The sequence below is a fragment of the Pelobates fuscus genome, chromosome 11, assembly GCF_036172605.1.
Source record: "Pelobates fuscus isolate aPelFus1 chromosome 11, aPelFus1.pri, whole genome shotgun sequence".
In the NCBI taxonomy this organism is placed as follows: Eukaryota; Metazoa; Chordata; class Amphibia; order Anura; family Pelobatidae; genus Pelobates; species Pelobates fuscus.
In genome coordinates this window covers 23,996,342-24,140,520 of record NC_086327.1, presented here as the reverse complement: position 1 = coordinate 24,140,520, position 144,179 = coordinate 23,996,342, and the positions used below count along the sequence as shown (strand labels likewise).

The window sequence follows — 144,179 nt, the reverse complement described above, 5'->3', positions numbered from 1 at the left end:
GGATGTAGTGAGAGTATTTTATTATTAAATGCAGTGTGTGTTTATGTAGTAGATGCAATGTGTTTGTTTGTGTAGTGGATGCAGTGTGGGTAGTGGATGCAGTGTGTGTTTGTGTAGTAGATGCAATGTGTTTGTTTGTGTAGTGGATGCAGTGTGGGTAGTGGATGCAGTGTGTGTTTGTGTAGTAGATGCAATGTGTTTGTTTGTGTAGTGGATGCAGTGTGGGTAGTGGATGCAGTGTGTTTGTGTAGTGAATGCAGTGTGCTTGTGTGTAAATATGTGCGGTAGGAACTCCTCCCCCCCATTCCCCTTTATGTTCCTCTCCCTTATCTTTTAGTGCCCCCACCCCAGTGTTCCTTTTCCCTTACTTGTACCTTAGTGCCCTCCCTTAATGTTCCTCTCTCTCCCCCCTAGTGTTCTTTCCACCCCTCCCCTGTCCCATAGTGTTCTCCCTCCTCCCCCATAGTGTTCTTTCTCCCCCCATAGTGTTCTTTCCCCCCCTATACTATAGTGTTCCCCCCTCCCCTGTCCCATAATGTTCTTTCCTGCGCCCCCTTCCTATAGTGTTCTTTCTAGCCCCTCCTCCCGTGTCCCATAGCGCTCTTTCCTCCTCCCCCTACCCTGTCCCATAGTGTTTCCCCCACCCCACCCTCGTCCAATAGCGATAATTGGTCGATCCCTAATAAAACAGCTTCAGTGGATAGATTTCAGCTCACAGGCAGGGCTCTCTTTACCTTCTGTATTTGTGTATATTGTACTGTTTTTCCCCCCCAATTGTACCGCGCTGCGGAATATATTGGCGCTTAAATTCCAGTAATAAATAAATAATAAAGAGTGATGTCATACAGTAATCTGTGTAGCTACATCTTGTTCATACAGAGCACCACCTCAATGATGGTGAGGTTAGTTTTGTGTGCAGACATTATCAGCAAGCCCTCAATGGCACACGGTGAGGCAGCTGTCCAGCACTCACGTTTCTTACTGCTACCTCAGTGTGAGATTCTTCATTTTTGTCTGAATTTTGATAGCATTTAAAACTGGTTACCTCAGGAAGGGAGTGATGGGGTTTCTGTTCCTCCATGCAAAGAATGTTGACCCAAGTAGGGATATCTGTCTTTCAATCTGTACGTCCATATATCTATCTTTCTCTGTCTGTCCAACCATCTGTACACATTTTGATGTTGTCATCACCCCCACCTTACCTTCATATTATTGCCATGCTATATTCTTGTACTGGTAAAGTGAGACTGAGAGTTGATTAGTGATGAAGACAACTCAGTTGAGTTAGAAAAATTCCCTAAGTCACCTATTCTTTCAGTTTGGCTACTATAGCCTTAAATGTGAGTTTACCTTGAATTCAGTTTGTATTTTCACTCTAGTAATTGGCCATGTATATGTTCATATCTACTCAAGCATATGAAATGTTATTTCTTAAAATCAAGCAGGGTTTAATATATATTCTAATTTTATCACTAATAAATCTTAGCTTCACATTAGTTTTACCTTTTCGATGCCCGGAGGTGGTATAGATAATTAGCATTTTCTATATTTTTGACTTGACGCGCAATACAATATACACTATAAGCCACACTGCTGGGCACATTACATTGAATAGTGTAATGTTTGCATGTGAATGTCCATTATATGTGGCATACAAGGCAGATTTGTAAAGATGTTCTCAGGGGCCAGTCCAACATTCATAGAAAGCCAGGTAATGGCTAACCCTTGTAGTACAGTTTTCATTAATGAGAGAAAAAGAGTGCAAGGCACACTTAATTTTCATATCTTCATTAATGACATACAAATGGCACATTACTTGCAACCGTATTAGAGGTGTATGACATGTATAAAACATATATCTAGTCTGAGGTGTTACCTAGATTACATGACACCTTGGGTGAACATATATTTTGCCCCCTCCCCAACCTGTAGAATTTTTATTTTTGTGTCTCATTATGCATACCGCAAACCCTGTTTTGTTAGAGAAATTAATTACATTCTCGCAATCATATATACTTTATACATTACTATACCTACACATTTATATTGACACATACTTAAAATTAATCTACAGACATAAATTCATATACATACACTTACACAGAAATACACACTGATATGCATACACAAAAACAAATACACAAATACACACATACACAAACACACTTTTATATACACACACATACTTCACAAACATATTCACACACACCCATTCTTATATTCATATACACCCACACACTTCATTTTTTGTTTTGGGGGGGAGGGGGAAAGTATGGTCTTCACAGCGAGCTCCCATCAGCCTCCATTTTCTTACCTTGATAGTAAGAGCAGGAATGGAACCTCATCCCATTCTCTATACTGACAGCCCAGCATCCATCTGCTCTGTACTAGTAAAATCTACTTGTTTTTAACAATTAAAGACTATTTTCTTTAACAATGAAAGACTGCAAGCATGGAGCTATATATACCAAAGCCACACATGTTGCATGTGGGTACTTGCTCAAGCATTTATAGGAGAATTCGTCTAGAGTCTCTGAAAAACAGAATACCCAAGGAATGTAGATCCCACATTCATTTCTGGCACCCATTCAACATTTTGACAACTCTCCATGAGATATTGATTGAGGGTTCAATGGATAACATATTGGGGGCTAAAAGTTATTGCCTATGAATAAGAAAAGGTGTTGTGAGAGCCATATGCTTATCCCTCCATCATGAGCTTTCTTTCCCCTTGTGCAGTTGGTGGCAAAACCTTCTGCTTGGCATAAAAGAACATTGTCTTCGGTACAGGCCCTAGCATGTTACAATGGCTTGCAGAAAAAGAACAATTTGTAAAATGCTATTTTAAACCGGGCACCAGGTTTTAAAGAAAGGTCTATCTGTGCTCCTTTGAAGGCTTTACGTGTAGAAAAGGACAGCTGATCGATGAGTAATCCCTCTCCCAAGTACAACTCCACGCTCACTGCCACCAGCAGCCACGTCCAAGTTCAGTACGAGCTCAGTGCCTCTTTCCCTTGTCACCAGCCCAGACAGCAACCTATCAATAGGTTAATCCTGAGGTTGTGAGGTCAGGATTATTGAGAAAGTGATTAGGTCCCCGTCAGATCAATTCCTCCTTAGCTGCCCCTCCCTGGACACATAAACACCATTGATTTTGTGTGTGTTTAACATGTCTGTAGCAGGGCATTGATCCACCTGCTGGGGAGAAGGAGGGGGGAGCACTTTCTCTTTCCCTTCACTCCTTTCCTTGCTGATAGACATTTTGGGTACATACCTCAATGGAACGTGCCCCTGCATGCTCATATCTCATCCCTGCCATGGGGAAGCTGACATTTTATTAACAAGGTACAGGAAACGTTATTACTAAATCTCTATTTTCACTTGCAGTACGTATGCTGATACTTTTCCTTTTAAATGTTACATTATTTTGTACTAATCTTTAAATAATTACATTTTTACAGTCAATCACTAAGCAGGTTTAGGGTGAATCTAGAGGAGATTTCTGTCGTATTATAAATCCCATAAGGTTAAGACAGCCAGGAACTACATTTGGTGGTGGTTTAGTACAGACATGGCTGCATCGCACAATGTTGCAAAACTGGCTTGATATAACAAGCTGCTTTCCATTACATTTTTTTTTATATAATGGTTCCTCAGTTCATTTCATAAAGATACAACTATACTAATCAGGAATGATAGAGAACTGAACATTGTGAGCCAACACATTCAATCTGAAAGAATAGCTGGAATTATAATGTTATCAGTTTGTTTTTACTTTGGTCTATAATTTGGCATTACCTTGTGTTCCCACTTAAAAAAAATAAAGGCCCAAGTCTTTATTTACTAAGCAGTGATTTTTGGAGAGCATACAGCCAAAGTTGCTAAATTTTAAAACAAATGAAGAGTGAATCCCAGTCTGGGGGAACGTGAACCATTAAACTAACTTAACATACTTCCCAGTTATGCATAGAGTATCTCACAAAATGGCACAGCATGTACTAAACCGTACTCATCAGTCTACACCCTGCATATAGTCAGTCAGTGTAACTCTTATCTTTTGTCGCTTCGTCTCTCCACTGACTACTTTTCCTTTTCCTTTTTTTGCATTTTTTTCATTACTTATACAATTGAAAAAGCGCAGTTTAGCTTCTAAACTCAACATAAAATACCTTGCTGTTCACTCAAACTGTAACATAGGGGTATCTCTGATTGCACCTGATGTCATGCTTACTGTTACATTGTGTATTTATCGTATACCTGCAATTGCTGTTGTGGCATTGCGGGGTGCACTGTATACTCATGCACGACCAAAAATAAAGAATTAAAAAAAGACAAAAAAAAGTGTATAAAATTATTACTTTTTTTAGTGAGTCTGTACTGTAAATCGTGAGTTTTACAGTATTTGGTTTTCAAAAATGTAAGTCAGAATAAATGAGGTAAAAATAAGTAGTGTTTTTTTTTTATAACTGATTATTTTTTTCCAACTTGGCTATTTTAGCATTGATTTTGCAAGTCAGTTCTCAACATAACTGTCTCTTTAGTGAATAGACCCACATTTTTTCCATTTAGTAAATATAACCTATTCTAGAAATTATTTATAGAAAATTCATAGATGAAGTAGGAAAAAAGACTGATAAGTTTAATACTGAGATTTTGGAACATATACTTTTCAGTTACATTTAAATATTGATTCTCATAGTTCCATATAAATGATAGAGTAAATCATATTTACATTAAATGGTATATCTCTTAAACATCTTATTTTAACAAAGATATTTTATCAGAAAATATTTTTCAGCCACTTGGAAATGTGTCCCCCCCACCTCTTCAGTACTACAAGAGAACAACACTTTGCTTAAAATATATCCCTCCCCCTGCCTGTCACCTAGTGCATTGGGTACCCATTTGAAGAAGGGTCAGCATTTCTTAAAAGGGTCATTTATCAAAATGTTTTTTCTCTTCTAGGAAAAAAAATCATATATTTTTTTCTAAACTCTAGATTCATTTGCTAAATTGAGGAAGGCATTTTCCAGTAACCGTGGCTTGTGAAAAAATGTGTTTGGAACATTAAATTGTTAAAGCTTTGCTGCTGCAATTTTTTGCATGGCTTTCTGGCCAGACCTACTATCAGACATTTGGCATGCCTACCCATATATTTCTGATATGGCCAACACAGCCAAGTGGATGAAACATCTCAATGTGGAGCAGGTAGGCAATTGGCTGAAAATGTCCATCTTTGGTGTGCTGAGAAAATACACTGTTACTTGTTTAGCTTTTGTTATATGGTTTCATGTTGTCAGAAGCAATGTGTTTCTACCATAAGTGATGTGGCAACAGGGAGAGTTCTATAGAGGAAGGTAATATGAAGCACTAAGAAGAGTTATACGAAGTGGGTGAAATAAGATAACAGGAGGAATTATACAGAGGGGGGTGATGTAAAATAACAGGAGGAGTTATGCAGCGGGAGTGATAAGTAGCAATAGGAGGAGTTATACAGAGGGAGAAATATAGAATAACAGGAGGAGTTGTGCAACGGGAGTGATAAGCACCAATAGGAGGAGTTTTACAGGAGAATTGAAGATTATGCTAGCTTTAGTGTACTAACAATCGTAATTTCAGAAGGCGAGTATTTGCATAACTCTCTTTACTGAAAATCTCCAGCAGCACAGAAACAAAAACAACCAATCAGAAAAAAGTCAGATGATACATAAAAGGCCCTGACAGTTACATCACTTCCTCTTTCTTTGTAGCGAATATGTAAAAACAAGTAGAATAATACAGAAAACTTGACATCCAACATCCAACTTGAAATCCAACAATGTCATCAGAAATCCGGTAAAAACTTCAGATGGGTAAACAGAAAGGTGAGTCCATCCGTGGGGAATAGCCAATCACACTGAAAAAAAAAAGTGAAAGGTATCTGAAGTGGCAAGTTGCCCGCATATAATGAACATCCAACTGTGTAACAACTATTATGCATGTCATGATAGCAAGAGAGACTAAGCTTACAATGTCAATGCTATATAATTGCAATACATAACTATCTTATCAAGTTAAACCAGAGGAAATATAGAACGTTACATAATCACAGCTACAATGGAAGGGAAAGATTAGGGTGGGAAATACACGCCTCCTGTCATTACTAAAATTAAGATTATTAGTACACTAAAGCTAGCATAATCTTTAGATTTACCACACGACAGGAGGCTTCATATTTGCATTTTTAACGCTAAGAATTGACCAAAGTTAAAGAGGCATGAGAAGTGTGCCTGAAATAAAACGTCCTGAAAGTACTGTCGCGCGTCCAATCCGCACGACGCATAATGTCGGCAAGAGTGGCTCCTGCCGAGAAAGCTTGTGAAGCGGCCACACCCCTGACCGAGTGGGCCCCAAAGCATAGTTCAATGCTGGCTAAGAATAGAAGTCAGCGGGCCCATCTGGCCATTGTTGTAATAGACACTGGTCCATGAGGCTTCACGTATGAAATCAAAAGCTGACCAGCCGAAGAAGTTAGGAGAGGAGCTCAGACTTCGGTATATGGTATTTACGTCTTAACCACACATAGTCTGGGGTCCGCTATAAAAAACGGGTAAAAAAACGAAGAAGAGTCCGACTTATTTCGGAGTGATATCTTGAAAGTAACCCCTTCTGGAGTGAAGGAGAAACCGTCGACATCGAACGCCCTGACGTCTGCCACGCGACAAGACGAGACATAGCAAGAGGGTGAGTTTGGCTGAATGTTTTTTCAGCGAAAGGTACGAGTTATCCGGCCACTTCCTCAAGAAATGCAGCACCACATCCACATGCCAGAGGCGTGAATATTTCGGTGCTGGAGGTCTCGACAGCTTAGCACCCCATAGCACAAACCAGTGGATCCTGACCCACCAGAATGCCTTGTACCGGCACGTGTGCTGCCGATATGGCTGATCTAATCACGTTAAGGGATCGGTATGACCGATCTAGTGAAAGCAGATGTGAGAGATAGTTGAGGATCAATGGGACAGGAGGAGTAAAGAATCCGTCTCCAGGCACCAACTACTCCAGGCGGACCACGTAGAAATATAACATCTCCTGGTGTCAGCAGCCCATGAATACATTAGGGGATCTTTAGCCGATTGCGATAGGCCATGAAATGACCAGGAACCCCTGAAATCATCTAGGCCACTAGGTCCAGCTTCTGATCTACGAGGGGGTGAGGTTCCCTTCGTGGTCCCGTCAGAAGTAGAGGGAAGGATGGTAGTAGAAGCAGCGCATCGTGGGACATCTCCAAAAAGTCTGGGAACCACGCCTGACTCTGCCAAAGTGGAGATATAAGAAATAGAGATACTCTCGCAATCATGGAGAACGGGGGAAATGCATATGCCCCATGCTTCAGCCATGTTTGCAGGAACGCATCTACTGGTTCGCAATTCGGATCCGGGAGCCAACTGTAGTAGTTCGGAAGTTGGTGGTTGGTCCGAGAAGCAAATAGATCCAGAGTCAGCGGGTCCTTCCAGTGCCTCAATTTCTAAAAAACTGAGGCGTTGAGTTTCCAGTCGCTGTTGTCTCGTCAATGGCGAGAGAACCAGTCCGCCGTCAGGTTGGAAATTCCCGGTAGGTATTCCGCTCGAAGTGTGATATTGCTACATAGGCAGAAATTGTATATGTCCTTCGTGGCCTCCGTGAGGGCTTGTGAACTGGCTTCGCCAAGGCGGTTGATGTACTGCACCGCCGAAATGTTGTCCATGCGGAGCAGAATGCAGCAGTTGGCAAAGGATCTTGCAGTCAATTCCAGACAGTTGATGTGGACGTCGGTCTCCTCACCCTGCCAATGTCCCCCTGTGGAGGAGTCCATGCAGTGTGCGCCCCAACCCCAACCCCCAGAGGATGGCATCCGACTCTACGATGAAGTTCGGGGATGAGCCAAAAATCGCTTTGCCATTCCAGGCTTGCATGTGCAGAAACCACCAGCGAAGTTCCATCCGAACGTCCTCTGAGAGCTGGATCCAGTGATCGTACGAGTGTCCCGATCGCAGGCATCTCGCTTTTAGGTGTTGCGTGGCTCTGTAGTGTAGAGGTCCTGGAAATATTGCTTGGATGGAGGACGAGGACGAGAAGAGTCCAACAATCCGAGCGAGCATCCTGAGGGAAATTGTATCCATCCGGAGGACACGTCGGATCTCTTTCTGTATGGAGGCTACCTTTGCCGTTGGCAACCGTTATGCAGTTCTTCGAGTCGATCTCAAATCCGAGGAACTGGACCAACTGGGAAGGAGAGAGAGACAATTTCTGTCTGTTCACCACGAAACCCAAGGATTCTAGAAAGTGAACGCCAAACTTCGTCTGCCACGGAGCAGAGCTGAGACCGAAAGGCAGACATGTGAACTGGCATGTACGTCCTCTCCAACTGGACCGGAGGAAACAACGAAAATCTAGGGCGATGGGGACTGATAGCTATGCGTCTTTTAAGTCCAGACGTGTGAACCAGTCATTCGGGATGAGAAGGTCTTGTAGGAGATGAATACCTTCCATCTTGTAATGTCTGTATACCACGTAGTTATTCAGGTGTCGCAGATTGATAACCGGTCGGTAATCGCCCGTCTTCTTCTTGACTAGGAAGATATTGCTGAAGAAACAGCTGTCTTCCGACGTGTATGGCACTGCGCCCTTCTGGAAGAGGGTGCGGATTTCTTCGTCCACCAGTTGGTCTTGTTCCGTAGACATACGTATCAAGGGCGGAGGAGATGTCTGGACAGGTAGCGAATGAAATTCTATGACGTAACCTTGCACCGTCTGGAATATCCAAGCGTCCTTGGTGATCGCCTCCCAATTCTGTAAGAAAAGAGACAGGTTTCCAGCGGTAAAGTTGAGAACAGGTGGACTGGTATGGACACTTACCCGTTGTGAAGCGACCACGTCCTCTGGAGCTTCTGGCTCTATCCGTGCCTCTGTAGGAGCAGGATCTTTGTGCCATGGTAGGGAAGAAATGGGATGATTGTGTGTATGTTCTGGAGCCCGTCGACCAGAAGTGGCTGGTGACTCGGCTCCGTTGCTGACCAGCCTGCCCAAAAACACCTCGTCCAGGTGGAGCACGGAAGACCTGTTTCAAGGATGCTTGTGCCTTGTTTAAAGTGGTGAACAGGCTTATGTGCCTCTTGAGTTCGGTTATGAAGGCTTCACCGAACAATAGACCTTTAGCTTCTGGCCCGAGTTCTTTGGATCCAAGGTCCAATAGCTTGTTGTGTATGCGGAGCAAGGCCAATCTGTGCCATTCGGTGCATAGAATTTCGAGGCAGACATATGGCTCGTTGGGCCCATTCGCGAAAAGCATGCGGGTCTAGTTGGGTGCCTTGGGAGAGCGCCAGGTCTGCAAAGTAGAGGATCTTGGCAATAGAGCCGAGCAAGTCTAGTAGCTTGTCTTGTGCGGCCTTTAGGCCCTTTTCAGTGCCCTTCAGTGTGTGGATCCCGCCCAGAACAGGACATGAAGACCACCCCCGTGGCATCAAATTCCGGTGTACAAGCCACTTTGTCCTTTACAAAGTGGCTTGTACACTTGGCCTTTGGCCTTTAGGAGTGCCCAAACCTCCCTCTCTAGGGGCTTGCGTAGCCAATAGTGTACGAATCTCGCGAGGTTGTCGAGGAGGGTCCACTCCGATGATTGGGGATGTTCTGAGGGTCAAAGAGTGGTACTCCTTGCTCGTTCAAGAAGGTACCATCTTTAGCCATCTTAGTTTTAGGGACCCTCAGGATATCCTTGTGTCTGTCGACCTCCCCGAGGACGGTCTCTTTGACATATCGTGAGGAAGACTGTGGTAGGTCCTGCCAGTCATCTTCTGAGAGTGAGCCGTCTTCGCGCCACTCATCCACAATGTTGAGGTCACCTGGTGGGCCTTAGTCCTCTTCGTCGGAGGAAGGTGGTGGAGGGTTCCCATTGTTCCACCCATTTGGGCTGTTTAACCGGCGCTTTGCCCTTGGGGCTAGAGGCTGGAGGGCTTGTTCCCTTCCAATGTCATTTGGATTTCAACAGTTCCGAGCCCGAGGCCTCCGCCAGATCAGATTGGCCTGTGTCACCCTGGGGCTGGGTAAGTGCTCGTAGCAGAGCCTTCTCTACCGAGGCCACCACCGCGGCATTAATCATCATTTACATAGTTACATAGTTACATAGTTAGATAGCTGAAAAGAGACTTGCGTCCATCAAGTTCAGCCTTCCTCACACCTGTTTTTTGCTGTTGATCCAAAAGAGAAAAAAAACAAACAAAAAAAAAACAAAACCCAGTTTGAAGCACAATTTTGCAACAAGCTAGGACAAAAAATTCCTTATTGACCCCAGAATGGCAGTCAGATTTATCCTTGAATCAAGCAGTTATTACCCTACATTGAAAGATTATATCCTTGAATATTCTGTCTTTGCAAGTATGCATCTAGTAGCTGTTTGAACATCTGTATGGACTCTGATAAAACCACTTCTTCAGGCAGAGAATTCCACATCCTGATTGTTCTTACAGTAAAAAAACCTTTCCTTTGCCTTAGACGAAATCTTCTTTCTTCCAGTCTAAACGCATGGCCTCGTGTCCTATGTAAAGTCCGGTTTGTGAATAGATTTCCACACAATGGTTTGTATTGGCCCCGAATATATTTGTATAATGTTATCATATCCCCTCTCAGGCGACGTTTTTCTAAACTAAATAGGTTTAAATTTGTAAACCTTTCTTCATAGCTGATATGTTCCATTCCTTTTATTAATTTTGTAGCCCGCCTCTGCACTTTTTCTAGTGCCATGATATCCTTCTTTAGAACAGGTGCCCAAAATTGCACAGCATATTCAATATGTGGTCTTACGAGTGATTTATAGAGAGGCAAAATGATATTCTCGTCCCGAGAATGAATGCCCTTTTTCATGCATGACAATACCTTACTGGCCTTGGCCACTGCTGATTGACATTGCACATTGTTGCATAGTTTGTTGTCTATAACAATTCCCAAGTCCTTTTCGTGTGTTGTTATCCCTAATTCGCTTCCATTAAGGGTATACGTTGCTTGTGTATTCTTTACGCCGAAGTGCATAACTTTGCATTTTTCAACATTAAATTTCATCTGCCATTTGAGTGCCCAGTCCTCCAGTCTATCTAAATCCTTCTGCAGCAAAGTAATATCTTGCTCACATTGTATTATTTTACAAAGTTTTGTGTCATCTGCAAACACTGAAACATGACTTTCAATGCTGTCTTCAAGATCATTTATAAAAATGTTAAATAGAAGGGGTCCCAGAACAGACCCCTGAGGGACACCACTTGCCACCTCTGTCCAGCTTGAAAATTTACCATTAACGACAACTCTTTGTATTCTGTTTTTAAGCCAATGTTCTACCCAAGAACAAGCATTTTCATCGAGACCGATTTCCTTGAGTTTGAACACTAATCTTTTGTGTGGAACTGTATCAAATGCCTTGGCAAAATCCAAATAGATCACATCCACTGCAACACCCTGATCTATACTTCTACTTACTTCTTCGTAGAACGCAATCAAGTTAGTTTGACATGACCTGTGCTTCATAAAACCGTGCTGATTTTTGCTGATAACCATATTCTTCTCAAGGAATTCTTGAATATTATCCCTTAATAACCTTTCAAATATTTTACCAGCCACAGAAGTTAAGCTCACAGGTCTATAATTTCCAGGCAAGGATTTTGAACCCTTTTTGAATATAGGAACCACATCTGCCTTCCTCCAATCCTCCGGAACACTTCCTGGTCGGTTGCGGTGTGACTTCCATGTCTGGAACTGTCCTGTGTGTGAAACAGAGACAGGCAGTGAGGTGCAATGGTGGCAGAGCAATCACATAGAGATATCAGGGTATAGTGACCCAACATTTTATATTTCATTTAATATTTAATATTAAATTGTACTATTTTGGTGGCGTGGCCGACAACAGAGCTGAACGGTCGCATATCTGTGGAGCTCGTCTTGGTCCCACAGATAAAGAGTCTAAACAAAGAAAAATCAGCTACAGAATCTCCCAACTTACCCGCCACCCGACAGCCGACAATATGGGGCGCAAACACAAAAAACAAATCCACGTGGAGCGACCCGCGGCACCCGACATTCGGATCGCCTTCCAGAGGCCTACTCAAACGCGGCCTGCTAAGATGGCGCCGGAACCGCACATGGCGCTAGAGACCTCCGAAGAGTCCCAAGACGAGAGAGACTCTCAGACCTCACTACAACCCGAGGACACCCCTCATATGTCTGACTCAGATGATGATGACTCCCCATCCATAAAGGGGGACATCAAGAGGCTGTTAACAGACCTCAGACAGGTCTGGAAGGTTGACCTAAAGGAGACCCAGGCTGAAATTGGGATCCTACAACAGAGGGTACAAGAGGTGGAGACCAGAGAGAAACGCAGGGACAACCAACTCCAAGATAACACTGAACGACTGGAAGAGCTCACCGAACAGGTCCAACGCCTACACAACACGGTGGTCTCTCTTGAGTCCAGACACCGCCGCCGCAACATACGAATGAGAGGCATCCCTGAAACAGTGGGCGAAGAAGACCTGCTACCGTTCACTCGGAGGCTTATTTGTTCAATGGGCCTCAGGTGCAACACAGACACCCCAATAATCTTAACCGCCTTCCGGGTGCGCAAATTGCCAGCGGCACCTGCAGGGGCCCCCAAAGACACCATAGCTACAACCAGAGACATTGCAGCGAGAGCCGCCATCATGGCCAGCTCTAGAACCCTGGGGTCAGTGAAACTCGAGGGATGCGAGGTGGCCTTGTACAGTGACCTCCCCTTCTCGGTCCTTGCCGCAAGGAGATGACTAGCACCGGTCGCTAAGAAATTGAGAGAACACTCTGTCCGCTACAGATGGGACACAGCGGGCTCACTGGTGGTACATCAGGGCACCGAGGCATTCACTCTGACCCCCAATGATGATCCAGAGGCTCTCCTCAAAAGCCTTGGCACGTCTCTAAGCACGGCAAGAGCAGTGCGAAACGCAACACTTAAGTGAACTCACTGACCGTGACCCTCAGAGGCTGGATGTTGCCTAATCTTTCGACCTCCCGAGCCACCACCGCTAGCCAGCTTTCACCCACCGCTGTTTTCATTGTTTTAATTGTTTCAACTGTTTTCACTGTCTTAGAGTTTATACTGCTGTCAGGAATTCCCAAAAACATGTCCCGCTGCACTACATCAAGCGCCCTAAACACCTAACCGCCCTTACAAACATAGAACAGGGCTGCAAAAACGCCAAAGCCAAGCAGCCCCACTAAGCAGTAATCTCCGCACACAAATAGCATTATACAGCCTGCTGCCACCCATTGCATGCGTACATATGTCACCGACACTATAGCTGAGGATGTGTAAGGCTCATGACTGTATTATTGTATATGACTGTGCTTGTAAACACAATGCATTGATACTTGTTCTTGCTATAACCCATATAATGAGAAATGTATACCGTGTGTACAAAACCAATAAAATATAAATTTGAAAAAAAATTGTACTATTTTATATTATTTATTATATACACCCTTATATGTTTTACTGTATATTTTAGGCGCAACCTTTTTTTGTTCTATCTGCAACATTTTATTGCCCGTGAGTGTATATTATTTTGTGTGCCAATGTGGGAGGGCCCTCTCACCTGATAAAATAGGGGGATACCCTTGAAAGGTAGCTGAGACCTGTGCGTGTCTTAGGAGCGGGTGGCCAAGACTCCCTAGTGTACTGGGTGTACCACAGTTGTACTCGGAGTTGAACCACGTTCACATCAGATTAATGCATCACATAGGAACATTCAGTGCATAAAGTATTTTCTGCCATAGCAGACCCGCATATAATTAGCTGGGGTTCGCCCCAGGTGGTGTGCCGTGACAATCAGAGGACACCCGCATTAATAATAGGCACAATATCGGGTAGACATGGATAGCTGGGGGGTCACCCCAGGTGGCGTGTCATGAAAAAAGCCAGAGGACAGCCACAGTACTGTTTGTACCCTCGGTACAGTATTTATGTAAATGACCCTGTGAAGGGGGACAGTATATGCACACAGGCAGTATAATATATACACTCAGTTTCCTTAGAGAAAGGCCACCTATTAATTTAAAACAGCAAGTGAATCCTGAATCAAATGTTTTAGTTGACAGAATAATGCAGTAATCCTTAGAGTAAATGAGGTACCTCTTCAGTTGATGCCAAGTGAGCTGAGCAAACCAGTCCAGTAGGTCCTTTAAAAGCGGACCATTTTTATCCCGATCTGGAATAAAGACAGAAGATGGCCGCCATGAATCTCGCAGTACCCGCAAGATCCAAAATGGCCGCCGCTGTTGCACAACTGTAAGCAAGCCCGCGTCTGTGGGCCTGCCAAAAACGCTGCAAAGCGCCCCGGTCTACCACCACAGCCAAACCCCAAAGTCTACTGGCCCCACAGTAGTATCCCCAAACTGATCTGCGGCACAATCGCAGCACTGGCAGCCGCGACGCCCGCGGACCGAGAGGGGCTAAGAAGCACAAGTAACAGCAGAGGGCTAAGGCTGGAAACACATTGACAGAGAATGAATAAAATATTTAAAACTTTTAAAAAGACAGGTTTAGGGGAAGCCAGGGAATAGTAAACCAAATAGTAAATAAAAGAAGAAAAAACAGCAATAGAAATTAACATTAAGAATCATAAACCTGTGCCAGACTGGAGCAGCAAAGAAAGAGGAAGTGATGTAACTGTCAGGGCCTTTTATGTAATCTGACTTTTTCTGATTGTTTGTTTTTGTTTCTGTGCTGCTGGAGATTTTCAGTAAAGAGAGTTATGCAAATATGAAGCCTCCTGTCATGTGGTAAAATTCAATTTAGCAATAGAAGGAGTTATATAGAGGGACCGATATGGATCTGTAGGAGGGGTCATATTTAGGGAGTGATAAGGAACAATATTAGGATTTATACAGGTTAAGTGATTTGGAGCAATAGGAAGTGTTATACAGGAGGATGATATTTAGTGATAGAAGAGGTTGTATGTGACGGGGTGTGGTGATATAGAGCAATAGGATATATAGAGGCAGTGGCGTACACACAATCCATGGGGCCCCGGTGCAAAACTGATCCGTGGGCCCCTGGCCGACAGACACACACACACACATACATAGAGACACACACACATACATACATACATACATACATACACACACATAGACACATACAGACAGATACATACAGACACACACATAAAAACAGACAGACATATACATACATACATACATACATACAGACGACACACACGGACACATACAGATGGACACACACATAGGCACAGACAGGCACACACACATACAAAGACACATACATAAAACAGACAGGCACACATACATACATACATACATACATACAGACACACAGACTGGCACACATACACACATACAGACAGACACACAGACAGGCACACATAAACGCATACAGACAGACACGTACATACAGACAGACACACATACACAAGACACACATACATACAAAAATATATACAAACAGACAGGCACACATACATACAGACAGACACACGCAGACACAGACAGGCACACACACGCAAGGAAACATACATGCAAACAGACAGGCACACATACATACAGACAGACACACATATACATTCATACAAAGACACACATACATATAGACACACACACACACACACACACACACACACAAAACACACATACATACAGACAGACAGACACACAAGACATACATACAAAGACACATTCACACATACATTCAGACACACACACACACACACACACACACACAAGACATACATACACAGACATATACATAGACACACATAAGACATACATACAAAGACACATACACACATACATAGAGACACATACAAACAAACACACACACACACAAAATATTTTAGTCACCCTCCTGTTTCCTACCTTTTAGGTGCAGGAGACATTCCCTGGGGTCCAGTGGTTGCTCAGTTTCATGGGAGTCAAAGTTCCCACTCTCTTTTTTCAGGGTGGTGAAAAATGTCATCTGTATTGATATGGGGATCGTGTGGAATAGGTACAGTATTCTGGGTAATGCGTTCATTTTAAGCACCGCTATGCGGCCCAGCCATGAAATATGTGGGAAATTCCAGGTCCGTAGCTCATGTTGAATGCGGGTGAAATTAGCTTGGTAGAGGGAGCTCGGTTCCACCGTCACCCATATCCCCAGATATTTCATTTGGGATTGGCACCACCGAAATGGAAAGGTCGAGTCTATAGCTCTGTGGTCTCTCATTGGATCGGTTACGTTCAGGAGTTCGCATTTGCTTAAGTTGAGCTTGAGGCCCGACAAACCGCCGTAGTCTTCGAGTTCTTTCAGGAGGCAGGGCAGGGTTACCCTAGGTTGTGTGATAAAGAACAACATATCGTCCGCGTATGTGGCAACCTTGTGTGTGGTGGTCTTCCATGTATATCCCTGGATGTTGTTGTTTCGCCTTATCGCTTCCAGTAGGGGTTCGAGCGTGAGCGCGAACAGGAGTGGGGATAAGGGACATCCTTGCCTCGTGCCATTACGTTAATTCGTATTGTCGTAGTCGGTTGCCCCTCTGCGTGCTCCAGGGTATGTTTCAGAGGGGCGCGACCGCGGGGTACGGAGTGGGGAGGGAGTGGCGAAGGTGAGTGTTGTGTCCGTGGGGTGGTGTGTGTGTGTGCGTGTGTGTATGTGTGTGGGTGCCTGTGTCACTGGGGTAGGGGTGTGTCGACAGCCCTATGTAGTGTTTAGTGTGTGTTCGGCATGGAGCGATCTTGTCGTGGTCTGAGGGGATGTATGCCGTGCGTTTGCGTAGGTGCGAGGTGTGTAAGGGTGTCGGTTGTGTGGTGCTACTCAAGGTAGCGGTGAAGGTGGTTCTCTCCGAGGAGAGGAAGTTCGTGTGCCTACGGTAGTATCCGGTGGTCTCCCAGTGGCTAAGCTCTGGGATTCCTTGTCCGTATTCCGTAGTATAAAGTGTGCACAACGAAGAAGGTGGGATGCGTGGCCGGGCGTCGGCCAGACAGGGCGGGTGCGCCTACGTGGGGTGTAGGTGAGGTGGGTTGAATGTGTCCTGGCTGGGTTGTCCCGTCCGTCCATATTGGTGTGGCTTGGGTGTACCTATCGTAGGTGCTAATTGTCGTAGCTACGCGTTGCCGTTAGTTGTGGGGCGTGATTTCGAGTTGGTGGTATCAGTCCGTAGCTATCTGGGGCTGTCGCCCCCCCTGGGACCCCACCCCTATTGTATGTAGGAGTGTCTCATTCGGTGATATGGGCTGGTTGCTGGTTCCCTCCCTCCCACTCCTCCTGGGTGGTTGCAATAGCTCTTGAATTGACCTTGAAAGTTCAGTTAGGCTTTACCCCAGAACTCCACCTCAGTCTGGCCATTTGATATATTATGCTGCTATATAGGATACTAAGTCTATTCAGTAATGGTGGAATGGAGTTTAATAGGTTAAAAATACTCCCCAGCTCCACACTTATTACAGTAACCTAGCTACTGGTAGTGGTGGCTTTGAATTCACATTAACCGGATATTGAGTCCCTTGGAGGTGCTTCCAGCCTGGTAAAACATTTGCCATCTCTGTTCAACTAAATGTGCATTTACTAACCCCTTCAGTGCAAATGGAGTGTGCAGTCTATTGTCATCTCAATGATGCAATGTGTGTCAGTTCAGCAAAGATCAAGAAAAAATAGTGGATTGTGCAGCAAATGTTTTGCTCATCAGTCTGGCATTTAAAGGGTTAGAGATATTTAAAACTAGCTTTCCCCTGAGATCATTTCCTAAGTTGTCTTATTTTTTAAGTACCTTGTTGTCAGCCCCTTTATCGTATTTTGTACAGTAACATTGTCCGATCAGTTATTATGTGACATCGGCATTAATACATTTCCTGTCTGTCTCTCTTATTTCTCTTTGTTTCTCCTTTACTTATGGCACTAAGAGGGTATCCCCCACTTGCTGTGGTAACCCCCCCCCCTTCTGTTTTTGGGGGGGCCCAGTATGGATGTTGCGTGCCCCGGGAACACGTGGAACACTTCCTTGCTTCTAATTGTTTTGACTTGGAATCGGCAAGGCGATTAAAGAGCATTGATTTTCTCATACTTACCACATTGATTTTTAAATTTCCTATTGATTCCCGCTCTAAATCTCTGTTTAAACAAGTCCTCACTCGGGAGATGACAAGATCTGATTAGCCCAAGAGCCCACAGAGCCCACAGCACTTAACCCTTTCTCTGCTGCTGTCTGGTGAAGATTTCCATCAAGTCACTTGCTTACGAGAAAGTCTGCGTGTTTATTGTGGCGTTGGAAAGTGCCAAAAGGCATGAGCTAGGTGCTGCTGTGTTGTGGTTAAAGGGTGTACAGGTTCTGAAATATGTTTGCCATTTGATACCTTTTATAAAGATAGCATAGATGCATTGTAAAGTTGGACCAAGACTACCGCATACTTCATCTGATGACTCAGACTGACCCTCTTTTTTCGACATCCGCCTTAGATACTGGCATGGTGAGCAGATTTGTAATCACTGTCGAGGTGATATATCTTAACATCCAAACCTAGGACAAACAGTAAAAGTATTAACATATTGATCCATAGAATGACTGGCTTTAACACATAAAGTTAGGAGAGACAGTCTGCAAGCAGACAAAGAATAACTGTAGACAAGCTGAAGCCAAGGGACAGTGAAATACATAGAATCAGTAAACAGGCCACAGTCGAGTTGGACAGGTGTCAGGAAAGTTGATAAATAGAGCCAAGTCAGAAACCAGAATAACCAAAGTGTCAGTGTAAAATGCGCTCTCGGAGAGGAAATTACTACAACTGGCAATGGAGTGTGGAGTAGTCTTAAATAGGCCAGAAATAGATTGTATTGTAGAGCATCATAATAGTGACGCCAAAATGTCTGCAACCGATGTTGCCAAACTGACGCAACACCCTGCAGTTCCAAAATATGACGCAAGTCAGGATGGGTGTAAGAACACGCTGGAGTGATGTGGACCATGCTAGAAAGAAAGCCAAAATAATTAACCTCTCAAGGACACAACTTCTGAAATAAAATGGATTCAAAACATTGTATTGACTACTCTGGATCTTTACCGTCTCCTTTTAATGTACACAGCTTTCCTACCATCTGTTGCCATATTTCAGTATATATAACCTCCAAATCTCACTGCTTTCCAAACATCTCTGACCATTTTCAGATGCACTGCTTTCTAAACTTTACTTGTCCCCTTTTATATACACAGTTTTTAAAATTTTGCTGGTCCCTTTTTTGTATTTGCAGCTTTAAATACCACACAATCAGGTACTGATCCAGCCTTGCAAATCTCAGCATTTATAACTTGCACATATCATTGCCAATTTGACATATCTCTTTTACATTAAACAACAAAACAAAAAAACAACAACTTTAAAATCATACAGTCTTTTGTTCATTGCCTTTCAGTTTCCAAATGTCCTGTCACATGTACACGGCAATTGAAGTCTCAGAGGTCCCATCTTTGTGACTATACTGCCATTCCTATCCCAGCAGCCCTTTCTTCACGTGCAGATTGTCTATTATCTCTATCAGGTCAATTCTCATGTGGATTGTGTTCTGTAACTCATAGGCCTTTTTCTTACATTTACCAAGATAGACAAACTTTATAGAGCTTTTTATAGGGAGGGATGTGTGGACAAGTATTAGGCTTTATTGGGAGGGATAGGGCGTTTTTTCATAGGGTACTAGTCATTCCTGAACTGTATAAGATCATATAAATGGAGGATACCATGACCTTTTTTCCTTAGATACAAATGCATTATTGAACTCCAGAATCTTTTATTTCCTTTAGTATAGGCAACAGTGAACTCAGAAATATTTTATACGGTATATTTTAATTTGTTGAAGGTAGTATTGATTAGCACACCATTTCTCTAATGTGACAGAACATTTACACTTAATATAATACATTTCTGGGTACCAAGAATTTTTCTCAGAGTTGACCATTCTGTGCATCAGATGTTTTAACCCTGAAAATAGCACATTCATAAATACTGGGACCTATTTTCCATGAGTATAAATTGTATTATTGTATTATAGTTTAACCCTAACCCAACCCACCCCCCCCCCCACCCCCCCTCCCACCCCTCTGTATGAGACAACAGTAAGTATCAGAACCTTCAGTTTAAAGGACCACTATAGACACCCAGACCACTTCAGCTCAATGAAGTGGTCTGGGTGCCAGGTCCTCCTAGTTTTAACCCTGCAGTTGAAAACATAGCAGTTTCAGAGGAATTGCTATGTTTACACTGCAGGGTTAATCCAGCCTCTAGTGGCTGTCTCCCTGACAGCCACTAGAGGAGCTTCCGCGATTTACACTGAGTAAATCGCACTTATTTGACGCTGGACGTCCTCACAGACCTCCAACGTAAAAAAAGATCCCCATAGGAAAGCATTGAGTAATGCTTTTGGGTTTTAATGGGTGCGCACCTCTGGCCGCACAAGCACATTCGGCTCCACACGGGAGCTGACGTCGATAGAAGAGGAGAGTTCACCAGCGCTGGATTAAGGTAAGTAAATAAATGATTAATTAACCATTTGTTCGACCCAGAACGGGGCCCTAGTCACCGATAAGGTCACAAAGGCTGTATAGCGTTAGGAATACATGTTTGTTAAGGCAGTCCATAGTAGCAAATCCTTTGAACCTATTACAATACTGTATTGCAATTCAAAACACTTTCTCCCTTCTATAAGATAGTATTGAATCCTAGAGCTCCCTCTCAATTGAGTCCCCTCAATATTAGACAGAACTAAATATCAATATAAGTTTGTCAAGCTTGACAAAGGCCCTGTTGTGGGCCAAAACGTTGTTTCGATTTTGCTCCAATAAATCTTCCCACTGGATTGAACGTGAGTGCCTGGACCATCACTACTTTTTTGCAAATCACATTGTGAGGATTGGCCAACCTCAGGCCCGGTTACATCCTGGGATCCAAGAGAGTGCGGTATCCATAGTGGTTATAATATTGTGCACCAGAACACAATTCGTCCACAAGAAAATTGTTTTGTGTGTGTGAGTCTTTTCTATAGTTTAAGACTTTATTGAGTACCAGAACTCTTTTTTTTTTTTACTTTTTCCTTTAGTAAAGTATTTAGGGGTAGAGCCTTTTCCTCTATTACAAGCTTTACAGTATTCCAGACACCAGTAATTGTTTTGTAATCATGTTTGAGAAAGGCTCATTGCGAGTCTAAACATTACCTGCTGGTGCTGAATAAATCCCTAAATGGGCTTATCTGTGTGTCAGGTCTTCTGTTCCTGTATGTAATTAGGGATGTACAGTGAGGAAAAAAATATTTGATCCTCTGCTGATTTTGAACATTTGCCCACTGACAAAATAATGATCAGTCTATAATTTTAATGGTTGGTATATTTTAACAGTGAGAGACAGGAAAAATAAAAGCATAACGCATGTCAAAAAAGTTATAAATTGATTTGCATGTCAATGAGTGAAAAAAGTATTTGATCCCCTATCAATGAGCAAGATTTCTGTCCCCCATGTATCTTTTAAACAGGTAACAAGCTGAGATTAAGAGCACTTTCTTAGAGCGAGTGCTCCTTATCTCAGCTCGTTACCTGTATAAAAGACACCTGTCCACAGAAGCAATCAATTAATCAGATTCCAAACTCTCCACCATGGCCAAGACCAAAGAGCTGTCCAAGGATGTTAGGGACAAGATTGTAGACCTACACAAGGCTGGAATGGGCTACTAGACCATTGTCAAGCAGCTTGGTGAGAAGGTGACAGCAGTTGGTGCGATTATTGACAAATGGAAGAAACTCAAAATAACTGTCAGTCTCCCTTGGTCTGGTGCTCCATGCAAGATCTCACCTCGTGGAGTTTCAATGATCATGAGAACGGTGAGGAATCAGCCCAGAACTACATGGGAGGATCTTGTTAATGATCTCAAGGCAGCTGGGACCATAGTCACAGGCCCGTCTGAAGTTTTCCAATGAACATCTAAATGATTAAGTGTAGAACTGGGTTAAAGTGTTGTGGTCAGATGAGACCAAAATCAAGCTCTTTGGCATCAACTCAACTCGCAGTGTTTGGAGTAGGAGGGATGTTGCCAATGACCCCAAGAAGACCATCCCCACTGTCAAACATGGAGGTGGAAACATTATGCTGTGGGGTGTTTTTCTGCTAAGGGCACAGGACAGCTGCACCGTATCAAAGGGACAATGGGCCGGCCATGTACCGTCAAATCTTGGATGAGAATCTCCTTCCCTCAGCCAGGGCTGAGGATGGGTATTCCAGCATGACAATGACCCAAAAATGACCCAAAACACACAACCAAGGCAACAAAGAAGTGTCTCAAGAAGAACCACATTAGGGTCCTGGAGTGGCCTAGCCAGTCTCAAGACCTTAATCCCATAGAAAATATGTGGAGGGAGATTGCCAAACGTCAACCTCGAAACTTTAATGACTTGGATAGGATCTGCAAAGAGGAGTGGGACAAAATCCCTCCTGAGATGTGTGCAAACCTGGTGGCCAACTGCAAGAAACGTCTGACCTCTGTGATTGCCAACAAGGGCTTTGCCACTAAGTACTAAGTCGAAGGGGTCAAATACTTATTTCACTCATTGACGTGCAAATCAAGTTAGAACTTTTTTGACATCCGTTTTTCTGGATTTTTGTTGTTGTTGTTATTCTATCTCTCACTGTTAAAATACATATGCCATTAACATTATAGACTGATCATTTCTTTGTCAGTGGGCAAACGTTCAAAATCAGCAGGGTATCAAATAATTTTTTCCCTCACTGTATATGTCAGTTTCTTAATTTGCGTTTGACACTTTGCTCAGCATATTCTTTTCCTGTATCACAAGACCACATCTGTTCTGAGTACCAAAATCCTTTCCCCTTACATAAGACCAGAACCATTTCCCATTTTTATAATGTAATGATATTGAGAGAAAGAAGCAATCCCACAACTATATGTCACTTATAAGAACCTGAACTTTTTACCTTAGTATAAAACAGTATTGAGTAACATGGTGTTTTTTCCAGTACTATTTATCTCCAGTGTGCCTTGGTCCTGACTTACCAGAGCCTTTTCCTCTACTGTAAGAAAGTATTGAGTGCTGGTTGAATTTATCCTTGGGCACAAACCATATTGAGTACTTGAATATGAAAAGGTATTGCATGTCCAGAACCGATTCCACCTGAGTATAAGATGGTATTGAGCAACAATCCTGTTTTCCGATAGAAAGCACTGGGAGGAAGGCCAGTTTGAAGACAGCTGTGGATTTGTGGGGAGCTGTTCAATGTAACAGTATATTATCTCTCCATAGCATCATTACTTTAGATTAGGCCAACTTCAAGATCATAAGTTATTACGCAACTTGCTGCTCATTCGTCTTCCCTTCCTGTAAAATCCCAAAGGCCTCTCCTTTATGTGAAAGCAGAGTTTCTGAAACCTCAAAGGTCTCTTCTTTGTGTGTGCAAACCAGTTTCCAAAGCTCACAGGCATCTTTGTGCGTACAGTAAATTCTGTAGCATGATCTCTTACACCTGGACTAGACAACGTATGTTTAATGAGAGATTTCATTTTCAAAATATTTCATTTCTAATTATGGAATGTTTTGTGGATTCATATTATAGTTAGTATGTCTTTTTAATTGTGCTTTCGCCTAAAGCATGTTCAGACCAGAAAGCTTCATTATCTGACATGCCTTCATCTATAGTTAGAGATTGTGTGCTCTGCTCTCTGAGGCTCTGAATAGAAAATGGAACACAGGTAGGCCATGTACATTTCAAGAGCCAAATCAGAACACATCTCTTGTTGGAATAGTTTGAGGGACTTTCTTTAGTTTATGCAATATAAAAAAAGTGCAGACCCAAGCAATTCAATCATTAGAATTGCCAATCAGTCAGTGGAAAGATTAGATCCTTTATTTCTCCTGACAGTGAGGCCATCTTATACATATGACATTAAGTGCCATTTAAAATGTTTCCTTTATCAAAAACCAACTATGTAACATTTATTTCAATGCATTGCACAGGGTTAGATGGGGGAATCGGTTTGTTAAATCAGGTAACTGCTATTAGGCTGATTTACAACTAACATGTTTAAACAGAAACTATAGAGTCACATAATACAGTGTATGGGTATACATATCCAAAGTAAAACATAACCGTGTATTTCAATTTCAATATGTTATAATTTCTCATTTTTAATTTGCAGAGTGTGGTGTAGCTAATTAATTTGCCGCATTAATAATCCTCTAATATTGTAAAATAGTTGGATAAAACCAAATACCATTTTGTCTTTATGTAGTTCCTTTTATAATTGTGCGTTTATATGATGTTGTCTATTTTGCTGTTGTTTCTCCCCCCCCACACACACACACACCCACAGCATATATATTAACCCTTTTAGTGCCTGCTTTTCTGTCTCTAGCTTAAAATACATGATATATTGCCACCAGAACTAACCTGCACTGTCCTTCCCCACCCATCAGGGCATTGTCTCTGTGGCTCATCTTTTCATTTTAAGCCTTCTGTTTTTGCTACATGGATTGATAGAAATTATGTTTGATCTTACTTAAAGATGTATCTTCGGTGAATAGGTTTGATAACACATTGTCCAATTATTAATCTCAATGGAACAAATTTAATTGCAAAATATACACACCGATACACTGAAACAGTTCTCTAATTCCAAGCCAAACTTAAAAGAATATCACAATATACTCATAGTATATTCTTAAATTACTTTAATGTGCAGGTGACAAAAATATGAAAAACAAAAGTTGTATATACAGATATAATGAATAATCGAATGTATACAAACCAAATGCACGATCTTTGGAATATTTTAAATATTTGTGGAAGCTGCTTATTTAAAACAAATGCACAATCCATGCATTTTAGAAGTAAAATATAGTGACATAGTATAAATATTGGAAATATGAATTGTAAATGCACATACCTTTCATATATATATATATATATATATATATATATATATTCCATTTTATTCAGTGTGTACTACAATGTGCATACATATTGTGCACAGAAATACATAATTTACAGTTTAAAAATGATATATGAATGTTTGAATTCATATATTGCATATATACATATATTCATATTTATCTGTACACATCATGTCATTGCAGTGTCTGACATATACATGTACACCTGCATCTATAAGAACAGCCTATATGTTTCTATAATGCTTTACCTTCACTAAAATTTTAACGTAGATTTAAAAACTTCTCTCAGGTATCCCTGCGCTTTGCTCACAATATATATTAATTTTGCACAGTGCACATGTTCATCAGGACTACTTACTTTTGTCATTATCTGCTTGGTTTAAAACAACTTAATCTTGAATCACACGCTTGCAAAGTTGTTTGGGAACGTTGATTGCATGCACTGCTATGCAAACTCTTTTTGTGACTGTGCCTTTACACATGGTACATGTACCTCTATAATGCATAACAAGGGAAACCTAGGTCTTTGCCCCTAAAAATTATATTTTCTGACTATAATTCCATGCTCTGTAATGATATGACTTGTGACATCAAAAAGAGAGGCTTTTGATGATAATAATTATATACACACACGTCTACACTGTGTTTTGTTTCGGGCTGCGTAACCAAGAGAGGTTGCACAAAGCTTAGTGGTTACCCCTCAATTAACCTCTTCACTGTCAGGGGGCTAGTCCCTCTGGCAGAGAAGAGGTTAACCCGTTGTGCGCTGGCTTTTTATCCTGCAGGGCATTCGCCAGTGTTGTGTGCAGCCAGCTCTGTGATTCTGTCCTTTGTGTGTGTATATGTACGCCGGGGTGATGGTTTAAAAAAGGAATTAGACCCCACACAATGGGATGCATCGTAGAGCCCCTTGCAGAGCGTGCTTCTGTGTGTTAATGATTACTGCTCACCCCTCATTGTATCTACAGGGACGGCATGCAGTGCCTTGTGAAAATTAGTGTTAGGTCATTGTGTGTGCACGCACTCACCACGCGCACAGACCCCTTATTGAGTCCCTCTAGAATGTGCTTGATAAGAGGTGACATGCACAGTTTAATTCTTGTCCACTTTTATTTTGCAAGTAATAAAAATCTATGTAGACAGGTTATTAGTGGACATGTTTAATAGAAGGATTTCTGACTGTGTCTACCTTTTCATTGTCTTGTACACGCCTCTTCGTGCAACTTTCTATGCTTCATTTCTAACTTTTCACCTAATATGTAAAATGGTGCACGCATAAAGAGTTCTGCATTTTGTTTTCCCTAAAATTTTGTTTCAATATTCTGACAATTAAATAAAGGAGTCAGTTTAAAGCTTTTAAAAAATATATTTTTTAAACAACCAAAAAATAAATTTAAAAAATACATTATTATATTTAAATACCATGTAAATTTATAGCTCTAGTAATTAAAGCCAACATTAATTGAGTGTAGTATATAAACTAACATCCTAAACACCCACACATGAAGGAATATAAATATTCTACTAGTAAGCAAAAAATACATGAATACACATATGAGAATAAAAATCAGCCAGAGAAAATTATATATAAATATATACAGATAAATGTGATATATGTGTAGATTAAAAACATTAGACAATAATCTTTTCACAAATTTATTACAAACATGTACATACATGTATCTTGAGAGATAGTTATAATTAAGCATAGAAAAGCATGAACATAAATGTATCTATCGGGTACTTTTATGTAGCAAGACATGTATAGTTGATGAGCCAGCATACAAACAGAAGCACACATTAAAAATGATACTGTTGGTGTCTCTGCGTACTTAGAACTTTTATACACAATATATTGTGATGTTTATTATATAAACATATCAATACATGGATATATATATTTTATTAGAATAGAAATATATAACTTAAAAAAGAAAATACTTACAGAGTTGCTTTATTTTATATATGTGTATACCACATACGCACACACATACTAACCATCGTATTTATTTACACACACAAATTGTACAGAATCATTTCACGGCTCGGTTGGATAAGGAGACCAGATAGAGGTGTCCATGTTATTAAAATCTTTTGACACAGAGGTCAACCTCCTCCCCCAACCCCTGCTGTCCCGATTTCAAGTATACGTATATATATATATATATACACACTTACACACACGCAAACTTGCGACTGTATATATGCAAATGAATGTAAAGTATATGTATTTTTTATTTTCACATCTAACACCCAAGTGCATTCTGCGACTTTCTGTACAAGAGGCTTGTGCCACAGGCAATTTTTACGTTCCTGACTGCCTCATTTCCTATATTCGTATATTTTTTTTTTCACTATTCTTTTAGATTTCTCTATTTTATCCACGTTTACACTTTCTTACTATTTGTCCGTCTACTTTTCAAATCTTGCCCTTGATAACCTCTTACCCTTTTCCTCTCAATGTCACTCTTTCGCACTCTCTTTAATTCTCATTTTCCATCTCTGTCTCGAGCTGTCTCTCATCTTAGTATTACCTTTCATTTGTAGCTCCTATTCTCCAAGCTGAAAAAAACCCCAATGTATTTTCAGCTTAGATTGCAGGAGAATTAAAACTGGCTTTATTGTTCATTTTATAATTTCTGATATTTTTCCTTTTCCTTTCCTTTTCTTTTTAATGAAATGGATGGGTTAATATTTCTTGTTTTAGTATCATTTCTGGAAATGTTCAAGATTTTTAATATTTTTCATAAATATTTCAGTTATACTGATTTTTTTTCTCTCTCATACTGAAAAAAACAAATAAATACCTTTTTGTAGTTAAAACCATATCTTACATTAAAATGATTTGTAAATGAGAAATAGTGGCTTAAAATCTGCATCATCCATCTTAAAATTTAAATGTGATATATTTTGTTTTTTGATTTATACTAAATTTCCTGCTCAGCATTTGCTTTTTTATTTTTAAAATAATTTTGTTTTTCCTATATGTGATTCTTGTTACGTATCTTGAGACTTTCTTTTGACATGTCTTTTTTACCCATGATGGGCTAATAGTCTTTTTCCATCAATACTGTGTTTTCGATGTCCAAGCTTTTAAGTCAAAAACACAACATATTCTTGGTTTGTGAAAATTGAGCTTTGCTAAAAGCAGGAGTGAATTTCAAAGGAAAAAATCCTAAGAAAAGGGGAGAAAATGAGCGAAAGAGTATATGTAGTGCGAAATCAATGGGGTACAAGCAAATAATAGTATAGAAGTAATGAAATAAAGGGAATTGTAAAAAAAGGAAAGATCTTGGAAGGAAATGCAGGTAGAGGAGAGAGAGAAAGAAAGAGACAGGTAAATGATATAGAGGAAAACAAAATTTTACAAATGGAGATAATGGAAGACAGGTTGGCAAAATGAAGTTAAAAGTGGAATAGACAGAGAAAAGAAAGAAATTGCAGAAAAAAGGATTATTATGCATACAGAAGAGAAGAAAGTAAAAACACAAAAAACAGGAAGGCAATGTGAAAGGGCAAAAAGAGCAACAGATTGAGAGAAAGTGTAGTTGGGAAAAAAGAGAAAGAGACAGATATATTGAAATCAAGAGGTATTGAAACAGACAGGTAAGCTAAAAAAAATGTAAAAAAAAAATTATAAAAAGGAAGAGAGAGAGGGATTGAGGCAGAGCAGAGGGTAAGAGAGAAGCAGAGAGCCGTGTCTGGGGGGAGGGGAAGCAGTATCGATCCATGCCGCTTCCATCATTTTGTGACACAGAATGTCAGATGTGCTGAGGTCCCTTTAACTCCTTCCCTACCAGATCCCCCGCCCGCGCCCCCTCAATCACTCCGTACCAGCCGCTCGATGAAAGAATTGATTTTCTTTTTAGCAACTCAAATGTAGTTTGTAATGAATTAACTCCCGTCCCTGCACGCTGAGGAGAGAAGCGAGGGAACGAAGGAAGCAAGAGAAGAGAGCAAGGGAGAGCTAATGAGGGGGATGCAAGGGAAAGGGGGGCATGTGATTGGAAAAAAATAGTAAAAATAAAGGGGAGATGGAGAGAGGAAGGGATACGCAAATTCTAAAGCGAGAGATTAAGGTGGATAAAGAGAGCTATAGCAATGGCGAAAGCAAGGCGAACAATGGTTGTAAAACAAGGTAAAATGTGTAAATTTAGAAAAGGATAAAGGAGCACATTGGAAAACAGACTATTTATGGAAAGTATAAAAATGATAAAATAAAATGAATTAAGACAAGAATGTGAAAGAATAAGATAAAGACATATACAGGTGCTACAAAGGGAGAGAGAAAGTATGCAGAGAAAGGGGGAGCAGGAAAGGAGAACTACGTGAGGACGAGGAGCCAAAATGGGTGTGTAGAGAAATGACTGAAGAGGATACGTTTTTTAATTGTGGTTTATATCACCAGTGTATTATATTACGTTGGAAGAATTATTTGCATGTTTTGTTAAAGTATTCTTGAACTTAAGAGAGACAGATAACAAACACAGTCAGTGAAAGAGCAGATACAGCCATAAAAAGAGAGGGATATCGAGATCAAGTACATTCAGACAAACAGAGAGAAAGGGAAGTTTATGTGCAAATACAGGCAGTGAAAAAAATCATGACAGATCATGGACAGCCAAAGCCAGAAAGAAGATGCAGTCACATTGAGAGAAAACAGATTCAGACAAACAGACAAAGAAGACAACATTGTACATAACAGTATACTATTGAGGAAAATGGGCATAATCTAAAAGAAGAAAGGCAGAGTCACTGAGTGCAGTCAGATTATGAAGAAAAACACACAAAACTGGTACAAAGGACAAACACAGCCTTACAGAAAGCAGGTTCAAAAAAATAAAAGAGAGAGAGGAACAATCAGAAACAGAACATACATAAGGTATAGATAGAGAAACAGAGCAGGTACAGTCAAAAAGAGAGGAAATAGGCAAAGCCAGACTAAAAGCAGGCACGGTCAGAGATAGAGTATTCAGGTACCATTAAAGGGAAAAAAAAGGTAGTCAGATGGAGAGGAAGCAGGAACACCCAGAAAGAGAGAAAATAGGCATAGACAGAAAGTGAGTATTCCGGTACCATAAAAGGTAAATTAGGTACAGTCGAAAAGAGAGTAATCAGGTACCATTAAAGGGAAAACAGGTAGAGTCAGATGGAGAGGAAGCAGATACAGTCAGAAATCAGGCACATCAAGATAAAAAAGGTACGGTCTCAGGCACATGCAGATGTCCAATAAAGAAGTAAAAATCAGATTGAATGCAGTCACCCCTAAGATAAAGTAGGTAAAACAGTTAAGTAAAGAGGTGCTCTAAGATAGTGAACAGGTACAATCAGATAGAGTAAACAAGCATAACCAATGAGAGAGAACAGTTATAAACAGAAAACTCCTAAATAGAAGTACAGTTAAAGTATTAGTGTTCCAAAAAAGAGAAAATATACAGTGTCAGACATACAGAAAGGAATCACACTAGGTAAGGGTTAGACTTAGAGGAATAGGTCAGTCAGCGAGAGGTAGATGATGCATAATACAAGGCAGATACATTCTTACACGTTGACACAGTGGGGCAAAGAGAAAAGCAGGTGCATTCTTACACAGAAAGGCCTCAGACACAGCAGCCAAAAGCGATAGCAGGTACACTGTTATACATATAAGCACCAGTAACAGAGAGAAAGAAGGTGCACCGGTAAAACAGAGACAGCAGACAGCTTGGGATAAAGTGAGAAAGCAGGTATACTGTTAGCATAGAGACAGCCTGCAGCTAAGGACAAACAAAGTGGGAAGGCAGGTATACTGATAGCACAGAGACAGCCTGCAGCTAAGGACAAACAAAGTGGGAAGGCAGGTATACTGATAGCACAGAGACAGCCGGCAGCTCAGGACAAATAAAGTGAGAAAGCAGATATTCTAATAGCACAGAGACAGCCGGCAGCTCAGGACAAACAAAGTGAGAAAGCAGGTATACTGATAGCACAGAGACAGTCGGCAGCTCAGGACAAACAAAGTGAGAAAGCAGGTATACTGATAGCACAGAGACAGTCGGCAGCTCAGGACAAACAAAGTGAGAAAGCAGGTATACTGATAGCACAGAGACAGTCGGCAGCTCAGGACAAACAAAGTGAGAAAGTAGGTATACTGATAGCACAGAGACAGTCGGCAGCTCAGGACAAATAAAGTGAGAAAGCAGGTATACTGATAGCACAGAGACAGCCGGCAGCTCAGGACAAACAAAGTGAGAAAGCAGGTATACTGATAGCACAGAGACAGTCGGCAGCTCAAGACAAACAAAGTGAGAAAGCAGGTATACTGATAGCACAGAGACAGTCGGCAGCTCAGGACAAACAAAGTGAGAAAGCAGGTATACTGATAGCACAGAGACAGTCGGCAGCTCAGGACAAACAAAGTGAGAAAGTAGGTATACTGATAGCACAGAGACAGTCGGCAGCTCAGGACAAACAAAGTGAGAAAGCAGGTATACTGATAGCACAGAGACAGCTGGCAGCTCAGGACAAACAAAGTGAGAAAGCAGATATTCTAATAGCACAGAGACAGCCTGCAGCTAAGTACAAACAACGTGGGAAAGCAGGTATACTGATGGCACAGAGACAGCCGGCAGCTCAGGACAAACAAAGTGAGAAAGCAGGTATACAGAATGATGCCAGGCACAATAGGTAAAGAGAGAAAGCGGGTACATAGATAACACAGAGAGACATCAGTGACAGTGGGATAAAGAGAGAAATCAGGTACACTCTTACACAGAGAGGTAGCAGAAACAGGAGGATAAAGTGAGAAACTAGCACACTTGTGCTCAGAGAGACATGCGTGGGATAAAGAGAGAAAAGAAGCACACTTTCACAGAGAAACACGAGACACAATAGGGTAAAGAGAAAACACATTCACTCTTATACAGAAAGGCACTAGACACAGGGAGACAGCAGGAACAGTCGTGCAAAGAGAGAAAGCAGGTACTGTGATATCAGCGATTCACCAAAGACAGTTAGATAACAATAGAAAGCAGGTTCTATCTTACACAGAGATACAGTAAACACACTGGGAAAAGAGAGAAAGCAGGTACAGTGTTGCACAAAGAGACAGCAGACACAGAGTGGCAAACAGAATAAAGTGTATACAGTTCCCTCTTATAGAGAGTGACAAAATGTGAATCATACAGAGAGACAAGAGACAGAGTGGGGCAAAGCGAGATTGGAGAATATTCTTACAGAGAGTCACTGCAAACATAGCGGGGTAAAAAAAGAAGGCAGGTACACACTTACACAGAAAGATAGCAGAAATACCTGGGCAGTGTTAGAAAGTAAACTCTAACAGAAAGACTCTGGACATGTGCAGCAAAAGTATAAAACAGGTATGGTTTATACAGAGAGACAGCAGACACAATGGGGCACAGAAAAAGCAGGTACAGCCTTATACAAAGAGACATAAGTCATAGTAGGGACCAAAAGAACCAGTTAGCTGATAGACACTAAATATAGTGAGGCGAAAAACTAAAAGCAGGTACACTTCTATACAGGCAGGCACCAGATACAGCGGGATAAAAAGAGAAAGCAGGTATATGCTTAAGGTGAAAAAGAAAATCTGTACACTGATGACACAGAGAGACAACAGACACAACACACAGCACTGGAGCAAAAAGAAAATTTAGGCCCACTTTCACAGAGAGAGTCTCCAGATACAGTGGGTTACAGAGAGAAAGTGGGGACACTCCTACAGAGAGTCTCCAGACACAGTGGGTTACAGAGAGAAAGTGGGTACACTCCTACAGAGAGTCTCCAGACACAGTGGGTTACAGAGAGAAAGTGGGTACACTCTTTAAGAAGAGACTCCAGACATATTGGGTTCAAGAAAGAAAGCAGGTGCACTCTTACACAAAGAGATCCAGGGGTGCAAGAAGAAAAAAGCAGGTATTATCTTTTAAAGCGATCATTTGCGGACAAAACAAACAAGGAAGGCACACCTTTTACAGTGTCAGTAGATAAAGTGAGAGATGGGCACTTTTACACAGGCACACAACAGAAACATTTTACACAGAGACAACCAATGGTATTGATAGAGAGAAAGCAGATACAAATAGAAAGCAGAAACAGACTGAACACAGGAGACCAGTCTCAGAAAGTATAAGGCCAGAAATAATCTGAACGAATAGGTCCAATCTAAGAATGAGACAGAACAAGCAGAGTCTGGCGTGACTGCACACACAGTATGAGTGAGAGACACCTGCTATAGACTGAAAGAGAGAGGGATACCGTGTCAGATGTGATCCAGAAGAACCGAAGAAGAGGGAGAAGGTGTTATATGAATACAGTGGGAAGGATAGATTGAGAAAGGATACATACAAAGTAAAAACTGCTTAGTTTAGGTAACTGCTGTTAGGTAACTGCTGAACACACCAGGAAAATGTGCTTTTTAAAAAAGTAAATAAATAATTTTTAGACCTTTAAAATTGAGGTCACAGCTTTCTTTCTTAACCTCTTTGTGTACCGAAGTAATGTATAGCTGACCTCTGTGGTCCTGGGATAGTTTAGGGTAATCAGAAGCGAATATAAATTAAGATCATCAAAGAAGTTTAGCTGAAGTAAGAAGTTATAGAAAAAGTGAACTGTGAGGAGATGTATTATAGATTCCATAATGCAGGAGTAGCAATAAGGGCACAGGACGACAAGCAGTCCAGAGCACTCAAATCATAGTCAGGAAGTAAGGGACCCTGAGACCTGGAACAATCAGTGACAGCAGGGAACATTAGTGGACAATGCATGACAGCATGAGACAGTGTGAGACAGCAGCACCCAGTGTGACATAGCAAGACAGTGAGAGACCCCCATCAGTGTCACCTGTCACCTTACACCATGTTTGTGTTTGTATGTAGGAGGGATTAGGTTAACCCCTAAATTCATTTTTAAATGGTTGGATGTGGGGATAGTGGGGGGTCTCAAGCTTATTTGATTTCACCCTCTTTGGCATTGAAGCAGTGTCCAGAGGATGGGGGAGGAGCCCCTCCATTTAGCCTGTGCTCTGTCCCTTCTCCCTCCTGGAAATCTCCATTATTCCAAGGAAATAATTCCTTTTGTGTGCATGGAATGGACCTCAGGAGGGGGGGGGGGGGGCTGAACAGTGGACAGGGTGGATGGAGGATAAAGGGGGAGTAAGAGGTAGCCAGAAGGGGAGGGGGGAACCTGGGCATCAGGGGGGGGAGGTCTGTGAGGGACGAAGGGGTCGCTTATACAGCTGTCATCAGACAAGGAAGAGGGGAGGGAGAGAAGGGGGGAAAAAAAAGGAGGAGATATTGTGAAGTGTAAGATGAAATAGCCGGGACTCACAGGCAGTGTGTGCTGCTGTGCAGGGGGGGCCTTGGATGCGTGGGGGCCTTATTGTAAAATTAACCGGTTCCAGAGAAAGGAGGAGAGAGAGGGAAAAAAAAAACACACAAAAAAAAAACCCAGAGACTTTAGCCGGTGAATGAATATCCGAGAGGTGGAGAAGACATCTGTATCCTGCAGAGCATCCTTTCCTGGGATGATGCTCTGCCTGTAATTCTGACCCGCACACTCCCCACACACACACACACCATATCCCTAACCACAGTCCACAATCTGTGGTTGTACAGCAGGCAAAACACACTCACACCCTCACCTCTCCCCCGCACCACACACGCACCAACAGATTTTTTTTTTTTGCCTGAATCTCTCCTCTCCATCATTTCTCCCCCCACCCCCCCCTCAAACACACTCACACACCCTCCCTCACTCACTCATTCCTGCACCGCACAGCGCACCCTGGCCTAATTCATCGGGTTATGAAAGCTGACTGTACGCTGCTATGTTTGTTCCGCTCTCCGTCCCCTTTCTGTTTCAGCGATCCGGCTCTGAACACACATGGCCCTTTAAGTCGCCTCTGTCTCTGGCAGGTGCTGACGGTAAGCTATACATCGGCGTGGTCCACAGCTAGCGAGCAGGAGAGGCAGGCAGAGTGTGCCTCGCTGCCAAACCCAGCTGCTGCCTTTTATTCATGTTTGTATTGATCTCTGGCTGTCAGAGGCAGCGGATTCAGCTCTTCTGGTCGATAGACAGGGAAAAAAAAAGAAAGAGAGGGAGAGGGAGAGGGAGAGCTCCGATTCAGAGACACTGGGATGTTTAGAAATTAGAGGAAAGATTTTAGGGGGGTATCCCAAATCATCACCCCCCCTGACCACCTCTACCTGTTCCTGTGCCTCTCTTTTAATAAGACTCTCCCGCGGCCCCCCCAAAATAGAATTTAAGATTGGAACAGGCTACAAGGTGTCTCCCCCTCTCCTAATGTGGGAGTCCCAGCCTGTTAGAATAATTAAGGCTCATTAGCTTAATTGGGAGAGACATGGGTGGGAGGATAGGGAGAAGGGGGTGTACAAAATGGTATTTGCTAGAAGAGACTCTAAATGAAATAATCTCATGTTAAGTGACAAAAGAGGACAGTTTTAACCATTTCATATCAATACTGTCTTATTGGTCACACTCTTAAGAAGTCCTTAACTACAGTCTACTCATAGACACAACATGTACCCCCAAAACACTGTCTAACAGTTAACCGATATGTGCACCCCAATTGTACCTATTTTGGTTCAGTCTAGGGCACTTGGAGAAGCTGAGAAACTGCTGAGTTTTTATATTTTATTTTAAATTCCATTGGCAGTTGTGTCTTGATTTTTTTAGCACTACAACTTGTAGTGTACCCCAACTTGGCCCAATTTATAAATTTTGTCAGAAGCCCCACTTTCAGGTTATAACAGAAAGTAAATGTCACTGTGCACTATTGCATCATTAACATTCTAAATAACCAGAGTCAACATGCATGTGTCACTGATATATTGGAGATAAGAACAAAAATATATTTTTTTATTGTTTATGGATTAGGTATATTTATGTAATGGGTTGTTTACGAGGCAGGGGGGGGTGGGGGGAGGGGGAAAGGTAGTTGATCAATATAAATGCAATGGGGTAGTATATGTGTTCTTTTAAGTATTTTTTTTTAATTTGGAGGAAAAAAAATGTCTAATTTTGCACTGCATTGCTAGTGAAATGTATATTATTGGTGGTGGTACTGGGTATAGTAGATCGATGAATATCTATTAAAACTGGGAGTTGTTTTTTTTTAAATTATTAATAGTAAGGGGGTGCAGGTGCAGGCAAGTGATGATATTATTGATAAAGAAAGCTATAGACTGCATTTAATATTTAATTGGTAAGGGGGCAATTTGTAGGCTCCTAATATTTATTGTTGAAGAAGAGGAATTTTGTGTCCTTTTTTATGAACTGAAACTATTTCTTAGTACTTTGATGTCTAAAGCAGAACACAGCTCAAGTTGTATAAACATTTTTTTAGCTATTTAAATTTCTGTATTTCTGCTTAAGCCTACACTAGATTATTAGGGTGTGAAATGTTTTTAATCTTCTACTTATTTTTGTTTATTTTTTAAATGATTTATCCAAATATATATTTATCCAAAAATATACATTTTCCTTTGTATTTTAAAACCACATTTATTCCATCTTTTGCCTTTTGTCTACACAAGACTGTCACTAAAACCTCACTGTACTAGCCCTTAATATTGTCTGATAGTACACAGTGAGCCTATTTAATCGAAATATATTTATGCATATGTTTCATAGACTGTATAGATTTATCTGTGTGCGTGTGTGTATATATATATGTATGTGTGTGTGTGTATATATATATATATATATATATATATATATATATATATATAACATTATATCAGTCTAAGTAAATAATATTCATACCACCTTTGTATTCCATGTTCCAATTAACAGTTTTGGAATTCTTACGTTTGGGTAGCTCACTTGTGCTAATATTTGACACAACATCATGAGAATTTCCCAAGTGTTTGACTTAGGCCTTTGTAAATATCTGTCTAGCTAGTAAAATACATACACACATACACACACACACATATATATATATATATACATACTTATATTTGCATTTCTCTATCTTTAATTGTTTCAAAACGAAGTTTGTTACAATGTAATATAATATATATATATATTTATACATACATGCATATATCTAGGTTTCAGTAGTGTCCTTAATAAAATATGATATACTGATATTCCCCTATGCTATAAATATTTAAAGGAAGTGCCGATATTTTGTAAATACTAGCGTCCCCAGAACATCCCCACTTTCTGGCTAAACAATATAATGCAAACTACACATATATGTGCACAATTTAAATATATACATGCACATTTGAAATATAATCTGAACTCAATATGTCTGTATATTTATGATAAAAATGTATAGACATGTTTTGTTTTTGTTTCCCAATTGCTTTGCCCTTGATAATTTGGGTGAAAAGCAGCTCATTGGACATTAAGTAGTGTGACTAGTTTAGTATGTACCAGACTGCATATTTGCACGTGAATGTCTTGTAATGGCCATTTAATGAAGTGATTACATTTGATATTGACGATCCTTCCTCAATCCATTCATGGATTTTTGGAGACAGATCTTGTGACGCCCTCAGTGCATAGAAAGCTTAAATTTAATACCTCTTTTGATTCAAGGAATAAAACGTATCTTGTACATTTACGAGTTTGATTCACATTAAAGTTTACTGTTCTCACAATTAAAATGTCTTCAAATCTTCAGTTATTGTGGATAAAATGGTAGGGTCTATGTTTTGTATGGTGACTTCATAAGATGTACAGGAAAATAGCGTATAGTAAGTACAGATTGATAGACATGCAATAAGGCTTTTATGATCTACAAAATGTTTAGCAGGCCCGATAGACTGTAAGCTTTCTAGTTCAGTTATTTCCTCTGTAGGAAGACCCTGTAGATAGATAGATAGTATATAGATAGATAGTATATAGATAGATAGTATATATATATATATATATATGTAGATAGACCTACTTGCATCAAGTTTATCTATGATAAAGGGCGTGTGAATTCATATTTCTCCTTTACAGTTTATCATACATTGTTTCTCATAAAACAATAAAAAAAAATTTCGATAATCTGCTTTAGCTATATATAACATATATTCTATGGGTTACCAACTTCAAACATGTCAATTGAAAGGTTCACCGAAAACCATTGTTAATGACAATGGGAATTTTGATCTGGAGCCGTCATCTCATAAGCTTCCTGGCAAGAATATTATTCTCATAAAAACATGAAAAGTTTGCTTTTCATGGAAAACAAATCCTAGGGATTTTCAGCAAAGCCGTGAGATGTGCCATGTTGTTTATCTTTTCTCAGCGAGTTGTCTTTTTTTATATCGTATGGTTTGATAATTAGTTACTTGTAGAATTGTGTGCAGCTAGATATAAAATATATAGTATCATATCATAAAGACTAGCATTTAGTCAAAATTTTGATTTTTGTTTTTTTTCTTGCATCATATTTATGATTTTTGACCACTGGGTAATGGACATTGACCAGTAGGGCAGTATTGGAAGTATACTGGTAGTGCTAAAGTGTTGATATATCTACTCCAGTGCCGCTCATTTACTTATCTTCCTTTTACCACTGGCCTCCAATAAAGGGTGTGATGCACAAGCCAGCGAGAATTTTGTATAATGTTGTCGAAGATGGAATGTTCCTGCTGCTAAAAGCAGGCTTCTTAAAGTTTTTTTGTACAAAAAGATAATGTCAAAAGAAAAATAATTTTGGTGCATGTGTATAAACCAGCTGCTTATTCTTCCAGTGAGTTCAGAAGTTGTTCCAAAATATTGTAGGAAACTGGCTTCAAAGTATATTGTTATGAGACCTTCCAAGTGCGTGGTAATATGGCAGCTTCACTTGCGTTTGGTGTAGGTGATCCAGGTGAAAATCTCTAGGGATCTTGTGTTACATAATTTTCCTTATCCATAACTCATACGTCTACAATTCAGCGTACGGGCTTACTGAGCAGGCAGCCATCGATGTACAGTGCGGTGTACTTGACAAATATGGACACCTGTGTTGTTATGTGTGTTAGAGTTAAGGCTCAATATTTTGGATCATATGGTGTCCCGCCATACTCCTTTTTCTAATGCATATTCCTTTTTATTATATATTTTTTCTTGCATTGTTTGAACTGTTGTGGACTAATACCTGTTTAAAAAAATGGATTGCCGTATGTGCCATAAAGGCTTAATATCTACTTATTAGTTTAATCAGCTGAAAGAGAGATGACCTTTAACCCCTCGTATGACCAGACCGACGCGAGCGTCCATCTATTGGTTGTATTAGTGTGGGTGTATGTTGTCTTTAATTATAGACATGCACACACATATTTTTATACACATGCGCACATACACATCAACTATATAAACACATGATATTTTATCTGTTCACAGCAACTAAAATCAATACAATTTGAGAGCCATTTTTTAGTCCTATATTCATTTTCAGACTGCCAGAATAGTTCACTGTTATAGAGCAATTATAGATTAATGATATGTGTATGATTGGTGAATAATCTATTTTATTTTTTATATTATATCTGCAGATTAGCTAAATTCATCAATAAGTGCAATAAATATGTGCACATTAAATATCATTGCTCATATGTATGACACATTTTCAAAATGCATTTGCAAGTAAATAGTGATAATATATTAAAACAGAATTTGATTTATACTGTGTAACTTTATGAAATCTTAATAGAGCTGTTATGTATGTCATATGTGCTTTAAATATATATCGGCTCAAAATCTCTGAGACAATCACTGCTAATAATATACATTTTATCTAGTGTGTGCTGATTTCTTGATGAATTAATAGAATATAGTTGTATATTGGCAATTCACAATTAACGTAAAATTTCTTGTATCTTTGTGCTAAATCTTCTGCCTGTTAGTTGCTTATTAGATTCATATTTCTAGTAATGAATCACATTAATTAATTAAATTATAAATCTTTGTGTTTTGCTATTTATTAGTTTCTCATCAAGAAAACCAGAAATTCAACTAGAAATTCCAAATAGTCCGGTAATCTCTAACACAATAAAAATCTACTGAACGAGTGAAAAATGATAGCACGCAATATCTATAATATTGATTTAACAAGCAATATTTTCCTTCCTATTTCCCTACCCACCAGTAACTTTTTCTCCAGGCTTGGAACATGTGTGGTTTTGTTTCCAAAACTGTTTGTGATATTTACTTTATTTGACTTGCATAATATTTTGTTAGTTGATGTGAATAGCTTGATTCATAGGCTTTGTATCGGTCTATTTATTTGTTTATATATCCTTCATTTTACTGGACAGTTTCATATTAGCTGAGCATAGCACATGCATCCACTGTGCATTTATTATACAGTCATTACTTCTCTATATAAAAGATAATCAGAACCATTAGGTAGTTATTTTTATGTGGGTTTTTAGTTGCGTACATCCATTTTATACTGTCACAATTGTTATTTTACATGTACATCATAATATATATATGTGCGTGTGTGTGTGTGTGTGTGTGTGTGTGTGTGTGTGTATACATATATATGACTATTTAGTGTTAATTCTGCATAGGTTAATGTTTCAGTTTTCATGCAAGACCTTTATATAATTTATAACTAGTTATTTTAACATTTCAGTTGTAGGCCACAAGTTATTTATACAAATGAGTGGCAGGTGTGTACATGTGTGTGTCCATCTATGTACCTGCACCCAATTGTTAGATCAATTGTTTAATTATTGTTAAAATAACTTGTCTTCATTGTTGCATGTTATACAAGTAGAAAAACATAATCCAATCTGGAAATCTCTAGTTTGGGTAGGAACTGAAAAGGGCGCACACGATATGGTAGAATTTGAGGGCTGAAACTCGAATTACGTTAGAATGACAGTAGAATTATGCTATGTCTAATTTTAAATAGTGCTTATAATCTTCTATTGCTTCTAGGACCCTCGAGGTTGGGTAAAACAATGTATATCCAGTGGCAAAAGCTGAAATGTATGAATCTCACAAGCACCTGAGCTGGTCTCAGACGTCGACAAACTGGCAGCTTCCTTTAAGATTGCACAGAATGCTGCACAAATAATTGCTGAGTCTGGCACTCACTGGGTTAATTTATAGACAACCTCTTTGACTGTAATAGTCGCAGTGCTGGATATCTTTATTCTGTGCTTTTTTAACTTTTGATTTTGAATACATTTTTTGTTTTGTCATTTTAATTTCTAACATGCCAACAGTTTTTTTGTGTATTTTATGTTTTGTTTATTATTTTATTGAATCAGTTTCTTCCAAGTGACCAATAATAGACCAATGTTTAGATTTTAAAGATTATTTTTTTTTTTTTTAAATATATAGTGTTGGGATGCCAGTAGCATAGAGAATCTGTAGAAAGGTTGTGGCTTAACGCAGCAAAGGGAGTTTGACTTTTTGAGTTTGATTATTTGTCTGTGCACAATAGCTGTCTTTGAAATAATAAAATCATTACAGAATTGGAATAGGAATTCAGAATTGGAATATAAATCCAAACCCAGACTCTACAGTCCAGAACCAGGTGACTTATAACCTGAATCCTGTTAATGCAGGGGTGAGGCCTGATCGTCATGTAGGCTGGTTCTTCACATATGGGACTTGTTTATTCCATAATAGATATTTTAAGGTGCATAATTCCCTTGGTCACAGCTGAAAACTCATATCCCTGAGCGTGCACTTAGAGGAACATAGCAGAAGGACACTATATCTTCTTCTTGACATTGTGACCTTGACATTAAGCCTGTCCTACAGGACAACCTCCTCTGAAGACAAAGGCACCAATACAATTTACTTCTACATAGGGGATGATGGAATAACTCACTAACTCTGTTTGTTGCCCCAAAGGTTGGAATTTGCCTGATAGGAGGGTTGATTAGTTTTCTGTCATGATATTATGGCTTATGAAAATCTAATTTTTGCTGAAGACAAGGTCTTTCTTCACTTTTCTTATATTTTTATGCTTTTATTTTTCATTCGGCCAAGTCTACTGACTGGTATCAAATAGAAAAAAACGAAATATCCAGGCAGAGGTTTCTTCTAAAAGGCAGACTTTTTATATGAAACATGAAAGTGGAGACAATGTTTTAGCTCCTCTTGGAACCTTAATCAAGTGACTGGTATTAGACATGAACATTCTTGCAGTTTGTTAGAGTTACCTTGGTAGCTTGCATGTTATATTTCATTACATGGGGAGTACTGACTATCTGTTTAGGTCCATAATGGATGCTCATTAACTAAAGATCTTTATTTTTATGAGGCGGCTGGTACCTGCTTATGCTTTTGTATGACTGCTTTCCCGCTGTATTACGTAATCTTGAAAATGTGCAATTTTGTTTCTGAAGAGCTTGTGTGGTGGAATCCTGAAGCAATAGTTTGTATTGTAAAATGGAATACAAGACACATGGACTGGAATCTAAAATGTAACTAGCATGTAGTTCAACTAGCATGTAGAAACAATGAACTGAAAACACAATATATGAACCGTATTGCAGAAGGATGCATGAACTGAAATCTGGAACCCAAGAACTAGAGTGTAGAACCCATGACCTGCAATCCAAAATCCATTAGTTACAGTACTGAAGCCAATGACTGTAATGCAGACAGTGTAGAACTGAAATTAGTAACCAGAACTCATAAACTTGAATATAGGACCCACAAACTGTGATCCAAAATCTGTATACTTCACTATAGAACCCATTAGCTGAATTCCATGCCCCATGAGCTGGAAAGTTGAATCAATGAACTGAAGTGTATAACCCATGAATACTGGTATAATGGTCACATTAGTTGTTTTCCCAGGCCAATGGTCCTCGATAGCAAGGGAATTAAATCTCCCCCAACACAGGGGCACAGGCACAAGATTTATTACTAAAGGAAAAAGATCTGATCTTATAAATGGGAATAAAGCAGGCAATAGCTATTAATTCTTTGTGGGCAAGATTGGTAAGGCTTTATTGTACAGAGTTGCAATATATGTTGACTCATAACAGTAGTAGTAATAACAATAGTGATATAGAGAGCTGGGTCCTGTTCTCTTCAGTTAAATTCCCTATATGTATTATCTTACCATTTTTTTTTTGTAGGTTTTTTTTTTTGTTACACACTGCAGCTGAATATTTTGGCTTTCTATATATCAACATATAATAATCTGTTAATTGTCTTGAAAGGTTCGATGTCTGCACTGTAATTTCAGGAATCACGGTGAGCTTGATTGGTCTATCCCTGGTATTTGTACACTTCAATTACTCACACACTAATCCTGACATCACCTGGAAAAATGTTTCCATTTCGTAGACAGGAAGCCACCAACATCTAATGCTGCCTCACTGATCACCTTCTGCCTTGACTACTGTCTAATGTTCCTAGTCCACATTCACCTAATCCGATTATTTTGACTCCAATCCATCCAAAATGCTTCTGTAGGACTCTTTTTTCCCCTCACTCGCATATCCATGCCTGCTGCATCCGCGTGTGTTTCCTAGCTCGGCCTGCCTATCTCCTCCAGAATCAAATTTAAAATCCTTTCACTAACCTACAAATCCCTTTACTGCTCTGCCCCCTCTTATGTTTTGGCCTCATGAGTGAATATTCCCCTAATAGCCACCTGCGTTCTACACAAGACCTACTGGTTGTCTCCTCTGTTTTACCCTCATCCCATTCTTGCTCATTCAGAGCATTCTTATCTTTGCAACTACTCACTATATATATTGGAAATTAACCTATGCTGTGGTAGAATTCAAATCAGGTTGTGTTATGGCATCAGCTTGAGCACCATATTCTTACTTGGTCATTCTCATTTTGTTCTCTTAAAAGAATCTACATGTTGATTTGACACATTTTATGGAAGGAGTGTGCAGCATGTGTCCTTCCAACTTCATATAAACTACGCGCTCATAATCCCCCACCTCCCTTTGTGCTGTAACTGCAGATATTTATGGGAATTATTTGTCAAGTACAGCAGGGTTGTCAAAGGTTGCTTATGTCTGTTCTGTACAAACCATTGTCATTATGCTAACCTGTACATTCTAATGTTTTTATTATTATAATTTTTCATATTGTAACTATGTGTGCACATTGTTCTTACTGCCCAGTTACTTTTTTATTCTATTTCAACTATTGCATGTTCTGTTTATTATTTTATATTGTAACAATTCTATCTTACACATTATAATAACTGTTTATTAAATATTTTAGGTGTTTAAATAAATACAATGTCTAAATGTAATTCGAATTACAACTAATTGTGATAAACTCTTTTGAGGCTGTTTATTATATGCTAATGTCAAAAATTAGGTTTATACTTGCAGCAGTTTGCTAAAGAAAAATATTGTTTAATAGCTCTTGATACCATTACTTTTCTTGCGACACAAAATGTTGAAATACTTCATGTCCCTTAATACTTGTTTGGACAATAGGTCATATTAACATGCAAATAGAAATATCTTCATCTTTTTCAAACTTTATTTAAAAACAAATCTTCAGATTTGCGATACCAGTATTCTAAGCCGGGTAATTAAAGTTCTGTGAATTTTTCCCTGTATGTTACAACTCTGTACATCAGTGAAAAAGAACAGGAGGAACATCGAACAATGTATTTTTCACTCCTTTTCGGATATAATTGCATACATCCATATTCACTATCTATCCTGCATGTTGCATGTTATATGCATCATGTCTTGTGTATTTTAATTCTGTCCCTGTGGTGTTCAAAACGGCCACAACCTCTAAATAATGCATGAGATATATCACTATTTCAAAGGCCCTGTAGCTTTAAAACAATCTGATATTAACACATTGCGCCCATAGCTATTATCCTACAGAGAAACTGTATATTATATGCATGTACTATTTGTATATTTGATGTATGTTACCTGTGTATGCATTTTAATACATTATAAATATTAGATGTATCTTGTATCTGTATAACTCATGCATATTAGATATATTTGTTCTCTCTCTCTGTATAATGTATATATTAACCCCTTACACACACATAATATAGTACCCCATGTCACATCAAATTCTGTTTTCTCCCATTTATAATTTCAAATTCACCAATCTGTACATTTTAAATTCCACCATGGCTTTCATCACCATTATGCATTATCAGCAAGATCTAGCAATATGACGTGGCATGAAAGTATTTTGCTGTTTTTTTAGTTTTAAATGTACTTTAAAGGAAAATAATATCTCAAATGTGTTTGAAATATTACTTTATCTTTCATGTTGAGACTGGGAGAAAGAATGCGGTAGAATTTAGTGGTTAATATTAAAAAGCAAGATGCAAAAACCATATAAAAGTGTAAAGTTCAAAGAAAGTAAAACCAGGTCCAAGAATCTTCATGAACTTACTGTCTCCGAAAAATCAGGTCCTAAGATAATTTTGAGGACATCTTGCTGGCTTAGCATGTAAGCCTGTTAAATGCAAGAGATCCTATCTCAATGAAAAGGGTGGTTATAGATTATATAGACACATCACATAGACCCAGTTGCTTTAAAGTGTTCTCCAAGAGCCATGGTTATGGTGCCTGGATTGCCCACGTTGTCCCCTTTCTTTCCCCCGACAGTATGTAATCAAACTGTTTTAGAAATGCTTGACTTTTTACTTGGGGATTGCTGAGATAGCTGGAAACTCTCTGACTGAGCTACGCATGATGTCCCAGGACTTAGCTCATTGGCTGAGAGCAGTCAGCTGACACAGGTCTTATTTCAGAAGAGCTAATGGTGGCTCCAAGCAGGAGATTTTGGCGCTCTCGCTTTCGGCTTAGAAGATGTGGAAAGTGGTGCATGGCAGACTCCAGGTAAGAAGTTAAGCCATTATCAACAGTTTGACTACTTACATTGGGTGGAGGCAAGGGTATTCTTTGCACCATAACCACTACAACAAACTTTGGTGGTTCTGGTGTTTCACTTATTGATCAGCTTTATGGAGCATGTTTGGCATCATCAGATGGTTCTAATGCACCAGTATAACTTCAGGCACCAAACGTTTTAACTTGCTTTTTACGGTACACTAGAAGGGAGGCTTTGTTTCATTGTTGACCATACATTCTGCCAGAGTCTCTGTGAGGCACTGCTACACATAGTATGAGACTTGATTTCTTACAGAATCCATGGAGGGGCCTTTGACGAGTCATCCTATATGATTTCACACCAAATCTGAGTTGTATCACGTTAGAAGCAATGAGAGAATTTCCCATTTTTATTTATCAGCTGCTGCTGCTAATTGGTTGGTCGTTAAATAGGGGATTGTCTATGCTTGATTAAGGAAATTGCACATTTCAAGCTGCAGTGTTTTCAATTAATTACATTTCTTCAGATTTTTAGAAAGTGTTAATAGGCCAGCCTCTTCTGCACCGTCCTCCCTCTTAATGTTTAGTGTTTCCCTTTATGCTCCAATAACACTGGTGTACATGATGTCAGGTTACTGGGAGTTGCATTTAGCTGTAGAAAACTGACAAGTAAAATATAACTCCTGTGCCCATAAAGCACTGTATATGAAATAAGCCCACCAGCGATTTAGAAGGTTAACTGGGCTCTACAGATTAACGACTTTTAACAAATGCAGGAACTTAAAATGTGAGTTTGTTTTTTTAAATACATTTTTTAATGTAATATGTAATTTATTTAAAAAAAAAAAAAATGGCTCAATTTCTGCATAGTGTCCCAATGGCTTATTACTTATTTTCCTTGCATTTGTTGTTATTAGAGGCATGAGCTAAAACCAAATTTGATTGTTCGGTGGATGGAAATATCAGTTACTAATAGTAGTCACTGATCTAGATTCTTGAAAATAATGTAGAGTGACACAAAGTCTTTGATTTATTTTTTTCAATTTAAAAAATAAATAAAAAATCCAACCCTAACTTTTGACTAACAGCTGGTGCTCATATAAGAATAGCCACATATGTGTTTCAACTAGTGGGTTCACTGGAGGTCCAACTGAGACTGACTTCATTCTCCAAGAAACTGAGGTTCAGCTGAATCGGGGACCTGTAAAACTGCTGGCTTATAACTGCTAATGTGTAAAAACACAATGTATTTTTGTTTGACTTCCTCCTGTCTCATTAGATTGAATGGGAATGGCTTGGGCGTTTTCTTTTTGCCCTTGCTCAAAGGCTTGTGGTGTTCCTCAGTGTACTATTCTTTATTCACACACTTGACTTTGTCACATTGACATGTCTATTTGTGCCTGACGTTGTACTTTGGATCCATTGGGTCTTCTTTTCCCCACTGTGCTACTCATTTTGATGAACTAATTCTGTACATTTATACCACTCTATTCTACATATTCAATGCATTTGATGGTGTACTTGGTGTGCCGTTAGACCACTCTGTCCTCCACATGCTAAGCAATTGTGAACATTCTTAACCTCTGTACTGTTACATCCTGTGCATTCCTCACATCTGAACCTGCACATTTGTAACATTCATATCACTCTATGATTTTTTAACACTGACCCTGCACATGATAAATAATCATACCATTCTTCTGCACATTTTTAATATCTGACACTGCACAAACTGAACATTCATGCCATTTTATACTGATCCAGCACATTCTTGAACATTCATACCAATGTACATACCAATGGCTGACCCTGTACTTTCTAGAAACTTTAGTGATTGAATAATATAATACATTTAAAAAAAACCTTAAAACAACAGTCAGACTGTGCCAATGTAATTTAGGTTCGCTCCCAGTGTTCTCATGACATTTGTAATTAAAATAGAAAGGGAACTAAAGCTTGTGCCTCCGATGTGGATAAATGCCCATTTGTGTTGAATCTGGAACCCAGTCACCACAGAGATATAGAGACCACATGTTTCAGTGTTCCAATGTTTGTGCATGCACACTTACTTGCATGCGCAATGGACTGGTCGACCTTCTCTAGGAAGTCCGTATAATAAGGCCATAACATCAGAGCAAGCCTTACAGTAAGAGCTGGAGCTGCAGTTCTATGCAAAACACAGCTTAAAAATGAAATATTCCCTAGGCGTATGTTAATAAAAGATTATTAACCATATCAAAAGAATAGATTTGTTTAAATGTCCGATAACATGATTTGACTACCGCAAAATATATACATATCTGTATTAAAGCAGCTCTGTCACCCTATACTTAACTTACTTCAATCGGTTCCTCTTCTCTCCCTCACTCCTAACCTATTCTTATTTTACTCTTTCTTCAATTTATTTCTCCTAAGATACATAAGGCAAAATAGGGACTATTCTTTTTTCTCCACTTGACAAAAGGCAAAGACAATATCTATGGAGGCTCCTGCGGGATCCTGCAAAGACCTCAGTGCTGTACTTTTGTGCATGAATGAAAGTACACCACTGACGTGGCCTCCTGGACGATGAAATGTCAGGAGTTGATGAGGAGCCAATGGACGCAGATGGAGGCAGCTGTGAAGGACAGCTACAAGTACGTAGAACTCACTTTCCCCCACTCCCCGCAGCCACAGGACACCAAGTGTGCAAAGTCTGGGTCTTTGCAAATTATGCAAAGATTGACTTTAACTTGCAAATGTCCTATTTATTTAAGTAGTTCTGAAAAAGAAGTTTGGTGTAAAATAGCTGTAATAGAGAATTTCATTAGGAAATTAGTTTCATTTCCAGTAATTAGAAAGATTCTAACTCTTTTGAGACTCCGTTTAATGCGTTTTTGAAACCATTGAGCTGAACTGAGTTTATATTAATTTGTGTTGTTACACTGTTAATTAAGTTAATTAAATAAAAAATAGAAAATAAAAAAATTGAATTGCCGGGAAAATGTAATTCTTCATAAGCAGTACATGGCTCAAACATTGTTATACTTCAACTTCAGTTACCAAAACTACACTGTTCACAGAGTTTTATGTATTGTATGATATGTGATGTCATGTCACTGAGACTGTAAAGCTGTACAAGTGATGTGAAATCGGTGCCATCTGAGAAATAAGTAAAATTAGAGAAGGTAAGGTGTCTGGGAGTGGGCGACTAATGACAGTGAAGGTGGAGTGTGCAGAGAGGGAAAGAAAAAGCCATAGATTTGACATGTGAATGTGCTAACAATAGTAAGGTCTGTTCAAGGGAGATGCAATCATGCTGGAGAGCCAGGAGTCTTTACAGGCAGAGCTTGGGAATCAACAGGCACTGACAGCATAATTGAGCCACCTCCCCTGCTTTCCCATCAAACCTTGCTGCGAACGTTGCTGCACAACCTGGCTCTCCACTAGGCACTGTAGGATTTATGTAGAAAGAGCAAAGTTCTAAACATGGAGCAGTCACCATGGACACCAGTGGAATGTTCCTGCTTATTGTTCCACTTTTAGAACTTTTCCCCAGAATAGCTCCTTGTAGATACACCCCATATGTGCTCAGTCACCTGACAGAATTCTGTTTTACAATTGTATAGACCACTTGGTGGTGTCTTCTCTTAGTTGCTGCTTTCTCAGCCTGTCTTAAATGTACTCTGTGGGATATGTTTGGAATTCCATAGGTTATTTTAGCTGTTTTATTTCAGATTTCAGATTTAACATTTTTTAATTAAAGAATGGACCAAAGGATACAATAATAGAGTCATGCAATAAAGTGTATGGTCCATCAGAGTCACAACTTGATCAAGGATATAGTACTGCAGCTGGCTGGTAGTGTAATTCTTCTCCTTTTTCTTATCCCCCTTCTCTTCTCCATCCAAAACCCCATATAAAATAAAAACATAAAGCAGAACAATAACAAAAATTTACAATAATATTCTCAGAAGTGAACGTTTAAAAGAAGTGTAGGTAGTTTAATATGCACAATAAATGCAAAATAAAAGCTTTAAGGCAGTAGTGCAGATTAATATTGTGGCAATAAAGAATAGCTGAGGTGAGTGAAATTTACTGGCAAATTTAATGTGATTTTTTTTTTTATAATTAGATCCAGGGGGCTGAAATAGGATCCCCATTATGTAAAAGAATTGCCCTGTCCTCATTGGATAAATAGGCACTCGACCAATCCTTGGAGAATGAAAAATGGACTTTGTTTTGAAAATAAACAGAATGAGGTGGGTTAGGGTTGAATCCATTGATAGAGTGTGGATCTGTGGGCCACCATCGGGACTCAAGCATACATTTATTGTTAGTTTGTGGGTGACCTGTTCCAATGTTTAGAATAGCAGCTTACTGAGAGTCTAACAGCAAACCCTAATGTGTATCTCATCTACTCCAGTTCTTTCCAAAAATCTCTTATAATCGGGCAGCTCCAGAAACAATGAACTAGATCCACTTTTGCATTTCCACACTTGAGACAAGTGCCAGATTGACGTAAACCCATGACATGTTGTCTTTTGAGTGAAAGTTCTTAAGTGCATCTCATGGAAAGTGATTGCAGGCAACAACTTGAATATTACAAGCAAGGCTTTTTGCATGTCCTCTAAAGAAATGTCTGGAAATTGGGCAAGCCATCAGTCCATAACACGAATATCTGTAGCAAGGTCTATTGTGGTTTTGATAAAAGAATAGATCAAATTCATAGACAGTATGGATGGAGATGCGCTTAGTATCAACCTGCCAAGATGTCTCTCATCATCCACAATAGTAAGGTGTATGGGAGGACTTGGCTTTGTAATTGTAGATATGAAAAGATGGGCGTGGGGAGAAATGGTAAAAGAGTCACAACTTTTCTGCAATTGAATTTATAGTTGGATAAAGGGGAGGTGAGGCAAAGGCTGGATAAATAGAAACAAAAGTGATTTAACTTCCAAATGACAGACAATTGAGCAGTGAGACCACAGGGGCATGATCTATACAGTAAAACTGCTTCAATAAGCTAACGTTGTTTTGATGCGTATAGTGTCCAAAAATGTGAGTGACTGTATATCCAGTGCTGCCTAATCTCACATTTGTGTTGAGTCTTACTTTTATCCTTTATGATCTCTTTTAGGGCCAATAATATTCACTAAAAAGTACTCACTTTGGTGAGTTAAAAAGACAAAATAGCAAAGTATAGACCAAAATAGACAAATTAATATTTTTTTTTCTAAACCATTTAAAAAAAACTTTCCTGTTTGGGCCCCATATGTTGCATTGTGTTACTGATTCTTATTTTTGTGAATAACCCCCTTGGTTTCATTTCACATCAGCACTCATTAAAACTATGAACTGAAATAGCTTCAGTTTGGTGAATAGATTCCAATATGTAATGATTTTGTTGAGGAAAAAAAAAGAAACAAACATAAAAATATATATACTTTTATTCCATTTTGTGATACGCTTTGTTGTGAGTCTACATGTTTCAGTATCAGTTGATTGCACTTTGTGCTGTTGATTTTGTTGATGATTAGTATCACTCTGGTTTAGGTATGGTTGTCGATTGTTGGTCTTGTGATTTAGTGGTTTCCTAATTTGTGACCATATTGTTCTTTGCTGTAATAATAGCTCTTACTGGTTGTAGATATATTTGGATGCTGTTTTATTCACCAACCTCCCTCTGCCCCAATTCCCCACAAAAATAAAGTGGCAAATGTAAAAACAGGCCTACATGCGGACACTCTATTTATGTATGATTAGGTGAAATTATACTTTGAGGTTTCTTCACTAAACAGTGAATTGTGATGAGTCGAGAATGGCAATATAAGTGAAAAGGAGACCTTTTAAGAGAGGAGGCCAGGTGGCCGAGGACCCAGCATGCATGGGACTACCAGAGGTACAGATATACTCTCCACAAGAAGAAAAAGGACAAGCAGGCAGCAAGCTGTAGGGGAGTCAGGGCACTGTAGCCCCCAAAACCGATTGAGCCCCCTGAACTTGGATCTCCTCAGGGCAGAGAGCATGGGGGCTTCAGTCTCAGTACAATGGCTACCATGACACTTATGGGTAAGTGTCTCGTGTCTCTAACTTTCTAACCTTTCACCCACTTTCCTGCCCCAGTTATTCCCTGTTCCAGTCCATTATCTTGCCCCAGTTACTCTCCACTCCAGCCCCTAATCCTACCCCAGGTACTCTCTGGTCCAGCCCCTTAACATACTCTAGTTACTCACTGGTCCAGCCCTTCATGCTGCCTCAGTTACTCCCTGATGCAGCCCCTTATCCTGCCTCAGTTATTCCCTGATCCAGTCTCCTATCCTGCTCCAGTTACTCCCTGCTCCACCCCCTTATCCCGCCCAATTTATTCCCCGCTCTACCACCTTATTCTGCTTTAGTTACTCTCTGCTCTAGCCCTTTATCCTGCCCCCGTTGCTCCCTGCTCTAGCCCCAAATCCTGCCCAGTTACACCCTGCTACAGAAAACGTACCCCATTACCCACTTGTCCTGCCCCAGTTATTCCTTACTTCAGCCCCTATTCCAGTTTAATTACTCCCTGCTTCAGCCCCTTAACCCTATCAGCCACCTATCCTGCCCCAGTTACTCACTGTGTCATCCCCTTAATGTTTATTAGCTACTATATCTGCCCAAGTTACTCTCTGCCTAAGACTCTTTAACCCGATCAGCCCCCTATACTGTTCTAATTAGTCCATACTTCTGCCTCTTAACCACTTCAGCTCCCTATCCTGTCCGAGTTTCTTTCAACTTCTGCTCCATTAACCCGTTCAGCCAATTATCCATCCCTATTTGATAAAAGGGTCTGTATTATATCTGATACTTTATTTTTCAGGACTGTATATCTGCACCGTAATGTGTTCGTATATTAGCATCACAATTATGGTTTACCACTTTAGTTTGTTTACTGCTATTTTATTTAATAATTATATTTATATAGCAATTACAAGATAATAACAGTGAGTATTTTTTTATTATTTTTATCAACATTTCTAATCTCTTTTGGGTTAATAATAGTGTAAGGTTTTAAATTGTGTTATGTGGTTGACGGGGTGTGGCCAGAGATTTGAAGATTATTAGAAGAAAAAGTTTATCCACCTTACCTTATTTGTGTCCTCTCCTCATGTACCCGTGATGTTCATCCACCTTTACCCCCTTAGCTTGTGTCCCTCGGCCTTTATTCCCCTGATATCCCTTTTCTCTATATTATTCAAATAATTAATTGTATTAATAATTTATTGTTTTGTGATTTTGTTTCTAGCCCCCCTTCTATCTGTCCAACCCTATAGTGTGTGCCTCCCTCCAACTTACTAACCCCTTTCATCTAGCCTCGTACGTAATGCCGCCAAGTGGTACTTATACAGAGGGTATGCCATCTCCTCTGCCCTGTCTGACAAGCTGAGGGAGTTCAGCCTGTACTGTGAGTGCAGATTGGGGCAGTACATGACGTTAAGGCCCCACTTTCTCAGTTCACAGTGTAGCCTAAACTCTCCCAGATGACAGACGAGCCAGAGGAGATGGAATACCCTCTTTCTCAGTACCAGTCATTTGTGTTAGAATGAGGATTATGCGTTGCGTGCCTAATGCAGCTCATTGTGAGCTACCTGTGGGCGATCAGCTTGCAGCTCGCAAGTTGCGCAATAAGGAACTTGACTGACAGGCCATACCCTTATGTTTTTTAAGGAATATTCTGCTAGATATTGTATAGATACAATTGTTTGATTGTTCCATTTAGAACTACAATTTGTTTTCCATTTCAGGTACTCTGTAAACAAAACTGAATAAAATATTGTTGGTTCTTAAGGGGTTAAGCTATTGATGGATCCTTTGTAAAAAAATATTTATAATGATTGATGGCCTCATTTGTTTTGCTCCTCTGTAATCAATTCCTACTAAATAAAAATTAATTTTAGCTTTTGAATTAACTACCTAAACATGGAGCAGTGTGAGTGTGCAAGAAAGTTACAACTTGACAAGTTAATTTTTTGCAAGGGTGCACAAATACTTATACAGCTGGGCACTCTACATTCTCTCTACTGAATACAGTGATGGCTCTGTTTTTTGGCTAAACTTGGTATAAGGAGGTTTCTCACACATTCTTGCAGTGGATTTAAATATACACTCCAGCATTAAGAATAATATATTTATATCTAACATTGAAGTGTTCATTTTTTTAATGTAGATTTATGCCCCCCTCTCCACGACTGCATAATAATAAAAAAAAAGCTTTTTTTGGCAGCTCTTTTATGCGAGTACAGAAAAAAAGTTTCAAAACCTATATAAGTGATGATAAGGCGCTTACAAAATAGTAATTAGGAAATATATATATATATATATGCCATACAACAATTGCGTGGATCCTTCCCTTACACCTCGCACATTATGTGGTCTTTTATGCCAATAGTTAAGCCAATCCAGTGCCTCTTATAGACAAATCTTTGTCGCCCTACGGTACCTACACAGCAAAGACTGCATTCCAGTAATACAAGGCTTCTTATAGAGAAACCTTGAATACAGTGCGTTCTATGAGAAGTGCTCACTACCACTTTGAATGCTGAGTCAAAGCAGTTGAGGCTGGTAACCCTCCCAAATGTTTTATTGACAGCCAGCAGGGTAAAACTACTGCCATTTATAAAAGGGCAGATTTCTTTTGAATATGCCACAATTATAAAATAGGACAGAGGAGACAGTCAGTTAACCCCTAAATCACTTCAACTGACAGGGGACAGGACTGTCCCTTTAAGGCTGAAATGGAAAAAAAATAAGCGTTCAGATGGATCTGGGCATAGATGCATCAGGTTCTGACTCCAGATGAGCTGCAGTTGAGATCTGTCTATTACACTGATTTTTAGCCTTTGGGTCATTTTTGTATCCCTGTTGTTTGAAAGAGGCTCATAGTATATATCAGGCCCCAGGCAACTACCCGGCAACTACCCTAATAACAAGTTTACGGTAGCAACCCTTGCTAAAGTGGTAAGGTATTCCTGGTCCATATTTACTGACCATATTCTGGCACCAAACCCCATCCAAATCCAATACTCAACCAAATGGATATTGGTATGTACTTGATATATGCTCTGTCCTCTGTTGGACCTTTTCCAGTAACTGTCCTTCACTGTTCCTTTAATGCAGTTATATTTTGTGTTTGTTAATCATCTTTATTTGGAGTGTTTTAATTTGGATGCATAGTGTCCAGTGCCATTTATTTGTAATAATGCATTTTTCACCTGTTCACCTGAATTTGCACCCATTTGCTTTCTATTGTATATGGTGCACTTTACCTCCTTGGAGATTTGAGAATGGTACCTTTTTATGCTTAATGCTCTTATGTCTTTTGGTGCTTTATATGTTGTTTAAATCTCTGATAAATATAAAAAAGTCACATTAAGTTCCCTAGATAATAAGTAGTAATTGCACTAATTTCTCTACAGATCACTTGGGTAGTGAAACTTAAAACTACTTACAGGGTTAATTACTAAAGTGTGATTTGTGATTTGAATTTAAGGGCAAAATAAATGAATAGAAAACATTCTTCAAGCAGGTATGTCTTCAATTTGATGATTTTGACCTACATTTTTTTCATTCTCTTTGAATTCCGAACAATTCACACATTGGGATCCAGCTGTGGTTTTTCAAGCGTTTGAATTTGTCAATTCATTGTGATTTGCATGATTGCTTTCAAACCTTTTTTGACAATCCATTACTGGGCAATATTGATCTCAAATAGCAAATACTATAAAATGAAATTCATTGTGATTTCCACCCTCTCTAAATGTAATATAAGAACATATATTTATAGTACTGCTTCAGAACTAGTAGTGCCCGAACTATTGGTAGTCATATAAAGAGATTTGCAATTTTTATTCTATTCTGTAAAACCTTGTTAAACTGTGCAGCAAGTACGAGGTGTTGAGTAACAGGTGGTTAATATTTGCACGAAGACCTTTAAACTATGCTGGAGCCACCATTGCATAAAGAGTTCCTGGAGGTTGCACAGGAGGATGAACCTATAATCAGTAGTCAGCTCACAGGCTGTGGTTACAGTAGTTTTTCTGTGTTTAAAGGTGGTAAGACCATAAGACAGGGGTAGGCAACCTTTGGGAGTCCAGATGTTGTGGACTGCATACAGCCCTAAAGTTGGTAAACCATCAAGGGAGATGTAATCTCCCATTTGGAGTGCTGAAGGTTGCCTACTTCCTGCCACAAGAATAGGTGCATCATGGGAAGACATACAGTTGTGCTATATGCCAATTATGCAACAAACTATTGGTTGGGTTTGCCAGCAGTTAACTTAGAGCTGTCAGGATCATCGCACATTGTCTTGGCTATCATAGACTGCTCCTCATCTTATGCATCTATGGAGGCTGAGAATGGGGAGAGAAAGGGCAGGTCTCCTGCCTCAGACTCTTCAAATCACCTTCAGGGGCCTCCTGCCCTTTAACATGCAGCACATAATGCAGCCTCAGCAGCACACCTTTCTCAAATTATCTGTAAGCACCGAATACAGGGCAGCAAAAAAAAATGTAATATACAACTGTGTAATTGGGCAGTAGGTTAGGGCATGCAGAGAAAACAATTGAGGAGTTCTCTGAAAGCTAAACTGAAACATTATTTATAGCTCCCCCTATAGACAGCACCCTGGTTCCATGCCTTAATACAGTGCTGCTCGTTGGCTCCACTTGTTTGGCCTTATTAATTATTGATCCTGCAGGTTATTATACCTTTGGCTGTTCATCCCTTGCTGGTTGATCACTTTTGTTGCTGACCCCATTACTTGCTTTTCTTGTCATTTGTTGGTCTCCTGGTGGTTAATCTAATAGCCCACATTCCTGCAGTGTAGGACACATATAGCTTTGTCAGTAATATTTACCTAAAAGAAACTAGTCTGTATATCTGTCAATGTCTGTCGGTCTGTGCATATACTATATGTCTGTCTATCTATCCATCCATCCATCCACATTTTACAGTTAGTACATACTGCATTGTGTGTTTACATTATGGGGCAGCACTGGGACTCATACATGATCCCAGCAGATGGTGCTATTTTGCCCTCTCGCTTTACTAGTATGCCATACTGTAACAGGCTAACTTGTATTTCCCAGCTCTACCTTAATTTTAAAGGAACCCTATACAATCAGAAAAGAATTACTGTTATAAAAATACACACACACACACATTTATATGTATGTAGCAGAACAGTTCATATTTACAACACATGCCTATAAAACATGAAGCTATAAATATCCATGTAACATACAGAGTGATATATAGCTACAACTCACAGCAATACATATCTGTTACATCATATATGTGAAAATCAATATATCTGTGCGCAGTAACCAATGCAGTCTGACCAGTGAGCGAGTGCTCTGTAAATCCCGCCGGTACTCATTTGGATTGTCTTTCTCTCTGGTTTTCTAACTCCCATATCTGTTTCACCGTGTTTATAAAGGCTGGCGGAGCAATTTGAAGCTCTATCAGCACAATCTTCATTTACAGCTTCTGTACATATAGATAGATAGAGCCTGCGTTGTTTTCAGTAGTTTGCATATGACTGTTTTCATTTGTAAAAGAACAGCTACAACAAATCCCACTGCGCCGTAAAATGAGATGAATGTAATTTTTCTACATCACCTCTAAAAATGGGATTTTTCTCCTGAGTGGTTTGGTTTCCTTACTTTTAAATTAATTTACATGGTTTGGTTTCATTACGTTTAAATTATATAAATACATTCAACCCTTGACCTGCACCATGTAAAAAAACCTCTTTTCTTTATGTGTTCTTTTTTTCAATCCTCACTACTTTTGTCACAAGCACACACCTATTTCCACCTGTCTCTCTTGTTTGCTGTGTCTCCCTGTGTTTTGTTGTATCTAAGGACATTTCTCCTCCCCCTCTATGGTTCCTCCTTTGTTATCCTTTGTGGGGGGGTCTTCTGACCTCTGGCCCTGGCTCAGCTCTCCATGCTGTAAATGACACGTTCTGTCCCAGGCTCCCAGCTTGTGTCCCTCTGCCAGACGCCAAGTGACGGACAGCTTCGCCCATCGCTCAAATTGCACAGGGGCAGCGAGGGGGGAGCCCCAGGGGAGGAGAAAGGCTGGTGTGTGTGCATTGGGGGATCTCAGGGAGGGAGTGACATGGGAGGAGGGGATGGGGGACACACAAAAAAAAGAGAAACAGATAGTTTGTAGAGCGATAGAGAGACAGTTGTATGTACTATGTTCTAAGTTCATAATTCCGCTCCCTTTATTTATTTTTTTTTTATTTTTTTTAACGTTGTGCCCATTTAAACAAAACCTATACTGCACGACTCTACAGTGGGGAAGTAATTGATACAAGATTTGAGCAGTTTGCATCACTGGGAAATAGACAATGGGCTCATGAAACCAGTAGATATTGAACATAAATGTATACAGAAACCCTGCTAAAGACTTCCACTTGTCAGTGGGTGAACACCCCCCATTCCATCTCTTTTCCACTTTATGGCACAAATTCATCACAGTATTGTGTCACACTAATCAAAACATGCACACACAGAATTTCCAATCCATACAGTGCGCTTATTGGATTGTTACATACATTGTAATGTAGAGAAAGCAATTATTCTAACAACATAGCAAAAATTTACTTTTTGACTACATTGCTATGACTAAATGTTTTTAATTTACAATATATACAGGTTGTGTGAGTGCCCTGACTTTACTTTGGAAATTGGACTAGGCTCCCTGTTTAGCCTGAATATATTGCCTGACATATGTAGTCATATTTATTTATTTACTATTTGGTATCTTTATTGATGTCTGATATGATTACTCAAAACTAAATACACACACTTCAAAGTTAACTAATAAATAAGGTAAAATTATATCTTAAATCAGAGATGGAAAGACAACGAGACAGATATAGAGAGAGGGACATCTAGGGGTAAAGAAGAGAGAGACAAGTAAACAAAGAAATATCCGACAAAATTTAGTCTGTTAAATCCGAGTATTTATCATAAATTATGTTTGGTGGCTAGTGCTTAACTGTTTACCAATATATTAATGGGAACCTTTATCCCAGCACCCAGTCAGACAGATATATCACTATTGAATAGATAGATGGATGATGGAATCAGATAGGTAGGCGGACAGACAGACAGAAATAATGAAAAAAACATTTGGGTTTATCTTATATAGGTAGCAAGAAAGGATCAAGTTCAACCTTTAACATATCTCTGTTTCTTATTACCACAAAAAGGGGGTACAATTTTGTGATTTCCATATTATTAATAATCATCATAATAGTAGTCATCGTCTTTCATCTGTGATTTTGTCTCAGTAGAGACACTGTCAGTGATGCTGATTTCCATCTAGAGTTTAGTTTTTTAATTACTTTGCGACGGATAAAATGTATTGATTTTATTTCACGGACTTTATGAACCTTATCATTTTTAGAATTGTTGTATTTCTGCTATTCTACAGCTTACTTTTTAGGATTACAACCATAACTAACCCTGGCAATATGTGGGCTTGTTAATATTAATGGGCATTACTAACGATACACCTGGAAGTTTATTTACTAAACAGTGTTTGTAGTGGCTGTAAAACCAAATTATTAAAAAATGTAGGCCAAGGCAAATAGTTTGAAAAAATTGTTTTTCAGTTCATTAAAATTCACTTAGTTTAGAGACTCACCCCTTGTGTGTTATGAATTTTACTAAACATACTATGTATCAATATTAACCTCTCCTTTAATGGAACTCAATGAAAACTAATTACAATTAATTATGTTGCATAGAAAAAAGTTATTTTAAGAGAAAAGAAAAGATATTAAAGCGGCTCTGTCACCCAAAACTTACCTTTCTCTAATTATTTCCTCTTCTCTTCCTCTTTCCCAATTCTTCAGATATATTTCTCTTCCTCAAATTTGACCCGCAACAAGCTTGTCCTCTTCATTTGACACGTCTAGTTTTCCCATAATACTCACCTTTCCATCAAGTCTTTCCTGTTTAGTCATGTGAGCAACTCTACATTTAATGCTGAGAGCCATGCATGCTGCGCAATTATGGGATTTTGATCCCTTCACTTACTGTGGGGGACAATGGAACCTTGCAGTAAGTTGAAGATGGTGATGCCATGCAAATGGATCTTGCACCACCAAGAATCATTGAAGGGGCACTATAGTGTCGGGAATACAAACCTGGGGTTAGAAAGGGGAAATACTCTCTTTTTAAAAGGTCCATTCGGGGCTTTTCGCGTTTGCCCCCATCACCAATCCGCATTCTTGGCTGAAATAATCCCAATTAATTATCTTAGCCAATCACATTGCTTTCCCATAGGAAAGCATTGGATTGACTGATATTGTAAATTCTGATGATCTCAGCCAAGGAGGCAGGGCAAGGGGCAGAGCTAAACGCCACCCTGGCCAATCAGGATCTCCTCAAAGAGATGGATTGAATCAATGAATCCCAAGGGGAAAGTTAAGCATCTCCATGCAGAGCCCTGCATTGACCCAAAAAGCACCTCTAGTGGCCACTAGAGGTGTTCCTGGGCTGTAATGTTAACAGTGCCTTTTCTATGAAAATGCAGTGTTTAAATTAAAAAGCCTGCAGGGACTGACTATACTCACTAGAATAACTACATTAAGCAGTAGTTGTTTTACAGTCCTTTAGATGTTGTAGGAATTCATATATATTAAAGGGATGTAAGTAACTCATTCTGAGTAAATCATTATATGAATATAAGAACATGTTCATTTATCAGGATTCAATATATGTCTTGCTGTTTGACATTATCGCCATATATATAAACCTCAGACATTGCAAAGATGAATGTGAAGACCAAAAATAAATGTGCTTTGTAATTTGTTAAACTAGTCTGTTAGCAAAGCAATTAGTATAAAGAATAATCAGTAAATCAATATACATCAAGATATTGATGAAGATGCGTATTACCTGCTCATGTAAAATTCAAATTAAAATGAAATAGTTGCAATACCGATAATAATTAGAACTTTTACTCCTTTTCTTATTACTCCATATGGCTCTTCCTCTAATTCCATATAACCCTCCCTGTAACTCCTCCTATTATTCCATATATCCCTCCCTGTAACTCTTCCTATTATTCCATATAACCCTCCATGTAACTCCTCCTATTATTCCATATAACCCTCCCTGTAACTCCTTCTATTATTCCAGATAACCCTCCCTGTAACTCCTCCTATTATTCCATATAACCCTCCCTGTAACTCTTCCTATTATTCCATATAACCCTCCATGTAACTCCTCCTATTATTCCATATAACCCTCCCTGTAACTCCTCCTATTATTCTATATAGCCCTCCTTGTAACTCCTCCTATTATTCCAGATAACCCTCCCTGTAACTCCTCCTATTATTCCATATGACCCTCCCTGTAACTCCTCCCATTATTCCATATAGCCCTCCCTGTAACTCTTCCTATTATTCCATATAACCCTCCCTGTAACTCTTCCTATTATTCCATATAACCCTCCATGTAACTCCTCCTATTATTCCAGATAACCCTCCCTGTAACTCCTCCTATTATTCTATATAGCCCTCCTTGTAACTCCTCCTATTATTCCAGATAACCCTCCCTGTAAGTCCTCCTATTATTCCATATAACCCTCCCTGTAACTCCTCCTATTATTCTAGATACCCTTCCTGTAACTCCTCCTATTATTCTAGATAACCCTTCCTGTAACTCCTTATATTATTCCCTATAATACTCCCTGTAACTCCTCATATTATTCCATATAGCCCTCCCTGTAACTCCTCCTATTATTCTAGATAACCCTTCCTGTAGCTCCTCCTATTATTCTAGATAACCCTTCCTGTAACTCCTTATATTATTCCCTATAATACTCCCTGTAACTCCTCATATTATTCCATATAGCCCTCCCTGTAACTCTTCCTATTATTCCATATAGTCCTCCCTGTAACCCCTCCTATTATACCAGATAACTCTCCCTGGAACTCCTCCTATTATTCCATATAGCCCTCCCTGTAACTCCTCCTATTATTCCAGATAACTCTCCCTGGAACTCCTCCTATTATTCCATATAACCCTCCCTGTAACTCCTCCTATTATTCCAGATAACTCTCCCTGGAACTCCTCCTATTATTCCATATAACCCTCCCTGTAACTCCTTCTATTATTCCAGATAACCCTCCCTGGAACTCCTCCTATTATTCCAGATAACTCTCCCTGGAACTCCTCCTATTATTCCATATAACCCTCTCTGTAATTCCTCCTATTATTACAGATAACTCTCCCTGGAACTCCTCCTATTATTTCATATAACCCTCCCTGTAACTCCTCCTATTATTCTAGATAACCCTTCCTGTAACAACTCCTATTATTCTAGATAACCCTTCCTGTAACTCCTCCTATTATTCTATATAGCCCTCCTTGTAACTCCTCCTATTATTCCAGATAACCCTCCCTGTAACTCCTCCTTTTATTCCATATGACCCTCCCTGTAACTCCTCCCATTATTCCATATAGCCCTCCCTGTAACTCCTCCTATTATTCTAGATAACCCTTCCTGTAACAACTCCTATTATTCTAGATAACCCTTCCTGTAACTCCTCCTATTATTCCATATAACCCTCCCTGTAACTCCTCCTATTATTCCATATAGCCCTCCCTGTAACTCTTCCTATTATTCCATATAACCCTCCATGTAACTCCTCCTATTATTCCATATAACCCTCCCTGTAACTCCTTCTATTATTCCATATAGCCCTCCCTGTAACTCTTCCTATTATTCCATATAACCCCCCATGTAACTCCTCCTATTATTCCATATAATCCTCCCTGTAACTCCTCCTATTATTCTATCTAGCCCTCCTTGTAACTCCTCCTATTATTCCAGATAACCCTCCCTGTAACTCCTCCTATTATTCCATATAACCCTCCCTGTAACTCCTCCTATTATTCCATATAGCCCTCCCTGTAACTCTTCCTATTATTCCATACAACCCTCCATGTAACTCCTCCTATTATTCCATATAACCCTCCCTGTAACTCCTATTATTCTATATAGCCCTCCTTGTAACTCCTCCTATTATTCCAGATAACCCTCCCTGTAACTCCTCCTATTATTCCATATAACCCTCCCTGTAACTCCTCCTATTATTCTAGATAACCCTTCCTGTAACTCCTCCTATTATTCTAGATAACCCTTCCTGTAACTCCTCCTATTATTCTAGATAACCCTTCCTGTAACTCCTTATATTATTCCCTATAATACTCCCTGTAACTCCTCATATTATTCCATATAGCCCTCCCTGTAACTCCTCCTATTATTCTAGATAACCCTTCCTGTAACTCCTTATATTATTCCCTATAATACTCCCTGTAACTCCTCATATTATTCCATATAGCCCTCCCTGTAACTCTTCCTATTATACCAGATAACTCTCCCTGGAACTCCTCCTATTATTCCATATAGCCCTCCCTGTAACTCCTCCTATTATTCCAGATAACTCTCCCTGGAACTCCTCCTATTATTCCATATAACCCTCCCTGTAACTCCTCCTATTATTCCATATAGCCCTCCCTGTAACTCTTCCTATTATTCCATATAACCCTCCATGTAACTCCTCCTATTATTCCATATAACCCTCCCTGTAACTCCTTCTATTATTCCAGATAACCCTCCCTGTAACTCCTCCTATTATTCCATATAACCCTCCCTGTAACTCCTCCTATTATTCCATATAGCCCTCCCTGTAACTCTTCCTATTATTCCATATAACCCTCCCTGTAACTCCTCCTATTATTCCATATAACCCTCCCTGTAACTCCTCCTATTATTCCAGATAACCCTCCCTGTAACTCCTCCTATTATTCCATATAACCCTCCCTGTAACTCCTCCTATTATTCCATATAGCCCTCCCTGTAACTCTTCCTATTATTCCATACAACCCTCCATGTAACTCCTCCTATTATTCCATATAACCCTCCCTGTAACTCCTCCTATTATTCTATATAGCCCTCCTTGTAACTCCTCCTATTATTCCAGATAACCCTCCCTGTAACTCCTCCTATTATTCCATATAACCCTCCCTGTAACTCCTCCTATTATTCTAGATAACCCTTCCTGTAACTCCTCCTATTATTCTAGATAACCCTTCCTGTAACTCCTTATATTATTCCCTATAATACTCCCTGTAACTCCTCATATTATTCCATATAGCCCTCCCCGTAACTCCTCCTATTATTCTAGATAACCCTTCCTGTAACTCCTCCTATTATTCTAGATAACCCTTCCTGTAACTCCTTATATTATTCCCTATAATACTCCCTGTAACTCCTCATATTATTCCATATAGCCCTCCCTGTAACTCTTCCTATTATACCAGATAACTCTCCCTGGAACTCCTCCTATTATTCTATATAGCCCTCCCTGTAACTCCTCCTATTATTCCAGATAACTCTCCCTGGAACTCCTCCTATTATTCCATATAACCCTCCCTGTAACTCCTCCTATTATTCCAGATAACTCTCCCTGGAACTCCTTCTATTATTCCATATAACCCTCCCTGGAACTCCTCCTATTATTCCATATAGCCCTCCCTGTAACTCCTATTATTCCAGATAACTCTCCCTGGAACTCCTCCTATTATTCCATATAACCCTCTCTGTAATTCCTCCTATTATTCCAGATAACTCTCCCTGGAACTCCTCCTATTATTTCATATAACCCTCCCTATAACTCCTCCTATTATTCTAGATAACCCTTCCTGTAACAACTCATATTATTCTAGATAACCCTTCCTGTAACTCCTCCTATTATTCTATATAGCCCTCCATGTAACGCCTCCTATTATTCCAAATAACCCTCCCTGTAACTCCTTCTATTATTCCATATAGCCCTCCCTGTAACCTCTCCTATTATTCCATATAACCTCCCTGTAACTCCTCCTATTATTCCATATAGTCCTCCATGTAACGCCTCCTATTATTCCATATAACCCTTCCTGTAACTCCTCCTATTATTCTAGATAACCCTTCCTGTAACTCCTCCTATTATTCCCTATAATACTCCCTGTAACTCATATTATTCTAGATAACTCTGCCTGTAACTCCTATTACTTATAACTTCTCCTTGTAACTCCTCATATTGCCCCATATTACCTCTCTCTATAACTCCTTCTGTTACTCCATATAACCTCTCCCGATAACTCCTCCTGTTACTCCATATAAGCTCTCCCTGTAGCTCCTCCTATTAGTTCTAATAACGTCTCCTCGTAACTCCTCATATTACTCTATAACTAATCCCTATAACCCCTTCTATTACTCCATATAACATCTTCCTATTACTTGATATAAACTTCCCTATACCTCCTCCTATTACTCCATATAAACGCTCTATATATCTACTCTTATAGGTTCTCCCTATAACTTCTCCTACTTCTCATCTAACCCTCTCTATCATGCCTCCTGTTACTCCATATAACTGCAACTTTAGCTTAATGAAGCTGTTTTAGTAGTTAAATCACGTTTTGTTTCTGTTTATGCAGCCTTAGCCACACCTCCCCTGGCTGTGACTGACACAGCCTGAATGGAAACAAAATGGTTTAATTTTCAATCATATGTTAACTAATTTTAAAAGTTTTTATCTCCTGCTCTGTAAATTGAGCATTAATTACACACAGTAGTCTCCTGCAGGGTCTAACAAGCTATTAACAGAGCAGGAGGTAAGAATTTCTAAATTAAACTGAATTTGCAATAAAGGAAGTGTAGACATTAGATGAGTCTTTATAGGTAGTGTTTAGGAAGGCTGTGCAAGTCACATGCAGGGATGTGGGGCTAGAGCTGTATAAACAAAGTGATTTAACACTTAAATGGCAGTGAATTGAGCAGTGAGACTGCAGGGGCATGATCTATACAACAAAACCGCTTCATTAAGCATACGTTTTTTGGTGACTATAGTGTCCCTTTTATTTTTCCCACTACTTCATATATTTTTTCTGCATAACTTATCCTATTTCTTCATATAACGTCTTCATTGTAGATTTCGTATAGTTTTAATTTGGTGAAAATTTCATTATTTAGGGAAATTTTCTACAAGGATCAGCATCGTTCATTAAGGTGCAATGCTTTTTTTACAATCACTGAGTTATCTTTGTATTTTGGAGACAGAATAACGGAACAATTTAATGCTAATCATTAGACTTTCTCGCTAATTACAAATTAATCTAACACTTGCATGACTTATTATGGGAAGATACTCTCTGTCATTTGAGGGAAGTCTGTCTTGGTGGGGCAGCGGTATCTTAAGTAATATCGACTAACTCATTCCAGCCTGAGCTACTTGAAAACGTTTCTCGCTAATTACAGTTTAATCTATATACTTCAGTCTAACTTGTTAAAAGCCTCCCTTAGTCTTGGGAAGGAATTTCCCTTGTTGGAGTTTCCCTTCTTGAATTCATTCCTTTTCGAAAGCAGAGCCTGCTATTAGAATCAAGGCTGTCTTATTGAGAGCAGTCTACTGAAGGACCTTTCTTTTTTCCGAAGGCTCCTTCTTCTTCGAGACCTTTCAAAGCAGTCTCTCTTCCTTTTTAGCTGTGTGGTTCCTTGGAAGAAAACCATTTCTGTTCTTGTAAAGTGGTGTCGTTCTTTTGAAAACAGTGATCCCTCTTCTTTAACCCCTTAAGGACACATGACATGCCATGATTCCCTTTTATTCCAGAAGTTTGGTCCTTAAGGGGTTAAACTGTCTCTTTTCTTGGGAAAACAGCAGTCTCTTCCTATAAAGCAGTGTCCTTCCTTTGATTTCTGCTGTCTTTCCTTTTGTAATCAGTTTATTTCATTGAAGAAATAGCTGTCTCTCTTTCTGTAAAGCAGTCTCATTCTATCAAATATATATATATTATTTCTTAATTGGAATATGTGTTTTCAATTCATTAAAAGCAACAATTAGTTTCCTTCCTTGGAAGTTACTTTTCTTTGTCAACTGTTTCCCTTTCTTCCTTGAAGGCAATCACTTTTCTTTGGCAGGTTTTCTCATTACAAATCAGTCTCTCTTCTTGAAATTAAGCCCCCTTCGATTATGTTTTCCTTGGTGGAAGGCTATCTCTGTTGCTTTCTTCGTGGAAATCTTTCTTTCTTCCTGGAAAGCTGTCTCTCTTTGAGGAAGATGGTCTCCTTCTTCTGATGACATTGCACCTTAGTAGAAGGTTGTCTGTCTTCCTAAAAAGTGGTCCCTCTTCCTGGAAGGCGGGCTCTCTCTTCCTGGAAGGCTGGCTCTTCTTTCCTGGAAGGCTGGCTCTCCCTTCCTAGAAGGCTGACTCTCTCTTCATAGAATGCAGTCTCTTTTCATGGAAGGTTGGCTCTCTCTTTTTCTAGAAGGCAATCTCTCTTCCTAGAATGCAGTCCCTTTTTCTGGAAGGCTGTCTCTCTCTTCATAGAATGCAGTCTCTTTTCCTGGAAGACTGTCTTTTTCTTCATAGAATGCAGTCTCTCTTCCTGGAAGACTGTCTTTCTCTTCATAGAATGCAGTCTCTCTTCCTGGAAGGCTGGCTCTCTCTTCATAGAATGCAGTCTCTCTTCCTGGAAGGCTGGCTCTCTCTTCATAGAATGCAGTCTCTCTTCCTGGAAGGCTTGCTCTCTCTTCATAGAATACAGTCTCTCTTCCTGGAATGCTGGCTCTCTCTTCATAGAATGCAGTCTCTCTTCCTGGAAGGCTGGCTTATGGAAGGCTCAGAAGCTGTCACTCATTCTTTAAAGTAGCGTGATGATTTGAGGCTCCATGCTGAGACATGTGGATCTGTGACACGTGTGCTTATTACATGTTTGGCGGAGGAAGATGACTCCTGTTACCGCCAGCTTAGATTCCATTACATTTCCTTCCCTCCATCTTACATGTCATTTTTACCTTTCACATTGTGTAAAAAAAAAATATTTTTTTCTTTTTCTCTTAATTACTACTTAGATCTTTTTTTTCCCCCCATTTGTTTACACTTACTGTTTATATTCCTCCTCGCTTGCATGTATATAAATATATATATATATATAGTATTGAGCACATTTATGTTTCTTCTTTTTTTATTAATAGTTGTAGTGATATGTATCTTTAACTCCCTCCTGTCTTTGTTTATCCTTTTTTGTCTCTCCCAGAATTTTCGTACAGATTAATTTGTATTTCCTTACCCGTATACATTTCACACCCATCTTTGTTCCTTTCAGACGGTATATTGGCTGTTAAACTCTATAGGGCTGTCTTCTGTGGCCTTTCTTTCGCTCTGAGTGTTTGTTTAGACCCTTAGTTTCGCTCACTGCCTTGTATACGATCCCACCTCTCTCTTTCTTTCTTTCTTTCTGTCAAATGTTGATCCTCTCTCTCTCACATTAAAGAGTTTTAACACTTTGAGTCCTGTGTAAATCACAGTATAGCAATATATTGCACAACCTTCGGGTGCTTAAAATATTACACTTAGGGTGGTCTTTTTATCTAAATTCATGTATTGATGCTCTGTATGGCAAATGCCGAGTACATGATTTCCGGTGCAGGTGGAAAAGGAAATATGCCTGCTATATCAGTTGGCAGTTTTTGTAAAGGTCTCTGCAAGCTATCAAGATTTATCCCTGCAGGTTAATATGGATGTGTTCATTTGTACAGGTGAAGAGGGAGCGGAAGGAAGTCCGTGCTGAGACAGACTGGAGAAAAAGAGAATTTAGAAAGCTAATTGGAGGAAGAGTGTTTAGAGTGATAATCACTGAACGTGAGGCTTGAAAGTATTAGGGTACGGGGGGGCAGTTATCGGAGAAGAACAGATTTCGGTATGTCATAGTTACGTAAAATTGAAAATTGTCTAAAAGTCTACATTGGACGAAGTGCAAATGGCTGTGCCAAAAAAAGAGAGAGCTGTAAGGGATCAAAGAGACATACGGGAGAGAGAGAAGGGAGGAAGGATGCACAGCAGAGGTTTGACTAGTGTACGTTTGCTTTAATGACCAGTGATTAGGAAGCCATTAGACATTAAATTGATTTTCATGGAAAAAATAAAGTGAGCTATTGGAGAGAAAGAGACAGGAATGATCAAGAATGATATTGTAGTGAGATAATAGCTAGCGAGACAGAGCGAGAAAGACAGTGAAATTAGAGTGCTCTAAAGACCTTTCCACTAGAACCTAGATAAAAGGATGGAAGGTACAGGAAGGGGTAGGGAAAAAGTAGGACAGGCTATAATGAAAGAAGAATGAAGGTGAGAGTGGAGCTTCTGAGAGACCGAGAGACACTCACTGAGTTGGAGTGTGAATAGAGAGGGGAAAGAGTGTGAATAAAAGAAGAGAGGAGGCAAGGCAGGAGCAGTGGGGGCTGTGAGGAGAAGAGAGCCGCAGAGGTGTGGGGGGAGAGAAAAGGAGGCTTAGAGAAGCAGTAGTGGATTGTGCAGTGCAGCACAGAACCCCCCCTCGAGCCCCCTCGTCACCGATCGATACAAGACTAAGCAATAAAGCATTTTCATTGTCAGATGCCCTGCATATAGTGACTGGTGTGAGAGCGCCTGTTCTCCCCCCACCTCCACCTAATCTGTACTGGAGAGCTCTGCAGATTCATTCCCCCCCCCCACCTCAAGGCCTGGTCACCCCCACTCCCCCCTGCCCAAGCTGAACCCCCAACCCCCCCTCCCCTAGAGCCTCCACCTTCCGACTCTTCAATAATTCAAAGCTAGCACCTTTTTATTACTCCATAGAAAGCCTCCCGTCTGCCAACACCCCCGTTTTATTATTTTTATTTTTACCTTTCCTCCCCCTCTACCTCTCTTCTTTATCTCCTCTCTGTCTCTTTCTCTTCTTTTCCTTGCTCTCCTCCTATTTTTCCACCGTCTTTTCATTGTTGCTTTCTTTAATTTTCCAGTTTTCCTTTCGCTTCTTTTGGCCCACTTTTTTTCCTAATACTTACGGTATTGCATTGATTCTTTCTGTACTTATATATATTTGACAAATATATATTTGACATATTTGATATTTGGTATTCTCAAATTTATTTTTTCCCCCCTTTATTTCTTTACTCAGTATTCCCCAGTCTTTTTCCAGTTTGTGTTAGATTCCTGTTGGCAAAACACAGCTATAATACTATTAAATACCCATAAATGTGATGTTCAGTGAGAACATTTATTTTTATAATCATGAAGAGTCAGACGTAAATAGTTGGTAATAATTTATTCCTCGTTGTAACTTTAAATTGTAATAAAAGGTGAGGATAAGAAAGATTATGGGAGGAAATACAGAGTGACGTTATTGAAATATTTGGAGCACTTGGGAACCTTTGGCTCTCCAGATGTTTTGGACTACATCTCCCTTGATGCTTTGCTAGCATTATGCCTGTAAGAGCATTATGGGAGATGTAGTCCAAAACATCTAGAGGGCCGAAGGTTCCCCATAGCGCTGTGGGATGTGTTATAAGTAGACATTTATGTACGGACAGCAGGTGCTGTTAGATCATATGGATATTCAGGAAAAATTGACATCTCTTATATGTTTTGATGGTATGTAATATTTACATATGACGGGCTGGGAGAAAGAATTGTGGAAAGTTTGGATTAGATTGGGAATACAAAATGCATTTTCTACAGTGCTTATTTCTCATTGGCTGCCCTGTGCTCAAATTTAGAAAAGTGCTATGTAGATACAGATTATGCAAATGTCAAACATCTAGCAAATGTATAGATTAGATTCCAGATTTCAAACTAAAAGCAAAACCTTATCTATGCATTTACTTACTATAATGGTTATTGCTCTGTTTACATAATGCAACCACATGCTTTTGCATGGACAGCGCACTTTAAGAGATGTTCTAGCTATATAAAGTTATATGTAGATGTATACGTAGTGAGAGGGGATTTAGGAAGCGAAAAAATATGGTGCAGCAGAATGTATTATAGGGAATGGTTATATGGAATGGGATGGAAAATGTTATAGAGAGGGTTGTTTGGAACAATAGGTGGACTTAAAAGGAGTGACGGGGAGTAAAAGGTTAATAAAGAAGATGACACGAGGAGCAATAGGTGAGTTAAAGAGAATACTTATTAGGAGCAACAGGCAAGGTTACAGGAGCAATAATTAGGAGCAATAGGTGGGGTTACAGGAAGTTGTTTGTAGGAGCAATAGGCAGGGTAAGAGGCAGTTCTACTGGCAATAGGCTGGGGTTACAAGGGTGTTTTTTTAGGAGCAATAGACATAGTTATAGGGTGTGATTATTAGAATCAATAAGTGGGGTTACAGGGAGTTGTTTTTAGGAGTAATAGGCGGGGTTACAGGGAGTGGTTGTTGGGAGCATTAAGTAGTGTTACAGTGAGTGTTTATTTGGTGCTATAGCTGATGGGTAGGGAGAAGGTAAAGTCATACAGGGTGTTATAGGGAGAGGATATATGTAGCATTGGAGGTATCCAAGGTGGATAGGTAGGAGCTGTAGATAGCATTTTTATTGGGGTCACCACCCCAATAAAAAGAAGTATGTCAGTTATGTGAAAGGGGCTGCATGGGCTTGCCCATGTGCATAGCATTTTTTAAAGTGCTATAGACAGAAAATTCTTAGTTGTTAGTGATGCACTTGTTTTGTGTTTATTATATATTTTTCTTCAGTGTCTCACTTCTAGGTTGGACAAGACCCCCAAATGTTATATATTTGCATATATATGGAGTATTAAGAAAGTTCCATAAATTAATTAAATACATGTATTATTAGAGGTGATTGTATGGCACAATAGCAGGGGAAACTGGAGTTATATTAATCTCTATGGGAACTATAATGCAATACGGAAGACTTTATAGAATTACAGCCAATTAGAGGCAGTATTTTTTCAAATTGGAGAATATGTGATCCTTTAGGCAGAAGGAGGAGGTGCTATGAGCCATATGAAAAGGCTGAGGTTAATGATAGTAGTATAAAGAAATGTATAAAATCATGTGTCTCCGGATATCATTTTATTATTTTTTTATGTGTTATTGATTGATTTGTAAATGGCCTTAGTGAGATATCACACCTGATAAATGATCTTATTAACCATCATAATAATTACCCGAATTAGCATGTTAGATGGTTTGGCTGGAAAGTTCCCCTTGTGACCTCAATCTGCCCCTTATGTTAAGAATTAAATTGTGTAACGAAAAAAAAAAAGCGAAAAGCAAATTTGGTATGTTTATTGTTTTAACCCTTGGAATGACATGGAGCTTGACTTGAGTTTTGCAAAATCAATGGAGAGTAGCAGAAAATCACATCTTTGGTTCCATTTTTACTACATACAACATGGGGTAAATAATTAGGCACCCTTTGGCACTCCATATGTTGTGCACTAAATCTCCCATAATTCTCTTACAGGCAGAATGCTGACAAAGCATTATGGAAGATATTATTATTATTGGTATTTATATAGCGCTAGCTTATTCCTCAGCGCTTTACAATAAAAGGGGAATTTACCAAATGAGACAATAACAAAATGTGACAGGAACAATAGGTAATGGGGGACCCTGCTTAAACGAGCTTACAATCTAGAGGAGGTAGGGTATAAAAACACAATAGGAAGGGTATTGAGAGAGACAGCAAATAGACATGGTGGGAAAGTAGACGAACTGGAGGTGAGAGTGGAGTGTGGCCCTATAGGAGAGAGCGAGAGGAAGGTTTGAGAGATAGAAGTTACTTTTGGAGGCCATAAACAATCCTGAAAAGATGGGTTTTGAGTGACTTCTTAAATGGTTTAAGACTAGGGGAGAGTCTGACAGGGGTAGGCCGGCTGTTCCAAAGGAAAGGAGCCCCCCGTGAGAAGTTTTGCAGGCGTGAATTTGCAGTAAGGGTGCGAGCACCAAACAGGAGAAGGTCACCAGTAGAGCGGAGAGACCGAGAGGGGGCATACATATGATCCAGTGAAGAAATGTAAGAGGGGCTAGAGTTGGTTAGAGCTTTATAGTTAAGGGTTAGTATTTTAAATTGACACCTGTAGGGGACAGGAAGCTAGTGTAAGGATCGACAGAGGGGTGAGGTGTGAGAGGAGCAACAGGAGAGAAAGATCAGCCTGTCAGCAGCATTCATTACAGAGATTGAGCTTCAGAAATATATAGTCCAGAACGTCTGAAGTACCGATTGTTGCCTACCCCCTGTTCCAGGGTGTTCATTCACTTAAACAAGAATTACCAGAATAAAATAACTGGTAGGAATTTGCAATGACCTTTGTTTCTTCTCACCCATTCCTAGTTAGTGAATAAACTCTGAAAATTGCACAATGCCAAAAGCATGACAATGGAGATCCTGCCTTTTTCCTATACGTGAATACCTGTGTATGATGAGGATTGCAGTCTATATTAAGATGAAGCAGTTACCTATCCTTGGTATAAAGAAACAATAATATGCCCTGTGTGCAAGCTTAGCATCTATGCCCGCAGCTCCGTAAGCAACTACACAGGGTTTAACTATATCTCCTCCGCAGCATACTGCCCATGGGACACTGTAGGGAAGCATCCAAAAAAAAGATGCTACACTGCAGAAAAATACAACTAACAAAGCACAGAGCAATATACAGCAGACATGACATGCATTGTAGAAAACCTTAATACTGCGGATTAAATGACAATACATTTACAGAATGCGTGTGTCCCCACACTTAAACTCTCATGCTTCCCCTATGGAAACCGTCCCTGTTTTGGACCACAGTATTTTTGTCCCTGTTTTCTAACTTCAGATCAATAAAGCCATGGGAATGTGTCCTAAAACTATAATAAATGGATTTAGTAGCAATACTTTATCCTTGTTCCATAGTTATTACTTTGCAGCTTGTGGCTATGAATAGGAAATCCATTTGCAGAAATTGCTGGCATTTTTATGAATAATAAAATTAATAATGAAATCACCTGTAATTTCTGTAAATAGCCACGCCCTGGTTACACCAGAAGGCAAACACCTTGCGGAGGTGAAAATAGCCAAACTCTGTACAGGAAATGATAGAGATGGAATGTCACTCATTATTGAGTGATGACAGAAATTGAGGGTTTGGTTTAAGCAAACTCATCTGTTCTACCCCCATAAGAAAAGATCTGGCTTTATTGATTAACACTATGTATGATGATTTAATTTGATCCTGTTATGCTGGCGTTCTGACATGCTGATTAATGCTCCTTTTACATTGCACTGTATGGGCAAGTAACGCTTCACAAAAGCATAATTGAATCCATTGTACTCTGTGCAAAGAAGAACTGTAATTTCTATGTAGGAAGTTATTGGGAGTAACATCATCTCTAAACCCTAAATACACCTGCTAATATAGCTATTATGGAAGAATAATGTGTCTTATAGATACATTGTGCACCCAGTAGAGTTAATATTATATACCCTGCACCCCATCCTGTCTTATTCTATATACACCGAGCACCCCATCCTGTCTTATTCTATATACACCCCGCACCCCATCCTGTCTTATTCTATATACACCCTGCACCCTATCCTGTCTTATTCTATATACACCCTACACCCCATCCTGTCTTATTCTATATACACCCTGCACCCCATCCTGTCTTATTCTATATACACCCTGCACCCTATCTTGTATTATTCTATATACACCCTACACCCCATCCTGTATTATTCTATATACACCCCGCACCCCATCCTGTCTTATTCTATATACACCCCGCACCCCATCCTGTCTTATTCTATATACACCCCGCACCCCATCCTGTCTTATTCTATATACACCCAGCACCCCATCCTGTATTATTCTATATACACCCCGCACCCCATCCTGTCTTATTCTATATACACCCCGCACCCCATCCTGTCTTATTCTATATACACCCCACACCCCATCCTGTCTTATTCTATATACACCCCGCACCCCATCCTGTCTTATTCTATATACACCCCGCACCCCATCCTGTCTTATTCTATATACACCCTGCACCCTATCCTGTCTTATTCTATATACACCCCGCACCCCATCCTGTCTTATTCTATATCCACCCTGTACCCCATCCTGTCTTATTCTCAATGCACCCCAGCTTGTCTTATTCTATATATACCCCACACCCCATCCTGTCTTATTCTATATACACCCCGCACCCCATCCTGTCTTATTCTATATACACCCCACACCCCATCCTGTCTTATTCTATATACACCCCGCACCCCATCCTGTCTTATTCTATATACACCCCGCACCCCATCCTGTCTTATTCTATATACACCCAGCACCCCATCCTGTCTTATTCTATATACACCCCGCACCCCATCCTGTCTTATTCTGTATACACTGTGCCCCCCATCCCGTCTTATTCTATATACACCCTGCACCCAATCCCATCCTATTCTATATACACCCTGCACCCCATCCTGTCTTATTCTATATACACCCTGCACCCCATGCTGTATTATTCTATATACACCCTGCACCCCATCCTGTCTTAGTCTATATACACCCCAAACCCCATCCTGTTTTATTCTCTATACACCCCAAACCCCACCCTGTCTTATTCTATATACACCCTGCACCCCATCCTGTCTTATTCTAAATACACCCAGCACCCCATCCCGTCTTATTCTATATACACCCCACACCCCATCCTGTCTTATTCTATATACACCCTGCACCCCATCCTGTCTTATTCTATATACACCCAGCACTCCATCCTGTCTTATTCTATATACACCCCAAACCCCATCCTGTTTTATTATATATACACTCCGCACCCCATCCCGTCTTATTCTATATACACCCTGCATCCCATCCCATCTTATTCTATATACACCCCGCACCCCATCCTGTCTTATTCTATATACACCCCGCACCCCATCCTGTCTTATTCTATATACACCCCGCACCCCATCCTGTCTTATTCTATATACACCCTGCATCCCATCCTGTATTATTCTATATACACCCTGCACCCCATCCGGTCTTATTCTATATACACCCCGCACACCATCCTGTCTTATTCTATATACACCCCAAACCCCATCCTGTCTTATTATATATTCACCCCGCACCCAATCCTGTCTTATTCTATATACACCCCACACCCCATCCTGTCTTATTCTATATACACCCCACACCCCATCCTGTATTATTCTATATACACCCTGCACCCCATCCGGTCTTATTCTATATACACCCCGCACACCATCCTGTCTTATTCTATATACACCCCAAACCCCATCCTGTCTTATTATATATTCACCCCGCACCCAATCCTGTCTTATTCTATATACACCCCACACCACATCCTATCTTATTCTATATACACCCCGCACCCCATCCTGTCTTATTCTATATACACCCAGCACCCCATCCTGTCTTATTCTATATACACCCCGCACCCCATCCTGTCTTATTCTGTATACACTGTGCCCCCCATCCCGTCTTATTCTATATACACCCTGCACCCAATCCCATCCTATTCTATATACACCCTGCACCCCATCCTGTCTTATTCTATATACACCCTGCACCCCATGCTGTATTATTCTATATACACCCTGCACCCCATCCTGTCTTAGTCTATATACACCCCAAACCCCATCCTGTTTTATTCTCTATACACCCCAAACCCCACCCTGTCTTATTCTATATACACCCTGCACCCCATCCTGTCTTATTCTAAATACACCCAGCACCCCATCCCGTCTTATTCTATATACACCCCACACCCCATCCTGTCTTATTCTATATACACCCTGCACCCCATCCTGTCTTATTCTATATACACCCAGCACTCCATCCTGTCTTATTCTATATACACCCCAAACCCCATCCTGTTTTATTATATATACACTCCGCACCCCATCCCGTCTTATTCTATATACACCCTGCATCCCATCCCATCTTATTCTATATACACCCCGCACCCCATCCTGTCTTATTCTATATACACCCCGCACCCCATCCTGTCTTATTCTATATACACCCCGCACCCCATCCTGTCTTATTCTATATACACCCTGCATCCCATCCTGTATTATTCTATATACACCCTGCACCCCATCCGGTCTTATTCTATATACACCCCGCACACCATCCTGTCTTATTCTATATACACCCCAAACCCCATCCTGTCTTATTATATATTCACCCCGCACCCAATCCTGTCTTATTCTATATACACCCCACACCCCATCCTGTCTTATTCTATATACACCCCACACCCCATCCTGTCTTATTCTATATACACCCCGCACCCCATCCTGTCTTATTCTATATACACCCTGCACCCCATCCTGTCTTATTCTATATACACCCCACACCCCATCCTGTCTTATTCTATATACACCCCACACCCCATCCTGTCTTATTCTATATACACCCCACACCCCATCCTGTCTTATTCTATATACACCCCGCACCCCATCCTGTCTTATTCTATATACACCCTGCACCCCATCCTGTCTTATTCTATATACACCCCACACCCCATCCTGTCTTATTCTATATACACCCCACACCCCATCCTGTCTTATTCTATATACACCCCACACCCCATCCTGTCTTATTCTATATACACCCCGCACCCCATCCTGTCTTATTCTATATACACCCCACACCCCATCCTGTCTTATTCTATATACACCCCACACCCCATCCTGTCTTATTCTATATACACCCCGCACCCCATCCTGTCTTATTCTATATACACCCTGCACCCCATCCTGTCTTATTCTATATAAACCCTGCACCCCATCCTGTCTTATTCTACATTCACTGTGCATCCCGTCCTGTCTTATTCTATATACACCCAGCACCCCATCCTGACTTATTCTATATCCACCCTGTACCCCATCCTGTCTTATTCTCAATGCACCCCAGCTTGTCTTATTCTATATATACCCCACACCCCATCCTGTCTTATTCTACATACATTGTGCACCCCATCCTGTCTTATTCTATATTCACCCTGTACCACATCCTATCTTATTCTATATACACCCCGCACCCCATCCTGTCTTATTCTATATACACCCCGCACTCCATCCTGTCTTATTCTATAAACACCCTGTACCCCATCCTGTTTTATTATATATACACCCTGCACCCCATCCTGACTTATTCTATTTACACCCTGCACCCTATCCTGTCTCATTCTCTATACACTCTGCACCCCATCCTATCTCATTCTATATACATCCTGCACCCCATCCTGGCTTATTATATATACACCCAGCACCCCATACTGTCTTATTCTATATACACCCCACACCCCATCCTGTCTTATTCTATATACACCCTGAACCCAATCCTGTCTTATTCTATATACATCGCACACCCCATCCTGTCTTATTCTATATACATCCCCATCCTGGCTTATTATATATACACCCAGCACCCCATACTGTCTTATTCTATATACACCCCACACCCGATCCTGTCTTATTCTATATACACCCAGCACCCATTCCTGATTAAATCTATATACACCCTGAACCCCATCCTGTCTTATTCTATATACACCGCACACCCCATCCTGTCTTATTTTATGTATATCCTGCACGATTATTTTATGTATATCCTGCACCATATCCTGTCTTATTCTATATACATCCAGCACCCATTCCTGATTGCTTCTATGTACATCCTGCACCCCATCCTCTCTTATTGTGTATACACCTCGCACCCCATAATGCATGAATATTTCTGTAATGTACACCCTGCTCTATGCATCAGTTCTCCATTATCATAAGTGGTATTATATGCATGATGTATACTTGGCACAGTTTGCTGCTGCGTCTGGCATTTCTGTGGTGACTGCTCAAACACTATATTAGGGGTAGGCAGCTCCTGTCCCTAAGTGATGCTGACAGCCCAGAATTTAAGGATCTCTATGCATCGGCACAGGGCAGTTAATCACTGTCATCACCACTTTAATTTACCTAGTGGTCTTTTTATGTAACCAATAGGAGATTAAATCGTTAGCCTTTTACTGCCTGCTTGTTGTTTTAATTTGGAACTATAACCAGTATACACAAACTGGACCACATTTATATAAATATGCCATGAAATATCCTATTTTGTTTTATTGAAATAGAGGTATGTGCCTCTAGAGAGGAATTGATGATAAGTACAGCTCAGTGCGTGGCTTCATGCTGTAACAGATTACACTGCTTGTAGGATGCCATATTGTTTTATAATTTGTTGTAGATTGTTGCAGTCATCGTTGGGCAGTGTGGGCAGCAGAAGGCCATAAGCTGTTAAAGCTTTTAGGTTTGCCTGGCAGTACGCATCAATGGCAGTGTTGCCCAATTGATCATGTTTTCATGGACACATATCACTGCTTCATGGTGATGGCCAGCAGCAAATGAATAGTGCTGCCCTGCTGTATGCAGCATTTCGTATACTTCAGGATGGAAACGAATTAATCAAGATAGTTCATTTGACCTCCCTAGCCTATTAATTCCACGTGCTGTAGTCAACACATTTGATTTGCTGTCATCAACATAGAGAAGTAATTTGTGTCATGGAAACATGGTGGATACGGCAGCTGTAAGCAGAGCTATTGGAACTGTACTGACAGTATCCAGGAATGGTTTTGTGGTGCTTGGTAAAAATTCATGGCCAAGTAATAGAGAACCATTTTCGTCCTTACGGAAGCTTAATTCTCACTCTCTCCATTTTCTATTTCCATAAGTAGTGTAGGTGTCCACGAGCACAGTGAGGGAGCTGTTGTATAGATGGCACAATAATTTCTTGAGTCTACAGGATTTCACACCCTGGCACCGTCAGATATGGTGACCGTAATGGTACTGTCATGACTGCTTCCTTCTTCCAAACCACCGCTATAGTGCTGTTGCCTGTCTGACACTCCACGTTTTATTGCACATTCTGACACTTTAAACATTGCAGGAAAAATGTTAAGATGGTGTTTGGTCAGAGGTAGTGATGTCATCGCCGAGATACAGCCTCCACAATAGGTTTAATTTTAAACCATTTAAAAAGAGTCCCTTTGCACCAGGATGGCCCTCAGTTTATATCTACACAAGGAAACTCAATGCTATTTAATTGAGCGGTATTGAGTATGTTGAGCTTAGAGTGCCCCATTAAGGACCAATGGTTTGATCCCTAAAGATCTATATACCAGCATGAGGTGTCCTGCTTATTTATATATTCCATGAGCATTATATTTCCAAAGAGGGTTTCTAAAAACTGGTTTGTTATGTCAGAACTGCTTTGTAATCGGACTTTAAGAAGGTTAATAAAAATAGATGTTATGTGATAAATGTACGAGACATAGGATCAAGCTTTATTAATACGTTGACATACTAGCAATCCTCTTTAAAAATCATGACACAATGGCTGACAATGCTGCTGCTTGTCTTCTGCTGTAGATACTCATGTATGTAGTCTTGAAATGAGAAAGGGAATATATGCATGAATATAATGGTGGGTTAGTCAAAAGGTAGGCCTCAAACTGTTATGAAACTACCACTACCATGATGCTTTGCTCTCAAAGCCTTATATTGTATGTCTATATGTTTTATGTCCATAACATCTTGATGGCTACATGTTGACTGCATTAATTTTAGTGTATTAGTCATTTACACATTTTTTTAAGTCAATTGTGGTAGACATTTAGTCTTGGAAGGTGTTTTTAGCTGAAAAAAAGCAGAATATGGTAAACTAGTACACCGTAACAGACAATGTAAATATGGTTAAGGAGTTGGTTAAGTCATCGAATCCATTGCAAATTTTATAGTAAATTTGAGCATGTATCATTTGCATTAACATAAATAAGCAGCTTCATCTTTCTCACATAATGCCTTAGGTCTTTACCTATCCGATGCAGGCCCAGGCTTTGGCAGAGTGAAGTGGCATTGCAGGACAGGACAGGGGTGATTCTTAGCTCTTGCCCCCCTCTCTACTCTCAGTTCACCCCCCTCGTGCCTCTATCCCTCGGGACGTAGCTCTAATAATGTGTTTGATCGACTGGCGGGCGGCGAGCACACGATTATTGTCTTGTAGGGAGTCAAAAGTATTGATCTTGCGAGAAATATGAGTGTGTGAAATGGAGTCAGTGTGTCAGTTACAATCAGCACAGACCCGGGGGAGAGAGAGAGAAAAGGAGAGAGAGAGAGAGAAAGAGTCACTGAGAGAGAAAGCAAGTGAGAGAGAGAAGGAGAGAGCTGCCGGAAAAAGCCATCGTATTGCACACACTCCCAGCCTGCAGTCTCTTATTTCTTAATGCTTTAACACTGCTCCATCCTTTGTGCTGTCTCAATCTCTATAAGTTTTCTGCTTTTTGTTGTCTCTCGTTGTATTACCTCTTATGTGTGCACTATTCTGGCATGTGTCATGCTTGTCGTATATTGCATACTTTACAAGTATATCTACTAAACTGTGATTTCTGGATACATGACAAGGCAATTGAAAAAATTCTCCAACTCAAAGCTGTTTTTCCAGGTCAACTATTATGGTCTAAAATTTTTGATTCATTTCACAATTTTCCACAATTCCTGTTTCAGTGAATATACTCATGTTCTATCATGAATTGTGATGAACTGAAAATGGAATTTAAAGAATCCAAACCAAAATAGCCAAACTGTGACTTTAGCTCATTTGGAGAATTTTTCCAAATTCACCTATTTGAACTACATTAAACTCCAGGAGTTTAATATTGGAGTCTGCACGCCCGTGGGAGACAGCTTCAGGTAAGTACAGCTCACCTCTGCTGCACTCCGGGGCTACCACTCCCAAGGAAGTGATTATTTCAAAGACACCAGAAGGTGACAGAGTCACATTAACTATTAATTCTATTAAGTCTATTAGAGAATCAAAGGATCCAGTATTGATTATACATGAGTCTGTGCTGCTGGGTGCATCCGGGTACCCGCCACGAGACTTTTCTACTAGCTGCATCCGGTCCCCTGCCATGAGACTGTTCTACTAGATGCATCTGGGCGCCCGCCACGAGACTGGTCTACTAATTGCATCCGGGCCCCTGCCATGAGACTGTTCTACTAGATGCATCCGGGCCCCCGCCACGAGACTGTTCTACTAGCTTCATCCCTGCCCTGCCGCAAGACTGTTCTACTAGCTGCATCCGTGCCCTGCCATGAGACTGTTCTACTAGAGTCATCCAGGCCCCTGCCACGAGACTGTTCTACTAGCTTCATCCCTGCCCTGCCGCAAGACTGTTCTACTAGCTGCATCCGTGCCCTGCCATGAGACTGTTCTACTAGAGTCATCCAGGCCCCTGCCACGAGACTGTTCTACTAGAGTCATCCAGGCCCCCGCCACGAGACTGTTCTACTAGCTGCATCCGGGCCCATGCCATGAGACTGTTCTACTAGATGCATCCAGGCCCCCGCCATGAGACTGTTCTACTAGATGCATCCAGGCCCCCACCATGTGACTGTTCTACTAGCTGCATCCGGGCCCTGCCATGAGACTGTTCTACTAGAGTCATCCAGGCCTCCGCCACAAGACTGTTCTACTAGAGTCATCCAGGCCCCCGCCACGAGACTGTTCTACTAGCTGCATCCGGGACCCTTGCCATGAGACTGTTCTACTAGATGCATCCAGGCCCCCGCCACGAGACTGTTCTACTAGCTTCATCCCTGTCCTGCCGCAAGACTATTCTACTAGCTGCATCTGGGCCCCCACCATGAGACTGTTCTACTAGATGCATCCAGGCCCCCACCATGAGACTGTTCTACTAGATGCATCCGGGCCCTGCCATGAGACTGTTCTACTAGATGCATCCGGGCCCTGCCATGAGACTGTTCTACTAGCTGCATCCGGGCCCTGCCATGAGACTGTTCTACTAGCTGATTCTTGGCCACCGCTTTGCCGTGGCTCTTGTACAGGGGTTCTCAGAAGGTAGATCCCCAGATATTTTAAAACTACATGCTTTCTCATCCTAAATTCATGTTAAAGGCATGCAAAGCATCATGGGAGTTCTAGTTCTACCACATCCATAGATCTACCTTTTGGGCACCCCTGCTCTAGATAGTAACCGTGGTTGCCTAGCCACTAATACTCCTCCTCTGGCACTTATCACACTTTATAAATTGCAGAACACAGTGTTTTTATAATAGCTTATTAGGCATACATTATATACAGCACTGGCCCAAGTGTACTTATATAGATCATCAGCTTTTATATACAACATGCAGTGAAGTGTGTTTCATCCATAAACATCATGAAAGACCTATAGACCTAAATAGTTATATAGATTGATCCAAGCAAACAATGGATACAAAGAAGCAGACTGACATATTCCTAAGAATAATATCCATTCCAGTTCAGTACACGGTGTTTAGTGTTGTTATTCACCTTCCCAGCGTACTCTTACTCGAAATGCACAGCGGAGCGCTATGTATGTAGCAGCACATAGAGTAATCCGGCAGCACGCAGTGCACAATAATAACATGCAGAGCAGTATAATACCAGTTGCAGTAATTTAATACAGTACTGAGATAAATGAGAACATGCAAGGCTATAACATAACATGCAGAAATCTGAACCAACGCAATGTAATGGTAAAAAAAAAAAAAGACATGTAATGGCCAGGACTATGCAATAACTCGCAGAATCATAAACATACTCAGGCTCCGATATGACGAAAAGCTAAACGCATGCAATAACAGAAGATATTGTGTAGAATTTTACAGTGATAAAATACAAAGCTTTGCAGTGGCAAAATGATACAATGTAGTAATTAATAATACTCAGAGAAATTTAATTTTACACAATGATATAACATCATGTGATATAAGAATAAGAGAGGCATGCAGTGATATATATTATAACATACATTGTTATAACATAGCTAATTGGTTTATATTATATGGATAGTTTTAATGGTCTAAGTCATAACATAATATCTGATAGAAAAGCACAGCAATATCACACAGATAATTCCATGTGATATGGTGAAATGGAAAGCAAAGTGAATGAGGTAAGTATTTAATACGTAATAATAAAACCATGCAGAGTTATGTAATGGCATTGAGCAATTCCCATGTAATCAATAGTGACATGCAGAGCAATGTAATGATGCATAGTGATATACTATCCAATAGATTGAAATACACATAAAGTAACAGCACACAATGCGAAAATATGTAAAAAATGGGTGATAAAATCTAATGACAGGTTGTTGTGGTGATGACATACACTGATATAACTGCTTGGGTGATTGCATGCATAGTGATGGCATCCAGTGACATAACATGATGTGTAATAATATGTGGAGTGATGTGATGGCATACACTGATATAACATGTACTGGATAATAACATGCAGGACTATATGACAATATACACGGCTGCAACGTGAAGGGTAATGATATGCAGGGAGAGTTTATGATTACAAATGACTATAATGTCAAAAAGAATCCACATTATGCAGAGAGGATGTGACAGCCTACCATTATCTGAAAACAAGCCATGAGGTTTAACATTATGCAAATAGATTTGAATGCATTCAGAGCTGCTTAAAGCCACGCAGGGATTTAATAACTGTAATGACATATTGTACAATATTAAAACAGAAGGAGACATTTAACAACATGCACAGAGACATGATGACATGTAAACAGGAGGCATAATGTAATAACAAACCTGGAGGTAATATGGGTACTTTAAATCTCTTCCTTATATTGAGTTACATTGCAACATGTATTTGAAACAAATGGTGGTGCATAGCTACTACATGAAATGAGTGCTTAGTCCCAGTCCAGGTATTTCATAAAAAAAAAAACAATATATATATATATATATACTGAACAAAATTATAAACGTAACACTTTTGTTTTTGCCCCCATTTTTTATGAGCTGAACTCAAAAATCTAAAGTCTATTTCTCTCAAATATTGTTCACAAATCTGTCTAAATCTGTGTTAGTGAGCACTTCTAATTTGCTGAGATAATCCGTCCACCTCACAGGTGTGGCATATCAAGATGCTGATTAGACAGTATGATTATTGCACAGGGGGCAAAAATAAAAGTGTTGCATTTAAATTTTGTTCAGTGTATATAACAGTAGTAGGATAAATCACGTTTGCAGCAAATGATAAATGTGCTGCTCAGATATAAGTAGAAGTGCTCAAATACCGGGCATTATAAACACGGAAGCTTGCAAACTCCACCTCATTGCGAGAGGAAATAAGTGGGGCACTGTTTATAGTCCCTCTGACCATATCAGAAGACTGACCATATCAGGGGAGAAATTAGTTCCTCTTCCAGTAGAGGACCATAGCAGCAGCAGAGGTATTTTGTTGAAAATAAAAATGGGTAAAAAGTAACATCTGCACTGCTCAGTGTACTCTATAATACTAGGTATGTTTAGATCTGGTTCTGGTCATAGCTGATCCTAAGAACTGTTATACTACTGAGTAAATATTAATTAGCAGATGCTTTAACTCTGCCTTACATTATAGCATGAATAACCACACGGCTGCACCATATGTTAAAACTAAATACACTGTATTCTTTCTTCTAAATAGTGAGTTTGGTGACTTGTGAAATTAAGGTAAAAAAAAAAAACAAAAAAAAAACAGACTTGGAAAAAATACCTAACCCTGTTGGTTAACTTGGGGACTTCTTTAAATTCTCTGAATTATGAGATTTTTGCGATTTAAAAATAAATAAATGTATTTTTAAATGGGATGGAGGGGGTGGTGGGTTGCATCTATACACTATAAACCAGCTGTCTACCATTAAAAGTAAATATAATTATTTTTATTGTTTGTTATTTGTTAGTTACTAAAGTAAGGATTCAACGTGAATTTTTAATTATAAGGCCAGAGTAGCCAAACGGAAAGCATATTTTAATCAGAGATCACATTCCCATACGTTATGACATTGCTATTATCAGTATTAGACTGGGATAAATGGGCAATATACCAGAGCAGAATGACCACTACAAACATCTCCCCTGACCTACTGATTATGTGTGCAAGTAATGTCAACTACTGATTCACTCCCTGTGCTTTTAATAGATTTAGGTTTGTGTTTTTCAACTCCAATTAAGATCATTCTTCCAATTCTAATGAGAATTGTAATATAAATCTGTAAGTCATTACATTTATGAGAGCCGTGGCGAGAACTAGACTTTGGCTTCCTACAATTCCTTGGGCATAGCTGCACACAAAGCATTGTGGGAATACAAGGATGTGCACAATCCATAGCAATCTCTTTAATGTATATATTTGCTGGTGATCTCGCTATCTTGATGTACCTTAAACATTATAACTCTAAATTCACACATTTTTAGATGAGCGGTCCAGTTTAACCTTTTTTTACAGCAGCAATTTCCCAACCTCAACTTCATTTTATAATTTGCCGTGAGATTTTGGAAGGTAATCTGTTAAATTCATGCACGGCTACCAAAAACCTGTGGAGTAATATAATATAGCGTTGACATAATATGGTACCACGCGGGGAGATATGTTAACTCTCACAGCTGTATAATGATACATAATGGCAAGATAGAATGGCAGAATAGCAAGCAGAACAAAGTAATATCGTGCAAGGCTATATAATAACATGCAGAGAATAGAATGCAACTAGTAAAGTGGATTTATTTTATCATCTGTAAAAAAAAAAAAAAAAAGATATCTCTCTCTTTTATTCTCCAATCATTTCCATAGCAGAAACACTTTAAGACAGCAAGGTAACAGAATATGGTAAAAGATGTTGGAATAACGTGAATTATATTCAATATTTTACAAGGTCATACAATAAGGTGTTTTCCTGCCTGGGAATATAATAGTCACTAATGAAAGTCAAGTCACATGGAGCTGTAGTCACTCGACAGCGTATTGTACTGGATTCACAACATTTTTAGACCATAATAGCAATGTTTTAGAAAAAATTCCAGATTGACTATTTGGGCTAGGCCTGTATTATTTTGCCAACTCAACACAGATTGATGTTTAGTAAATATAGTATAGTAAAATACAATGAATGACACATAATCCAAGAGAATAATGACTTTTGTGGGTTAATCAATCAATACAAAATGGTGGATGTGTCTTGTGAGGTTGTGTTACACAGTTGTTTATTTTCATGGTTCATACATATATTAAATTCCACTGACATAGAGCCTGTGACCGTAATGGTAATTACTACAACCGTGCTGATGTAGATATATATATATATAATGATAGTGATTGAATGACCAGTTCAATTTAATTAAAAACAGTCATGTATTTATTTTTCGTTTAGCACCTGGGATTATATTTCAGAATTGAATGTTACTTTACTATAGCTACAGCTATCTAAAATAAATAGCTGTGCAGTGTATATTTGTCTTTATTTTCTATTTGTTGTTAATTTATACAGTAATTTATATAATAGACATTAATAGTAACAGTATATTAACACAAAGCAAAGTAATGAATAGGTAGAAAATGAATGTAAAAAAAGATTTTATTTTTATGGATTTCTTTTTTTCTTTTTTTTTTTTTTTTTTACAAGAAATCTTTTTATTTTTCCTAGTTGTTAATCTTCTTTGAAACAACCCACACAATTACTGCTAAGATATTGTGCTTATTATATATCTATTGCTTAATGCAGTGTTTTTTTACTCCTGGTTCGGGGCCCAGAATGGTCCCCATGTCATTTTAATGGATTCTACTGCTTAGACCAGGCACATCATTGCTACAAAACCCCAGGTAACTGTCCATTATACGTTTACTCAGTGTCTCTGCCTCCACAATGCAATGGAAACCCTATCATACTGGGAAAAGTCTAATTAAGATGTTTTGCAACATTGATTTTAATGTTAATTATAATACATGTCAGAAATGGGTCACTGAGATGATTTTCAGTTGAAAGTCTAGTATTCTGTATTCTCGGAGTAGATGCCAGGTACATAATATGGGAACCTGTCAAAAAAGAAGCACTGTCTGAAAGCTACCAACAATATATTAGTGTAGGATTCCTCTTCATATGGTACTGTGCCCAATATTTTGCAGGCATTTCTAACTTGACAACAATCCCCCAATACTATACATTGGGGTGCTCTATATGCTGTTATGTGCCACAGTATCTGTGACACAGTATTGATATCTAGGTGGGTATATTCCTATGATTTGACAACTCAGCATTGATACCTGTGTGTGTGTATGCCCGTTCTGTAGCTCAGTATTAACACCTAGGTGGCTATGTACTCATTCTCATGAATAGTATTGCACTCTGTGTGGTCATATGTCCATTTGGTGGCACTGTATTTATATCTGTGTGTGAGTATATGCTGATTTTGATAAGTAAATGGACATATGGACATCTTGTGGCCCTGTATTTATATCTATGTGTGAGTATATGCTGATTCTGTGGCACTGTATTGATATGTGTGTGAGTATAGGCTGATTCTGTGGCACAGTATTGATATATGTGTGAGTACATGCTCATTCCGTGGCACTGTGTTGATATGTGTGTGAGTACATGCTCATTCCGTGGCACTGTGTTGATATGTGTGTGAGTACATGCTCATTCCGTTCCACTGTGTTGATATGTGTGTGAGTACATGCTCATTCTGTGACACAGTGTTGATATGTGTGTGAGTACATGCTCATTCCGTGGCACAGTGTTGATACGTGTGTGAGTATATGCTCATTCTGTGGCACTGTGTTGATATGTGTGTGAGTATATGCTCATTCTGTGACACAGTGTTGATACGTGTGTGAGTATATGCTCATTCTGTGACACAGTGTTGATACGTGTGTGAGTATATGCTCATTCTGTGATACAGTGTTGATGTGTGTGAGTATATGCTCATTCTGTGACACTGTGTTGATATGTGTGTGAGTATATGCTCATTCTGTGACACAGTGTTGATACGTGTGTGAGTATATGCTCATTCTGTGACACTGTGTTGATATGTGTGTGAGTATATGCTCATTCTGTGACACAGTGTTGATACGTGTGTGAGTATATGCTCATTCTGTGGCACTGTGTTGATATGTGTGTGAGTATTTGCTCATTCTGTGGCCCTGTGTTGATATGTGTGTGAGTATATGCTCATTCTGTGACACTGTGTTGATATGTGTGTGAGTATATGCTCATTCTGTGGCACTGTGTTGATACGTGTGTGAGTATTTGCTCATTCTGTGTCCCTGTGTTGATACGTGTGTGAGTATTTGCTCATTCTGTGGCACTGTGTTGATATGTGTGTGAGTATTTGCTCATTCTGTGGCCCTGTGTTGATATGTGTGTGAGTATATGCTCATTCTGTGACACTGTGTTGATATGTGTGTGAGTATATGCTCATTCTGTGGCACTGTGTTGATACGTGTGTGAGTATTTGCTCATTCTGTGGCCCTGTGTTGATATGTGTGTGAGTATATGCTCATTCTGTGACACTGTGTTGATATGTGTGTGAGTATATGCTCATTCTGTGGCACTGTGTTGATACGTGTGTGAGTATTTGCTCATTCTGTGGCCCTGTGTTGATACGTGTGTGAGTATATGCTCATTCTGTGGCACTGTGTTGATATGTGTGTGAGTATTTGCTCATTCTGTGGCCCTGTGTTGATATGTGTGTGAGTATATGCTCATTCTGTGACACTGTGTTGATATGTGTGTGAGTATATGCTCATTCTGTGGCACTGTGTTGATACGTGTGTGAGTATATGCTCATTCTGTGACCCTGTGTTCATACGTGTGTGAGTATATGCTCATTCTGTGGCACTGTGTTGATATGTGTGTGAGTATTTGCTCATTCTGTGGCCCTGTGTTGATATGTGTGTGAGTATATGCTCATTCTGTGACACTGTGTTGATATGTGTGTGAGTATATGCTCATTCTGTGACACTGTGTTGATATGTGTGTGAGTATATGCTCATTCTGTGGCACTGTGTTGATACGTGTGTGAGTATTTGCTCATTCTGTGGCCCTGTGTTGATATGTGTGTGAGTATATGCTCATTCTGTGACACTGTGTTGATATGTGTGTGAGTATATGCTCATTCTGTGGCACTGTGTTGATACGTGTGTGAGTATTTGCTCATTCTGTGGCCCTGTGTTGATACGTGTGTGAGTATATGCTCATTCTGTGACACTGTGTTGATATGTGTGTGAGTATATGCTCATTCTGTGGCACTGTGTTGATACGTGTGTGAGTATTTGCTCATTCTGTGGCCCTGTGTTGATACGTGTGTGAGTATATGCTCATTCTGTGACACTGTGTTGATACGTGTGTGAGTATATGCTCATTCTGTGACACTGTGTTGATATGTGTGTGAGTATATGCTCATTCTGTGGCACTGTGTTGATACGTGTGTGAGTATTTGCTCATTCTGTGGCCCTGTGTTGATATGTGTGTGAGTATATGCTCATTCTGTGACACTGTGTTGATATGTGTGTGAGTATATGCTCATTCTGTGGCACTGTGTTGATACGTGTGTGAGTATATGCTCATTCTGTGGCACTGTGTTGATACGTGTGTGAGTATATGCTCATTCTGTGGCACTGTGTTCATATGTGTGTGAGTATATGCTCATTCTGTGGCCCTGTGTTGATATGTGTGTGAGTATATGCACATTTTTAAATTGATGAATGTGCTGGACCACGTTTTTGAACCCTGAGTTTTTATTCCCAGCTCTGTGAGCCCCACCATTACCTTGTGACATTGTCCACCTTCCCCTGTTTGTATCAGTTCTCTCCTAAAAATTGCATTTTTACAATGTACACTAGTCTCCTGGTGGATTAGTTATATCTGTTTTCCTGTGTTAAATTATAACCTCCTTATGGTTTACTTGTATTGGTTTTTCTGTGTGTTACAAGGTAACAATATCTTCCTGACCGTTAAGTTATCTGTTTTCCTGTATGTGAAATTGTAACAATATCTAGGACATTTTTTTTCTTCAAATAAATCAAATAAAACATTTTATATATATACACTATATATATATATATATATATATATATATATATATATAGTGTAAGTCAGGTTTAACAAAGTCAGAAAGAGGAAATAGTAAAGAATAATGCAGAATGTGTACTATGTGACTAAATACGGACATTGTGGGGAAAAAAAGCCAAACCTGAAATAGAAAAGTGTCAGTGGGAAGTGAATAGTGTACATATAAAGCTTCGTTCTCGCTGGCGCTAACAGAGGATTGTCTGGTCTGAGACTGCCCTCTGCTGGTCAGTTTGAGTGATATTTTACTTATGCCTTAGCTAACTAGTCTAGTATTCTGTATAATTCACACCATGAATGCAGATTGCCCAACAATATAACATTTTACCTTTCACATGTATTGTAAATCTTATTTATATACATTTCTGTGCATTTTGTTTGTGTTGCTAATAATAATTAATCTATGTATGTCAGTCAGTACGTGAGTGTCTATCTGCATTAATAAATCTGTGTGTTTTATTTGATAGTTAGAGTCAGTCAATAAGAGTCTGTGGGAAGAAACTCTTAACCACTATTAGGGTGGCTGAAAATTATGGGAATTTAGGTTAACACTGGCATTCTGTCACAGCTAGCACATCTCCTCTTAAAGGAAGGAATCTTATATAAAATAACGATCACGGGATTTCAATTCAGCTTAGTAGTGGTTTCATATTATCTCTACCATAAAACTCATTGGCCTTGTGCGTGCGTCAGTCTGTCCATGTGCACATATGTGATTAGTGTGTGTGTGTCATGGCATGTGTATGCGGTTTTTTTCTTTTTTAACATTATGTGCGTGTACAAAGGGTCAGTTCTCTTCATGATTGGCCAGTTCTGTCTCCATGGTAACTGCAAGGATGCAGACACTGGGCTGCTTGTAATGTCTTCGATGAGAAGGACCAATGTGGACATTATATCATGTGACCTTACTAACCAATCTGGTCAGAAAAGCCAGTCTTGCCTGAGCTGCGCTTCGTGGAAACAAGCAACAATTAGAAGCCTAATAGAATCTGACCAAGTCTACGTAACCCACAGCACAGCTATCCAGAGTGAACACAGATCTAAACCATTCACAATGAATGATTATACATAGCAGACAAAAAAGTATTATAGACACACAGGAAGAAAATAAATATTCTCTTTGACTGTAGTATGGGAGATACAGGCCTAGATTTAGGAAGTGATTACATTTTTCTTGAAAACACTATATTATTATATAGAGAAGGAGTTTTATATTTCAGATACCTCAATAATACAATCCCCTAGAGTCAAATATAAAATGTCAATGATTCTCACTGAAACTGTACCCTCTTTCCAACAGGAGTGCCAGCTTTCCTGTGAAATGATGAATTGTGTATTTTTGTTATCAGGTAGAGAAGTGAGATAAGAATTTGATATTGCCTCATTAGAAATCATCAGATCTCACATTGAATATGTAATGTGGTTATCAGTACCCTTTCATAGGAAAGATATGACAAAGCACTAAAGATTTCAAAGACATACAACAAAACAAATTAGAGGAATTGAAGAGTTCAGCTGTGTAAGCATATGCTTTCTAAATTGGGTTTGTTTACGCTGGAGAAAAGGCAAACATATGATATAATTATTATAAAGGTCAATATAAAGATCATTCTAGGGGCTCTTCATACATATAAATTTAAAGGAGACATAGGGGAATCCTTTTAAAGGAGACATTGCAGGGATAATGCATTAAAAATACATCCTAATTACAATTCATTTGCAGCAAATCCTCACAATATAGTGCTTCTGCAGTGACAGCTACACAAAACTATGAGCTAGATACCTCCAAAGCTTTCAGAAAAAGAGCAGCACATATCCCATAAAGCCCTCTACATGCACAATAGATCCCATTGCATACAATTAGATTTTACTTGCATTAGTAGTTCTACTGATTGTTTTTTCATGAATGAAAACATATGACTGGGTGTATTGCAGATGCAGCCATACAGGGTAATAATAGTTTAGGTTGCTTGATGGCAAAAAACTGCAGCAGGAGTTCCAATGGCTCTGGTTTGAGCAAGGACTCTTAATGAAACCATTTGTGGTGTAATAAGTCCAGCAGTCTTCACACACTGGAGTAGTGTTTTTGCGCTCATTAATTCTGATGTAAGAATAATTGTTACATACATTCCCATTTTTGGGGGGGAATATCTTAGTCATTGACATGTATAATACAGAATGCAATTTCGGATGGTCAGATTCCAACCACTTCTAAACACACATTTTACTATCACAATCATACAGCTCATAATCTGAAAAATATAAAATGATGACGTCTACAAAACTAATCTCAGCATGACACTTTGTAGGAGTAAAGTTGATGCGATGATTCTAAACTGCAGTTTAGGGCTAAATAATGAATTTCATGATTTCTGTATTTCATTAAAGGGGCATTCCATATTCTTTGCATGAGTTTATTCTGCAAGGAGGTCCCCCTTCACTATCTACTTTCAGTAAATTTGACTTAACAGCAGTATAACACCTCACTCAAATATGCCAATGGTTTTTCATGGCCATACAAGAACTTATATGGTGTGTACCTGCTATAAATTGTAAATGAGCTTCCTAAAACCATGAATTGAGTTACATAAAAACTGACAGTAGCAGTACCTTGTGTGCTATCAGTTTGAAAAACAATGTCATACGGCTTTTCTACTGAATGAAACTACTGCCAAGTGTGGAAATACATATTCCTTAAAATCTCAACTGAGCACGAATGTGTGCTATATATTTAGTACAATGAGGAGGCCAGGATTGGCTGAAAGTTGTGTCCTGAGCTTTTTTCTCAATTGACTGGTTTCTCCTCTGGCTGTATGTGTTACTCTTGACAATCAGTGTCTCTTGTTCTATATCAATAGAGTCGAAGCAGCCATTATTCATCTAGCAGATGAATTGTACATGGAAACTTTTAGGACTTTGAGACAAAGTAAGCTTTCTCTTTCACCTTTGCATTGTGTTGGAAAATCCACAATTCTATGCAATATCCGTTAGAGCGCTCTGATTGATTGGTCAAGGGTGAGAGCCGAGGAGGTCCCTATTTGGGGCCTGAATTTCAAAATCCGAACATTGTTAAATAGTGTAAAGAATGCCTGTATTTGCAGTCTGAATGGCCCAGTTAGTTTTTCCCCATTCGGTGCAAGGCCATTCAGATTTTATATATAATATTTTGGAGCTGATATGCACAATGTTTTTTAAAAGCATGGTAAAGAAAGTTAAACTTTGCAGCATTTTAATTCTTCAGATTAGAGAGGACGGAACCTCATGCTTAATGCGACATTATAGTCACCAAAACAACTTCAGCTTAATGAAGCAGTTTTGCTGTTTAGAATTTTCGTATCTCCTGCTCTGTTAACAGCTTGCTAGACCCTACAGAAGCCTCCTGTATGTAATACAAGCTAAATTTACAGAGCAGGAGATAACACTTTTAAAGTAAGTAACATCTAATTGAAAATGAAAGCATTTTGTTTTCATGCAGGCTGTGTCAGTCACAGCCAGTGGAGGTGTGGCTAGGTCTGCATAAACAGAAACAAAGTGATTTAACTCCTAAATGGCAGAGAATTGAGCAGTGAGACTGCATGAGCATGATATTTACATAAAAACTGATTCATTAAGCTAAAGTTGTTTTGGTGACTATAATGTCCCTTTAAATTGTTCTTTCAACTGTAAGTCAACACAAGTGTCTAAACCAGGGGTGGCCAAAGTGTGGCTTCTGAGCTTTTGTAAAACTTAAAGGACCACTCTAGGCACCCAGACGACTTCAGCTTAATGAAGTGGTCTGGGTGCCAGGTACCTCTAGGATTAACCCTTTTTTTTTATAAACATAGCAGTTTCAGAGAAACTGCTATGTTTATAATGAGGGTTAATCCAGCCTCCAAATCCTCTAGTGGCTGTCTCATTGACAGCCGCTAGAGGCGCTTGCGTGCTTCTCACTGTGAAAATCACATTGAGAGCACGCAAGCGTCCATAGGAAAGCATTGTAAATGCTTTCCTATGCGACCGGCTGAATGCGAGCGCGGCTCCTGCCGCGCATGCGCATTCAGCCGATGACGTCGCGATCAAGATGGAGAGGAGGAGGAAAGCTCCCCGCCCGGCGCTGGAAAAAGAGGTAAGTTTAACCCCTTCCTCTCTCCAGAGCCCGGCGGGAGGGGGTCCCTGAGGGTGGGGGCACCCTCAGGGTACTCTAGTGCCAGGAAAACGAGTATGTTTTCCTGGCACTAGAGTGGTCCTTTAAACATAATAGCAAATCATAATAGCAGATGCAGTTCTTCCACAGGGGATTATTTCTGTTGGCCAGTTCTGGTTCAAACCAATGTGCATGTTTCTTTATACAAGACTTGTGAGACTTTATTCATTCATTCTTGCATAAAAGTCATGCAATTAACTTGAGCATAGATCTATAGTAGTAGTAGTGTATAGTACGTGAGTATATGTCCTTCACATTGAGTAAGGCTTCAGCTTTTCTTTAAGAAGGTAAATGACTGCCATATTAATGTGGGTCAAAAGGAAAGGTCAATAAATAATTCAGTCTCAATGAATGTACATATAGATAAATAAATAGCTATATATTTTCAATACCGATGCTTTTCTCTTATTTTCTACAGGAACAGCTATAGAAGTAGAACAATTATCCATCTGAACTATATCAAGTGTAAAAAACAAAAAAAAACAAGTTACCTGCTCTCTCTCCTTTATCCCTATGTATTTTTAAACAAATGGAGGTCTTTTAGTTACCTCCAATGGCCATGAGAGGATGAGCCCCCCTGCCAACATCAAGGCAGACCCCCCTAGGTGGGTCCTAACTCTAACCATTCACCTCGCTTCCTTGAGCCTCTGGCAAAAATCTCCAATGAGACAGAAAGGGGTATTTTTTATATACACCCCTATACATTATTAACCCTTAATAGGGAACACATGGGATGGGCGGCTGCATTGTAACAAGGCTGAGTAATACAAAAGATTGATACAAATGCAGAAAGAAAAGTCCTGCGCTAACTCCCATCACTACTGGGCGGCTGCAATGACTACAGTGCACACCAGCCCCAATATATAGTAAAAAACAAAGAAAAACAAGTTACCTGCGCTCTCTCCTTTATCCCTATGTATTTTTAAACAAATGGAGGTCTTTTAGTTACCTCCAATGAGAGGATGAGCCCACCTGCCAACATCAAGGCAGACCCCCCTAGGTGGGTCCTCTCATGGCCATTGGAGGTAACTAAAAGACCTCCATTTGTTTAAAAATACATAGGGATAAAGGAGATAGCGCAGGTAACTTGTTTTTCTTTGGTTTTTACTATATATTGGGGCTGATGTGTACAGTAGTCATTGCAGCCGCCCAGTAGTGATGGGAGTGAGCGCAGGATTTTCTTTCTGCATTTATATCAAGTGTATTTGAGATTTCTCTTCAAGTATTTTCATCTTACACTTCAGTACGATGTTTACAAGTTTGTTACACAGACATCGTTTTGACTTGGACAGAATTGCCCATTCCTTTTGCATGTATGGAGACAAAATGTCAGCTATTGTACACAATCTACATATTCAAATACAATACTTAAATACTTGACCTCAGTTATCTGTGTCTATCCTAATTGATTTAACACCCATTTACTCTCAGGTGTTCAGATTTAAAGGGAATTATAAGTTATGAGAGTGAAATGAAGTTCAGCAAAGCCATATTAAACAGCCACACCTCAGGGGTGTGAGACCACTGTTCCAGCGGCCAATGAGAGTGTGTTAAAGAGTGCTTAGCAAGCAGGTAATAGATGATAATAGGACTGGAGATAGCATCCACCTAAAATTGAAAGACTGTAATAAGTAATGTCATGTTCTCAGTCTTTCAAAAGCTCTGAAGCTTAAACTGTTACTCTGAGAAATCTAAAGAACATCGCTAAGATCAGGAAAAAAAAGCAATCGAAAAGCTAAAAATTAGGATTTTCTTGATTATAGCTGCAATATATGGAAAACTAGCTATTGCAAACATTTAAATAGCTGATTTCAAGACATAATATACAAATATCGTGTCCTACTCCTGACCTGTAATCATCTATAGCAGGGATAAGCAACCTTCGGCACTCCAGATGTTGTGGACTGCATCCCCCATAATGCTCTTACACCCATAATGCTGGCAAAGCATCATGGGAGGTGTAGTCCAAAACATCTGGAGTGCCGAAGGTTGCCTATGCCTGATCTATAGTAATGCAGAACTGGTGGGACTATTTTCGGTGGGTTCTGTATGGATGGAAGATTGTTTGAGTGGGTATAATATCAGTCAGTATGGTAGGTTGATGTCAGTGGGTGCAATGCCAGGTAGTAGGGCAGGATGATGTCAGTGGGTGCAATGCTAGTCATTACGGTAGGATGATGTCAGTGGGTGTAATACCAGTCAGTACGGTAGGATGATGTCAGTGGGTACAATGTCAGTCAGTATGGTAGGATGATGTCAGTGGGTGCAATGCTAGTCAGTACGGTAGGATGATGTCAGTGGGTACAATGACAGTCAGTAGGGTAGGATGATGTCAGTGGGTGTAATGCCAGTCACTACATTAGGATGATGTCAGTGGGTACAATACCAGTCAGTACGGTAGGATGATGTCAGTGGGTGCAATGCTAGTCATTACGGTAGGATGATGTCAGTGGGTACAATACCAGTCAGTACGGTAGGATGATGTCAGTGGGTACAATGTCAGTCAGTACATTAGGATGATGTCAGTGGGTGCAATGCTAGTCAGTATGGCAGGAGGATGTCAGTGGGTGCAATGCTAGTCATTACGGTGGGATGATGTCAGTGGGTGTAATACCAGTCAGTACGGTAGGATGATGTCAGTGGGTACAATGTCAGTCAGTATGGTAGGATGATGTCAGTTGGTGTAATGCCAGTCAGTACATTAGGATGATGTCAGTGGGTACAATGCCAGTCAGTACGGTAGGATGATGTCAGTGGGTGCAATGCTAGTCAGTATGGTAGGATGATGTCAGTGGGTGCAATACCAGTCTGTGCAGTACGATGATTTTCGTGGGTGCAATGCTAGTCAGTATGGTAGGATGATGTCAGTGGGTGTAATGCTAGTCATTACATTAGGATGATATTAGTGGGTGTAATACCAGTCAGTATGGTAGGATGATGTCAGTGGGTGTAATATCAGTCAGTACGGTAGGATGATGTCAGTGGGTGCAATGCCAGTCTGTGCGGTAGGATGATTTTCGTAGGTGCAATGCCAGTCAGTATGGTAGGATGATGTCAGTGGGTGTAATGCCAGTCAGTACATTAGTATGATGTCAGTGGGAGCAATGCCAGTCAGTACGGTAGGATGGTGTCAGTTGGTGTAATGCCAGTCAGTATGGTAGGATGATGTCAGTGGGTACAATGCCAGTCAGTATGGTAGGATGATGTCAGTGGGTGCAATGCTAGTCATTACATTGGGATGATGTTAGTGGGTGTAATACCAGTCAGTACGGTAGGATGATGTCAGTGGGTGCAATGCCAGTCAGTACATTAGGATGATGTCAGTGGGAGCAATGCCAGTCAGTACGGTAGGATGATGTCAGTGGGTGTAATGCCAGTCAGTATGGTAAGATGATGTCAGTTGGTGCTGTCCTTGCCACTATTATACCCTGTAATGGGAGGGACAGGGGCTGTCATTGTCACTGTTATACTCTGTGATAGGAGGGACAGGAGCTGTCATTGTCACTGTTATACCCTGTGATAGGAGGGACAGGGGCTGTCATTGTCACTGTTATACCCTGTGATAGGGACAGGGGCTGTCATTGTCACTGTTATACCCTGTGATAGGAGGGACAGGGGCTGTCATTGTCACTGTTATACTCTGTGATAGGAGGGACAGGAGCTGTCATTGTCACTGTTATACCCTGTGATAGGAGGGACAGGGGCTGTCATTGTCACTGTTATAACCTGTGATAGGAGGGACGGGGGCTGTCATTGTCACCGTTATACCCTGTGATAGGAGGGACAGGGGCTGTCATTGTCACTGTTATAGCCTGTGATAGGAGGGACAGGGGCTGTCATTGTCACCGTTATAGCCTGTGATAGGAGGGACAAAGGCTGTCATTGTCACTGTTATACCATGTGATAGGAGGGACAGGGGCTGTCATTGTCACTGTTATAGCCTGTGATAGGAGGGACAAAGGCTGTCACTCACTGTTATACCCTGTGATAGGAGGGACAGGGGCTGTCAGTTAACTGTTTTGGGAAGGTCAGGGGCCTTCATTCTCTCTGTTACTCTCTCTGATGTGGATGTTATTTATTTCTTAAGGGGCTGTCAGTACCATAACTCAGTAGTAATATGAGCTGGGAGAAACATAACCTGTTCATGACACTATTGTACCATGTAGTGTGAGAAACAGTGGCTTTGCGTGTTATTAGGACACCCTGTGCATGAGGCCTCTGCCTGTTCAAGTCATTAGGACACATTGCATGAAAGCATAGACTCTGTGAGTGCCATCCTATTGTACCATTTGTTGGGATCAACCGGAGCTGTCAGGGTCGCTGTGATATGATGTGATAGGAGGACTCTTACATATCACTATAGCACCCTGTGCATGAAGGAACAGGAACCATGGACGTCATTACTGCATGAAGTGACGGGCCGTGCTAGGTGTCACTATGGCAGCCTGTGCATGGAGGGACAAGAGCTGTGCATGTCATTAAAACACCCTGTGCTGGGTTGAACAGGTGCTCTCAGCACTCTCATACCCTGAGCTGGGAGGAACCAGCTCCAAGTCTCTCTCTGTTATTGCAGGATGTGGTTTAAGGGACTGTCCCACGCTCCAACGAACATTACGTTTGCTTTAGAGTCAAAGTACTCAGTAATGTAACTCTGCCAACACATTTCAAATCTAGCATTAATAAACTACTGTTAACAAAAAGTTTATATTGAGCCACTGAAAGGTGTGAGGTTAATGCCCAGTTTTGGCATGCAAGACCATGAATTATCAGTAATTCAAGGTAATGTGAAATTCAAGGAATTGTGAAATGGTGATGCAATTGCATTTTGAGAGTCTGGTGATGTAACGTACCCATTGAATATGATAGTATGAATTTCATACTGCTTATCAGATACTGTAAGAGTTAATCTGTTCACTTTGGTACGTATGGTCTGACATAGTGAGCCTGACACTGTAAGAGTTAATCTGTTCACTATGGTACGTATGGTTTGACATAGTGAGCCTGACACTGTAAGAGTTAATCTGTTCACTATGGTACGTATGGTCTGACATAGTGAGCCTGACACTGTAAGAGTTAATCTGTTCACTATGGTACGTATGGTTTTGACATAGTGAGCCTGGCACTGTAAGAGTTAATCCTTTCACTTTGGTACGTATGGTTTAACATAGTAAGCCTGGCACTGTAAGAGTTAATTTGTTCACTATGGTACGTATGGTTTAACATAGTAAGCCTGGCACTGTAAGAGTTAATTTGTTCACTATGGTACGTATGGTTTAACATAGTAAGCCTGGCACTGTAAGAGTTAATTTGTTCACTATGGTACGTATGGTTTAACATAGTGAGCCTGGCACTGTAAGAGTTAATTTGTTCACTATGGTACGTATGGTTTGACATAGTGAGCCTGGCACTGTAAGAGTTAATCTGTTCACTATGGTACGTATGGTTTGACATAGTGAGCCTGGCACTGTAAGAGTTAATCTGTTCACTATGGTACGTATGGTTTGACATAGTGAGCCTGGCACTGTAAGAGTTAATCTGTTTACTATGGTACGTATGGTTTGACATAGTAAGCCTGGCACTGTAAGAGTTAATCTGTTTACTATGGTACGTATGGTTTGACATAGTAAACCTGGCACTGTAAGAGTTAATCTGTTTACTATGGTACGTATGGTTTGACATAGTAAACCTGGCACTGTAAGAGTTAATCTGTTTACTATGGTACGTATGGTTTGACAAAGTGAGCCTGGCACTGTAAGAGTTAATCTGTTTACTATGGTACGTATGGTTTGACATAGTGAGCCTGGCACTGTAAGAGTTAATCTGTTCACTATGGTACGTATGGTTTGACATAGTGAGCCTGGCACTGTAAGAGTTAATCTGTTCACTATGGTACGTATGGTTTGACATAGTGAGCCTGGCACTGTAAGAGTTAATCCTTTCACTATGGTACGTATGGTTTGACATAGTAAGCCTGGCACTGTAAGAGTTAATCTGTTTACTATGGTACGTATGGTTTGACATAGTGAGCCTGGCACTGTAAGAGTTAATCCTTTCACTATGGTACGTATGGTTTGACATAGTGAGCCTGGCACTGTAAGAGTTAATCTGTTTACTATGGTACGTATGGTTTGACATAGTGAGCCTGGCACTGCAATTCTTTATAGTTTACAGTCTTTTCAAAAGCTCTAACACCAAATATATTATTTTAATGTTATATATTAGCATTGCATAACTGTGGGTTATTTGAAGGTTTTTATGTCTGCTGAATGTATTGCACTACACACCTATTATAGTGTGATACAGAATTACCATTGTTAAAGCTGTCAGACAGGAAAGGGTTACAGGTTGCATTTAGTGGAGGATTTTCTTGGCAGGAAATGAGTTAAATGCCACAGTTCATAGGGAAGGGGTTAAATTTCACAGAAGTCTGTCTGCTTAAAGGGGAACTGACTGATTTGACACCATTGAATAAAATATAGAAAAGGCTAAAGCAGGGCAAGCACTGCAAATGAAGAGGAAAATAATGACACTGTTTCCTTTCTCCTCTTCTGTCTGTGCTTTCTCTATGCTGACTACCAGGTGCAAAGGACAGAATGTATAACAGTGACTGACAGAGAGCTAAGATGGATTTGCCCTTTTGCAGGATCAAGAGTTTTTTTTCTACATTTATTTTCATTTTTCCACACCTCATAAATGCCTATTGTTTACTTATAGGCACAAGTAAACAAATTATTACAAATCCTGGGATGTGACATTTCCCTTTTGACAGGAGTTTCATAAATTCACCATGGGGGTCATGTGACCATTTGGTGGGCAGTCTGTCTGAGAGTGCATGGTTCAAATGGCCCCACTTGGGGTAAGTTTCTCTTTGCAGGGCAGGGAAGAAGATAATTCAGTTTAGGGTAGCATTGAACACCAATAATACAGGCAGTATGTAGAATTCACATGTTGCCACAAGAAGTAAATTAAAGGAAATCTGTTACTTCTCAGGAATTTTAATATTATGTTTTCCTACCAACTACATTTGTGTATGGTCTGAAAAGTAATTGTAAATACAGAAATACACACCTCTACATTTATTCTGTAACTAAGTGCCTCCATCTTGGTTTTCTGTCAGCCATTGTTATAAGCTTTCACCTTTTCTGTTGTTGGAGGTGAAAAAACAGACGCAATGTTTTTGGTTCTTCTAATCTAATACCATTGTGTGCCCTGACATTGCCAGGACTGAGCTGGATTGTGATGTCATTTGTTAAAACTTTATTATACAGTGTATTAAACAGTTTTTTGTTTGGTGTGTGTGGCCCGTTTAGAGGTTTCCGATTGGCTTGAGAACCAGGTTAGTATCATTATAGTACACTTCCACCCCATGACACACTGTCTGGGCAGGGAGGACCAGGCTTGGCAAGAAAGCGGGAATGGAATGAAAGAATAAATACTGGAGACGACCCCAAACGAATCAGGAGTCAAGTATAGCCGACACCTCATACTCTTTTTGGCCCCCGACAGAGATAGGAGGAGAAAAACAAGGTTTGGTAAACCTGTTACAAACAAGAGGTTTCAACAAGGACTTATGGAAAACATTAGGTATACGCATATTTCTACATAGGTCTAGGGCAGTGATGGCGAACCTATGGCACGCGTGCCACAGGCGGCACGCCGGGCCCTCTCTGTGGGCACGCGGCCATAGGTTCACCATCAATGCAGTGTAGGCACCTGCCTGCCTGTTTTGGGCAGGCGCCTACTCTGCTTCCATGTCGGGAGGCAGGGGGAGGGATCTGTGAAGCAGCTCCCCTGTCCTCCCGCACGATGCTGTGTGGAGCGTTGCCGCGCGTTACCATGGCAACGCTCCACACAACATCGCGCGGGAGGACAGGGGAGCTGCTTCACAGATCCCTCCCCCTGCAGTGCTTACCACCACCGGACCACCGGGGATGGCTGTGTCCCCCCCCCCCCCCACTTCATTAAAGGTAAGAAGGCGGGAGGGGGGACTCTCACACACAGCACCCTTACCCCCCCCCAGAAGTACCCTTACCCCCCCAGAAGTACCCCTACCCCCCCAGAAGTACCCCTACCCCCCAGCAGTACCTCTACCCCCCCAGCAGTACCTCTACCCTCCCAGCAGTACCTCTACCCCCCCAGCAGTACCTCTACCCCCCCAGCAGTACCTCTACCCCCACATCACCCCTACCCCCCAGCACCCTTACCCCCGCCCAGCACACAGCACAGCACCCCTCTCACACACACATTACCCCTCATACACACACAGCACCCCCCCACACACACAGCACCCCACACCTCAATGCAGTATGTGTGTGTATTCAGCAGTCTGTGTGTGTGTGCGTGTATTCAGCAGTCTGTGTGTGTGTGCGTGTATTTAGCAGTCTGTGTGTGTGCGTGTATTCAGCAGTTTGAGTGTGTATTCAGCGGACTGTGTGTGTGTACTCAGCAGTCTGTCTGTATGTGTATTCAGCAGACTGTGTGTGTGTGTATTCATCAGTCTCTGTATTCAGCAGTCGTCTGTGTGTATGTATTGCATTTGTTGGAGATACTAATAAATATAAGCTTAATTTTATCTATTTATATCATTATTTAAAATTTGTATCATTGAACTCTCTGTGTTCTTTTAAAACAAAAGTTATTAGTTCAGACAACAGTACGAGTTGTTTTTTCTAAACTTAAACCTCAGTATTTGGGTTTAATTGCCATGTTGGCACTTTAAGGAAAAAAAAGTTGGCATGTATTGCGGTTTGGGCACTCGGGCTCAAAAAGGTTCGCCATCACTGGTCTAGGGCATATGAGACAGTATTAACCTTGCTTAGTATAAGGAAAGGACCAATGAACCAGGGAGCAAGTTTCATATAGGGTACTGGAAAATGGATATTACAGGTAGAAAGCCAGACTCAGTCCCCCACCACATAAGAAGGTGCACACAGGGACGTATTTGCCGCGAGGCAAACAAGGACTTTACCTTGGGCGGCACTTTCCAGAGGGGGGCAAAAAACGCTGCCCCCAAATGCCCAGGCAAATACCTTGTTAGCCTGGCGGGAGCTAGCTAAAAATCCAGGTGGATGGGCGGCACTGGCGAGAGAGCACTGATTTGTGAGCTCTCTGCTCAGCTCCCTCGCGCGCTGCTGAGTGATGCCGGGAGCCGGAATATGACCTCATATTCTGGCTCCCGGCATCACTCTGCGGCGCGCGAGGGAGTTGAGCAGAGACAGCTCACTAATCAGTGCTCCCTCGCAAGTGCCGGCTGTCCGTCTTGATTTTTAGTTAGCCGCCCAACCGCCTGCCTTCCTTTCTGTCAGACGCCCCATTGGACCCCAGGTAAAAAATCCACCCAGCACTTCCAAAGGTAGGGAGGCTGGGTGGATTTAAACTAAAATAGAACAAGTAATTGGTTAATGTTTGGGGAGGGGAGTGGCTGTCAGTGTGTGTATGTCTGAGTGATTGTGTCTGGCTGTCAGTGTATGTCTGACTGATTGTGTGTGTGTCTGGCTGTCAGTGTGTGGATGTCAGTGTGTGCCTGGGTGATTGTGTGTGTCTGGCTGTCCGTGTGTGTATGTAAGTTTGTATCCGAGTGATTGTGTGTGTCTGGCTGTCAGTGTGTGTATATCTGTCAGTGTGTATGTGAGTGATTGTGTGTGTGTCTGTCACTGTGTGACTGTCTGTCAGTGAGTGAGAGTGTGTGTGTGTCTGTCAGTAAATATGTGTTTTTTTCTGAGTGATTGTGTCTGAGTGATTGTGTGTGTGTCTGTGAGTGAGTGAGTGTGTGTCTGAGTGATTGTGTATGCCTGTCAGTGTGTGTGTCTGCGTCATTGTGTGTGTATGTCAGTAATTGTGTGTATGTCAGTGAGTCAGTGATTGTGTCAAATCAGTGTGTGTATTTCAGTGTATCTGAGAGTGTGTCTGTCAGTCAAAGTGTCTGTTAGTCGTTTAACAGGAAGAGGTGTGGCATTGACAGGAAGGGTGGGGCAAATGTAAATTAGGGGGTGCCCGAGCTCCGTCATGCCTAGGGCAGCACAGATACTAAATACATCACTGGGTGCACAACAATGGCTATCTGCCAGTAATGTCTGTCGATCAGAGAAATCCACCAAATAATGCTGAACCTGCTCCCAAGCACTACAGAAACCTAAAAAAAGCTTAATGTTTATACAGAACTGGCATTCCCTGTGAAGAGATGGCAGAGGGGAAGACTCATGAGTAGTGTTATTACAAGGAAACTCAGCTCTAGGAAGCAATTGCCCAATCATCTTGGTGGTAAGAAACAAAACAGCAAGGATACTCCTCCAGGGACTGCTTGGCACATTCAGCAGCTCTGTTAGTCTGGGGTGGGAGGCAGAGGGATAGGATAATGAGCAAAAGGCTGCCCTTTAATAAACTGGCTGCCCCTATGAGAAATAGATTCAGGTATGTCATGTAGTCGAAACACCTCCCTGGTGAATGGTTTTGCCAATTTTTTGGAAGTGGATAGTTTAACAAGGTACGAAATGAGCCATTTTAGAGAACCAATCGTGCAATCTATGGGCTGGTAGCTTGTCTGCCTCTTTTTATATCAAAGACCGCTCTCAAGAACAAGAATTGCAGAGACAAATGAGGAGCTGTAGGTGCATTGATTGAATTTTCATTATACAAGAATCATGACATTTAGGACTGCATGACGCTATTTTACCTGATTCCCAATTAATAGTAGGATTGTACTTAATCTGAGAAGAGGGAGAATAAATTACCTGAAATTGTATACTCTCAGTATGTAACAACCCTGTAGACATGAGTGTAGTCACAGTTTCATCAGAGAACATAAAGGTCTACCATCTAAGGCCTCAAAGGCCAAGAGTTTTTCTTTCTCCCTTAAGGGTATTTGGTATTGTTTGGCAAAGGTGGAATCTAAAAAATCCTACGTCACATCTAAGTCAATCAAGGCTTGGATAGTAGTGATTTGGTTGAATATTCCCAATGCAGAGTAACAGTTAGAAGCAGTCTATTTAGAGACAAGAGAGTGGACTCTAATGTTACACTCAAGGCCAGTCCCCTGAACAACCTTAGGTGCGAGAGCAGACTGGGCACTCTCTATGCCTATGATTTATTTTGCCCTCCTTCCTCCTAAATTGTTTTTCTTCCTCAGATAACTTTGTTACCACTAATTGCGTGAGTGTTACCTCTGCCAAATTAGAGATATCTGGGTTTTTAATTCTGGGCATAATGGCAACTGCAGGGTGTCTATTTCTGTTCTAGGTGTATTGTCACTCTCTGATTCTGCTATCTATATCGATCAGGTAGTCTATAAGATCCTCTAGTCACTTCTAGAATGTTAGAGGATGTTTGATCCTCTGCATGAGGACATCCAGCGTCAGCTATTTCCCCATAGGAAAGCATTAAATCAATGCTTCCCTAAGGGGAGGGCCTTATGCGCGAGCGGAACTCTCCACACATGTACATTAGCCCCCCCCTTATCGAGTGACATCAGAGGAGGCGGTGCCGCGACCCAGCGTAATATAAAGAGGAAATTAATCACATACAAGCCTAGGTCAGGATAACAGAAAGGCAGCAAAAATTAGATCTAGCCAGAGTCAGGTAAATGGCATATCATTAGAACAGGTAAACAAGTCAGAAAAGAGTTACAAAGAAATTCAGGGCCAGGAACAAAGCCAAGGTCAATACCAGAAATATCACAATGTAACAAGGAACGCACTTAAGGGTACTGAGAACAGAAGCCATGATAGGGTACAGCAATTGAGGCTAGAGGAGTTTAAATAATGTTATGTGTGGTTTGATTGGTCCATATCAAACCAGCAACTGCAGAATATGTGTGAACACGGATACCGGGTTGATGTGCACCAGCCTGAGCTTAGAATTACGTTACGTCCACCGTGTGTCTTTAAAGTGAGCAGCATACTCAATGCTGGGATTTTATTCTGAAATGGGTATATTATTCAGTGCGCGCAGCCTGTACAGAGTTTCCTGGCAGGCTTGAGGACCAGGTAAGTATCGTTACAGTTACATATCACATTTATGGGGTGAGGGGATCACTCTTTTGCTCCCTGTCACAACCAAACCTGCTACCTTTGTAATACTGACATAACATTATGTATTGTAATAATACATAACTATGTACAGAGTGCTGATACAGCCTATTCTACTTTGCAAACCTCACCACTGTGTGAATTCTGCATCAGGGAGCACGAACATCTGTGATAGGAGAAAAATTGACTATTTCCAATTTACTATGCTAAAATATGAAATCTTCAGAGATTAAAACATTTTAATCTAGCTGAGTGGTGGAAAATCAGTGAGACATTCAGGGTTCAATGTGTTGTCACTGCAAGGGTTAATTCCACGAACTTGACAGTGCGAGGTTAACTCTGAGTGTGGGAGGGTTTGTTCCTGCTCGCTCTATCTGTCTTTCGTTATTCTACTGTATCCTCTGTGATTGCTGCTTGCATCATGGTGATCTCCAACCACTGGGCAACAGGTGAGCATATGGCTGGTTACTATGGACCGTGGCCAAGATAGGCTGTGCATGTGCAGATTGATGCAAGAGTTGTTTGGGAGGGACATTGTGTTGTCTGTCTGAGGTTCGAAGTGTACTAGTGTGTGCCTGCAGGAAGAAACAATGTCAAATATACTGCATCTGGGGTGGCCGGAGTTTGTTTTTTGTAGCAATTTAGTAAATTTGGGTACAGACTTAGAAGTACTGCGTGCATGAACATGAGAGAGTGCTGTTTATAGAAGAGGCTGATTGGGAACAGGACAGCAATAAAGCTATCGAGGAGTGATTGCTGCTTTTTTTAAACGTTTTCCCATCAGAGTGCAGTTTTGGAGACTTTCCCGTAGAGATAATATTTAATAAGAGAGAGGTTTTTGATCGGGCCACTATATTTGATATGTTTTATTTCAGTGTCCATATTATCTGTATAATATGTGCAGATGGGAAGACAGAGCACAGTCACATCTCACAGTGACCCACTCCATTCCAGTCCTTTACATTAGAACAATAAACAACTGGCATTGCTGCATCTCCAGTAAATTTTGGAAATGGTTTAATTCGTCCAACGATGACCTCTGCGATGTTTCAACCTCCTTGCTTTTTGTCAAGTGGCTCAACAAAAAGGGTAGAAGCGCCGCATGGTCCACCTTTAAATGGATTAAACAGTTAGCTTATTTGTCTTATATATCAAGGCTAAATTCACAGTGATTGTGCTCTGTGTGCCTCTCTTACTCTGGTAGGGCCTGTGGGTGGACTGGTATGACTTGGCATTGAGAAGTTTAGACAGAGTGCAATTTAGCATTCGGCATGTGGCAAGCTCTTTAAAAGCAAGTGGACATTTTATACATTCATGGCTGAAAATGTCATGTTCTACAATACTAGCCAAGCCTTAAAAGTTGCTTGAAGCCTGGAGAGTCCATGGCATTCTCACCAGAGGTGAATTTATTGACAAGTGATAATGTTAAGCCCTGTTAATTATTGGGGACCACTCTCCAATAATAAACAGCCCCAAACAGTTTACTGATGGAGTTACCCTTTTAGGGTAAAATGCTGTTATCGCTACAAAATGAGCTTCTTAAGACAATGAGTCTAAATCATGCATAGATTTGTCCAGCTCTGATGATTTGTTTTGATAATTAAGTATCCAATACTAATTGGCTGAGCTTTTTCTTTTTTTCTTTTTCTTGTGCACCGACATTTTTCTAGAAATGACAGTGGCTCTTTGAGATGTAAGTGTGGTGTGTTTTCTATAAATATGCTGAGTGTGCTAGAATGATATAAGTACAAAGTGTATGATGTTTACTCTGATTGAGAGATGGTAAAAGCTTGCTATGTGGTAGGGCTCATGGGCAAAAACACTATGTAAAAGTTGAGTTTAATACATTTGTAATGATTTAGGTTTTGCCAAACAATAGACCCCAAAATCTTGTATAACTTCAACTCAAATGATTCTTGACCAGCCTTTAGGTTGGCTTACAGCATATGGCAGAGATGTTGCCATGTGAAGGAAGATTGCACTATAACACGTCATAAAATTACGTCGAGTCTTTCTGTGCGTTAGCCACCTGTTACCACTGAATGTCATCTTCTGCTTTTGATTGCTATCTGGTATCTGCTATGTGCAAGGGTCAAGATCATATGCATTGCTGCTTTAAGACAGAGTATCAGATAGAGAACACTATATAAGGAAACTAATGACGGCCCTTTGTGTTGTTACTTATAGCAACAGGCACTGAGCAGTAAAATGGTTTTGCACCCCCATGTTTACAATTGGGGAGAGAGAGGGGGAATTTGTTTACCTGTTTAATGGAGATCCTTTATTTATTAATTTTTTAAAATATCAAAAAAAATCTCATCCTGTCCAATATGTAGAAAATGCTCACTGGACTTACTAAACTGAAAATTGTGGAGACTTGACAAGAGAAATGCAAATTTTAAGTCAAAGTAGCTAAACTGGGAGAACAATGATTGAGTTGGAGAATATTTCCCAAAAATTGCAATTCTCAGGGTTTGCATATAGGGTAGTAGAATAATGCTGATGTGGAATGTGTAAGATGGTCTGGCATAATCCTTTCTCAATTTGTCATTAGAGAAGGGCTACTAAACTGGTTCATGGATTGCAGGATAAAACTTACCAGGAAAGGTTAAAGGATCTTAACATGTATAGCTTGGAGGAAAGACGAGACAGGGGGGATATGATAGAAACATTTAAATACATATAGGGAATCAACACAGTAAAGGAGGACACCATATTTAAAAGAAGAAAAACTACCACAACAAGAGGAAATAGTCATACATTGGAGAGGCAAAGGGGTTTAAAAATAATATCAGGAAGTATTACTTTACTGAGAGGGTAGTGGATGCATGGAATAGCCTCCCAGCTGAAGTGGTAGATGTTAACACAGTAAAGGAGTTTAAGCATGTGTGGGACAGGCATAAGGCTATCCTAAATATAAGATAAGGCCAGGGACTAATGAAAGTATTTAGAAATTTGGGCAGACTAGATGGGCCGAATGGTTCTTATCTGCCGTCACATTCTATGTTTCTATGTTTAAGAACAAACTGATGTATTTAGTTTTCTTGCTAATACAGCTTTTTGAGCCGAGATTATTGTGTGTGTGTGTGTATCAACTTTTGTCTTTAAATGTGCACTATTTATAAGCCCAAATAATCCATATCTATATTGTTCTACTCCCTTTTTAGATTCAGTGCCCCCCAGTCGACGCTGACTCTGTGCAGCTGCTAACTCCACCTTCTGTGAGGACATCCTGGAGGCTGTCTCTTCTTCTCTTGTCCGATCCAATGATTCTCATAGAGAAGCATTGAGGATGAGTAGCGGATGCATGGCAAGGGGCCAGTCTCTTCCAAGCAAATGCTTCTCATAGGGAAGCAATGAATACAATGTGGTCAGCATTAGAGGACTTTCAACGTACTCATGCAATGCGTGAGGACATTGAAACAGAGTCTGACAAGAGCAGACGGCCACTAGACTAGAGTGTGTTTAGCCCTGCAATGGAGACATTACTGTATCTACACAGGTTTACATTGCAGGACTAAACAGGCTGCAATACTGCTCCCAGAGCACTTCACATTTTCCAGGGTCTCCCAATTTATATAAAACTCCTCCAGTGACTGTCTACTATTGAAAGGAAAGTAAAGGAACACTATAGTGTTAGGAATACCAAGCTGTATCTCTTCTTTGGTCCGTCCCATGGCAATCAAAGAGGTAAAAACCCATTTTTCACTTACCTGATAAGCTGAAGTCCCTGAGTGCTGGTTCCATCTCCATCTCCTCCTAGTACGTGATTGCGAGTGGGAACCCAATGTGCATGTGTGGCGAGTGCTGCACATACAGTAAGCATTCCGCAAAGGAAAGCATTGGCTTAATACTTTACTGTGAAGATTTTGAAGGCTTTGTTTCACAAAGTTAAATAAACGAGGGGCAGTCTTAACCCCTTTTTCCTCAAAGCTTCTGGAAAGACTTGTCTTTACCCGTGTGTCTCATTTCCTCAATTCCAACGCTCTCCTTGACCGTCTTCAATCTGGCTTCTGCCCTCTCCACTCTACTGAGACTGCGCTTATCAAAGTTATTAACAACCTAATCACAGCTAAATCTTGACCTCTCAGCGGCCTTTGACACCGTTGATCATGCTCTCTTTCTTCAAACTCTTCAATCGCTTGGTCTCTGTGACTCTGTCCTCTTGTGGTTTTCCTCTTATCTCTCCCAACGCTCATTCAGTGTCTCTTTTTGTAATGATACCTTCTCCCCTCGTCCTGTCTCGGTTGGAGTCCCCCAAGGCTCTGTCCTTGGTCCACTTGTATTTTCTCTTTATACTGCCTCTCTTGGCAAACGTATTACCTCTTTTGGATTCCACTAGTACCTGTACGCTGATGACACCCAGTTATATCTCTCCTCCCTGGACCTCTCCCCTGCTGTCCTGCAACGTGTCCCTGCTTGCCTTTCTTCCATCTCTTACTGGATGTCCTCCCGCTTTCTGAAACTCAATCTCTCTAAAACTGAGCTCCTTGTCTTTCCTCCTCCTAATACTGATCCTCCTCTTTCGCTCTCCCTTCAAGTTTGTGGTACCCACATCAGTCCATCCTTGCAAGCGCGCTGTCTTGGCGTCATACTTGATTCTGGCCTCACCTTTGAGCCTCACATCCAGCATGTTGCCAAATCCTGTAGATTCCATCTTAAAAACATAGCCCGCATCCGCCCCTTTCTTGCACCAGATACTACCAAGGAGCTTGTCCATGCTCTAGTATATTTCCGCATGGATTATTGTAACCTTCTCCTAATTGGTCTTCCCAAAAGCCGTACTGCACCGCTACAGTCCGTAATGAACGCTGCTGCCAGACGGATTTTCCTCTCTAGTCGGTTATCTCATACCTCACCCCTCTGCCAGTCCTTACATTGGCTTCCTGTATGCTATAGGAGTCAGTTCAAGGTATTAATTCACAGCTATGAAGCACTGAACAACTCTAGCCCCTCTTATATCTCCTCACAGATCCATAGGTATGTCCCTTCTCAGTCTCTCTGCTCTGCCCGTGACCACCTCCTGTGGTGGCCAACTCATGCTTGCAGGACTTCTCGCGGGCGGCTCCCTTCCTATGGAATAGCCTGCCTACCGCCATCAGACTCTCTCCTAGTCTTGCATCTTTTGAGAAGTGTCTAAAACTCAAGCTTATGGCCTCCCAGAGTAACCTCTACCTCACATACCTATCTCTTGCTCTCTCCTAAAGGGCAACCCACCTTATTTGACTGCAAATGCCTGTCCTAATGTGTTTTACACCCCACCTCCTATAGAATGTAAGCTCGATTGAGCAGGGTCCTCTTCAACCTATTGTTCCCGTAAGTTTTTTGTAATTGTCCTATTTATAGTTAAATCCCCCTCTCATAATATTGTAAAGCGCTACGGAATCTGTTGGCGCTATAATGGCAATAATAATAATAATAATAACCCTGTAATGTAAAAATCTAAGTTTCTCTAAACTTCAGTGTTTTACATTGCAGGGTTAAGGGTCTGGGACACTACACCCATACCACTCCAATGATATGCAGTGGTCTGGGTGCCTATTGTGTCCCTTTAAGCCAGGAGCTGGATGAGATTGTATAGCCAATCCCTGGTGTATATATTCTATGAAACAATAGGTCTTATTGACAAGTGCTGAACAGCAACTGTATGAAGTTTGGCTGTCTAAATCTGGCTCTTACAACTGAAAATTTGCTGTGTGAAACCTACTTGACTGTTCACAAAAGGCAAATGTAGTTATTTTAGCTGCAGTAGTAGTATCATTTGGCTGCTGTTTGGTTGGGTAACAAACACCATTAAGGTCTCTATATATGTCTGCTAATTCAAGGGTTTGATCCCAGTCCACTGATACAGACCAACAAATATGCACCCCTAAACTTTAGGTCCCTAACACTAACACTAGCCCCATCACAAAATCCCCATCCCCGCTTATTTTCTTACAGAAGTCATATTTAGCTGTTTAAGTTCAATTTGTTGCCATGGAATTACAAATCTCACGGCCGCAATAAGATCAATTTGAAAATAGCCAGGATCCATTTGGCTTAATGCTGCGTCAGTTCAATTGATAGTGAATACTGTGACCCTCGATAGATTTTCCGAAACATATTTGAATCCACAGACATTGATACCGGAGAAACTGACGGAAGCCAAGCACAGAGAGATGGACACAGGTTTCTTCAGGAAGGAAGAGATTCTTTATTCGGTTCACCGATCGGGACTCAGAGGGACTAATGTCACCAAAATACAACAAGTTCTGAGCCCCGGACAATAGTGTAGGCTCCTTATATAAGCATGTAACTCCACCCACACATTCTCTTACCCAATCAAACGAATAAGAATTAACTTCCTGTTTGACCGCATGGCTTGCCCAGCACAATGGAGGAGGGGAATACTACATCCGGTATTCTCGCACATGCTCCGTACACTACTGATCGTATCTTTGCCACGTGCAACCAACCGATACACCAGTATATGCACGTACACATGCCACGTGGTAATCTCGGCCTACTAAATTAATTTTTACCGAGATTCCACCACAACATCTCTTCCACAAGGAGATGTCTTTTCCCTACAAGCTGTTGTGAGGAATGGCAGATGAGAAATGGCAAAGTATGGCAAGCTTAATCTTTTGCCATATTTTTCTAAATATTGTTCCACACAGTGCATTCTACTCTATTCTATGTATTTCTATATTCAATTGAATTCCAAAGCAATATATATATGTTTTTTGTAAAAAATGTAGGTGGAAGATTTTCAAAAAGATTTCATAAGGAGCATTATGAAAAACATGATCTGTAGTGGCTAGGGCTCATTGTAGTTAGTCAAACCGTTTTAGAACGTCCTTCTATCTTACCTGGGGTAAGCCCAGAGATGCAGGGGTTAGCTCATAGGCTGAGAGTGATCAGCTGACAGTCTCAGCCAATGAGCTACGTCCTGCACTGCAGGGCTTAGCTCATGAGAGTTAACAGGAGCTCCCAAACAGGTGAGTAGTAGTGGAAGTTTGACTTCTTACAATGGAGGTCACCCGGACACCCAGTGTGCTGTAATGATTATGGTGTCCGGAATATTCCTTTAAGTTTGCCTAGCTTGTATGTATTTACTAATAATATTGTATCATTTTTCAAATAGAAAAGCTAGACACACCATGCAGCACTATGATACATTCTGTTAGGTACCTTTACCAGCTGATTAAATATCTCATTTGTTTTTCTATTGTAGTTTCCTAAAATGTTGTCACTGTGAATGTTAGAAGTGCAGTATTACAAAAGAGTGTAGTGTCATTACATTAAAGTGATGCTACTAGTGCTAAAGTTAGCTTTAAAGGTTTAAGGGGGGATTTAGGCTGAATCAGATTTAGGGTAAGGGTGTCAGGATCGGGACAGGGATCCAACACGCAAAGTACAAACAGGTACAGGGTACGTATACCGGTCCTTAGAATGGCCGGGCTAACGTACAGAGAGTATAGAGAATGGTCAGAGACAAGCCGAGGTCGAGGGAACGAGAAGACAGGTAAGCGAGGAACAAGCCGGGTCAAGGATAACGGAGGTAAACAGAGTAAGGAAACAAGCCGGGTCGAAACCAAAAGGATAACTGAGAAACACCAGAGCACTGTGTGACTAGACAGGCTAGAACCACGACAGGGCAATGAGCAACAGGGCGAAGTATGTTTAAATACCCTGGCTAGAGAGGATAGACACGCCTCCGACGAAACCTGATTAGTCTGTCTCGGACTGAGTGACAGGTCGTTCCGGATTGGCGTGATGACGTCGGCCTCCGGGCACCATGCTACAAAAGGAAGAGACTCCCTCGCGGCCGGCGTTTGTGTGACCGGGTCGACCGCGAGGAACAGAGGAAACATGGCGTCCGGACGGATGAACGTCTAAGTCTCTACCTCTCTCGGAGGTAGAGACTTCAGGTACCCTGACAGTACCCCCCCCCTCAGATACGCCCACCGGGCGGAAAGAACCGGGACGAGATGGAAAGCGAGAGTGATACGCCCTGCGGAGACGAGGAGCATGAACATCCTCCTGAGGTACCCAACTCCTCTCCTCAGGACCGTATCCCTTCCAATCGACCAGATACTGTACTTTCCCCCGGGAGATACGAGAATCAATAATAGAGTTAACCTCATACTCCTCCTGACCCTCCACCTGAACAGGACAAGGAGGGGCTGTTGTGGAGGAGAACCTGTTACAAATAAGAGGTTTCAGCAACGACACATGAAACGAGTTAGGGATGCGTAAGGTATCAGGAAGAGCTAGACGATACGCAACTGGATTGATACGAGACAACACCCTGTAAGGTCCAATATAACGGGGAGCGAACTTCATGGAGGGCACCTTTAAACGGATGTTCCTCGTGCTCAACCATACCCTATCACCCGGAACAAAGAGCGGAGCCGCCCTTCTACGTTTATCAGCATGTTTCTTAACCAGCATAGAATTGTGCGTAAGGATTTGCCGAGTTTGATCCCACAACTTCCTCAAATTAGCAACATGAACATCAACCGACGGCACCCCCTGGGAAGGAGAAGCCGAAGGAAGAATAGACGGGTGAAAGCCATAATTCATGAAGAAGGGGCTTGAATGAGTAGAATCGCAAACGAGATTGTTGTGTGCAAACTCTGCCCAAGGAATCAAACCGACCCAATCATCCTGGTGTTCGGAAACAAAACATCGCAAATATTGTTCAATTTTCTGGTTGGTACGTTCAGCAGCTCCATTAGACTGAGGGTGATAGGCAGAAGAAAAGTTCAATTTGATACCAAGTTGCGAACAGAAGGACCTCCAAAAACGGGAAATAAATTGGGAACCTCTGTCAGACACAATTTGAGAGGGTATCCCATGTAGGCGAAAAATCTCCCTAGCGAATATCTCGGCCAATTCGGGAGAAGATGGAAGTTTAGGCAGAGGAATGAAGTGTGCCATCTTAGTGAATCTGTCAACCACGGTGAGGATAACAGTCTGTTTTTTAGAGATAGGTAGATCGACAATAAAGTCCATGGCCAAGCAGGACCACGGCTTCTCTGGAACTTCTAAGGGGTGCAGGAATCCACAAGGAAGCGTATGAGGTTGTTTGGTCTTAGTACAAACCTCACATGCAGCGATGAAATCTTTAGTATCCCTACGTAAAGCAGGCCACCAGAAATCCTTAGAGATCAACGCAAAAGTCTTGCGAATACCAGGATGTCCCGCCATCCTGCTGTTATGGAAACACTGCAACAGTTCCAGTTGAAGAGCAGGAGGAACGAAATGTCGACCCACAGGAGTCTGTCTAGGTGCTAAATGTTGTAGCTTAACGATCTCGGCCAGTAACGGAGAATGAATCCTGAGATTCGTATTAGCAACAATATTGCATTTCGGAACTATAGAGGAAAGGACCGGCTCAGGTACAGTAGAAGGTTCATACTGGCGAGATAAGGCATCGGCTTTAGAATTTTTTGAACCAGGTCTATAAGTCAGCACATAGTTGAAGTGAGTCAGGAATAAGGACCAACGAGCCTGCCTAGAGGACAGGCGCTTAGCCTCCCCAATGTAGGACAAGTTCTTGTGGTCCGTCAGGATAGTAATAGGGTGTAAGGTTCCCTCTAATAAATGTCTCCATTCCTTTAAGGCTTTAATGACTGCTAAGAGTTCTCTGTCGCCGATGTCATATCTGCTCTCAGGGCCCGAAAGTTTCTTAGAAAAAAAACCACATGGGTGCAATGGTTTATCTACCCCCAATCTTTGTGACAGAACCGCCCCTACTCCTGTCTCAGAGGCATCGACCTCGAGCAGGAACGGTAAGGTCGTATCCGGATGGACTAGTATTGGAGCAGAAGCAAAAAGTTCTTTGAGACTCTTGAAAGCAGCTAGAGCATCAGTAGACCATGTCTTAGTATCCGCCCCTTGTTTGGTCATATTGGTGATGGGCGCAATAATAGACGAGTAACCCTTAATGAAGCGTCTATAATAATTAGAGAAGCCAATAAATCTCTGAATAGCTTTGAGTCCCTGAGGCAATGGCCAATCTAAAATAGACTGGAGTTTGTCAGGATCCATCTTAAAGCCCTCCCCAGAAATCACGTATCCAAGAAAGTCTATCTGGGTCTGGTCAAAACTGCATTTCTCAAGTTTACAGTACAAACCATGTTGTAAAAGTTTGTGTAATACCTGTCTGACTTGTCGATGGTGGGTCTCAATCTCTTTAGAGTGTATGAGTATGTCATCCAGGTAGACAATAACACAATCATGTTGAAATTCCCTAAGAACTTCGTTAATCAAATCTTGGAAAACTGCAGGTGCGTTACAGAGACCAAAAGGCATGACCGTATACTCATAATGACCATAGCGGGTATTAAACGCTGTCTTCCACTCATGGCCTTGCTGAATTCTCACCAAGTTGTACGCCCCTCTGAGGTCCAACTTGGTGAAAATCTTAGAGCCCTTTAACCGATCAAAGAGTTCTGTAATCAAGGGGATAGGATAGGCATTCCTGATGGTTATTTTATTCAACCCTCGATAATCGATACAAGGTCTGAGTGACCCATCCTTCTTCTTAACAAAAAAGAACCCAGCCCCGGCAGGAGATGAGGATCTCCTAATAAATCCCTTGTCTAAATTCTCCTGAATATACTCCTCTAAAACAGCATTCTCTTTAGTGGATAGAGGGTATACATTGCCCCTAGGAGGCATGGTACCAGGTAATAGGTTAATTTTACAATCAAAGGACCTGTGTGGAGGTAGAGTATCAGCGTTCTTTTTATCGAATACTGCCTTTAAGTCCATGTACAAAGGAGGTATCTGTCTCTCTTTAGGCTGGGTAGTAGTGTCAGGTGTGTAAATTACAGCCAAAGGGGATACCTTCTGTAAACACCTCTCCTGACAACCCTGACCCCACGAGAGTATCTCCCCTAACTCCCAATCGATAGTAGGGTTATGTCTCTTTAACCATGGATACCCCAGGACTATGGGAACGGAAGGGGACGAAATAAGCATAAGAGATATACTCTCCTCGTGTAAGATACCAACAGACAGGCTCATGGATATAGTCTCACGAGTAATAACAGGCTCGAGTAGTGGTCTACCATCAATGGCCTCAACGGCCAAGGGGGTCTCTCTTAACTGGAAAGGAATAGTGTGCTTAGTGGCAAAGGCTTGATCGATAAAATTCTCAGCAGCGCCGGAATCTATCAATGCCACGGTCTTAAGTACTTCCTTCTTCCATGTTAAAGAAACTGGTAGTAAAAGCCTGTGATTTTTGTAATTATGCGTAGAGGACAAAATAGAAACACCCAAGGCCTGTCCTCTAGAGAAACTTAGGTGCGGGCGTTTCCCGAGCGAACAGGACAATTCAGGCGTAAATGACCTCTGACTCCACAATACATACACAATCCCTCCCTTCTCCTGTACAGTCTCTCCTCTTCTGAGAGATGAGTATTGCCTATCTGCATAGGTTCAGGAATTAGTGAGGTATTGGACTCAGGACTTAGAAATGCAGGTGCTAATTTAAAGGCAGGTCTTAGGTTCCTCTCTCGAGTGTTCTGTCTTTCTCTTATACGTTCATCAATACGAGAAATGAACGAAATTAAGTCCTCTAAATTCTCTGGTAGCTCCCTAGTAGCAATTTCGTCAAGGATAACATCTGATAACCCGTTCAAGAATACATCCATATAAGCCTGTTCATTCCACTTAACTTCTGACGCCAGAGACCTGAACTCTAGTGCATAATCCACTAATGTTCGGTTCTCCTGTCTCAGGCGCAACAGTAATCTGGCTGCATTGACCTTTCTACCAGGGGGGTCAAAAGTTCTTCTAAAAGCAGCTACAAAGGCAGTATAATTGTATACCAACGGGTTATCGTTCTCCCATAATGGGTTAGCCCATCTCAGAGCTTTCTCAATGAGTAAGGTGATAATAAACCCAACCTTTGCCCTATCGGTAGGATAGGAGCGAGGTTGCAATTCAAAGTGAATGCTGATCTGGTTTAAAAAACCACGACACTTCTCAGGTGACCCACCATAACGTACAGGTGGAGTAACACGGGAAGAGGCACCTACAGTAGCTACCTCTAGGCCTGAACCTACAGAGGAAATAGGAGTAGGACGCGTCTCCTCTGGAGGATTATTAGCACGAGACAACAATGCCTGTAGTGCTAAGGCCATTTGGTCCATTCTGTGTTCCATGGCGTCAAACCTGGAATCAGAGGAACCAACCTGACTGTTTGTACCTGCAGGATCCATTGGCCCTGTCGTAATGTCAGGATCGGGACAGGGATCCAACACGCAAAGTACAAACAGGTACAGGGTACGTATACCGGTCCTTAGAATGGCCGGGCTAACGTACAGAGAGTATAGAGAATGGTCAGAGACAAGCCGAGGTCGAGGGAACGAGAAGACAGGTAAGCGAGGAACAAGCCGGGTCAAGGATAACGGAGGTAAACAGAGTAAGGAAACAAGCCGGGTCGAAACCAAAAGGATAACTGAGAAACACCAGAGCACTGTGTGACTAGACAGGCTAGAACCACGACAGGGCAATGAGCAACAGGGCGAAGTATGTTTAAATACCCTGGCTAGAGAGGATAGACACGCCTCCGACGAAACCTGATTAGTCTGTCTCGGACTGAGTGACAGGTCGTTCCGGATTGGCGTGATGACGTCGGCCTCCGGGCACCATGCTACAAAAGGAAGAGACTCCCTCGCGGCCGGCGTTTGTGTGACCGGGTCGACCGCGAGGAACAGAGGAAACATGGCGTCCGGACGGATGAACGTCTAAGTCTCTACCTCTCTCGGAGGTAGAGACTTCAGGTACCCTGACAAAGGGAGACTCGGGGTTAGGGGGCATGAGGTTAGGGCTACGGATGGTAATTTATAGGATCTAATGTTATTGGTTAAAATCAGAGGTACTTAGGGTTAGAGCTAAACACTAATCTCCATAATTTAACTGTAATAGCACAGGATCACTGCATTGGGGCCAAGGCTCTACCCTTTACAACACGGGGTACAGCAGAACATGTTATTATAAATGTTGCTATATGTTGACACGCTGTTTTTAAGTCAACCATGGGTGCAGTGGTTCTGCCTGTACCTGTGTATATGTTTAGTGCTATTTTGCTTTGTGTGTACTGGTGCGCTTTTGTTTATGTGCAAAAAGCAGGGTAACGATCTGTGTCTTTAATTCTGTCTTTGTGCATTTGTGTAACCCTAAGTATTTTTAGTTTGTCGGTAAATACTGTGTTTAGCAGGAACATGAGAAGCAGAAGTGAGATTCCCACCTCTTAACCCTTTAATTCTTCCTCCTTAACCCCAATCACCCAATTCACTAAATATTTTACTTCCCCTGTTTAGTAGCTACTCATTCTCATTTGTTGTATAATAATCAAATTACCCACATATGATTGGTTTACTATTTGCCCTTTTAGCGTCTACCATCCATGTCACACGTATCTCTTTCATTTAGTCTCCTTCTCATGCTAAATGCACAGTTCCACTCTTTTATGACTGCATCTATGACCAAATCAGACCCTTCACAGTAAAATATGTTGAGTTGCACAATGTTATTATAAGTTACAGCATTACCCCAGATTCTGCAGGTCAAGCTACCATCTTAGCCAAAAATATTCCGTTCAGGAATTTCCTAGACACGCCATAGGATTTTCAGATGTCTTAATAATGAAGGTTAGAACATTGACACTTTGTTGGTCTTAGTGGGATTGAGGACTGTGTATGTCATCTCTGTCAAAGACCACTATGTGCTGTCATTGTCATTATCACCAGCAACATTCATTCGATATTATATTTAACTTTCCATTCGTCTCTACCTTCCGTTTCTGTGACTAACACCCATGTTTTTCAGAACCTTGTCTTGTCCCCTCTTAGTGTCCCATTCGTAACTTATCACAATCTATGTGTGTTCCGTAGATATTCTCCTGTCTTGTTACCCATACTTCTCACTCTCACCTTAACCCCTTTTTAATCTCATTCAATTTTAACTCCTAAATCTTCCACATCTATTATTTCACCTAAATGTGTCACCGTGCACTAACCCTCCACCCCCTCTCATCTGTTTTACTTTCGTCTCTTCACTCTTCACTAACTCCACCAATTCCCATCTGATTTGAGGTGGTCCACCTGTCGACCTACTCGTGAGAACATTGTATGATCAGCAGCATCTCGTTGCTGGTGACCGTACAGCCTGAGACGGCACCAAGGGTCCTCAATCCCTGTTGTGAGGCCACCTCTTTGTATGTAACTCATTGGGTAGGTTATGTTACTAAGTAAATCAGATTGGGGAACTGTCACTTTTCTGTTGCAGCATTTTGAAAGGGGCCTGTTTCAATCTATGCCAACGGAGCACATATTTATATCTAACTTACATTGTGTATGTGTATGTGAATAAGTATATTAACTCCCCTTTTTATCTCTCTCTCACTTCAGAAATAAGAATGTCTAAACCGGGACATCTTGGCAAATTGCACGCAGTAGGGGGTATAACAGGTAACAGGACACTCACTATGCAATAGGGCAAATTGTGGGAGCCGCAGTTTGTGAGTGTGTGATAGTGAATAACTGAGGGAGCTTTTGTTTGTGAGTATGTTATAGTGATAAACTGAGGGTGATTCTCTCTCTAAGTGTGTGATAGGTTCTCACTGTGAGTATGTTATAGTGATAAACTGAGGGTGATTCTCTCTCTAAGTGTGTGATAGGTCCTCACTATGAGTGTGTTATAGTGATAAACTGAGGGTGATTCTCTCTCTAAGTGTGTGATAGGTTCTCACTGTGTGTGTTATAGTGATAAACTAAGGGTTATTCTCTCTCTAAGTGTGTGATAGGTTCTCACTATGAGTGTGTTATAGTGATAAACTGAGGGTGATTCTCTAAGTGTGTGATAGGTTCTCACTGTGTGTGTACCAGTGATAAACTGAGGGTTATTCTCTCTCTAAGTGTGTGATAGGTCCTCACTATGAGTGTGTTATAGTGATAAACTGAGGGTGATTCTCTCTCTAAGTGTGTGATAGGTCCTCACTATGAGTGTGTTATAGTGATAAACTGAGGGTGATTCTCTAAGTGTGTGATAGGTTCTCACTGTGTGTGTACCAGTGATAAACTGAGGGTTATTCTCTCTCTAAGTGTGTGATAGGTCCTCACTATGAGTGTGTTATAGTGATAAACTGAGGGTGATTCTCTCTCTAAGTGTGTGATAGGTTCTCACTGTGTGTGTTATAGTGATAAACTAAGGGTTATTCTCTCTCTAAGTGTGTGATAGGTTCTCACTATGAGTGTGTACCAGTGATAAACTGAGGGTTATTCTCTCTCTAAGTGTGTGATAGGTCCTCACTATGAGTGTGTTATAGTGATAAACTGAGGGTGATTCTCTCTCTAAGTGTGTGATAGGTTCTCACTGTGAGTGTGTGCTAGACTGTGAACTTCTCTTTATTTTGTGTTTGTGACACTATAAAGAAAACAGGTGTATATCAGTAAGTCAAAATATTTCACACACATGAGTAAACAAAGTTGTAATTGAAACAATGTTTGTCTTGTTTATTTAACGTCGTGTTAGTACACATGTATGAGAAATATAAATGTTTTATTCACTACAGTTTCAGTATGTGTGACTCTGAGGTTGCAGTACTGTCGTACATTATCATAACATATTAAGGAAGTAACTCAATGTGTGTAAACCCCCCCCCATACCCTGTATTTGCGTGGGATTAAAGTTAAACTGAGGAAACCCCTGAATGTGTGCTGTAAATAGCTTGAGGAAGCCTTTCTATAATTGGAGTGATTGTGACATAAGTGAGTAAATTACAAAATGGAGATAAATTACAGGAATAATTACAGTATGTGTGACTCTCTTAAAGTGAGTAAACCCATTTTCTATGTGCACTATTTTATATGTAATGTAAAAGACCCTCTCTTCTTAGATCATGTAGACCAGGAGTTCCCAACCCAGTCCTCAAGTAACCCCCCTACCAGTCCAGGATTTAGGGATTACCCTGTTGTGTCTAACGTGTTTTTTTTTTTTCTTCTTAAAACACAACTGGTTAAACCCTAAATCCTGGACTGTTAGGGGGTACTTGAGGACTGGGTTGGGAACCGCTGATGTAGACTAAAGGAATTTAAAGAGACTGTCTATATCCCTGTGATTTACTCTGTTTTTATTCTATAGCAGACAATGAAAGGAATGGTGCAGACTCTCTGCATGAGGTGAGTAAATTGACTTCCTGCACCACACAGAACCTCCAATTTTCAGTAGGGTTAGAGGGGGAAACTGATGTACACACATGCTCTGTGGACTCAGAATCATAGAAAGGCAATGATGTCTTCCACACTGTGAGAATTTGTGCCATTATGTATTTACATTGCAGTAATAGTCCTGTGGTCTTTTGAATGTCTTGTTATTGTAGCATTGTTGTAATAACATCTGAGATTTAAAAATAAAAATAAAAACATCTTTATATAAACTACACAAACGTGACATTTTTTAGTTAATCAATTATATCCCTCCATTTCTAACCATATGTATACCTATACTCTATGATTAATGTAATCATTATTTTTAGGTGCAGCAAAACAAAGGATCATCACCCTTCTCACTTTCTCCAAAGGTATGTTCCAATTCTCTTTCCATATCCTTGTTCATAGCTGAAGAGTGTATATGAAAATATTGTATAGTCGGTCATGCTTACTCACTAAAGGGCTTCACTGCCCACCGCTATCTTAAAAGCTGCCACGTGGTTTTAGCTGTCTTCTTGCTCCGATGGAATCAGATAAATAAATTACTTTGGTGGGGACTTGGATAACCCCCACCGACCCACAGAGGGGGAGTACAGGGCTGGAGATAAATAGGTATGACTGTTCAGGCCAAGTCAGGGAGATTGGCCGCTTCTTCCAACAGGACCAGGAGCTAAGCCTCAAGCTTCGTCTGCTGGCCGGGAAGAGTTCCAGAGTTGGCACCAGCACAAGCAAGTGCGCTCAACAGTTTCCTCTTTCAGGTTAGGATCAGCTTATGTCTCCAAGGGGCAAAAAAAGGTGTTTTACATGCTTTATATTTCAGGATTCAGAGGAGCAGAGATATTCTGCTTCCACCCAGCTCCGTGGTCAGACCCCGCCCTCCACGGTTTTATAACTTAAAGGTCACTTCCCTGAATTGTTTATATAATGTTTACTTATCCTCTGTGTTAAAAATATGAATTTGAGAAGTGTTAAAAATAAAATTAAATGTAGAAATTCACACCTCTTATCTATAGCTGGGTGCCACTGTTCAATTTTCCCATCTGTCATTGTTATCAGCTCTGTCCTTTGTGCCTGCCAATCAGCATAGAGGATACATAAAGAGACGAGGAAAATCAAACAGTGGTTCTAACATTTGCAATGTTTGCCCTGCTTTTGCCTTGTCGGAACTGGACTATGATATAATTTGCTAAATCTTTATTGGATTACTCTGGGCACCATAACAACTTAATCACAATGACATTGTTATGGCACAAGGAGGCCCTGGGCTCTGTCTTTCCTGAAAGGGTTCCCATTAACAAGTGGTTTAACCCCAAAGACTTCAAGCTGGAACCCCGATCGCTCTGCTCTTGAAATTGCTCTCAATGTCTAAGTCTTTAATGCCAAGGACCAGGTCACGGTGCCAAAGACCAGGTGCTGCTGATAGGCTGAGAGCATCTGCTGATGCTCTCAGCCTATCAGTCAGATTCCATTCAGAAAAAGTGAGTGAAAATATTATCTTCATAATGGCGATGAAATTGTTATGGTGCCCAGAGTGTCCCTTAAATATAAATGTAAAAGAAGAAAAAGGAGCATTACATGAAAAATAAAAGATTAATACAAGGCTTAATTTGTTTTCATTATTTTATTTAGTGGTGCAATTAAAAGGAAGTGACAGGTTCATAAAACACCGGTTTTGGTTAGAGGGATCCCGTTCTGTGGTGCCCCCCCCACAATAAAAGCAAATAGAGAAAAAGCTTAAGCTGACCTAATTTCCATTCCCATGGCCAAGCTTTCTCCTCAGTCCGATCCTCCTTGGCTGATGTCCCTCACCTCCTCCTTACTCCAAGGTCTTGGAGGAAAGACTGAGAGGTGGACCGGGGTGGCACAGAGGGGTGAAGGCTGTCCGCTGGCACCAGCCTCCGAATGACGCTGCTGGATATGGAGTTACACCTCCAGCAGTGGTGGGGTTAATCTCCATATCTGCAGAGTTTCAAAGCAACCATGAGCACTTAAAATCAGCCTGATTCTGATTAGAACAAGACCACAGTATATTATGAACACGAGCTAATCTTTACATATATTGAGTGCAGTGTGAGAATACATTACTGTAAATTTTATTTCTCTTATACACTCATATACACCACAGTTTCTAAACTCATGAAATTAAGGACACCATGGTAGGACACAAGAACAGGCTACTACTGTTGACCCATAGCCTCTCATCTTTGCACTCTGATGCCTCACAATGTGGTTTTCTCTAATGATCCGGGAAGGTCACGGGGAAATCCCTAAGCAGTCTCTGTGCTGTACTCACTTCCTGAGTTACGCATTTTACTTCCCCATAGTCCCCACTGCATCTTTCTTTGTGTATCCCCTTTCCCCCCCCCCTATAATTCTCACTCTAGACTGGAGTTTTTTTTACAAATACATTTGTATGTTTGCATTTAAATCATGTTCTTATTTTTGTGTGGATGGACAGATAGCTAGATAGATAGATAGCAACATGGGCATCTGTATTAACTTCCGTAGGGCATGCCTGGACTCTCATGATATCCAAGGATGTACCCAACTCCAAAGAAGTTAAAATAGGATCACAAGATCTCCCTCTTGCTGTTATTTACTGATTTCTTACTTTTTTGATGCCAGAGGGGTAAGAAATATAATGGATTACATAACCCACTTAAGCATAAGAGGGCATTGTGCATATTTACAGTGTACAAAGAAATCAACCAGCAAAAATATAATAAAGGTTGATGCAAAATATCAGCAATTGTAAAATCCAGGTCACTACAAATATCTTAAGTCTCATGTTTTTCTTGATAATACATTTACATTTAAAGCCTTGTTCTTTAATTTTTGCCTTACTTGTTTGTTTATTTTTTCAGCTTAAAGATGATGAATGTGGGGACAGGTCCCCGTCCCTTCCTGGCACACCAGTTCCCCCAACACCTTCTGCCCCTCCCACCCCACAAGGTCCCCCTGCATCGCAGCAGCCACCTACCTCCCTGCCCCAAACACAGCTTCTCCTGGCCGGCAGCCAACTTGCAGGGGTAAGTACCCTCCACTTAATGACACGGTTTAAATATTACGTGACTTACGCACTGCAAAGATATTGCAGACACAGCTGTATTAAAATTTGACTAATTGATGACCCTTGAAATAGATCATTGAAAGTCACCCAAGGTTTATTCACTAAACTCCAAACCATAGAGAATTGAAATCTGAATGGCAGATTGAAGATAAAAAAAAAAAAAAACTGGTCTGGAAGAATTCTCCTAATAGGCTTTAGTCACAGCTTGGTTCTCTTGCCATTCAGATATAAATTTGTTGCAGTACCTTTGGTACATCAGATGCCATGGCCTGCATTTATGTAGTTCTCAACAAAGGTTTCGCTATTACTGGCATACGCCAATCTGTGTTCTCTCTAACGTTAAAGTATTTAACCCTTTGCATGCTGGGAAACTGACCCTCTCTCGTAGGTTACATGTGTACAGTTTAATGGATATAGATACACTAAGTTTTGTGAAATCTGTAATGCTTATGAGTAAACTGAGAACATGCTTCCCATTGTGACTTAACCAAGGGGTTATCTAATCTGACTCAAGCAGTTGTGCAGGCACTGCATCATCCTGAGAAAAAGAGAGAGAGAAAAATAAAATAAATAATACATTTATATTGTAGAAATGGAGCAGATTAACTAAGTAGTGCTCTTAAACTGGACTAAAAGGTATACCATACAATGTCTCAAATAACCAAAATTATCCTGAACCGGTTCTCGACTCACTAATGATGGGTGTCTAACTCTGATCCAGCTCATAAGAGAGCCAGATTGTCGTAGTTAGACGCCAGTGCTGACCACACATATTATTAGACGTCTGTTGTACATATCCTAGTGTTCAGTTAATATGTATACAAATGTATATACCGCTTGTTGCAGCGTTGCTTTATTTAAACTTTCTAATGTCTTTTTTCACCCTGTATTGCCTTCCCTTTCTATTCTTTCTACATTTTTCTATTATCATTATCCCACCTAACACCCGTCTCTAACCCTTCTTTCTGTATCCTCACTTTCACTCCATTTCCTCCCCATTTGTTTCTCTCTTTCTCTCTCCCGTTTCAATCTCCCACATTGTTTCTTGCTCTCTCTATTGCTCTACCTCTTCTCCCCATTTCTCTACTTTCTTTCATATTTCACTATCCCCAATAATATTTCCTTTCCTCTACCATTTTTTTTTTTCTTCCTGGTTTTTCCCTTCACTTCTTCTTTCCCTGGCTGCAGCTCACTGCTCTCCTCCCCGCACAGCAGCAACTGCTTCTACAGCAAGCTCAGCTTCTTGCCGCAGCTGTGCAGCAATCCAATGCCGCCGCCGCTGCCAGCGCATCCCAGGCAGGGTCTGAGGGCCAGACTAATGCTGCCAACCAACAGCAACCCCCACAACTTGCTCTTTCCCAACCGATCCACCTCACAGCACAGGTGAGCCTTGCTACTAACTGTGAACTCACAGATCGCTAATCACAGGTAGCCTGGTACTCATGGACAGGTCACTGCAAGTCCAATGATCACTGCTTCCCTTGGCACTGAAACTATATAACCAGTGGTGTCCAACCTACCATATGGCAGGTTTTGGGCAATAATATAAATGGTATTTAAAACAACTGGTGTGTCAAATTTAGGCATCAGTGTCTTACAACTACACTGAGTCTCACAAGAAGCATTAATAGTCTCTCCTCATGGCTACTGTAACACACTATCGGCTGTCCACACAAGACCAGCATGCTGTCTAATCTCTGTGCAATCTGTATAAAATGTGGTGGGAATAACAGCCATGTGCTTCATACATTGTTTTGTGTTTGACAAGCAATCTCTGGTCCAACGTAATTTGTCTGACATGTTTTTGCATGGGACACACATGAATACAGATCTTATTTCCCTTCAGCCTTAGTGACAGCGCTGGCCCCTTGGCACCCCAGATTTTTTTGAATATCATGGGAACTATGAATCACAAATTTCTGGTGTGCCATGGCTACTCATCACTACTCTGTGACTTTGTTGATGTCTTTTATCAGTGTTTGCAGACTGACAATCCAGGAGAGTGGGTCATATCCCTCCTTCTATAAGTGGCATTTTCTTCTGCTTGTTGCCTTAGGCACCAGGAGCAAAAGTATAGTGGTCCTGGAAAATGCCCAATTTTTCATGCTGCCTGTGGACTTCCATAACACGTACACCTCTCTTTCAGAACACCCCCATTGCCTCAGCAGCAGGATGTTAAAGTTACTTGACACAGAGAGTATTTTGTTCCTTTGCTGTTATAGTGTATAATCTTGTGTTTCATTTTGCTGTAGCAAATCAATACCCCTTTTAATACCCACTCCCAATAATGTTCTATTGTCCATTATAGATTAAGAGCTTCCCCAGGGTTTCCACGGCTTCTACGTGAACTTTCTCAGCCCAGGGCTATATCACTTGCATTGTGTATATTCCTGTCTAATCTCTCAACAAAGGGCGATATAACGAGAGCATTAAGCCCCAGGCTTGCTATGATGACCAAAATGCCCCCAGGGGGACAATTGGTTTAGTGTTTTGTAGCCATATCTCTACCCAATCATATCAAGGAAAGAGACTTGATTTCTGGAAATGTCACGTAAATGACAAACAATGAAAAGTTTCTGTATTTTCGCTCTTCTCCTTAAATACTGGAGATGTTGCACATTTCTACATTGTTTTATAAAATATATTTCTTTCAAATAATATATCTGATGCCTTTTTTTGGCAATCAATTTTTTTATTGAGATGATACCATATAACAGTGGACATATAAGTACCAGCATATGACAAAATAGTAGATCTGATGCTTTTAAGTGTATGAAAATATTAACAGTATTGTTTGGGAGATATCTCAGTTGGTTGATACACCGATTATAGAGCTGTTTAGAGCTCCACACGGCTGAATCTCTTCCCAGAATGGCCAATTCAAATTTTGATCTTTCCAAGGCTGACTAAATGAGCACCAGGGACATTCCTTAAAATTGGAAAATTTGTCTCCTAAAACGTTTTAATAATAATGATTATTATATATTGCTTTAATTCTGGTACAGTAACTTGAATTGCTTTAAAGATGATCTGATATTAATTCTATTTACCACAATTATCGAATTATCATCATTCAACATGGTTTACATGAAGCTTCAGTCCAATTAGTAGCTGAATATAGAAAAAATAACAAAAGCACACTTACATGTCATCGTATTTTCTAAGGCTCTTCATTGTTAGGATACTTCCTTTGCTGTTAATAAATGATTAATTTAATATTTTGTCTATTTGGATCATACTCACTAATATTAAAGAACCTGACTGTTGCTGCTAATTTGTAAAAAGGGGAATACACATACAAATTAGATCATACTGTCATAAATCAATGCTACTTACACCTTCATTTTATTCCTCTCCCTGTGTGTCTGATCACTATATAATATTATTGCCATTTTTATTGTTTATTATCTTTTTTGTAATAGGATATTCAGCAATTATTACAGCTCCAACAGTTGGTTTTAGTCCCTGGCCACCACCTCCAGTCCCCAACTCAGTTTCTGTTACCCCAAGCAGGGCAGGGCCAACAAGGTAAGTAAAAGATTTTTTTTCACATTTTCTCTTATAACTTATTTTTTAACACATTTTGCTACATCTACATTTACCAATGCTTTTCTTTCTTTTTTTTCCCCTCAGGTCTGATTTCTGCACCAAATCTCTTCCAGCTACCTCAACAAGGCCAAGGGAACCTACTCACAGGTCAGCCCAGGCCCGGTCTCCCCACTCAGGTGAGTTAAACCAGCAGCATATATATACTCCATCTACAGACTAGCTTGATTGCGAGTCAGTTTTATTTAGTTGCGCCAGCTCGTTCTAGAGCTATTTGATTTTAGGAGCATTAAAAAGTGCTTCACAAACAGAGATACCAGTTAATTATTTAACTGGTCCTAGGAGGACTGGTCCTAGGAAGTAAGTGCAGACAGAATAGGAACAATGGCCAAAATATCATATATTGGGATTTTTCAGTGCAGTGTAGCTCTGAGATCACACGAGCCCTCTACAGGTACAAATATTTGTATTGAGAAATCCCACACAGCCTTAGAAATTAGAGTAGTAGCATATTTTTTAATTTTATTTAACAACTTAGAGCTAAATTATATAAAAAACACTGTCTACAAAATCACACAAGACTTTAACCATGGGATGTGTTATTTCCGGTAGGCTGTGACCCGTCCCGGGCCCCAAGATGCCCATCTTCTGTCACACAGTGAGCCTGTATCTCACCCCGAGGAACCAAGTGACTTGGAGGAGTTGGAACAGTTTGCGCGAACCTTTAAACAACGCAGAATTAAACTGGGCTTCACTCAGGTAGGTGCAAGGGATTGCCTAATTGAGCTACTGTGGCATGGTAATTTGTCACGGAAGTTGTTATTCTACAACAGATGAGGTTCTACCTCCAGTCTACCAAAAATTGAGAAGTTCTTGGATGATTTTTTTGCAATGAAACTCCATTTAATATTGTGTTAAAATGTCTTACAGGGGGATGTAGGTCTGGCTATGGGCAAACTATACGGAAATGATTTCTCGCAGACAACCATCTCACGATTTGAAGCTCTTAATCTGAGTTTCAAAAATATGTGCAAACTGAAGCCATTGCTACAGAAGTGGTTGAGTGATGCAGGTGAGGATGCACTAGGGCATTATGGGCAGGGGTGTATCCTGGTTTTGTGCTGCCCTAGGCAGGACAAAACTCAGGCGCCCTCTCACCCCCCCCCCCCCCCCCGCCACCCCCACCCAACCCTTCCCCCGCCTTCTAAATACACACACACTGACAGATACGCATCCATTAGCTAACTGTTAGCTAATGGATGCGTATCTGTCAGTGTGTGTGTGTGAGTGTATGAGTGTGTCTGTGTGTGAGTGTGTCTGTTAGTGAGTGTGAGTGTGTCTGTTAGTGAGTGTGTCTGTTAGTGAGTGTGTGAGTGTGTCTGTTAGCTGCTAACAGACACACTCACTAACAGACACACTCACACACACTGACATACACACACTAACACACACACAGTCAGACACACACACACTCTAACAGACACACTCTCACACACACACACTCTAACAGACAAACAGACACACTCACACTCACTAACAGACACACACTAACAGACACACTCACACACACTAACAGACACACTCACACACACTAACAGACACACACAGTCAGACACACTCACACACACTCACACTCACTAACAGACACACACACACACACACACTAACAGACACACTCACACACACACTAACAGACACACTCACACACACTAACAGACACACTCACACACACTAACAGACACACACAGTCAGACACACTCACACACACTAACAGACACACACACACACACACACACTAACAGACACACTCACTCACATTAACTCATTTTTTTTTATTTACCCCCCCAGCCTCCTTACCTTTGGGAATGCTGGGGGGGTTCTCCCTCTCCCTGGGGTCTAGTGGGGCTGCCGGTCGGGCTGCTGGGCTGGTTGCTGGGCGGGCGGCTGGCGAGGGAGCACTTCCCCTGAGCTGTCTGCTCAGCTCCCTCGCGCGCCGCAGAGTGAGGCTGGGAGGCGGAGCCGGAATATGACGTCATATTCCGGCTCCCAGCCTCACTCTGCGGCGCGCGAGGGAGCTGAGCAGACAGCTCAGGGGAAGTGCTCCCTCGCCAGCCGCCCGCCCGCCCAGCAACCAGCCCAGCAGCCACCAGCCCAGGATGTCTGTTAGCCGCAAGGCTAACAAGGCATTTGCCCTGGGCGTTTGGGGGCGGCTTTTTTTGCCGCCCCCTGGAAAATGCCGCCCAAGGCAAATGCCTTGTTTGCCTCGCGGCAAATACACCCCTGATTATGGGGCAATGGTGGGTGAGCTTTTGTAAAAGTGGGCAGTGTTTCTTTAATTCACACTTTGTTTTTGTCTTCTAGTCTCAGCATGTTTCTTTGTTGCATCTTTGTTTCCTTTTACTGTTACCCTTTATATTTTATTACCAAATGGTATTTCAAAACTCACATTACTTCTGAAACATTTCCCATCCCACAGAGACTATGTCTGTGGATAGCACTCTTCCCAGTCCTAACCCCTTGAGCAGCCCTGGAGGTGGATACGAAGGGCTCCCTGGTCGCAGGCGCAAGAAACGTACCAGCATTGAGACCAATGTGCGTTTTGCACTAGAGAAAAGCTTTATTGCGGTAAGAGGCTGACTGAGAGACTGGAGATGGCAAATGAGGTTTTACAGATTTGCAGATTGGTAGGACAAGGTAGAAGGTCTAGAGAAAAATAGGAGGACAGTAATTTAGGAGTTGGGTTAAAAGAGAACTGGAAAACTACAAATGAAGACATTGTTTTAATATCGTGTACACTGTATTCATTTATGTGAGGAGGAACTTTAAGTAGAGAAGGACAGCAAAATAATTAATTCAAAGGTTCTGTAGAAAAACATGGGAAGCACTCGTTACATTACTAATATCTCTTTCTTTTACCCTCTTCCACCACACCATTTATTCTTCCTCTTTTGTGAATCTCCCCTTGTGTATTCTTTCTTTTCTCTGCATACTTCTGACCTTCTTATCATTTATGGTTTGTTCATCCACCTTTGTCCTATCACTGTTGTGCTCTTCCTCATGTTTTCCACTGTTCTCCACCAAAGAACCAGAAACCTACCTCTGAGGAGATCCTTGTAATTGCCGAACAGTTGAACATGGAGAAGGAAGTCATTCGTGTATGGTTTTGTAATCGTCGGCAAAAGGAAAAGCGTATTAACCCGTGCAGCAGTATGCCACTTACCCCCAGCCAAGGCAAGGGGCAACTGTATGGAGCACACATGGTAATAATCTGCTGCTATTTAAAATATTTTTCAGCAGAGCATGTTATATGAACACTAGTACCCCATTGAAACACACACATAGTAGCTCAAACCATTGTGTTAAATTTCATGTAGAGAATAATTCTGATATATGGGGCACACATGTCTTATGGTAAAGTATAGTCAATATGAGGCATATTTAGTTGTGGTCACAAAACACTTTTATTTAAAGAGGCACTTTCAATTTCCAGTTTTGTGTTTAAATGAATCCTCAGTTTTTTTTTGTTTTAAATTCACCTTATAACTAATAAATATACCGTAAGTAGTGGCGGGGGATGTAAGGAAAGGATTCAAGGAGCATAAGAAAAGGAAAACTGAAAAAAAAAATGACTGTGCCGCTTATTACGTCCCAATGTACATATGTACTGTGAAACCCTTACCGCAGCCTTGCTGCCCCTGATTTTCCTAATTTTTCCTCCTGTTTCTTGAATTCCTTCTTTATCACTTCCCTTTCTCCTTGGTCTTCTCCAGGTATCCCCCCCGGTGTCTGCCCCTATCCTCACTTCCCAGGCTTCCAGTAACCTCAGCACAACAGGTAACTGTCTAGTTCTTGTACCACGTTACTTGTAGCTTCATTGCGCCCAACCCTATTGCCACACTATTTGTTGTTCTACAGTTGGGGTGTAAATCTCTGCTCCCCACCACCCATGTTATTGGGTTACCGTTTTCATAATTCTCTTCTAGACACAGGTTATAAAGATTCATTAGATGGCTAGTGCAATAACAGCTAGGGAAGCCACATTTTCGTCCCCTGAGTGTTGTCAGCATTAGCCCCAGTATTTCTCCAGGTTACAACATGTCATGCCAAACCTATTGCCACACAGCCTTCCTTGGTTATGCTGGAGTATTTAACCATTTAAAGTATTTTGTTTTTAGACCAAAGCTCCAGGGTGTTTGAGGGTTATCTCACTATGGCCAAGTCATGTGTCCATCCTTTTCCCACCCTATACTATACAGCATGTGGTTGGCATTAAACTCATTAGAACTGCTTTATCACAAATTATTGCTGAGGGATTGTGAAAATGGACACAGTGGCTTTGTAGTTTCATTAATATATGTAGATACGTGTGTGTTCAGAATGGTGACATATTTGCTGTATATGATGATTCCACTTTAAAGCTTTGAAACGGCACTCCTGCAATCAATACCTTAGCACAGAGAATGCATGCACACTCAATGCTCAGCTGGCAAAACTGCTGATGGACACATGTCCTCAACCTCTCTTGTTGATCTGTTTTTTTCTGTTTTAGTGACTACCTTACCTTCTGCAATGGGCTCTGCTGCCCATCCACGCCCCCCATCCAACACAGCTCCCCCATCTGCCACTCCCCCTCCAAGCAACAGCACAAGCGCCAGTCCCCAAAGCAGTACCCATTCTGGACTTAGCCTAACTGGACTTAGTCCTAACACAGGGTAAGTGATAATGTTTTAAGGGCTGGGGTAAAACATAATGTACTGTATTGCTTAGGTGTATGTTCAAGCCATTCAATGCTAGAGTTGTGAATGATCCATACTTCTACCCTATGGCAAAGTTGTAACCATCCTCATTCACGTAAGCTAGCATAAGGTTACCTTATTTCTGTTTTTCGCATATAAAAAACAAAAAGGAGTTTATTAACTTAACTGTGAATAGAAAAGGAAATTCACATATTACACTCAGCTGGAAAAGCTTGAATCGTTTGTTTATTCAGGGCTAAAAAGAGAACTTGATGCATCTATAGCAACTATTGCTATCCTGCTATAGTTTAGTGGTGCAGTAAATATCAGAATAATATGAGCATGCAGGAATTGTAATCATAGTAGTGTTTTCTTCATCAGTAACAAGAGTATTATTTATTCACTAAACTGTGAGTTGATTAGATGACAGTGGTTGGAGAATTGAAATGATCACTGTAAGTGCCATAACCACTGCCTCACAATGTAGTGTTTATGGTGCAAGTAGACCCTGGTGCCGTCCCACTGTTAATAGTCAAATAGTTGTTTTACGTTTGGCCCTTTAGTGGGTCACCTAGATACCTGCTTCACAGATACAGGTAATGTAGGAGTTCCACTTAGCCCATTAATTCCATCCAAAGAGTTGATATGCTAATGTGGAATAGAAAGTTACACTTTAATGTTATCTGTGAATAAGAGTCGAAGTAAGGGAATCTAGGGAACCCAGAAAACAAATACATTTAGTGGTTATGCTGATTAGAATGGCACTTTAATCAATTTCACAGTTTTGGCGTTAACTTTACAAAGCTAATGTCAGTACCTGACAATTCCTGGTTCAGTGACGGCAAACGATAACACATAGCATTGCCAAGGTTACCTTACGCTTTAGGTCATTTTTGAATTTGTATTGGAAGTCTGCAGAGTTCTTTAGCTGCAGACTTTCATTTTGCCTTCCCTTTTCTCACAAGATTGCTCACACAAGCAGTGATGAGCCTCTTCTTCCCCCATCTGTCAACATCCACAGAAGAAAGGTAATTGTGAACAGTCTTTCTGTTTATATGAAACTGGAACTGCCAGACAAGGAGTGATGGATCAAGGAGATTTAGATACACATTGAGCCTAAGCTCTAATATATATTGTTTTGCATATATAATCCAGTTACTGTCATGATTGAACTTGTCAGCAATTGTTTTCATATGTAACAGCCCCATAATCATACGAGTGGTATAAAATATAAGTTAAAAACTAAGATATGCCATAAACGTTTAGTTTTGGAAGACTCAATCCCAAACTGATATCAAGAAATGTAGACTTTTACAAAACATTAATCTCATAGAATTAATAGAAAAGTGAAATAATTATGCATGTCCAAATGTCAGTGTGACTGATTTCTCTCCTTAAGAATTTACGCAGTGGTTGCTCCAGACAGATACAATTAAAATCATCACAGTATTGCAAATTGCAAATTGCAAACAAAAAAGACAACTATGAGCAGACCATCTGATAAAATCAGTATCTCAAAACATGTAAACCAAAATTGTATAGATGCCGTAACATCATTTCTTTACCTTACACTTTTCTCAATTAACGAAATGTAGATCAGCAACACCATAAATCTTTGTATTGTGACTTTTTATTATTCTATCGTCAGAAAGATGGACTTGGTAATATTTTGAGCTTGAGGGCCATTTTCAAGACTAATGCAGTTGAAACATTGCTGGGTCCATTGTTTTGGTGTGCTGATATACATTATTTTAATTTGATGGATTTTGGGGTTTGAACCATGGAAAGAGTGCGGAGTGCATCATCTCACACTGCATATTGATTCCCTTACACTTTTCTGGTTGTTTTTGTGTGTTTGTCTGTTGTTTTGTTTTTGGGGAAAATGTACATGTATGGAAGTAGTGGGGTTTTATGAGTTTGTCCACCTTTACGTTAAGTTTCAGATATATATTGTGCCTTATTGGTGTGGACGCAAATGTCCTCAGAGCCAACATGCTTAGATGTAATTAATGCATGGTTATAGTACTTTGGCTTTTGATTAAAAAATGCTTTCACAGCTCCAGTAAACGGCTTATTACTTAGAAAGAGAAAGAGTATGTGGTTGTGCGCATGTGTTCACGCATCCACGCTCTACCCAAGGGAGAGAGACATATATGTACTAGGCATAAGTTCCGAATTGAGGCATATTGTTTGCTATATAAAAAGTGCCTCTATGAACAATATAGACATCAATGCAAAAGTCTAATATATTGAGTGTCCCTTAGAGGTTTAGGTACAAAGCCTAGATATATGGTGGATTACGAAATTGATTACTTGGTCATGAATGGTAAATGGGGGTCTGTTTATTGATAAACATTATTTTATTTGTTTTCAATACAAGGATAGGCAACTTGCAGCCCTCCCTAGCTGTTGTATTATAACAACCATCTCAATTAGTTGATTGATTATGAGTGATGAGGGTTGTAGTCCAACAATAACTAGGTAATGCAGCTGTAAGATGCCCTATCCTATTTTGTTGTCTTATGTTCTGAATTACATATAAATTAATGCTCCTGATTAGCACAATAGTCTATTGTTCCCTCCTGAACCCACTCTTGATCTTGCAGGAGTACAATGCTCGGGGTAGGTGCGGGGTTGAACCCAGCCTTAATGGCTGGAAACCCACTGGCCACAATACAAGGTTTGTAGGAAAGGAAAAGTCACATGATCTCACCTCAAGTCACATGATAATTCATGGAATGCTCCATCACTCTCCTGCCATTATTGTGACATGAACCTTGTTTGGTGTGCCCCATGTAAATTTCCAACCATATTCCAGCCCATCCCATATCACTATGTGCTCGTGTCAAGGTTTAACCATGTGTTATATTTTCAGGAAGGGTATTTTCTGACTTACACTTTTTATGTATATGTCTTTATTATGTTTATGATTTTTGGCATGATGCGTTTATTTTTTTTTTTAGTTTAGTGCTGTATTGAAAGCCAAAAGCAGGACAAAGTTTGATGAAGGGTTGGTAGCTGGGTTACTTAAGAATAAAGATAAAACATATTTTGAAAAAAGGCAAGATAAGGGCAGGTGTTATATAAGATCAAATTGCAAGCACTTACTTGAGTGGAGGGTGTAATTGACCTGGTTTTGCCAGTCTCAATAATTTTCTCAAATAGAAAAAGTTCCACCGTCATGAAGACCATGCTTTTTAAAACCTTGTTATTTTTGATCAGTGTCACACCAATTAAATACACTAAATAATCCAAAGATTGCTAGGCTATTTTCTGTTTGGGTCTCTTTAGATGTAGCATATGGTAGATCCAGATGGTTATGTAAAGATGCAGAGTTCAGATTTCTGATAATGTCATACAGTAAAGTTCGTTGATACTGACTTATTGTTTTTCTTCTTTTTTTATCTTTGTTTTTCCCTTCATTTCTTCCAATACTACTTTTTTCTCTTTCTTCTTTCTTCTTCTATTATTCTTGCTTTCCTCTTCTTTTTTCCTTATCTTTACATAGCTCTGACCAGTGGTGGCTCTCTGCCTCTCTCCGGGCTTGATGCCAGCGGTAACCTCGTCTTGGCCAGTGGCTCCAGCATTTCCAACGCCCCCAACCTGGTGAGCCCACCGCTCTTCCTGAACCCAGGGGGCCTCCCTCTCATGGGTTCCAGCCTTGGACGCATCCCCTCTGCCGGTGGAACTCCCAGCCTTTCCCCTTCCTCATCCACTTCTTCTATGGAGACTGCAGTACCAACTTTGCAGCACAGCCCAGGAGGCTCCCAGCACAGTGGAGAATGTGAGTGAAAACCCCTCTCTCCCCCCCTTCAACACCCACCAGCACCTATGCTGAGCCTCAACCCAAGACGAGGTTTCTGCATACAGCAGGGGGGGTGAGGAGAGGTGTGAGTGAATTCTAGGGGACGCTGCCTCTTTTCCCCTCCCCAGTGAAGAAGAAATATGCGTGAAGGGGGGGGAAGGAACCAAAAAGAAGAACCAAAAATAAGAACCCTAAACCAAATAAGAACCAAAAACCCAAACCTCGGAAATACTGCAGAGAAACCAAAAATACACTGCCCCCTAAATGGGGTGCACAAAGCTCCCTTCAACCAAAGGAATTCCTAAAGACTGATCCCCCATGCTTTCTTGTTAGTCATATCAAGCTATGTGCCATTTTAGTTAACTTGTTCAGGATGAGTGTGGGGGGGGATACAGAACTGGGGGCAGCAAGGTTCTCTTTCCCCTGTCTATCATCCTTTTGCTCTACACTCCCTAGTTATAGCGGAGAAGCATTATGGATTATAGGAAAAGGGAGGGGGCTGCAGCAGAAGAGAGACCACTCACAGGGTGGGCTTCATGGGTATCAGGAGGGTATCAGGGTTGACTGAACCCACCCTCTAAACGAATGCCTATAGCCCCCTCTTCAACTTACACCAAAAACCAAAACAACAGCTTTATCCAAAGCCTAACACATCTCTAGAACCTCAGAGTAATTCTGTGTAATCGTGTGATGTCCATACTGAAAAGTACACACACATAGATTTATCTATAGCTTTTTCTTGCTTATATTTAGCAGCTTTGAACCCCAGCTTCGTTTTGACATCTGTATAGTTTACTTTGCTACAGGGTTAGCTCTCCTACTTTATTTGACCCTTACTTACAAAGACATATATAGTATTTAAGATCCTGTTTACCTTTTTTTAGTTCTACTTGCTGAACAAAAAACAGTATTTAATTTTTTTTTGTGTGCAAAGTGAGCGGAAATTTTTATACTTTTTTCCCCCCTCTTCTGCCCGGATGTTTTTTTTTTTTTTTTTTTTAAAGTTATCATTTTATTTTTCCGTTCCAGTTGTTTTCATTTTCCTTCCCCCTCATTGCTGCATTGCTCTATCATTGATAGTTATATACACGTTTTAACCCATGCTGCGCACATTAGTTTTTAGCATTTCTAATGTTTCTTGTGTACCTTTTTGCTACACTTATTTGTATTTCATTTTTATAATTTTGTATTTATTTATTTATAATCCTGCTGAAATATTTTTTTTTTTGCATTTTATTATTGGATAAATTTCAAGGATCGCATATCTCCACTGATGGACATTAAAAAAAAAATTAAAAAAAGCCAAACTAAACCAAAAATGAAACCAAAATAAACACAAAGGAGATACCAAAAAATAAAATAAACAACAAAAAAAACTTAATCCCTCAGTGGCACTGTGCCAAAGTACAGACTCTGAGTGCCAACTGAGAGGTGTTATATACCAAGAAATAGTATTACCAAAAATCTCATGTTCCCCCTCCTTCAGCGCCCTGACACCCTTGGACAATATAAAGAGGAGTCAAAAAGGGTAAGGGCTGAAGGGGTGTGTCTTTCTCTGTCTTATATACCTCATCTGAAGAAGCCGATATATAAAAAAGGAAACTCAAGGAGGGAATGTTGTCGAAACCAAAAAAAAAAAAAATTTACAAGATTTCCGGTGAGGTGTGAGTAGCTCGAACTGTTCTTCACGCCCCCCCATCCACAAAAGCTTTAACGGCCTCTTTGAAAACTCATTTTATTTTTCCATTTTAATTTTTATTTGAGGATTTAAAAAAAAAAAAGTTGTTTTTTTTTTCCTCTGTGCCAAAGTGTTTTCAAAATAGACTACGATTATTACACTTCAGAGAAAGCGCCATGAAAATGAGGGGGAACCGACAGTATACCAAAAATTTCTGCACCAGACGGAGGACATATCCAAATGAGGAATGAACGAAAGAAAGGAAAAAAAAAAAAAAAAAAAAGGAGAGAACAAACCAAAAAAGAAACACTCTCTTTTTTTAATTTATTATATAAAATAATTTTTTTGTTGCCATTCTTTTTTGGAAATGTGAACTTTGAACTTTCTTAAAGGGATGTGGAACTCATTTTAGCGTTAGCTTTAGATGTGATGGGGAAAAAAAAGCGTAATCAGGGGTAATAGGAAAAAGATTGTACTGTGAAAGGGAACAATTTATCAAATGCTGTCTGACGTTGATTAACCTGTTAACTGCCAGTAAGGCTTGCTTGGAAAAGTTTTTAGTTTTTTTCAACGCTTCCCTCGCAGAGGAGGGTTTGACCCCTTTTATTTCAGTGTTAAATGGAGTAAGGTTACAGTTTTACAAGGGGTTCGGGGAGGGAGAAACCAGAATGTGCTTCTGTGAACTGTATTTAGGACCTTTTCAGAGTTGTCCCATGTCTACATTTTAAACGTAAGTTTGTGGGATAGTTTAAAAAAAAAAAAAAAAAAAAAAGACATTTGTAACGATTACTGGATCAGCATTTGTGTTGGATGCCACTGTCTACTGAATAATCCTGGGTTGTCTACATATGCCCCTCCATATGTTAAACTAAAAGGTTGGATATAACCATTACTACACTGCTATGTGTATGTATATATACTTTATATGAGCACACACATATACACAATGAAAAATATGTTTGTGTGTGTGTAAATATATATATATATATATAAATACATGTCGCTGGAAGTATCACTAGTTTTCACCAGTGCTATAGGAAAAAAATGTTAGTTAGAAGGGGAAATGTTATCAGTTAAGTTATCAGTTCAATGTTCCAGATCTAGAAATTCAGTATTTCTGACTAATCTGCCCAGTTTTCTATATTTTTACGGATTCACATATTTCATTTTCCAGGCCAATATTGTGGCGCATATATTCTATTTATATATTTGTTACTGGCTAATCTCTATTTTAGCTGCATTTAGGAAATGGATACATCTAACGCCTGCACTTGTCATATTCACCTTGATGACTTCTGCTGACCTGAATGTTTTGGAGAGAATGTTAAATTCTGCCTACTTTAGAATGTTGGGGGGGGAGGGGGGCGGGGGGGGGGGGAGGGAATGGGGTTAACGTCAATTAGGGAGTCCTTTTCCTAAAACCTTTTAACTGCCTGCCAAATTTTATGAACACAAAACAAATTTCCAACTCATTGGGACTTATTTAAAAGCCAATGATGCCCTTTTATGTCTCTTTTTCCCTTGATTAAAATCCACTCCTGCATTGATCACTGTTAGATGATGAGATTATCAACTTGGGGAATTATTATGTAACAATATAGTGACTCAACTCTCTATCTAAAATGCTGGTCTTAGTGAATAGGGCAAAAAGTCTTACAAAGTACTAAAAAGCTTATACCTCTCTGAAAGCTGATTAACAAGATGTGAAGTTATGGCTCAGCCTAGATAAACCTACTAGCCCGAATGCCTGATAAATGGTTTTGGTCATTAATATAAGCATATATAACAGATGAACATGTTCAGATCCATCCACACCAATGTATCAATTCACGACTAGAGAAATGCAGAGTTTTAACACATACAGTTACTCAGTAACAAAAACTATTGTTTTTCAATGCATATTTTCATTGAATGCGCATTTTCTAGAAGACCAAAAGAGGTGCAATTGCCAATTTTGGATGGATCCTGAAACTTATGTATCATAAATCTTTTAAAACACATTGCCATTGAAAAGGTATTTAGCCTGTCATCTATCTGTTTTGGGTACACTCCATATGGCAGTCACCCCCACTATGTAACTATGTAACTATGTAAAGAACGGTCATTTTAATTGAGTAATGTAGTGAAAATGATCCTTGTTTCAGACACACAGCTTCCGGAGAGCTGCAGTAGCCAGTTGTCGGTCCTGCCACTCATTTCTTGTCTAAGAGCGTCATCTGACTGCTCTCAGCCAATAACTAAGTGTCTAAATTTGCACAGAATGGACAATTGCCATTACGGAACACTTAACTATAAATAAAGATGGAACCCTTTATGAAAATAATAGGTCCCAAACTTAAGAGAGGAAACAAGGGAGTATATCACCTACAGCTCTAAACACTGGCTACAGGTTACCATACACAACCTCCAGGAAATAGAAAACTGACACAGTAATCAGTAAAAAACTGATAATGCGACCAGGAGACTCTGATGCTACCACACTCTGCATGGAGGTGCTGAACATTCCCAATAGAGATGCATTGATTCAATGCATTTCTATGAGGAGATGCTGAATGGAGCAGCGCGGCATTTTGCTGCACATGTCCAATGGCCTCCTATTGCCTTCCTATGAGAGAGCATTGGATTGGCTGGTGATCATCAAGATTAATGATATCAGTTTTAGAGGTGGGGCCAGCCGCAGCAAGATCGGAGCGCTGTGGGAATAAATTTGAGTAAACTCACCTTTTCCATGCGATCGGAGCGGGCTGCACCCCCCACACACACTGCACCCACTCACACACACTGCACCCCCTCACACACACACAACCCCTCACACGAGCACACTGCACCCCCTCACACACACACAGCACCCGTCACACAAACATACTGCACCCCACACACACAGAACCTCTCACACAAACACACATACACAGCATCCCTCACACAAACACACTGCACTCCACACACACAGAACCCCTCATACAAACACACACACACAGCATCCCTCGCACAAACACACTGCACTCCACACACACATAACCCCTCATACAAACACACACACAGCATCCCTCACACACACATAGCACCCCACACAAACACACAGCACCCCTCACACATACACACAGCACTGCTCCCACACACAGCACCGCTCACACACACACACACAGCATTCCTTACACACACACACACAGCACCACTCACACAAACACACTGCACCACACACACACAGAACCCCTCACACAAACACACTGCACCCCCTCACACACACGGCATCCGTCACACGTACTCTTGACCCCTCACACGTACTCACTCTGGATCCCTCACACAAACTCTGCACCCCTCACACAAACTACACCAATTTTTTTAGGCCTGGCTATTAGTGTAGGACATGGGATTTTAAGGCCTTATATCACCATAGTGATCACAGAGTGTGATGTTGCATCTTGGTCTTGAATCCCAGAGGGACCTGCAGCTCTGCTCTGGTAGGGTGACCATATTATCTATTTATTTAGGGAAGCCTTAGAAAAATGTATACCTCAAGGCCGCAGTCAGCCAAATGTAATACTGCTCTGACGTATTCCTTTTTCAATTTGTCTCTTAATAAATAGAGGATATGGTCATGCTGGTAATAGAGTGGGTGGAAAAAAATCCCTGTCTGGTGTGTCCTGCATTGAAAATGTTGGGATATAATGGCCGATTAAAGGTCTCCTAGCATTTGCTAGGTAGAGGTCATACTTGTGAGTGGGATAGAAATCCGTACAGCTCGGGGTATCTACTTTCTCCGATTGGAGAGATGGTTTGCAGCAGTTGGGGGCTATAGGTTGGCTAACCATGGTCTGTATACTGTTGTGAAGCGGAAGTGGTTGATTCAGCATGCCCGCAGATCTGGTCAGGTACATTGTAGCTGCAGAGCTTTCTTTCAGTGTAGTATGATTTCACTAGCTATGTGTGCAAGGTACACAGCTGGTATCCTTAAGGGATAGGAATAGACTTGGATTAAAGGAAAATAAACCGCACAACTGTTAGCTTAGTGAGGAAGACAAACAAAAGAGAAATGTCAGGATTTTTGCCACCGCCGTGAGCTGTCCAAACTGACTTGCATTGTCTATCAAATCTATATATAAATTTACATATGGCTTTATTTCTCTAGTGTTTAGGACTTGAGGAAGATATATATAAATCTAAAGTTGACAGTATACACACTATAATACTAATAATAGTATTTAAGATACATGCACACATTGACCCAGCTACTCAAATAGTGATCTAATAATGTTCAAGTACTCATATCCAATATATTTTTTTTCTTGTATGACATTAAAATTGAAACATGTGCCATAAATGGTGCATTAATCTGTATGAAAA

At 40.5% G+C, this 144,179-nt stretch overlaps 1 protein-coding gene across 1 annotated transcript; it reads left to right on the top strand.

Annotated features, from left to right (window-relative positions):
• The first annotated feature begins 34,401 nt into the window (after positions 1-34,401).
• Positions 34,402-139,025, top strand: POU2F2 (POU class 2 homeobox 2). Its single transcript, XM_063436843.1, has 16 exons — positions 34,402-34,891; positions 121,201-121,260; positions 122,933-122,970; positions 123,327-123,371; positions 125,865-126,029; positions 127,259-127,453; positions 129,493-129,598; positions 129,704-129,795; positions 130,229-130,375; positions 130,547-130,688; positions 132,093-132,241; positions 132,700-132,876; positions 133,387-133,450; positions 134,166-134,328; positions 136,959-137,032; positions 137,861-139,025. Exons 1-16 carry the CDS (start codon positions 34,795-34,797, stop codon positions 138,142-138,144), a joined length of 1,998 nt encoding a protein of 665 aa, XP_063292913.1. The 5' UTR covers positions 34,402-34,794; the 3' UTR covers positions 138,145-139,025.
• Positions 139,026-144,179: the final 5,154 nt, after the last annotated feature.

Excerpts from the sequence above, each read along its gene's own strand:
- POU2F2 (XM_063436843.1), top strand. The coding sequence starts at position 34,795 with ATGTTTGTTCCGCTCTCCGTCCCCTTTCTGTTTCAGCGATCCGGCTCT. Across the intron at positions 132,242-132,699 it reads TAGAGAAAAGCTTTATTGCG|AACCAGAAACCTACCTCTGA; the intron begins GTAAGAGGCTGA and ends TCTCCACCAAAG. Across the intron at positions 132,877-133,386 it reads AACTGTATGGAGCACACATG|GTATCCCCCCCGGTGTCTGC; the intron begins GTAATAATCTGC and ends GGTCTTCTCCAG.